The sequence below is a fragment of the Zootoca vivipara genome, chromosome 5 (genome assembly GCF_963506605.1).
Source record: "Zootoca vivipara chromosome 5, rZooViv1.1, whole genome shotgun sequence".
In the NCBI taxonomy this organism is placed as follows: Eukaryota; Metazoa; Chordata; class Lepidosauria; order Squamata; family Lacertidae; genus Zootoca; species Zootoca vivipara.
Window position 1 is genome coordinate 38,453,894 of NC_083280.1, and position 126,026 is coordinate 38,579,919.

At 44.1% G+C, this 126,026-nt stretch overlaps 4 protein-coding genes across 4 annotated transcripts; 2 read left to right on the forward strand and 2 right to left on the reverse strand.

Moving 5' to 3' along the window:
- Positions 1–4,981: 4,981 nt before the first annotated feature.
- On the reverse strand, positions 4,982–10,824 carry CFAP410 (cilia and flagella associated protein 410). Its single transcript, XM_035132384.2, has 7 exons — positions 10,649–10,824; positions 9,837–9,855; positions 8,658–8,704; positions 7,938–8,167; positions 7,507–7,681; positions 6,972–7,068; positions 4,982–5,997 (listed from the first exon to the last, which is right to left on the reverse strand). The coding sequence occupies exons 1-7, from the start codon at positions 10,723–10,725 to the stop codon at positions 5,869–5,871; spliced, it is 774 nt and encodes a 257-aa protein (XP_034988275.1). The 5' UTR covers positions 10,726–10,824; the 3' UTR covers positions 4,982–5,868.
- A 6,869-nt stretch (positions 10,825–17,693) lies between these two features.
- On the forward strand, positions 17,694–53,471 carry TRPM2 (transient receptor potential cation channel subfamily M member 2). The gene is made up of 32 exons (XM_035132382.2): positions 17,694–17,975; positions 18,227–18,312; positions 21,346–21,514; positions 23,042–23,222; positions 24,377–24,540; positions 25,231–25,411; positions 27,876–27,937; positions 28,621–28,821; positions 28,923–29,025; positions 30,529–30,650; positions 34,070–34,420; positions 35,653–35,790; positions 37,122–37,251; positions 38,181–38,326; positions 39,406–39,518; positions 39,647–39,860; positions 40,608–40,726; positions 41,690–41,822; positions 41,953–42,124; positions 43,582–43,765; positions 44,184–44,365; positions 44,855–44,987; positions 45,382–45,469; positions 46,394–46,481; positions 47,705–47,856; positions 48,699–48,775; positions 48,963–49,064; positions 49,154–49,240; positions 50,063–50,168; positions 50,739–50,840; positions 51,876–51,992; positions 52,639–53,471. The coding sequence occupies exons 1-32, from the start codon at positions 17,781–17,783 to the stop codon at positions 52,762–52,764; spliced, it is 4,524 nt and encodes a 1,507-aa protein (XP_034988273.1). The 5' UTR covers positions 17,694–17,780; the 3' UTR covers positions 52,765–53,471.
- Positions 53,472–58,678: 5,207 nt separating this feature from the next.
- On the forward strand, positions 58,679–67,283 carry LRRC3 (leucine rich repeat containing 3). Its single transcript, XM_035132383.2, has 2 exons — positions 58,679–58,874; positions 62,613–67,283. Exon 2 carries the CDS (start codon positions 62,641–62,643, stop codon positions 63,424–63,426), a length of 786 nt encoding a protein of 261 aa, XP_034988274.1. The 5' UTR covers positions 58,679–58,874; positions 62,613–62,640; the 3' UTR covers positions 63,427–67,283.
- Positions 67,284–68,309: 1,026 nt separating this feature from the next.
- Positions 68,310–103,893, reverse strand: TSPEAR (thrombospondin type laminin G domain and EAR repeats). The gene is made up of 12 exons (XM_035133734.2): positions 103,800–103,893; positions 93,125–93,345; positions 91,600–91,838; positions 89,954–90,044; positions 83,630–83,786; positions 82,045–82,176; positions 81,003–81,235; positions 79,432–79,618; positions 76,217–76,446; positions 71,508–71,689; positions 71,094–71,195; positions 68,310–68,767 (listed from the first exon to the last, which is right to left on the reverse strand). The coding sequence occupies exons 1-12, from the start codon at positions 103,891–103,893 to the stop codon at positions 68,614–68,616; spliced, it is 2,022 nt and encodes a 673-aa protein (XP_034989625.2). The 3' UTR covers positions 68,310–68,613.
- Positions 103,894–126,026: the final 22,133 nt, after the last annotated feature.

Below are 126,026 nucleotides of genomic sequence, written 5' to 3' on the forward strand. Positions count from 1 at the left end.
TCTTGGAATGCTTTCTTCCACTACTTCCAGAATTACAAGGCATTTAGGATCAAATATCAATAGATGAGTTGTGTATTGCATTGCACACAACTTATTATCTTTCTCAGTGCCTGGCTCAGGGAATGCATTAGTAGTTGTTTTAACACCCACATCTTCAGGAAGTGCATGACAGGTTCTGGACATAAATCCCAGTGAGATTACAATGCAGCGTACTCATAGCACACCATGTTGGGACAATTAACCAGCCAACTCAGTTGCACTTTCTCTAGAACTTCTGGTGGAGTTCTGGTGGTCAAAAACTATTGAGATGAATAGGCCCTGGACTATGCAAGAGGGAAATTGTTAGGCATTCCTAATTATTTAGTACAGGTTGTTTGGGGGCGGGGAATCCATAGGACTCAAGGTAGTGTTCTATGCTGGGCCCATTTAGGAACAAGTTCATCAAAAGGAATGTATGATGATAAGCCCAGCAGAGCACCCAAGGATGTACTGTACCAGAATTCTTTCTAAATGAGGTCAGTCAAGTTGGCAGGTGGTGGATAGCCTCCTCCTCCTCCCAAGTGGGAACAGGCCGATCCTCGGAGTCATCACCTCACTGCTCTGGTTTGCAAAACCTGGTCTTGTGAAGTTAACTACTGTGCAGAGAAAATGATGGGCAGGTTGCTATATATTTGCTCTCACAACCAGGGCCAAAGCATAAAAGCAATTGGAACAATTGCTTCACATGGAAAACAGTGGCAACATGAAACATCTCTGCTGTCGCTTTGGAGACTAGATCAGTTCAGGTACACCTATTCCTCCCTCTTTCAACACTACTAGTCTACACTCACTTTAGCATCTGGTATAATCTTAATTTCAATAAGCACTGCTCACAGGGCTGCTTTACAGTTGCTTAAACCAGTGGGGGGTGGGGGGACTTCCAGCCTAAGGGCAAATATGTCAGCTCCCCCTAGAGTACAACTGTACCTCAGCCACACACCCTCTCCAGCCCTAGTCTGTACCCTCTTTCTGTGTTTTCACATAGCTGAATTGTGGCCTTGAACTCTGATAGTGCCTCCTGCTTTCCTGAATGGAGGAGGATAGAGGGGTGTCTGTGAGCATGTGTAAAACTCGCCTGCTGTACAAAGATAACATTCATTCTATAAACACACTCTATACTGTACTAGTGTCATTGAGCCCGTTAAATTAACGGGCGCTAGAACATATGTGAGAGGAGTGGCGGGGCCGCGGCCTTCCCTCTCTGTGCTCGGCCGTGGGGCGTGCCGGGAATGCAAGTAAACAAACTCGCTCTCCCGTCGTGCCCCGTGGCCGAGCGCAGAGAGGGAGGGAAGGCCGCGGCCCTGCCGCTCCTCTCACGGGCCAGGGAGGGTTGTGAGGAGGAGGCGGAGGCGGCGGACCAAGATGGAGCTCCTGCTACGAAAAAGCCAGGATTTCGAGGGGCCTGTCGGTGGGAGGAGGAAGAAGAAGAGGACGGGGGAAGTATGGAGGGTGGGGGGAGGGAGGGAGGGAGGACTCCAGTCCCCGAGGCTCCGTTCGCAACCAGGCCCCTTTGTAGGAAGCGGATGTCCCCCTCCACACGCTTCCGTGGCTGTCAGTGCGCTCTCTGCCCTCTCAAGAAAGGTAGCCCTGAGGGCTGGGAAGGGAGGGAGAAGCTCGAGCGGATCCGGCTGCCGCTGCCTGTCATTCAGCTGCCGCCATCTTGTCTGTCTCTCTCTTGCTCTCGTGCGCTCCAAGTGTCTGCGTTCCAAGTCCCAACGGCTGCCCGTGGGGCACATGTGCAGTAGCGCAAACCCAGGGACACAGGGACTGGACGCAGAGACACTTGGACTTTATTATATAGGACTACATGCTGTAGATAGAAAGAAGGAAAGCCTGATTTTGTGTTCAGGGAGGGGAGCAAGGATCTTCTCTATGCTTCTCAGTTATTTGGCAAACACACAGACTGAAACAACACCCCCCAAAATTCAGAGAAAGCTATAATGAAATAAACTTTCCCCATAACCTATATTTCCTACATTAGTGAAACCTACACTGATTGGAACATATCTTTTGATTTTTAAGGGGCCCTATTCTATTTTCCAGGACACATTAATGGCATTCACAATTGACATACCCTGCACTAAGAACTGTCCCTTTTGAAAGTGCCTTCAGTTGCTGATACTTAACACAAACTTGACTGCAGTCTTTGCTGTTTTCTCTTTTTTTATTGCAGACCTAAAACTGCATCCCTCCTCTACAGTTAGCACAAACCTCAAAAGAAGAGTCAATTAGAGATTCATGAGTAGAAGCAATTAAAATAAGTGAACAAATACATCTTTCCCAGAGTGGAGAATTACAAAATAGCATGCAAGTCCCCTTTTATGGCTCATTAGTCTGGTTGTAACCGATTACAGATTCCTGGCACCCTAGAAGAGGCTACCCTGGGACATATCAAGGTTCATTTTACAGTCTACTTCTAAAGAAGAATGAGATATTCTTCAGGTTGACAGGAGCTCAGTATAAAACCATTTTATGCTGATTATGGTTATACTGGAATACAGATGAGTCAGCCTGCAGGAGCAAATGTTAGTCCATGTAGTCCAAGAGAATGTCTTATCTTGCAGCCCAATCCTAGGCACATCTACTAAGAAATCTAGTTCAGTGTTTCCCAAACTTGGGGCTCCAGGTAGTTTTTGGACTGCAACTCCCATCATTCCTAGCTACAGCAGGACCAGTGGTCAGGGATGTTGGGAACTGTAGTTAAAAACAGCTGGAGACCCAGGTTTGGGAAACACTGATCTAGTTCCTTCAGAGTTGTATATTGCAAAGTAAGTGCCAAAGGATTACAGACTTGTAAGTCCATACATGCCAATATTATTTGGCAAATAGGAGGTTTGGAGCATGCTGTCACCACCAGTTCACTGATGATACTCAGCTGTTTCTCTGTTGTACCCAAATCAGGAGGTGCCATGCAAGGTCTGGACCAGCACCTTGAAGCAGTGATGGGCTGAAGACCAAGAAGCCATTAGACAAATCTAATGGATCCAGGAACTGGGCAAGAATGCATGTTCTGGGCAGGGTTGCAATTGCAGGTGCATAGATCTGAGGTGCTCCTTGGTCCATCCTTGTTACTGTAAGTCCAAGCAGCTACAGCGGCTAGCATCATCTTTTACCAGCTTGGCCTGGTACCCCACTTATCATGTACCTACCTACTTGCTTTTTTCCCCTTAAAGGTCCCACTTTGGAACCTTTTCTCGTAGGGGAGTTGCTCTAGTCCCTTGGTCATTTTGGTTGCCCCTTTCTGCATCTTTTCCAGCTCTATAATATTATTTCTCCAGAACTAGACACTGTATTCCAACTATGGCCACATAATAGATTTGTTATGATTATGACACGGGCCTTATGATTTTGGCAGTTGTGTTTTGGTGGTGGCTTTTTCACAGCTAATTGTATTATGTGAAGCATTCCTTTGAATACAGTGAAATACTTGCACTAGGGTAAACCAGTATTACTTAACAAATGGTCTCCCCCTGTGATAAACCTTTACAAGGTGTTGGATTTCTACTGCAACACAGATCTCAAAAGAGAAATTGGATTCCTCAGAGAATATTCAGCTGGTAAATATTACTCAGGCTTTGCTAGTTGGCATATTTGCCTTCAGCTCAGTTTTTCCACAAGTAGCTCCTCACTAGTTGTGTCGTTATCAAACTGACAGTCATTCAGAGGCTGGCACCCGTGTGGCTTAAAACCTTGTGAACACTGCCCTCTCCATGCCCCGAGAGTCATTACTACTGCTTCTTCAAACAAATCTTATTGCTTAGGACAGGGGTGGAGAACCAAAGGGGTCAGCCCTTCATAGGTCAGTTTGACAGATGGGTGTGCACACCCACTTGTCATACGGTATCAGGTGAGTGTAACTTCAACCTAGGGCTGCAAAGGAAGAGCCGGGAGCTCTTTCTAAAGCCACAGCTTTTTGAATTTGGCGTGCAGAAGAGAAAAAGGTGTCAAAAACAAAAAATGCCAAATTTTGCCTGCAAAGGAAGATAACTACAGCTTGAACTTTCCTGCACCTGATGTCACATACGACATCTTGTGTGGGAAAAAGTGGCCATGACTTTCCAAAAGTAGCATTTTGGGCCTACCTCTAATAAGGACAAACCACCTGAAAGATTCCTACTCCTGGCTTAAATGCCTGGATCCCTCTGTTAAGAGTGGGTGACAGTAGCGCTTCAGAGATAGAATGTGCAAATAAAACCAGCAGCAGTAGGAAACAAGAGGCAAGGATCATATCATGAAAACATTATGTGTATTAAATCAATAAAACTCTCTTTTTTAAAATGCCTGAAGGACAAAGGTGCAATCCAGACATTGAGTCAAGCCAGAAATGGGCATTTCCCACATTCAACAGCACTCTATCTAATGCCTGTCCTAGTCAGAGTAGACCCATTTAAGTTAGTGAACATTACTCAGTGTTCAATATTCTGTTTCTGAATTGGATTTAGTTGTCAGCTGTGGAGTGAAACTTAATGGAGTTTTATAGGTGAACTTTTTTAAAAATAAAAAATGGATATCAGTACAACTGAAAAACACAGTTATTGAAGCTCAGCCCCTACCATTTTCCATAAGCCCTATTACTGGAGAGCTTGTTTCTACCTGTGTAACATCCATCCACTCTAAGGGACACTGGTCAACAAAAAGAAACAGAAAAAAGGGCAGGAGAAAAAACCAGCACTACAAAGTAAGCATTCTCAATTGGTGCCATCTATCCAGAGGTGGAGTTCAGAAATATCAGATCTGTGTTTTATATGTAATCAGAGAAAAGAGATCCATTGGTTGAGAGATATTTGTAACCAGAACTATTAGGAAAAAATATTCTTTTAAATAGTTAAGAACTTCCTATTACAAGAACACGCTACCGATCAGCTACTTAACAGCATCCACTTCAAGTGTGCTGCTGTGCACCAGATGCAGCTTGACAGACTAAACACAATGGAGCCAATACTATATTGAGAAGAGACGAAGTCTGTATTGTTGTTGGATTCAGACTTTAATACACTTCCTGCACCATATACCATCAACCCCACTTCCCCTGGTCCTTCCATCACAACAACTAAGTAAACTTGCTTTTTCTCTTTTAGGCTACTGTGTAGATTAAGCAAGCAAGTGGTAGAAGTCAAGGCAATATCCAAAAGGAGCAAGACCGCATTCTAATCAAGTAAGAAACAAGATGTTCCATTATACAAATCCAGAATTCTGACTACAGGTGACATTCTTGTGAAGTCCAAATCACTATTTAAAAGAGAAGGAAAGGTGAAGAGAAAGCCTAGAAGTTTGCCACTAAATTTGAAGTTCAATGATTATTTTTTTAAAAAAATGTCTCTGTTTTTGTGTAAATCGGGCCCTGAGATCAAGGGTCAGAAGCTCCTGACTGCAGGAGGATAGCGGCATCATAGGGATTTGTGTTCCAGTATGAAGACTATGCTAACAGATCAGCAGCTGCGGCTGACAGATTCACAACTGAAGCAAGACGAGGAGTGATCTTCTTCTACTGGGGAGGCACTAAGCAGAAGGCAGGGCCACAAATGCTGACCCCTTTTTCCACGTGACAACTACTTGCTGTAATTCGGTGTACACTTGTTTGCCCCCGCTGCCAAAGGCTTTTGCAGGTTGCTGGGTAGCAGTTGCATAGATGCAGGCACACATGTTGTGATTGCAGAGGAAAGCTTGCCTTAGAGCATGGTCCGAGTGCATGACGCACAATGAATGTATGACGTTTCTTCCTGTGTTCAGTAGCACACACCCCACACTAAGCCCAACAGCACAGGGATGGAGCAGCCAGAGCTGGTGATGCTAGTTCCGCTGAGCCATGAAACAGCTGCCTCAGATTCGCTATCGGTCCTCATGGAGTTCCTTCTTCTGCAAGGCTTGGAGCTTGTTCCCAGTGGTTTGATGGACAACTTCTAGTCCATCTGAATCAAGCTCTTCTAGGAGCATCATGATGGCATTGAGGACGTTGTTCTGTTAACCCAGGACACACAAGACAAAGGTATCAAAAATGGATCAGGAAATTCACTAATTTTTGCTGAAGTCTAGTCTCTACTAGTGCTTGACGATACTTTGCCCTCTCAATTTTCTTACACAAACATAGGTTTCTGGATCAGAGCAAAGGCTCGTCTTGATCAACAAACTGTTCTCAGTGGCCAAACATGCGGCAGAGCTCCCTTGCTTATAATCTGCAGCAACTACTGCTCTTGAAAGCAATGCTGTCCCATCTGCAGGACAATACCACAAGACCATGCATCTCTGAACAGGGGCACTTGGTTTACAGCTGTTTATGGCAAAGTATCTCAGGATGAGGTCAATTGATGCATGAGTCAGAACAGGCTACCTTTTGAGAGTCTGCCAGTTATATTATGATACGAATCTGCCCTTCCCCGCCCAGACTGCAAGGGCAGATCAGTTACTTAGTATTAACCATGGGATGAGGAAGCAAGGCCCACCAGCAGCTTCTTCCCTGTAGCCAAGGTCTGCTTTACCAAGGGGGAGAGAGATAGCAACTCCTTCCTACTACTGAGCAGCACATGGTGAGGTGGAGCTGCCCTCCGGCCACTGGCATTGCTGCAGCTTCCCTTAAAGGGGTGGTAACGAGATCAGGGTTGTATGGGAGCATTGCCATCCAACCGGAGCTCCTGCAATTGCAGTTTTGACTTCACCACCACCATGCCCCATCCCCATCCAGGTTTTCGGCAATGGCCCCAGTGTTGTGAGGGTAGCTCTCCCTCATGCCACATGCTGCTGCCCAGTGACAGCAAATTATTCACACATATCCAGTTTACCCTACCTATAGGATCCTGCAGCATTCCAAAGAAGCAGGACCAAGCTATTTCTGACTTAAGGGCCGCAGCAGGGCTTAGCTCAAAGCAGTGGCATAGCACATCATGCACAAAACACAGAGAGAACTACTGAGAGTGGGGAAAGGTTCTCGCACGCACCCGTTTCTTTCGGTTCCCCTCCATCTGCCTAGGGCACAAGGAGACAAACTTCTCCCTCGGAGCAACAGGCTTCATCCCAAGCTGCTCGCGGATTTTACTGGGCAGGATAAAAGGAAGAGAAAAAGGAAATAAGTAAAGCAGCCATATGGAAGCACCCACCAGCGCTATCGGAAATGGCAGAGCATAGCTGCTCCTGCTGGACACAAGAGATCAAATCACAAGAGCATTTCAAGACACGAGCTCTTGGCGTCCCACACAATAGCACACTGTGAATTTACACAGGAAGAGGGAGAATCTCTGTGTTGAGTCGGACATTCTCTAGCAGGGATGGGGAATCTGTGGCCCTTGAGATGTTGTCGGGTTTCATCTCTCATCATCCCTGATGACTGACCATGCTAGCTGGGGCAGATGGGAAATGGAATTCAACAACATATTGCGAGGGGGAGAGGCACAGGTCTCCACCCCAACCCCCCATTTTATATTAATAAAGTCCCAATAAAGAAATCCCACCAGAAAGAAACAGAGCCCTTCTCACTTTGTCTCCTCCAAGGTGAAGTTCATGACTTCATTTTCATTCTCTGCTGTAGACTCCGTTACACTGGATTCAGTAGTGGAATTTTGGCAGAAGTTTTCCACGTCCAATTTGGCTGGGGGTGATGTTATCTCTTCCCCTTCCAGCAGGGAATGGGACAGTTCTTCCTCTGTCACCACTACAAATATCAGGGAAAAAAGCAGAGGGAGCATTATTGTTAGATGAGCTCGGTGCTCTAGGGCTGGCACAGGAAGCCCTTGTGGGCTAGTTCTTTACTTGCAAGGGGTTTCCCACATAGGTAGCATTAAGAAAATGGGATCCCCAATGGTAGGATTCTACCACCACCACATTTTACTGCATGTAGACCTAAGAGAACTTTAAATCAGCAAATATAAAACACCAACAGAGGCAGGACAATTTGCTGTAATACGCACTCCGATTATCAAGCTTCTGGAGATTCGGAAGGTTGCGCAGCACCGTCATTCGATAGCGATGAGGATCAGGACCACAGCATGGGTTCTCAGAGAGCCAGAGGATTCTCAGACGGGGCAGCTTCTTCAAGTGGAACAGCTCAAGGAGGCTTGCAATATTGTTCCTCCTGAGATAAAGCTCCATTAAGTTCCGGCACTGGTTCATTGGCTCCAGGCTGGATATGTGATTTGCACTATTGGAGAAAGCAAAGGAAAGCTGGAAACCAGACGCAAGTGTTATCATCTTTATCAGGTTTGCATGACATAAGGCTCATGATCTGACTGCAATTCCCTGTGAGAAATACACATTATCTGCAGCAGTGCCCTGTCTCTCTGCAGGGGGACATAGGAAGCCTCATAGTAGCAAAATCTGCTACTATATACTGTAGAAGGCAGGTGGGCATTATTTAGTTTCATAACCTCTGGTCCAGGCAGAATTTACAGTAAGTAGGAAAGAGATACAAAGAACATGTGGCATAAGGCTGGCAATCCAACAGTCAATCAATTTCAGAAGATGAAGAAAAAGTCACAATGCAAGCATTCTCAACATGGTAGCAGGTAAATAGCCTGGACTGGTTAGGTTTTCAAGGGAGAATCCTATTCATCCTCAGAAGGGAGATTTTTATTTCCCCTGGATTAATTTGTTAAGCCAACATTTACCTTTTAGCAGACTCCAACACATACCTGAACGTGATCACCTCAATGTTGGGAAGCTCACAGCAAATAGAAATCTAGAAAAAGAGAATCACGCAGAAGAGAAGCTTTAGCAAACTTTAGCAGTCTCTTCTTGGTGGGGCAGGGAGGAAGCATGTAGTTTGCTAACTGACCCAGTAAGCCTGTTAGAAATGATAGGTGATCATATTGGAAGTTTTGTTTTGTAACCATTTATTTAACTTAGGGCCAATGTACTCATTAAAATAAATAAATCCCAGGACTACAGGGCTGGAAAGGTCACCTGTATCAAGGCAGGGTGCTCTGCTTCCAAATTACCGTACTTACAAAATATTAGTATCTCTCTCTTCTGACAACAACAGCTTCCTAGGGTCTTAAGACAGTGATCGCTCTGATCTTGTCCTACCAATAATCATTTTAAGTTGAAGTGCCAAGGATCAAGCCTGGGACCTTCTGAATGCAAAAGCATGTACTCTACCAATGAGCTATACTCCTTAATGGAGATCAGTACAGGCAGTGAAGGCTCTGGGTCCATTACAGCCATCATGTCAATACCGTAATTCCCAGTTGGCCGTGAAAGCTAGGCCAAGAGAAAGCACAGAGAGGCGGCATCTCAAGGAAGCCAGACAGCTCTTTGTTTCATACTTACTGACAATTCCTGCATGAAATAGTGGCTGCTGATACTTGTGCCAAGCTACTGTAAAGCCACCTCATCACCTCCTTATCTCTAGTATACTTCTAGTATAGAAGTATAGTTCTAGAAAGAAGCAAAAAGGATCAAGTTATTAACTTTTGCTTCCTCCTTGGAGCTGGTCTCTCTCTGTGCTCTGTGTGTTTGATTTCAACAAGGAACAGCTAAGAACCACTCCTGACCCCATTCCTTCCTCTGCTGGGAAAATGCAAGTGCTATAATTGAAATTAAGACCTTGCCATATCTACTAATCATAGGAGGACTGGAGCATTTCCCTTTTCCGATAACTAAAACAGGCAGGAGAAAACTGGATTATATGCACCCTCTCACTATTAGCTACTGAAGACAAGCAGAAAGCAAAATTTTTGAGATACACCAACTGTTCAACAAGTAAGGTATACAAGGGGGCATCCAAATTCTCTGCTTCTATCCTTTAAAACAACAATGGCAAACACCATGCCAGTTCACTGCTTTTTTAGAAAGTTAGGAACAACACTTACATCTGATATGCGGCTGCCCCTAAAAGAGAAAAACAATCTTTTTAATAGGTAAAACAGACCATGCACTTAAAATGCTGAAACAGTGTATTTATAGCAAACAAAGGAAAGTCACTTGTGAGGCACAATTAAAGGCCTTTACAAGTATTCTGGCTCTCCTCTGCATTCAATGGAAGTGGCACTGCAATGACAAGCTCTTCCTACCTGAGCCCCTGTGTACATATATATCTGTACACATTTTTTCCGCACCTCTGCAGTGCATCTACAATTATATGTGCATGAGCACCTCTCCACACAATCCGAAACCAGTGGAGAATTTGCTATGCACATACTGTACAAGGAAACGTATTCAGCGATGTTGCAAACGTCCCAATACAAGAGGAGCCAGACACTGGATGACTGAAAACAGTGTAAGCAATCAGGTATGCGAAGTTTTCCCCAACGCTGCATCTGCTGGGGGCAAACCACCTGTTGATTTGTGCCAGGTATGCTGCCAAAAGAGACACTGGCCAGGAGGAAACTGTAGCAACCCTATCAGGTGCAGCAGCACAACAGGGGAGGGGAGGGAGAATGGACCGATTTTAGCATCTTTATTTTGTGTTTCGACCGCATGGTGAGATTCCTGCATTGCAGGGGCTGGACTACATGATCCTGGGTACCTCCCAAGTCCACAATTCTATGGTGCCATTATTCTAACTCCCAGATCTTCCGTTTCCCAGCCGGTCAGCCGCGGACCCCTCTTCCACCCCGGTTTGCAATGCGGCTCTTCCCTCCCAGCTCCGCCGCCAGGTGAGCGCTGGCCTCTCTCCCCGTACCAGCAGTTCAGCTTGCGGACGCCGTTGAGGTTGGTGGCCTTTGCCCGGGACAGGACCACCTTACGCGTCAGTTTCATGGCCGCGGCGGGGTCCCCGGCCTTCCCGGGGCGGGTCGCCAAGGCCCGCTCGCCAGCTTCCGATGCGTTTCCAAGGGCGGGCCCGGGCCCGGGCCCGGGCGCGGGCGCAGGCGCAGACGCCTTCGCCTCCATCCCGCTCACAGCAGAGCAGGCACGCTTGGCCGGGGCGGGGCTTAAACTGCCTGCCCCGCCCCTCGCCCTCTTCACCCAGCAGCGCGAGCCTGAGCCAACGACTTGCAGGGGGCGGAGTTAGTCGCGGCTCTGGACCACGAGGGGTGGAGTCAGATGAGTGGGCGGAGTCGCCGGGGAGACCGTTAGTACGGTAGCTTTTGGCGGCGTTGTGCTCTGCGCGTGCGCGTCAACTGAAATATGAATACAACGGTTGACGGCGCTCGCCTGTGCCTCAAATTAATTGTTATTATTGCTCCTACGTTTTTTTCCAAGCAAGAACCTCAAAAGTAGCATACATGGAGCTTAGGCCCCCCTTTTTTGGAATGCTAAAGCGACCCTGTGAGGTTTGTATGATTGACCCCAGTTCGGGTTAAGATGGTATGTATGTATATTGAAACTATTTTTTATGAGTTTTGTTTCTACAGTACTTGTCTTTCCTCTAAGGAACTAAAAGTAGCACGTGCTGTTTCTTCCAATCCAATTTTATCCTCACAGCGACCCTGTAATGTAGACCAGGGCAAAGCTTGTCAGTCTAAGTCTATACCTCAGATAATCTGGGCAGGAACAATAATATCCAACAAATAAAGCTAGACTTCATAAGCGGTTATACTTGAGTCAGGAACATTGCGCTAAAACTTTGAAATATACTGTTCTGGCTCAGTTTGTAGATCCATCAGGCACACAAAAATTCTAGCCATTACATGCCTATCCTGTACCCATTTACTTAGAGGTTTTGATGATTAAGCAGTACAGTGGCACCTGGTTTTTCAAAAGTAATCCGTTTAAGTTCTGAAATGTTTGAAAACGGAGGCGCAAAGGGCGGTTTGCAAATTTAATTGAGAAAATTGAGTAACACTCAGCGGAAGCCATTTCACTTGCGAGGCGCATTCGAAAATTGAAGCATTTACTTCTGGGTTTTCAGCCTTCGAGTTCCAAAATGTTTGTCAACGGAGATGTTTGAAAACCAAGGAACCTCTGTATATTAATCCTGGTAAAATAAGTTTACTTTGCAATTGGCTCCATTGGTGCTAATGCAACATCCAGTCTTCAGAAAGAACTATGCAAATTTAAAAAGTTTCTAAATAAATAAAAACAAAACAAACTTTTGAGTTACAACATTATGTGTCTGGGAGCTTTGTTTTGTTTTTGCTAGTTTATTATGTATTTTGTGTTTTCATGTTGTAAACTGCCTTGTGATCTTCGGGTGAAGGGTGGTATATAAATTCAAACAGCATCAACACCTTGTTTTTCACTGTATCTGTGTGTCTTAATAACATGGGAAGCAGATGCCCATGATTATCTAGGCAACTACATTACCCGCAGCACTCATTAGCAATTGATAAATGGCACACACACAAAAATAAAATGCAAGGTAAAAATCACAAGAATGGAACAAATGAGTTTGGGGGAAATGCAGTATCTGTGTGAGGATGGACAAATTTAAAACAAGATGGAGATTATTATAACTTGGTAACTAACAAGACTTAAATATTATAGATGGAATCATACATTCCTGAACATCATAGTTGCAGCTTGTAACTCTTCCTAGTCTTTTCTACTCTCTCCTAAAGAATTGGGATTTGGCCAGAATTAGCCATGATCTGGTAATCTCTAGATGAATTACCGCAACAAAATTCACTCTTACTGGAGTTGCCACTGCTCAGAAGTTTTACTTTGGACAAATTGCAGCTGCTGAGTTTATTTATTTTTATTATTTGCTGTCATCTGTAGCCTCATAGCAAGAGTTTTCTATTGAATTTGTTGTTGACTGATACAATATTACACAAGTGCACTTGTACTGGTTACTATTAAACTTCTGGGCACACAAATCAAAGTTCTGATTTTTTTTTAAAACCCCGTAAATTCAGAAATTGTCAGGACTTGGCATACTTCAGAAACAACTTTTGTATTTGTGAACTTTGTCCTTGTCCTTGTATTTGTGAACTTGGTGTCCTTTCTATGGACTTTAAGGGAGGCAACTAAACTATCCATTACCATGAAATGCTTAATTATGCTTTTTTTTATGGTGCTTAATTATGTACCGTAGTACCTGAATGCAGTTGGGCTTCCACTCTTGTCGTCTTTTGTTGCTTGTGTCATTTGCACTGATTTGTAAACTTTACTGTGTTTTATGTATTGGTGTATTTACTGTTTTATCTCACTTCTTATATTTTAACTGTTGGCAATCACCTTGAGGGCTCTTATGATATGGTGGTACTATACTGTATATAGGTTAACAAAAAATCCATAAAAGGGACATACACTTCCTTGAGGAAAGATGAATAGAGCTTGTGCAACAAATAAGCGACAACTTGGCATTTATACTACAGTGGATGGAAAAATATGCATGTCTCTAACCACCCTTTCTCTCACTCACCAGAGCACCTTTCATATTTCTTCAGCATGTATCCTAGAAGCTCTTTGGTGACCTTGATGTCTGAGATTAATGTACTTTCCATCTTTTCTAAAGTAAATTTTTACATAATTGCCTGTTGGTTTTTCCTTTCACAGAGCTGTAAAAACTTGAAAAACACTCCTATTCATGGGCACTCAGGGCTCCTTCTAAGCTCATTAGAGCTTTAGACATACTTGCCTAAATAGACTTGGATCAGGACCTCAGTGGTTATATTGTAGACAGCATGATGCCAGCCAGATGGTGGGTGGTGAAGAGCATCTAAGTTGGCTGAGAAAAGAAGCAGCCAAATCTGCCTGTTGTGGACTATAGCACCTATCTGACTAAGCCAGCATGACCAATGGTCGGTGATAATAGAATCCTAGAATTGAAGGGATCCTGAGGGTCATCTGGTCCAACCCCCTGCAATGCAGGAATCTCAGCCAAAGCATCCATGACAGATGGCCATCCAACCTCTGCTTAAAAACCTCCAAGGAAGTCTATCACCTCCCGAAGGGAGTCCATTCCACTGCCAAACAGCTCTTAATGTCAGAAAGTTCTTCTGATGTTTAGTCACAATCTCCTTTTTTGTAACTTGAAGCCATTGGTTTGTGTCCTACCCTCCAAAGCAGGAGAAAACAAGCTTGCTCCATAGTCCACATGACAGTCCTTTAGATATTTGAAGATAGCCACCATATTTCCTCCCTGACTCCTCTTTACCATGCTAAACATACCCAACTCCCTCAACCATTTATCATAAGGCTTGGTTTCCATATCCTTGATCATCTTGGTTTCCCTCCTCCCTTGATCATCTTGGTTCCATCTTGTGGTGCCCAGAAGTAAACACAGTATATCAAGGACTAGCTGGCCCTGCCACACGTTGCTGTGGCTCAGTCTGTTAAATGGAGCCTCAGAGTCCCCCTTCAGACTCTTCTCACCATCAGAGTCCCCCTGTTGTATGCGTGTTCTGTTTACACAGGCACAACTCTCTGACTCCCCCCACCCTATCCTGATCCATGACCCATCCCGACCCCTCCTCTCCCCACCCCACCCCGGCTCATCCCTGTTATTGGCCCCAACCTGTCCCTGTTTTCCTAGGTGCAGTACCAGTGTAGCCGTCACTAGAGGCCACTGTTTTCCAACCTCTCCTGTGCTCCCAGCATGCACTTTCGTCTGATTTGTGAGTTCTGGAACACGTGGTTTTGGGGTTTTTACATTGCACAGGTGTGACATCTGTCTGAAAACGGTATGGGCTTGTTCTCGTAGTCACATTTGACTTTGTGTCCAAATTTGAATGCAACCGGTCAAGCGGTTACATTGAACATTGGAGATGAACACACACACCCAGTTTACATTTATATATATATATATAGATAATAGTGTGTGTAGGAAGGGAGTCTTATCTTTTTAGAACTTTCCCCATTTTGGCTCTTATTCCTACCTTTAAATAAATAAGTAATTTATTTAAAATGGTTTTGCATGTGTACATGGAAAGCTAAAATAAGGACTTCTGCTTTTAATTGCATTTCTCACAGATATTTACCGGTATATAAATAAACCATCTCCACTAGAAGTGATTTTCTCCACCCCCAACATTATTTTGGGGGCAGCTATTTATCAATACATAAAGGGAGGACCCATGAAATGGTGACTGAATTTTGACCCTTGCTTTTACCACAAAGGATCCAACAGATATTATGGCAGCTAGAAGCATGTACTGCTAGCGCAGTACATGTAGTAGTATCTATAAGGCTGGACTGTTGTGGTTGCGTGTAGTCACAGTCTCTAAGATTTTAATGCAGGCCTACCAACTTGGGCCATTCTTTGGCTTTTCCCCCAAACAATTTAGTGTATTTTATCCTGATTATATGGAAGACTGTGAGCCAAATGCAGTTATTCACTCTGGGGAATTGTTAGCCTATTTTTACAAGAATGTCACCATAACACTAGCAGGAAGGAGAGTCGGCTAATTGCAGTTGAGTATACTGCAGCCACCTCATGAGAAGAGAAGAATCCTTGGAAAAGACCCTGATGTTGGGAAAGATGGAGGGCACTAGGAGAAGGGGACGACAGAGGACGAGATGGTTGGACAGTGTTCTCGAAGCTACGAACATGAGTTTGACCAAACTGCGGGAGGCAGTGCAAGACAGGAGTGCCTGGCGTGCTATGGTCCATGGGGTCACGAAGAGTCGGACACGACTAAACGACTAAACAACAACAAATACTGCAGCCATACTGTATGCAGATCAGACCCCAGAGGCATCTTCTTAAGTTATTGGGGCATTATTTGTTTCTGATACATGTGGACTAGTAGGCACATTGGAACATGCATCAAAAAGCAATTTGACTTTTGCCCCATCATTTGTATTGCTCAGTTAGGGAAGCTCCTCAACTGGACTGTTCAAAAACTGGACTGCTTTCTCTACAATTGTTCAAGACAAATGTGTGACTCTACACCACACAATCTAGCAAACTCTGGATTTGTCTTCCTATCCCAAGCTCTTGAGCGGGGCTGGGGACAGTTTCTTTCTGCAGTGTGATTTGTTGGCAAGCTGCCAACCCTCGATCTGTCTCCTCCTCTTAACTGCAGTCACTTCAGAAAGGCTGCCTCTTTCTCCAGCCATAAAGTGACCAGCTTGCAGCATGAGACAGAGGTATGTCCCTCGTGTCTGTCAGGAAGTACATGAGTAGGAGTGGGATCGGGAGGATGCTGCAGGAAAGGTAGAAACAAGCTGTTTGTGTGTGTGGCTTTTTGTTGCAAATTCTAAGAACCTTTAAAATGGGGGGAGGGAGGCTGAAGTAGCAAATGCTGGGAATTTGCACCTAAGTGACACTTTGCACATTTAGAGATGGATAAAACAGTCTCTGCAGAAATTGCTTAGTAATTCTACTGACTGGACTGAAATACTCCGCACTGCAAGGTCAGGAGAAATCCTTGATGCATTTTAAACAGTCTGAGATCGCTTTGTGCAATACACATGGAACTGGAGGCTTATGTGCAGAGAGATAATAATTGTATGATGTGGATGAGTTGATGCTTTGTAATTTCTTCTTTCAAGCTGTACCTCATTAGCTTAGAAGTATGTGGATTCAATGTTTCTTACTCGATAGGATTGTGTGCATAGGATTGTAGTTTATGCCTATAGGGAAACCTTGGCAAAGTGCTTTTACAGCAAGACCATTTATGAGACTATCCAGAGCTAGAAAAATTTCTTTTTGATTTTTGGAGTTAGAATGACATTTTTAGGAAGCTGCTGTGACAGAAGTGCAATCAGTACTGGAGCACATGCTGATACTTTTTATTGGGCTCTCAGCTGATGTGAACTTTGCTGGTTATACCATTTCCAATTAAATCTCCACCTTCCCTTTGCTAGAAATATTTGAAGCATCATAAAAACCACCTGAGGTCATTAGTCTCCAGTGGAATAATAAGTGTTGTTTCAGATGTTTCCTTAAGTGAATTTAAAAGGGGGGAGGAGAGATAATTGAATTACTAATCTTAAGAAAACAGTTTAAGATGCAGTAATTGAGCCAGGAAATGCAGATAAGTCATATAAATGAAGAGACTTACCATATTTTGCCCATTTGTATGTTTCTCAAATATTTCTCAAATATTTCCCACCTAAAGAGAGATCAGGGTGGTGTGTAGAGAGGCACTGCTTACAGTAGGTATACAGCACAATTCTAAGTATGTTGGAAGTCTCACTGAATTCAAAGGGGCTTGCTGCCTTGAAAGTATGCTCAGAATTGCAGCCTTAATGCGAGAATAACTGCTGTGCCTTTTCTTGTGGAAAGGGCATTCCATCTAGTAACAGATATAAGGACTTGCCATTATTAAAGACTGCTAAACTCTCATCTACCCCAGCCAACATAGCCAATGGTCCGGGATGATGGGAGCTATAGTCAAGCCACTGCTGGAGGGCCACAGGTTCCCTACCCTTGTGTTAGGACATTATGATGTAGTGGAAGATACAGAAAGTATTAAGATTATTCTATATTTTACCCTTACATTTATCTTGTCTAAAAATAAGCAGCATCAGTCAGGGGGATCTAGTCTAACTACAAATAAGCACCTGGTTGACCATGGTGAGAACAGGATGCTAGACTAATGGGCCTTTGGCCTGATCCAGCAAGGCTCTTTTTGTGTTTTTAAGACTTTCCCCTGCTTTTGCTCAATTAACAGGACAACATTTATCCCTGTAACTCAGTGCTTTTTCAACATGTTAGTGCTTAAAATATATTTGCGTACCTTGAATACTAGTCATAACCTCAGTGTTGTGGTACTATCTGAACATAGGGGAATCTAACAAATTCACTATAATACTTGAATTGAAATATGCTTCAGTCAGAAGATCCATTTTGGTGTTTCTAAAATGCAGGTAGTGCTCTCCTGTTGAATTCCACTATCTCTGAGATGATGGTTTTGAGGGATCCTCTTCCAAGTGTGTTTGAAGTCTGAACAGCATCAGTGAGTGACCTGAGAAATATAGCCATGGCTGGGCCAGGCAGGAGAATCAGAACACTCCCTACAGATCTGAATAAGGTCTGCCCTGATGAAGGAGATGGCTATCCTGTGTATCCTAGGAGCTACTATGACCTTGACATGGTCCCCAATCTCAGACGAAGTAACAGCGCCTTTAGTAAGAGCAAGAAGAGGGCTCACTTTAACTCTGGCGCCAATGAAAAGGTAAGTTAAATAAAAAGAAGTGATACATTGGAGGAGTAAACTGACATGGGGCGGAAATCATGAGTGCAAGTTGATGCGAAAAAATAATCCCATCTTAAAAGGATAGCTTGGCTACAAGTTGAACTGTCCCTTAAAAGACCCCCAATTCAGCATTGTGCAAAAATGAATGTTACACAAATTAGCACTTTTTTTGTAGCATTTTATTTTTTATCTGCTACTTTTTGTTGACTGCTCTGTTCCCAATCTCACAGGAAAATCTCAGCACATGGATCCCTGAAAACATACGGAAAAAAGAATGTGTCTATTTTATTGAAGGTTCCCAAATGTCAGATTCTGGGTAAGTGCCTTGTTTTCACTTCTCACTTTGTACACTTCTAACTGGCTTCAACCATTATTCCTATCAATGGTCAGGAAGGGCCTCAGTTTCCTGTTGCATTTTATTTTTTTATTTAAATTGTTTGATATATCAAAATTTGCTCTGTATAGAAGATAATTTGCAAGTGAAGTCAAATGGGCCTTAGAAAGCACTGCTAATAACAAGGCCAGTGGAAGTGATGATATTCCAGCTGAACTATTTAAAATTTTAAAAGATGATGCTGTTAAGGTGCTACACCCAATATGCCAGCAAGTTTGGAAAACTCAGCAATGGCCAGAGGATTGGAGAAGATCAGTCTACATCCCAATCCCAAAGAAGGGCAGTGCCAAAGAATGCTCCAACTACCGCACAATTGCGCTCATTTCACACGCTAGCAAGGTTATGCTTAAAATTCTACAAGGCAGGCTTAGGCAGTATGTGGACCGAGAACTCCCAGAAGTGCAAGCTGGATTTCGAAAGGGCAGAGGAACCAGAGACCAAATAGCAAACATGCGCTGGATTATGGAGAAAGCTAGAGAGTTCCAGAAAAACGTCTACTTCTGCTTCATTGACTATGCAAAAGCCTTTGACTGTGTCGACCACAGCAAACTATGGCAAGTTCTTAAAGAAATGGGAGTGCCTGATCACCTCATCTGTCTCCTGAGAAATCTCTATGTGGGACAAGAAGCTACAGTTAGAACTGGATATGGAATAACTGATTGGTTCAAAATTGGGAAAGGAGTACGACAAGGTTGTGTATTGTCTCCCTGCTTATTTAACTTATATGCAGAATTCATCATGCGAAAGGCTGGACTAGATGAATCCCAAGCAGGAATTAAGATTGCCGGAAGAAATATCAACAACCTCAGATATGCAGATGACACAACCTTGATGGCAGAAAGTGAGGAGGAATTAAAGAACCTTTTAATGAGGGTGAAAGAGGAGAGCGCAAAATATGGTCTGAAGCTCAACATCAAAAAAACCAAGATCATGGCCACTGGTCCCATCACCTCCTGGCAAATAGAAGGGGAAGAAATGGAGGCAGTGAGAGATTTTACTTTCTTGGGCTCCTTGATCACTGCAGATGGTGACAGCAGTCCCGAAATTAAAAGACGCCTGCTTCTTGGGAGAAAAGCAATGACAAACCTAGACAGCATCTTAAAAAGCAGAGACATCACCTTGCCAACAAAGGTCCGTATAGTTAAAGCTATGGTTTTCCCAGTAGTGATGTATGGAAGTGAGAGTTGGACCATAAAGAAGGCTGATCGCCAAAGAATTGATGCTTTTGAATTATGGTGCTGGAGGAGACTCTTGAGAGTCCCATGGACTGCAAGAAGATCAAACCTATCCATTCTTAAGGAAATCAGCCCTGAGTGCTCCCTGGAAGGACAGATCGTGAAGCTGAGGCTCCAATACTTTGGCCACCTCATGAGAAGAGAAGAATCCTTGGAAAAGACCCTGATGTTGGGAAAGATTGAGGGCACTAGGAGAAGGGGACGACAGAGGACAAGATGGTTGGACAGTGTTCTCGAAGCTACGAACATGAGTTTGACCAAACTACGGGAGGCAGTGCAAGACAGGAGTGCCTGGCGTGCTATGGTCCATGGGGTCACGAAGAGTCGGACACGACTAAACGACTAAACAACAACAAGAAGATAATTACTCAGAATTTGATTCATTGTAATTTGCTTTGCTCATGATAGATCATATTGATAGATGTTTATAGAAAAATAAAATAAAATTTACATCTAAAATAAAATCCAAAATTTTAAAATTCAAACTCAGTAAAAGGACTATGCTGTGTAAATTGTGTTCAGTTGAGCTGAACGCATCTGTATATATAACGCTTAAGAGCATTTGAGCTTCTCTCATGCTTCATGTGTGTCTTGCGATGAATGCTGTTATTATGACAGAAATTCAGAAGAAAAACAGATATATATTACGTTTGTCCTAGGAGCAAATTTGAAACAAAACCAATTAGGGCTGCAATCCTATATGCACTTATCTAATGATAAGCTCTGCTGAACTCAGTGGGACTTACTTCTGAGTAGGCATGTATAGGATTGCACTGTTAATCTTCATGTACAAAAGCTATGTTGAGTTGTATTTAGAGGATGGAATTGTCATCCTGTTAACACCTGTGGACCTATTCATGTCAGCTGGCCAGGTTGTGGAGAGTAGCTGAGGCAAAAGTCACTTGGAAATGCCAATATAATACCCCACAGCACCTGGCAAATTTCGTCTATACTAGCAAATGCCCTGGCAAAGCTAATCATGTGCATTTGCTAGTATAGGCGAAATTCAGCTGCTAGCATGTGCTAGCAAACACTCCAAAATAGTGATGTTAGTAGCTAGCCAAGAGATCAATACTTTGTCTACTAACAGGTGGACTGAAATCCAGCATGAACAAGATTTTTGAGCAGTTATCATCATATGCTCAATAGTCATCAATAGGCACTTGGATGCATGTTTGCACAGAACAGATGGATCTAATGAAAGCTTATGCATCAGTGCATGTGCTGGTCTTTAAGGTGCCATAGGAGGAATCCAAAATTTTGAGAAAGGAAATGCAGTGAATTGTGAATTATGCTCCACTGTCATGGAAGGCTACACCAGTCAGGAAGCTATAATTTTTTTATTTATTATTTGTCTCCAACAAGAATACAAGACCAATGGATAACCTGTTACTCCACGCAGGTCTCAGATTCAAGTAAGTCCAGTACAAACTACATAATGAAACCATCCACAGGCCACCATCTCGTATTTGAACTTAATGTTGCTTATGAAGAACAGTACAGTTTGAGTGCACCAAAATTCACTCAATTGCACAATGATTAAAGCCATAGAAGCTCTGTCCTGTAAGAAATTTGACAACTCTAGCAAAGCCAATTAATAGTCATTTCATGAATTACTATGAGTATAACCCTCTGTTTTTTTTGTGGATCCAGCAGGCTGCTCTGAAAGGGCTACCAAGTAGCTTCTTAGATTCAATTGTGGTGTTTTATTTCCCCCCAGGAAAGTAGTGTGTGAGTGTGGCTATCTCAGGGAGCAGCACTTGGAGGAGGCCATAAAGCCTGCCATGTTTCAGGGGAAAGAATGGGATCCCAGAAGACACGTCCAGGAAGTGCCAACCGATGCTTTTGGGGATCTCAACTTCACAACCTTGGGGCAGAAAACAGGGAAGGTGAGTTAGCACATGCAAGGAACTGGAGCCTACTACTTCAACATGAGTGGTTAGCATTCATAGCAGTTGAAAGTTGTGTAGGCCACAAGGATTTCTAGTAAGATTTGGAAGCTAAGAAGAGAGCATTGCTTATAAAGCTTGTAAGGGAAGAGGGTTTAAAAAAACAAAAACAACCACCTGCCAATTTAATTTTTGATTAAGGCTGCAAGGGCAAGAATGAAAGGTAAGACACTGTACTCATACTCTGGGATTCTAACCTACTAGGTATCCTTTAAATGTTAAGGGGGCTCCAAGCTAGCCCCTATGCAACGAGTATATCCTACTTTGTTGCTATAACTCTTCATGGCTGGGGCAACCCAGCCAGATGAACAGGGTATTATTGTTTTTGTTAATAATCCCACAGCCGTGCAGGCAAAACCAATTGCATGTGTCTCATTACAAAATTATAATCTTGACAGTATTGAAGGTGACAATTTAGTCCCATTCAGTTGAAATGCTTATGCACTGAATCAATATATGAAGCAGCCCCCCCCCCAGGTAGTCCCACCCCCACCAGTGTCATTCATCATCTGCGCCTGATGTCTTCATATATAGCTTGAATGTCTGCAGAGAGGAAGCTGTGCGTGCAAATGTTCCCTCACTGCAGACGTTTGTTCTGAGTGCATGAACCTCAGGGTGAGGCAAGCTGGTGTGTGAGACATTGGGTGGAGATACCAGTAGGTGCAGCCCTGTTCATGTAGATTCATCATGGAGCATTTCAGCTGAATATTGTTTTTTGTGACATGGGGAGCAACTGTCTGGAGTGGGGAGCCTGCTTCTACATGTGGAGGCTCCCTACACGAGGCAGAACATTTATTTCCTGTCCCCCTTCAATTTACAGAGTGGGGTGGGGAGGGGAACACAGTTAGTGCACCTGTTTCCACAGCCCGCCATTATGTGTTGTTTTTCCCAGTTCCCAAAATGCCCAGAAATAGAACTTGCATAGCATAGATACTGGGAATTATTAACATTACCCTCACTGTACTATTTTAGATGTCTGATAAAAACTTCTTTATTCTATTTTAGCAAGCCTAGCCAGACACATAATTTATTCATGTACACTTGTTTTTAATATTTGCTGAATTTATCAGTGCTACACTGATGATTTTTTATGTGCATTGCTTGGAGATTTTATCAAGTGGTTTATATTCTCTAATAAATTAATAAATAATAAGTGGAACAATAAGAAGAGTTGCCTCTGAGTGAAAAAGAACCATGTGTAGCTTGAAATAGATTTCTGTCCCCCCCCCAAAAAAAAGTCACAGATCTTCTCTACATTGTCTTTGTGACTTCCTATTGCACTCAGACACAAAGCTTTGGGAATATGTTGCTGATTCACAAGACGTTGCTGATTCACAAGATGCTTGAATTAAATGGGAGGGCCTGTGGAGAGCCTGGAACTCTTATGATATTGGCCATAGTTGCTAGAATCAGATAATAGCTTTCTCATACCACTTGTGCTTTATTTGCTTTATTCTCCTGTTGCAGTTTGTGCGTGTCTCCTCTAACACCTCCCCAAGTGTAATTTACCAGCTGATGACGCAGCACTGGGGACTTGATATACCCAACCTCTTAATATCTGTGACAGGAGGAGCTAAAAACTTCAACATGAAGCTGAGACTGAAGAACATATTCCGGAGGGGGCTTGTTAAAGTAGCACAGACAACAGGTAAGGCAGAATCCTGCTCCAAAGCCACCAATAAAGGACATATTCCTGTATTGTTTCTCTGTTTCTTTATGTAATATTGTCACCTGCTCCCTCACTTCTCCAGATGGTAAGAAGGTTACAAGGAAGCAGCACCTACCCAGCTTTCGTTTCATATGGAAAGAAATCACTGGAGGCTTACTGGTGTTTTGTAATATTTGTATTTATTCACAAATATACAAGTTGCACTTCAGTGGAGATACAGCATCAAGTACTCCAACTGACGCCCCCCTCACCAAAGTTCACCGCATACACATCAAGTCTTCCAGCACCTTTAGAGGTCCAGAAGGCCAAACTCTGACCTTTTTGTCTGATTCTGTCTGCCTCAAGCTGCTATCTGTAGGGATGTGTACTATGGACATATTATTCAGATTTTTGCTAGCCATTGATAAAGTTTGCCATTAAGAGCCAATAGCTAGGATTCCCATATTTCAAAAAGTGAAAATCTAGACACTAAAGTTATTGAGCTTTTTTTTGTAAATAAATAAATAATTTGAAGATTTTAGGAAAATCACCAAAAAAAAACCCCAACACTTCTGCCATACACCCAGGATTTTCCAGACTTTTCAGCTGCTTTCCAAAAATTTCGCCTGGACACTACACCATTTTCGACGGACAAATGCCAGAAGTATGGCAGCCCTAAGCTAATCTCCATTTTTAAAAATGGGGGTTTTGCGGTGCAAAATGTATCTTAATCAGTGTGACCATTTTAGCAGCCTCTTCTAACAACTATAGAAACCTAAAGATGGAAGGGACACAAAGAGACCACCCAGCCCAATCCCTAATCTGATAACAATATTTTGACCTTGTCTTTCAATCATTAAGAATCAGATGGACCCCTGAGGTGGTTTTCAGTCATTAAGAAGTAACAAAACCTAAAATAAAATTGCCAACAAAAGTAGATCAGAATGCTAAAATGAGAGCCAGTAAAAATACTTCATAGCAGTAGGGAACAAATGCTCAACTCAATGGCTAGATGGCTGGCAGACCAAATGACTGGCAGGGTTATTATTATTATTATTATTAAAAAATTTAATGAAGTATTGCTCCCTAATCCTGGACAAAGATTCAGAAATGAAGTAGCTGGCCTTAATCCAGTCATGTTTTTTGTTTCCCAGGTGCCTGGATCATCACTGGTGGTTCTCATGCTGGTGTGATGAAGCAAGTTGGAGAAGCAGTACGGGACTTCAGCATGAGCAGCAACTATAAAGGAGAGATTATCACCATTGGCATTGCAACATGGGGGACAGTCCACAACCGGAGTAGCCTCATCTGCCCTATGGTGAGTCATCTTCAGGCTGTGCTACTAGAAGAATAGGAAGCTTACAGCTCAATCCTATACATGTCATATTTAATGTCATTTTTGCTGTTCTGTCCTGGTGGAAATATGGCTATATTTCATATACATACGTGCTTACTGTTCCTAAAATAGCATGCAGGTATATCCATATAATTTCTCTCCCCCCCAATATACTTAATCCAATTTGCATTTATGCTTCTGCTAAAAAGAAAAGAAGAAAGCAGGTGAAATTAACAGGTATATAGGATCACATGTGCACTGCAAAAAGAAGTTTTTGTTTTTTGTTTTGTTAAGACTCTGATGACAGATGAATAAGGATGAGCGATGGCCAAAAAGATAAGTTATAAATATAGACCAATCATATACAAGTACCATTTCTTGGGGAGTGGAAAGTTTTGTGTTCTAACACCCTGCAGATCCCACTGCTACCCCACCAAACTCAAAGAAAAGTAAGCACCATTTGTAGTGTTTGTTTTGGTACTAGAAAAAGACCTCAACATGCCCACTTTTTTAAAAAAAAAACATGGCACATTTTCTAAAGATGAGGCATTGCTCTACAGGAAGATTTTAGTGAAGCATATTATGCAAACCCAAGCAAGAGTTAGAGCCCCCATAATTAAGTCCTTTGTTGGTTTCTGACTTTTTCTCCCCCCAACCCCTGGATGTTTACAGGGTAGCTTCCCAGCTGAATATGTGCTAGATGAGGAGACTCAAGGGAACCTCTCTTGCCTGGACAGTAATCACTCACACTTCATCCTAGTGGATGATGGGACACATGGGAAATATGGTGTGGAGATCCCCTTGAGGACCAGACTTGAGAAGTTCATTTCAGAGCAAACAAAGGTGAAAGAAGGTAATTGTGATGCAATATACAGGGTATCTCATTACTGATAAAAGTCTGATGTGCAATCTGAGCCCTTCCCTCCTCTAAGGCTTGTTTAGCTTGGAATTCATTTATGTCAGCCAGGCCAATGATGAAGAACCTGTTTCAGATTCTGTTGGACTTCAGCTCCCATCAGCTCCATTCAGCATGGCCAATAACCAGGTTGGTTGTTGTTAAATTGATTGCCCGCCCTTCATCATAGGTCCCAGGGTGGGTTTCAGTTATTTAAAATTCAGAATTAAAAACAGTTGAAACATATTACATTCACAGGAATAGATTCAATATAAGTTTTAAGCCCATCAACACCTGGAGGACCCAAGGTTCCCTATTTGTAGGCTTCTGCATTAGGCCTTGATGATGTCAGTTGAAGAGTGGAGAGACCACGAAATATCAGGACATTATTTCCTAAGGTAAAGTGCCAAAAGACTTGAATCCTGGGATCAACATCCATATAATAGGGGAACTGTTGTTACAGATGGGAGGGAAGAACAGTTGTTTCTTTAGATTTGGATGTTGCTTCCAGTGGTATGCAATTTCTTCCATTTGGTATTGCAGTCTTGAATATACTAGTTCAGTGTTTTTGATGACAAGATATTGTCAAGTGATATTGCTCAGCACATGCTTTGCGTTCTAAAAGTCCCATGTTCAATCCTTGACATCTCCAGATAAAAGTGGGAATGATTGTTTTCTGAAGAAAGTCTGAGTGCTGTTGTTGGTCAGTGTACAGTTGTGAGCCTGATGGTCTGACTTTGTCTAAGGCAGCTTGTATGTTCCTAGTTGTGACAGCATAAATGGCTAGTCTTGTGACATGGTGGAATGCAGGGCAAGTGAAGGGAGGGGCACAGAATGATGGGAAAGGGCAAGTGGGAAAAAGAAGTTGGTGACAGTTGGACCTGAAGAAAAGAAGTTATGGAGAGACCTGAGGAAGGTGGAAGAAAATGAATAGTCGCCAGAAATTGAGGAATTATAAAGACCTGGTCTAAAAAATACATGTGTTATTGAGATATATCAATTCTAAGGGATTCTCAGGTCTCAAAAATCAATGAGAAAATTACCTCCGTGAAGAACTTGAATAAAACAATGGGATTCCCTGTGGCAATGTATGCCTCTCAGGTCTACCTCAGCTGATATCTATGAAAAGCCAATGGAATGGAATTCCTACACAGATGGTTTTATATCAAAGTCTGATTAGCTAAGGTAACAGGATGAGACAATGGCTTTGCACTGGAGGAGCTGCTGGCATAAGAGTACATACTGGCAGTTGTGATGAACTGGCCTCCAGGGAGCAGGTTGTTATGTGAGCAAAATTATGTTTGTTACCTATTTTTGTTAGTTTAAATATTGTATTTATTTATTTTATTAAAATTTATATACTGCCCAATTGTAGAAAAATACCTCCAAAGAATGACTTTATGCTTGTTGCTGACCATTAGGCAGAAATGGAAAAATGCTAAGGGTCTTGCCTTGGAAGGGTGGTAGGCAAAACTGTGGTTTGCGGCAGCCATGTTGTTGGGGTGAATCCCAACCAGAATCTAACTTTACAATTTGACATGGCTTTATTTTCTATATGAGCAATAAAACAAGAGCTGCAAAGTATAAGAGGAGGAAGAGGTGAAAGTTTTCATAACAAACAAAAATCTACAAATATGTTTTTGCACAAGTTTTCTGCTGTTGCTCTATCCTATTTTTACTTTTTATATGATTGTATATTGGCCTTTTATCACTCCTATTGTATGTTGCCCTGATACTTTCCCCTAAAAATCATTTAAACAAATAAGCAAAGGGACTGACTGCAAGCAACAAACAACTGATGCCATAGTAAGTAACTAACCAATGGTGGTTTAACGCTGCCTTATTTGTGTGGTGATTGTTGTGTTTGTTCATTATTGGAAATAGAAATTATGTAGCTGCTATTAATTGATTGCTCTTAATGTTATTTGGAAGGGACGCTGGTGGCGCTGTGGTCTAAACCACTGAGCCTTGGGCTTGCCGATCGGAAGGTCGGCAGTTCGAATCTCCGCAACGGAGTGAGCTCCCGCTGCTCGGTCCCAGCTCCTGCCAACCTAGCAGTTCGAAAGCATGAAGTGCAAGTAGATAAATAGGTACCGCTCTGGCGGGAAGGTAAATGGCGTTTCTGTGCGCTGCTCTGGTTTGCCAGAAGCGGCTCAGTCATGCTGGCCACATGACCTGGAAGGTGTCTGCGGACAAACGCCGGCTCCCTCAGCCTATGGAGTGACATGAGCACTGCAACCCCAGAGTCGTTCGCGACTGGACCTAATGGTCAGGGGTACCTTTACCTTTAATGTTATTTGAGATAAATATTGTTCATTTTACCTGGGTTCAAAGGTAACTGCCAATGGGCATCAGCGAGAAGGGAAAGAATGACGACTGGCTTTCTGCACATGGGACTGACTGAGCCTTTATTTCCTCACAGGAGTTGCCATTAAAATACCGATCGTTTGTGTGGTACTCGAGGGTGGCCCTGGGACTCTCGATGTAAGTACTCTACAGGCATCAGGGCAACTAATTATGAAAAAGGAAGCAGAGTGTAGGAGATTTCAGTAATTGTTAACACCTGGATATTTCTCTCTCAGAGCACAGTGTGCCTCAATCACATGGTAACCACTTTTGTAGTGTCTGTGTGACATTGCAGAAACACATCTAGTTGTAAGTACAAAGCAGGAACTGGCTGGGTTGGCACAGAGAGTTCTGACTTGTACATTTCAAGCCCTTTTAACTCACACATAGCAAAGAGATTCTGCATAGCAGAAGATATGAGAGTATGCCTTAGTTGTAAACAATGAGAATTGCTCTGAAACTGTTGAAACCTGGTCAACATGCTGATCAGCAGAATGAAGTGGCAGAGCAAGGTGGAATTCTGAACTACATCACTTAAGACAGCAGATGGGAGAATCGTGTTTTTAAACTTTCCTTCACATAAGAAGTTCTCTATATTACTCCTTAATCCCAGATATATTCCATAGATTACTACAACATAGAAGGAGCATATATATTCAGAAATATGATCTCCCACCTGTGCCAGTTCAGAATTCCAACATGTCATTCTACAAGCTCAATCAATTCCTAAATTGATTCTGAACTTAGTGGCAATATCATAATGATGTCCATGAGACAGCACCAGCTCAAATGCAGTCATGCTTCTGTATTCTGCTCTACAGACCATCTACAATGCAATTACCAATGGCACCCCCTGTGTGGTTGTGGAAGGCTCAGGACGGGTGGCTGATGTCATTGCTCAAGTGGCTAATCTGCCCATCTCCCAAATAAGCATCTCCCTCATTCAGAAAAAACTGAGCATATTCTTCAGAGAGAGCTATGAGCAGTTTACTGAGAGTAAGATTGTGGAATGGACCAAAAAGGTAAGGCAACTGGTCTCTGTGCAGCTTTTGCTGGGTTTTGTTGGTGAAGTTGCAATCATGAGCTAGGACCTTCAGTCCTACATTTTCTTTGGCATTTGCAGATCCAGGATATTGTGCGCAACAGGCAGCTCTTGACCATCTTCAGGGAAGGCAAAGATGGACAACAGGATGTCGATGTAGCCATTCTTCAAGCAATGCTCAAAGGTGAGAAGTGCAGTGAGTGTTGCAGATGAGCTACAGAGATCACTAAGTGAAACTTTCTTTTAGGACATCCACTTGTGTTGGAATGTGGTATTGCTTCAGAATGCAGCACAAGACAGAACCTTTTGTGTGTCATAATTTAGACTTCACTTACCTTGAGGGATTTGTTTCCATGGAAGTGGAGGCACAGCAAAGACACCTGATCACCATATGCAGTGAGCAAAATACTGTTGGAGAGAGGGGCTTGGAAGAGAGATTCCTACTCTCCAGTAGCAGAGTTAAGCACAATGGTGATTGCTCTAAGAACTTAGAAACTTGGTTAGGTTTGCATCTGCCCTCACCCACCTTTAAACGATGTTCCCCATTAAAATACTTCGGCTAGAAAAAAATCACAGACACACAGCTTTGCAAATAAGTGGAAAAAATTTACTTAAGAAGTTCCCAGAAGTTACAGCAAACAAATCTCCATCTTCTGGCAGAAAAGCAAAGATGAAAGGGTTCCAAACAGTTTTAAAAAGAAAAGTACTTTGTTTCCTTACAAAAGGAATCATGCAATCTTTGGGTTTGAAAAGATACAGGTTTTTAAATCTGCCTTTTAGAGAGATTCAGAATCACTTACAGGATCAGCTGAGTGGGGAGCCAAAGCTACATGGCTCCTTCTTTGCTTGTTCTAGGAAGCATTAAGGGGGGAAAGAGGCAGAGGCTGCTGACAGCCTGCTAAGCCACATTCACTGGAACCTGAGCTCAGGTTAACCCTTTCACGCATGGAAGTGTGAGTCAGTAACTGTACAATACAACAAATACTACCTGGTATCATAACCCGAAACTGTGACATTGCATGAAGTGGGATGTTGAGCAATATCTAGGAGATACAAAGTCATTTAACACAAACACATTTTATTTTATTTGATGTGTTGAGTTTGATTGTTAACCTTACAGCTCATAGGAGGTAACAGCAATTTAAAAAACAGCTCAAATACTTAATAAAATATGCAAGCCACATAATGGAAACATTAACATGACTCCATACTTGCTTTGCTTCAGCCATTAAATGTCAGCATAAACAAGAAAGTCTCAGCCTCTTTGGAAAATGCTCAGAGTGACCAAGCTCTAGGCCAGGCATCCCCAAACTGCGGCCCTCCAGATGTTTTGGCCTACAGCTCCCATGATCCCTAGCTAACAAGACCAGTGGTTGGGGAAGATGGGAATTGTAGTCCAAAACATCTGGAGGGCCGAAGTTTGGGGATGCCTGCTCTAGGCAGTAATATTGGGCATGTTACATGTGCGTAAATCCATAGGATATTTAAAGAAGCAGTTGGAGGCCAAAAGGGTATGCTAGTGATACCTTTATGTTGCAAGGTACCTAGGCCTCCAATATGTTTCTCTTGCTATTCATTCCCCTTCAAGTTCTGGATGTGCATGAGTAAGAGACAACCAATAAAGGCCAGCCATTTGCAACCTAGTTTCAGCCATGTTTGTTTTTTTTAAAAAAATCCTCTATTGCAGCCTCTCGATACAGAGATCACTTAGGCCATGAGAACTGGGACCACCAGCTGAAGCTTGCAGTGGCATGGAACAGGGTAGATATTGCCCGGAGTGAGATTTTCACCGATGATCATGAGTGGAAGGTAGGAAAGTTTTTGGTGACACACACTGGCAATGAGCATATCTGCTTTCTGCCTGCATAATTAGAGCAGGGTCTCTTGGGAATGCATGGGGTGTCTTGAGGTTGAAACCAGATGTTATAAGAGCTGCCTTGGACAGCTGCCACTCTGTGTCTCATTGCTTTCCCTTCCTCCTAATATGTGCTGCAATACACTGTGTGACACCCGTGACATGTCATCATGAGGTGTGTCTCCCCACCTTCACACAATTGGCAGGCAGGGATGAGGAGACACAATGCAATGATGTTGTGTTGTAGACACATTATGAGAAAGAGAGGGTCAAGAGTAATGGAATGGCAGCTCTTCCAGTTCTTTACAGTCATTTTGTAAGTAGCTGCGTTGCCATGGCAAAAAAGTGACTAATATTTGCAAACATGCCATAAAAACATATAAAATAGTTTTTAAAACAGTACAGAAACAACTAAAGCTAGGTTTAAAAAACAATTCAGAACGAACACTTAAGGCAGAGAGCTTCTCATCTAGATGCTTTGTTAATACAAAAATGTATTCCGTTGTCTCTGCAAAGTTGTGGGTGCCTGTTGTACCTCAACAGTAATTCCTGGGTTGTCTTTGTATATTTCACTCAGTTGCATTGTAAGCTGCCCAGAGAACTTTTTGTAAGGAAATAATAGATCAGTGCACCAGTATGCATGGTCTTATGTAACACATTCCTTGTTTGCTATTGTTCATATGGAGGACAGAATAGCCATAAAGCTTGTCTGGCAGTGGCAGGCATACTTGGGATGATCATAGAACAGTTTGTTCGGGGAACTCGTGGTGTCAGAAGGTGCAAAACAACTCTTAGGTTGCCAGAGGTTTTTCAGTTTGGATGTGAACTCTAAAAACCCAACTTTTACAGCTTGCTACTTGAGGAATCTTTAAGACGCCCACTTTTATCAGAAGTGTAAACTGTCTTAAGGGATCACGTCATGTTTCTTAGAGGTTGCCACAAAAAGCAGGGAAAATGCCATTTTTCATTGTCTGTGCAGAAAACACTCTCCCTGGTCAATTGGCACCAGAAGACAATAGTAGAGTAAGGTGGAATTATCCCATGGGCTCCAAGTAACATTTCATTAAATAGCAAATACTTTCACATTTTTAGGGTTTTTACAAATAGGTAACCCAACTTATTTAAACCCTGATGTTACTGCACTGGCAGTGTGGTTGAGTGGCTGCCCTGTTGTTGTGACGTGCTAAAGAGCTGGGTTCTGCCCTCACTGAAAAATCTTTTTTTAAAGGTAAAGGCAAAGGACCCCTGACAGTTAAGTCGAGTCGCAAACGACTCTGGGGTTGCAGCGCTCATCCCACTTTACTGGCTGAGGGACCCGACGTTTGTTTGCAAACAGTTTTTCCAGGTCATGTTGCCATCATGACTAAGCTGCTTCTGGTGAAACCAGTACAATACAAGCAGCACGCAAGGGCACAAGATTCAATCAAGTTTCAATCAAGTATTATTAGTACAAAAAGAAAACAATAAGAGAACCATGTACAAGTGCTGACACAGAAACCAAAACCAAACGTCAAGTAGATAGCATATACAAATAAATACTGAAAGGCAAACCAGTCTTTATGGTCTTTGAGGTTACACAAGGTTCTCTCATGCGGCTGATTTAATGTTTTTTGGCATTTGGCAGTATACACCCAAGAAATACCACCATCAGGACATCACAAAAATATTGAGACAACAAGAAACTAAATTGATTTTTATGTTTAAGACATTACAACTGGACGGTTTAAACTCAGATCTTGACCTTTCTGTATTCATTTAAACTAACACACCAGCAGTATAACATACAGAAATTATAGATACTGTAAGTGTTACCAGTACTCACACTCTTCTGCCCCCCCCCCCAATTGTCATCCCTAATTACTATCACCTGTGAACCAACCTTTTGTATATACCGTAAGTGTGTTCCAAACACAGGATTTTTGCTTAGTCAATACATGCTCAAACTAAGAAAACTCTGAATATAAGAAATGTAAGTATTCCTTTATGTATATGTGTTTTAGAAATTGTACCATTGTATTAGTCTAAATAATAATTAGAATTTGATTTATATCACCAGTGAATATGTAAATGTATCAAAGCCGCATGAGAGAACCTTGTGTAAAAGAACTTGAGCATTGTGGCCTAAGCCAAGATAAGTGGTTTCATACGAATTTGAATGCTTTAAACATAACTGAAAGCAGAAGGAGAAACTACTGAAGAAGCCTGTCATATGGGCGAAACAGGCGAAAAACGCCGGCACCCTGTCTACCATTGACACCTCGTTCGACCTGCTGCCACTTTGCTGACCGCTATATAACCTCAAAGACCATAAAGACTGGTTTGCCTTTCAGTATTTATTTGTATATGCTATCTACTTGACGTTTGGTTTTGGTTTCTGTGTCAGCACTTGTACATGGCTCTCTTATTGTTTTCTTTTTGTACTAATAATACTTGATTGAAACTTGATTGAATCTTGTGCCCTTGCGTGCTGCTTGTATTGTATTGGACTTTTGTAAAAATAGGCAGGATTAGCCCATTATTTCAGTGTCTGGTGAAACCAGAGCAGTGCACGGAAATGCCATTTACCTTCCCGCCGGAGCAGTACCTATTTAGCTACTTGCACTTTGACATGCTTTCGAACTGCTAAGTTGGCAGGAGCTGGGACCGAACAACAGGAGCTCACCCCATTGCGGGGATTCGAACTGCCGACCTTCCAATCGGCAAGCCCAAGGCTCAGTGGTTTACACCATACCGCCACCCACATCCCCTGAAAAATCTTACCGCATGTTAATAATACCTGTGACATATATATTTTGTGTCAGAGCCAACATGGCAACTTCCAACTACTTCTTGGAATGGGAGGCAGTGGTAACCATGAGAGGGTGGCGTGTGTTGCTGACTGACCCCGTGGGCATGGCTCACCCACTATTGTCCTGTTGTCCCTTAGGGTAGCATGCTCTGGAAAGACTCTTACTATTGGCTTCTCATGCATCCATCACTCCATGCTAGAGAGGAAGCGGCTGTGCCCCATCAGCATCAGTGAGACCTGCTTGCTTCAATTTGACTGCTGCTTTCTATACTTTGCTGAGGTGTAAATGTGGACTAAATGGGAGATAGAACACTTGAACATATCCTGTCCAGCTTCTGTCTCTTAGGCTTAGCTTTCTACTGCCTGCTTCATCCACTTCAGGGACTTTGCTATAGCTACCAGCTGCTGCATTTCTAGAGACTGCTGCAACTCCTGTATGCTTCCTCATTACCTTTGAGCTTGCACTGTGAGTGTGTCCATGTCCCTGTCTGTCTGTCTGTCATTCCCCCCCCCCCCAATCATGGGGAGGACAACCTGCATTACCCTTGGTTGATGTCTCTTTCTGGTTGTCTTCTTGGCCAACAGCCCTCTGATCTGCACTCAATGATGGCTGCTGCCCTCATAGCCAACAAGCCAGATTTTGTCAAGCTGTTTCTTGAGCAAGGTGTGCGCCTGAAGGAGTTTGTTACCTGGGACACCCTGATCTACCTCTATGAAAACATGGCAAACTCCAGCGTCTTCCACACAAAGCTACAGAAGGTGTTAATGGAAGAGAAGGAGCGCTCAGCTTTCTCCAAAGTGCCAAGGGTCCAAATGCACCATGTGTCCCAGGTGCTGAGGGAGCTGTTGGGCGATTTCACTCAGCAGCTGTATCCTAAGCCGAAGAACACTGAGAGACACCGGCTCTCTATCGCCGTGCCCCATATCAAGCTCAATGTAATGTATCCCAGCATGTTATCCCTTATAACCTTTCATGGCACCCCCTTTTAGTACAGAATGTACAGGGCAGTTCATACATCCCCTCTCCACATCTAATAGTGGTCCCTGCACCAATGCCAGGAGAACATCACCTTTGGTAAGCTAGTTATACATATATGTTTTAATATTATACTGTCCTGCAGTCAGTTTGCTGTAGCAGCAGAAACTGAATGAAGAATTGATATTGGAGATTTCTTTTACTGGCATCCAGGACATTCATGCAGTGATTCCCCCTATTTCCAATGTTCAAGTTGCAAGTGCCATCAGTTATGTAACCAAAACAGCACTGCCCAGTTGCAAAAGAGAGGTATCGGCAGGTTTGAAAAAGCTTCCGGTTTGCAGAAGTAAAAAAAATACAACTGTAAGGAGGGAAACTCTCAGCCTACTGCCACAGAATGCTGACTCAGTGTTTGGGGGTATGGAGACAAAAATGGGAGTGGAATAGTGCAGCTGGAATCCTGCACTTCACACTGAAACATTTTGTTGCTGGTTCCATTTACTATGTTCAGTGCCCTTTCTTCACTCACTGGTGCAAATGTTTGGTTTCGACTTCCTTTTAATATGATTGTGGATCTCTGTATCCCAGCCTCTTTCTTAAATTTAGTTCCAAGATTTTGTTTTACAACTTCAAACCAGGAAAAGGCCTGATGTGCTATATCTTCCTAGACTCTAGGAAATGGCCTTAGAATTAGTTAAGCAAGCTGAGGGAGAAAAAGAGACTGTACCAGGGTTAGATGCCTCCTTCCTTGTGCCCTCTGTTGGTGGCAGAAACTGAATGGTGATTCTATGGCTATGTACACACTAGACCTTTGAAGCACATCCCCCCCCCCTCAAACAACGCTGGGCACTGTAGTTTGTTACAGGTTGCTGGGAATTGTAAATCTGAGGAGCAAGCTACAATGCCCAAAATTCTTTGAGGGAAAGAATGTGCTTTGAATGATATTTAAAGTTATGTGTATACAACTTCCATGATGGAAATTAATTTGAGGCTGAAGACACCCGATCCAGTATTGACGTTTGTGTGAAGGCATCATTGACCACGGTGTGTATGGTTCATAGTAGGACAGAAAATGAACATGAACTTGAACATTAAGAACAACAGTCCTTCTTTCACTTACACCACCACGTAGCAATTGTTATCTGATTCAAGTCTTTATAATCATGTTCTTCCCCCACCCCCTCTTTTAAAGGTACAAGGGGTTAGTCTCCGATCCCTATACAAGCGTTCTGCTGGCCGAGTCACATTCACAATGGATCCCATTAGGGACTTGCTCATTTGGGCAATTGTTCAAAGCCGCAAGGAACTGGCTGACATCATCTGGACTCAGGTAAAGTTTACCTTTTTTCAATCATCTCCAGATAGTACCATAGAGGTAAAGGACCCCTGACAGTTAAGTCCAGTTTCAAACAACTCTGGGGTTGCAGCGCTCATCTCACTTTACTGGCTGAGGAAGCCGGTGTTTGTCCACAGACAGTTTTTCTGGGTCATGTGGCCAGCATGACTAAGCCGCTTCTGGCAAAACCAGAGCAGCGCACAGAAACGCCCTTTACCTTCCCGCCAGAACGGTACCTATTTATCTACTCGCACTTTGACATGCTTTCGAACTGCTAGGTTGACAGGAGGTGGGACTGAGCAACAGGAGCTCACCCCGTCATGGGGATTCAAACCGCCAACCTTCTGATTGGCAAGCCCTAGGCTCAGTGGTTTAGACCACAGCGCCACCCGTGTCCCTACAGATAGTACCATACTGAGCTCAAAAAAAGCTGGTAAGATGTCTTCATACTTGTCTTCCTTACAGTCCTGAGCCTTCACAACCTTCACTGCCTCTGCTAGCAGCAGCCCCCTTGCGTGAGACATGGAGTTCCTTTGGCACTCCTTTAACATGAGGGGGCCTTGGGCCTAGTTCTCACTTAGGTGATAAATTTGCATCTAGGTAAAGGGGCCCCTGACCATCAGGTCCAGTCGTGTCCGACTCTGGGGTTGCGGCGCTCATCTCGCTCTATAGGGAGCCAGTGTTTGTCCGCAGACAGCTTCCGAGTCATGTGGCCAGCATGACAAAGCTGCTTCTGGCGAACCAGAGCAGCGCACAGAAACCCTGTTTACCTTCCCGCCGGAGCGGTCCCTATTTATCTACTTGCACTTTGATGTGCTTTCGAACTGCTAGGTGGGCAGGAGCTGGGACCGAGCAACGGGAGCTCACCCTGTTGCAGGGATTCAAACCGCCAACCTTCTGATCAGCAAGCCCTAGACTCTGTGGTTTAACCCACAGCGCCACCTGGGTCCCTAGATTTGCATCTAAGTTGCACCAATTGAGGTTGCACATGGCAAAATGCTCTTCCATTTTAAAAAAATGAAAGATACTCTCCACATAGAAGATAATCCTGGATTTCTAATGTACAGGGATTATTATTTTTTGCAAAGATACTGTTACTCCTGTGAGTCTCCGCTTGGAGTTTGAAGCAATCCAGGCCAGTCACAGGTTTGCTAGTGAGAAGTCAGTGAGAAGCTGGGAATGACAAAGATGTCCGCAGACTAGGAGTGGGAAGGGATGAAAGAGCTGCAAGCTCACTTCCAAAAGAGAGGACTCCTGAAGGTTACACGGTCAACCTGGGACCTAGAAGTTTCATGTTCTTGCTAACCTGAGTCCTTTTGCTTCAGAGCCAGGACTGCACTGCAGCAGCTTTGGCTTGCAGCAAGATACTGAAGGAGCTGTCCAAGGAGGAAGATGACACTGACAGCACAGAGGAAATGCTGAGCCTGGCAGAGGAGTATGAGTACCGAGCCATTGGTGAGTCTGGGGTAGCAGGCCTCTGATCAGGGTGCATTAAGTCCTCCAACTTACTGGATGTTTCCCTGTGATACCTACTCTCTCTCCCCTTTTCAAACTACAGACCACCATGGTGTTATCTCATGAAAGGCTAGATCCCTCAGTACAACTACATAGATCCTATAGATTCAGTTCAGTCTGAAACATTGGCATTTTGTATGTAAATGCTCTGTAAGCAGTGATACCAACAGCAGGTGAACACTGGGATCAAGAAGCTAAGAAGCTACACTACAACTATGCCTGTTCCCTAACTAAGTCGCTTTAGAGCCCCTCCCCCCAACACATATCCTACTTCCTGAGCCCTTTGACTCCAGTCAGCCACACACATAGTTGTAGTCTCTGTTTCTATGACTAGAAATGCAGTGTCATTATAGTGGTATTATTGCTTATTATGTCTTGCAATGCACATGATGCACACCTGTGACCTGTGATAAGGCTGAGAGGCACAGGGCTTGTCCACACTTCCTTTCGCCGCACCGCTTTTCCCTCAGGGAAACTCGCTCTTTACTGCTGAATCAGAGCAAATGTCAGTTGGGGTTTTCTATGGACTGGCATTTGCTTTGATTCAGTGGTAAAAGCAGATATAGTGGTAGGGCTGATGGAAAACCCCTAAGTCCTGTGCTTTCTAGGACCGCAGTGGCTGGCCAAGGTCACCCAGAGAGCTTCATGCCTGAGTAGGGATTGGAAACCAGTCCTGGGCCAACACGATAACCACTACACTACTGTGGCTTTCACAGTCTTGGGTGTTAAGTTTGTTACATAGCAGCTCACTAATCCTCAGGCTAAGCTACCTCACAGGCTTGTTTAAGGTGGAAGTGTTCCTCAGAGAACCTGTGGGAGAGAAATACAAAAGAAATAATAAGAATCTCTAATCCCGGTTACTCTTCTAGGTGTCTTCACTGAATGTTACCGGAAGGATGAAGAAAGAGCCCAAAAACTATTGATCCGCATATCTGATGCTTGGGGGAAGACCACCTGCTTACAACTAGCCCTGGAGGCCAAAAATATGAAATTTGTGTCTTATGGGGGCATCCAGGTTGGAGTGCTTACTGGCAAAACTTTGTTGCTAAAATAGTAATGTTAATCTGATTTACAGCTAACTGTGCAATATGTAGCCCCAACAGAATGGATTAACTGAAATACTTAGAAGAGAGACCACTGTTGGGGAAACATCACCCAATTTCCACCCTTTAAAGTAACCATCTCTGTTGCTACTACTGCCTGAGGAACCTCAGACCTCACTATGCATGCCCAGTGCTGCTGATGCTCCATTGACAGAAAAGGTCATCCTTTCAGCTACTGGGAAACTTTGGCTGCCCCTTTAAGAATTCTTGTGTTGTAGTTCCTGCTGCTCCATTGAGGGTGAACACTCAGGGTTTGAACTACAGAAATACTGCAGAAACTCTACTGCAAAGAGCAGGCCTTCTAGAACAAGTAATGGTGGAAAATTGTAAAGCAATACCACCAGGACTACATTAGTTCACTTCTAAAAAAATAAGAGAAATATCATCTGAGTTTTCAAATACAAATGAGTGAGTGAATTAACATAAGAACAGCCCCACTGTATGAGACCAAAGGCCTACCATTCCTGCATTCTGTTTTCAGTGTGGCTAACCAAATGCAACAGGAAGAATGGTGTTGACTGTAGAGGAGGGGGGGGGAAAGCTATTGTGGAAACACTATTCGTTCTAGGTTGCAGATGTGGAATCAGTGTGTGATATGGGGGCACAGCAGTTAAGTCAAGGCCTACAGCTTGTACTGCCAGTGATTCTGACTCAGCTAACAACACAGCTCATGTTTGTGTGCATCCTTCTGGGTCCTGAGATCCACACATGATGGCCACTTTCATTTTGCCAGAGCATGTGACAAGCCTTATCACCCTCCTTTGTTTCCTTTGCCAAGTTCAAACCACACAAATTTCTGGCATATACCACAATGCTATTTGTCCTCTATTTTTGGCATAAAGCCCACAGACTTTCAGCAGAGAATGTTGCCTGCTGTCCACACTGCAAACTGATCCCCAAGTATGTCCCATCTTTCGCCTTCTGTACTTGACCTTACCCAGGACATGGAAAACAGGCCTCAACCTTCATTGCACCTTGTTCCTCTTTCTAGGCTTTCTTAACCAAAGTTTGGTGGGGGAAGCTGAGTGTCGATAATGGGATATGTTGGGTCATCATGTGTATGCTGTTCTTCCCCCTTCTCTACACTGGCCTCATCACATTCAGGTACTTGTCAGGGCTTGGCTGCACGTTTTTGTACTGCATGGTAGTAGCTATGACCAATCCACTCTTACAGTTTTCTGGTATCGCCTCCAAAGATGTAAAACTGTATCATTCTTTCTTACTTTTCACAGAGAGAAGAGGCTGCAGCCTATGACTTGCCTGAACCGCTTCCGAGCCTTCTTTACGGCTCCTGTTGTCATCTTCCACCTCAATATCCTTTCCTACTTCACCTTCCTGTGGCTCTTTGCCTATGTGTTGATGATAGATTTCCAGCCAACTCCATCCTGGCGGGAGTATGTCATCTATTTCTGGCTCTTCTCCTTGGTGTGCGAGGAGACACGGCAGGTATTGGCTATGCAAAGGCGGCCGTGACAATGCAGTTCAGAAACAGTGCTCTCAAGTGCCTCTTCCCATAGGCTATGTGTGGGGAACTTTTTCCAGCCCAAAGGGTCACATACCCTCATAGGCAACCTTCTGGGGGCCACATGACAGTGCTGAATAGTGAGTGAGGCCAGGGCATGACTGGGGACAAAAGTGGATAGAGCAATAGATGCTACCTTTGTACACTTTGCCTTTATTATAGTCTAGCAATGCAACAGTCAGGGATTTCTACAGACAAACACACCATACCTCTCTTCATCCAGGATAGCAAGAGAAGCATCATCATCACAGTTCAAGAATACATTCCAGCTATGCAAAAGCACTCATGAAGAGTGCTAGGCAGAGACAGTGAGGGATGTAGCCTGGGGAGGAGGCATGGCATGGAGAATCTCAGTGGCCAATTATAGAAACCTTGATGGACACATTTGTTCTGTGGGCCTGAGATTCCTCCCTCCCTCCCTCCCTCCTTAGGCTTTTGGTCCTTTTGAGATTATTGTTTTACGTGTGACAAATGAGAAATTGTTACTCAGCTGTTGGAATCAATCTCCAAGAAAACTACTGTGGGGAAATTGCATTTGATATCCTGGTTTGTAATTAGAGAGCAAGTCCCAATTTTCTGGTTCATATGCAAAGGAGAAGGGAATAGTGCCTTGACACAATGCTTTTTTATCCAATAAACTATGGTTAGTAAAATCATTTCTCTTCCTTTAGCTTTTTTATGACCCTGATGGGTTTGGCTTAGTGAAAATGGCTTCCTTGTACCTCAACGATTTCTGGAATAAATTAGATGTGTGCGCCATCCTAATCTTTATAGCTGGGCTAAGCTGCAGGTGAGTTAATATGCAATGATTCCAGCTAGCTGAAAAGGGAAGGAAACAAGGCATGCTGGGAAAATGAGTGGGGTTTTTTAAAATCTAAATGCTGATTTATGCTTAATTTTTTCATCAAACTGGATCACTTTGCCAACATATAATTGGAGGCTTGTGTTTATGTTGTATTTTTATCCCTCAGTTCAATCCCCTTTAGATCCATGTATGAGGAAGCTTACAAGCTGCCCATTTGCTACCAGACCCAATTCAGTATGTTGATATTAGCATATAAAACCCTAAATGACTAAGGGCCTAAACTCTTGAAAGACAATCTCTCCCCATACCTCTCAAATCAGGCCCTGTGTTATGCAGGGAAGACTCTTCTTCTGGTCCTGCCTTTATCCATCTTGCTGTGATGCAGAATAGGGCAGTGTCCTGGTTGTGGAAGATATGACTGTCATCCTCACTGATCATTTTTAGGAAGCAGCCCTGACATCTCTCAGAAGAATGGTCTAGAAAAATAAGCAAATTTATGTATGCAAAGCTGCTGCCTGCTATGCCACAGTTCCCTTTAACTGGCTCTTTCGTGAATTGGCAGGACTGGAATTGTTGAACATTTGGCATCACTTGCTGCTCTTTTCCTGGTTGGAGATCTAATCTCACTCCTGAAACTCCCAACCCAGTTCCCTCTAAGCCTCTAAGCCTCTTCTATTTCTATGGGTATTTTTCATCTTTTGGCTGCTGTGCTTGGTATGCCTTAGGAAATAGTTGTAGCAGGAGCATATGCGCAATCCCCTTTGTTTATTTGAATGACAGTTGTTTGCTGCAGCAGGTCGGACACTAGTGCAGAGATATATGGGTCCTTTGGCAATCAAGCCTCCTTGCTTCCTTGTGTCTGGGTATAGTGATATTTGGAAATGTCTTTCTGAAATTTCCTCTTGCTGTCTCAATAAGTGTGTTTTTGTTTCTTTCCCCTGTGCTAAGATGGATTCCAGCCACTTTATATCCTGGAAGGATCATTCTGTCTCTGGCTTTTATTATTTTTTGCCTGCGTTTGATGCACATATTCACAGTCAGTAAAACTCTAGGCCCCAAGATCATCATAGTGAAGAGGATGGTAAGTTGTTTCTACTGATAAGCACCATGGTGACTGCATAGTCTCTGGCATTCCTTTTATGATGAGGGTGCCAGAATCAAATAACGTCCTGGGGCAACAATTGTTTCTGCTTTGTTTTGTGGGCTTACAGATGAAGGATGTCTTTTTCTTCCTCTTCCTCTTGGCTGTTTGGGTTGTGTCCTTTGGAGTCGCCAAGCAAGCCATCTTGATCCACAATGAGAAGCGTGTGGACTGGATCTTCCGAGGCGTTGTTTACCATTCTTATTTGACAATATTTGGACAGATCCCTTCCTATATCGATGGTACAGAATACAGAATCATTGCATACTGTGGACTAGCAAGGGACAATTTGTTTGAATGCCTCACTTCACCACTAAGAGTGCAGACAGCCCATCCCCCACCCCCACATGAATGCGACCCAATATATGTGTGGTGCTGAGAAATAGATTCAAACCAGGAAATGGCAGTAGACAGCTGGAGAGTCCTTGTAGCTCACAAAGAGACTCTCTTTGGAGCCCGAAGAGGAGTTCAGTGAGGACGTAGGAAGTCCCAAAGAGATCTGAGATGCAGCAAGGCTTTGTTTAGACTGCTCAGAGTCCCCACTTAACAGTTGACACACACGGGTAGGGCAGCAGCTGCTGCTGCTGCTGCTGCTTTTCTGTACAGCCTCCAGCCACCCTCGGAGCTTCAACTCTAGTTGAAGAGTTGTGTGGAGAGAGAGCAGAAGAGCAGGGGAAAACGAGTTTAGAGGCTTTTTGGAGGATGCTCCCCACTTACAAAATTTTTGCTTATGCATGTGGGGGCCCATAATGTAACCCCCATGTAAGTAGGAGGATGCCTGTATACAGTAAGCTCGGAACTTACACACTTGGCAAAAAAGCATCCAAAAAAAATTGAAAGGGGGTGAGCATCTGGGGAGAAAGACTTTGGCAACCCCACCTGCCATCAAACCCAATGTGTTTTGACTATACAAAATTTGGCTTTAGGCATAATCCCAGGAACATGTAAGTTGTGGGCTGACTGTATTCAAACAGCTCCAAATAGGCCCAGACCTGACCTCGCATGGGGGCACTGTGTAAAAAGCAGTAAACATGAAGCAATGGTGCAAGCAATCATTAACTAAATAAACATGTGATAATCAAGCTTTTTAGAAAAATATGGCTACCTAAATTGCTTTTGATTGAGGCTGCTCTGGCGTAAGTAACCATCATGCTGTTATCATGTATTGCTGACCTTTAACATGTGATAAAATTATCCCAATGGTGCCCCTTGTGTTAAGTAAGTTCTGGTTTGATTAAGTAGCACCTGAAGTATATGCACCAATATTCGCTTCTTAGTCCCAAGGCAGCTACATCACTTTGTTTCTCAGCCCTTGTTCTTAGGCTGCTGCTATAAATAGCACTTCAAGCAAATACAGGGTCCCCATGAGATGAGCTCCTGTGACATGTCTCTGGCAGCAATTCACTGGCAGCACATCTTTAATAACATTTCTCAGAGGGGGAGGAAGAAAAGTGTGTGATTATGTGAATCTCCACTCAGATTAGCTCCTGCTTTCATATCGGTCAGTAAAGGACTGAGTCATTCATTCCATACCTTCGAAAAATTTTGTTTTCTAAACTCTAAACAGAGCTTGACATCTGTCATTCTGTGTTATAGATATGGCATTTCAGATTACTCTCAGCAGGCAAGAAAATAGGATGAGGACTTCCTGTTCCAGGAACAGCTCAGCACTTTTGAGGTTCATTGTGTTTTATGGCAGGAGTGAACTTCAACCCGGATCAGTGCAGCCCAAATGGTACTGACCCATACAAGCCCAAGTGCGCAGAAAACAATGAGACGAACCAACAGCCCATCTTCCCTGAGTGGTTGACAGTCATCTTGCTCTGCCTGTACCTGCTCTTCACCAACATCCTTCTCCTCAATCTCCTCATTGCAATGTTCAAGTGAGTTCTACATTCAGCACCAACTTCTATCATTTCTTTCCCCTTAGTTCATTTCTAACAACAATGAGACTGACAGGCCTAGAAAGCCTGTCATGGTCACTGCCCTTTGATCAACCAAGCTTCTTGTGATTTACATCAAGCCCAGATTGCCAATTTGCAACATGCGCAGAACCCAACTAGAGGTTGCATGGTCCAGTTCAGGACATCACTTGAGCAGCTAAGCAGAGGTAGTATTAATGGATAGTAGCAGGCAGTTCTGCAAGATGCCTCCACTATTCAGAATGGAGATGTGCTTCTGCAAGACTTTGCCCCTCCATCACTACTTATGGGATGTTTAGGAGATGCCCACCACACTCTATATGTATTTAAAATACAACCACAGAGTGGCAGAGCTAACTCTTGTATTCTTTTCTCCTAGCTACACATTCCAGCAGGTGCAGGAGCACACCGATCAAATCTGGAAGTTTCAGCGCCATGACCTGATTGAGGAGTACCATGGCAGGCCCCCTGCTCCACCACCCTTCATTCTTCTCAACCACCTGCAGCTCTTCATTAAGCGGGTCATTCTCCGGAAGCCAGCCACACGGCATAAGCAGCTCAGTAAGAAGCTCTGCTGGGTAGGGCCTTGCAGAGTCGGTGTTGCAGGGTCAGCTTGACTGGAGTTATAATATAAGGGTACCCCCCTCCATCACTGCTGACCATTTTTATGATGGCCTGTGACATTTGTCAATACTGGAATGGAGGAGATTGAAGCATGTGCTATAACGGGGGACACCAGAGCCATTGGTTCTCTTAGGAGACCCTGGAAAACAACAGCAATGTTGCTTGGCTGGCTGGTACCTCAGTCTCCTCTGTGCCTTTCTTCATGTAATTCCTACTCCTATGACATCATGGTATGCACGACACGTGAGGGTGACATAGAATGTTTAAAGGCAACAACGGGAATATCTGCATTAACAGCTTTAATCTTATCAGAGAAAGGAATATTGTTATATACATTGGATTCAAGGGATGGCCTATCTGCCTCTCCTCATCCATAACTGGGAACTGTGTGCATTACATTGCCTCTTCTGTTTGATTGATCTGCAGAAGAGAAGCTTGAGAAGAATGAAGAGGCAGCTCTCTTGTCCTGGGAGATGTACATGAAGGAAAACTACCTGCAGATTCAACAGTCCCAACAGAAGCAGAACACTGAACAGAAGATCAATGACACTGCAGAAAGGTGAGGTATCTTTGCCATGCAAAGTCACCAATGCCAGACCAACTGGGTATGCTGCTCATGGGTACAGCTCAAAAGAACCTGGTGGAGCTAGCACTTCACTCATGCATACTGCTCTTAAGGCCTTGCAGCTGCCAGAGGTCCTCACCATTGTGCTACCCTATCGTACCGCAATTTGTTCATTATGACATAGAACAGCACTTACTGTGGAAATTAGTGTCATAAGCCCGCACTCCATTTTAGAGGTGCACCCCATGGACAGTCATAGAAAAACAGCCTTACTCATTTATTGAAGCTATAAATGATATACCTAAATGGCAAGTTTTGAGGGCTCAGTGGCTGTCAATAGGATACTGCCTGCACCTCTCACTTAACACTGATTTTTTTTCCTCCGAAGAATGGATATGCTGGTAGAAATGCTGGACCTCGATCGGGTGAAAAGGACAGGGCTGGTGGAGCAGAAGTTGGCGTATCTGGAAGAGCAGGTGAGGGGTGACTTTTAAGGCTTCCCCATCTGGAGAATGCTGAAGGCTCATGAGGAGGATGGGGTGAACTGAAGCTTGTCAGTCAATGTCAGGAAACTGGAAAGGGTGGGAAGAAAATAAGATCAGGTGCCCTATCTTGTGTCAGCCACATTAAAGGTAAAGGGACCCCTGACCATTAGGTCCAGATGTGACCGGCTCTGGGGTTGCGGCGCTCATCTCGCGTTATTTGCCGAGGGAGCTGGCGTACAGCTTCCAGGTCATGTGGTCAGCATGACAAAGCCGCTTCTGGCGAACCAGAGCAGCACACAGAAACACAGTTTATCTATTTATCTACTTGCATAAATATTTATCTATTTATCTACCTATTTATCTACTTGCACTTTGACATGCTTTCGAACTGCTAGGTTGGCAGGAGGTCAGCCACATTACTTCACTACATTACAGAGGTTTCCACACAGAGGAGTCTCTTAAGTGCCAGCTTCTTTCTGCCATTAACTAGCCAGAGGCATAGCTGCCAAGTTTTCCCTTTTCTCGCGAGGAAGCCTATTCAGCATAAGGGAAAATCCCTTTTAAAAAGGGATAACTTGGCAGCTATGCAGAGGAAATGTGGCCAATTGTCTGCTCACCTACATGATTAACCTTATCTAAGTGGAGAGCATGTTCTCTATGGAAGAAGGGAGATCCATGAATGATTCACCAGTAAGAACAATGTGTTTCCTGGACCAAAATTGGAGAAAAGATCATTCCCAGATTCCTTTTGGGGACCTAGACTTACTCAACAGACTTATCTTCTAAATCAAGAAATCCTTAATAATAAAACTATTAAAAAAAACTTATCTTCCCCTTCCCTACCCCCCTTTCTGGACAGAGGTGCTGGTTGATGAGTGCAGGCCTTAACAAGTTTGATGGGCTGCTTCTTTTTAGATGTTCCAGTTTTCAAAAGCACTGCGGTGGGTGGTTCACTCACTGTCTAGCAGTGGATTTGGATCAGAAGAAGATGTCCCTACCATAGGTATGTCTGGCTACAAATATGAGTCTGAGGACTATTCCCACCCCCCACCCCTCTCTATATATAATTTTGATTCTGATACTTGTGGTATATACCTACTTTGTACTCATCACTTACGACTGCTGGGATAGCTCAGTGAGCATGAGACTCTTAATCTCAGGGTTGTTATCTGGAGCCCCACATTGGGCAAAAGATTCCTGCATTGCAGCAGGTTGGTCTTGATTAACCTTGTGGTCCCTTCCAACTCGACAGTTCTGTGAGGGAACAGCATGAATTGTTTTCAGGTTTTCCAGACATATTTGTCCTTCTGCTTCCCCTGCATGTATTTTATTTGAGAAACATTGTAAATTATACATGCACACACAAATGCTGTTGTTCATAACGGAAGTGAAATGTGTGTATTTTCTACTTGGTTTTTGGAACCTGAGTGCAAAACATGTCACAAGAAGTGGACCTGAGATAGGCCAGTTGCCCAACTTAGTTTGAGCTATACTGAGCAGTACTTTCCCTGGACATGGCAATTTTGATTATTTATCCATGTGTCAGTTCTAGTACAGTAAACTAGTGTTGTCATATTTCAAACAGTGAAAATCCGGACAGAAACGTTGTTGAGCATTTTGGCAAAATAGCAAACAAAATTGCCATTTTTGAGATATTTTTATGGGAAATCGTCAAAAACAGCACTGCCGGCATGGGCTGCCATATGTCCAGTATTCCAGTTATGTCCAGGAAATTCCGGACGTATGGCAACCCTAAGTAAACAGACAAATCTGGGACTGAGGTCCACCACTGACAGCCACCCAGATCCAAGGTAGTGGTGATGCTCAATAGGATACCATACCATATTACCTAAATAATGCATCTGTTAGGTGTGGCCCTTAACTGCTGTAATTTCCTTGCTTTTTGGAGCTTGAGAGAACATAGAAAACACAACATGCTGAAATGTAACTTTTTTTGCTAATTGAATTATACCTGCACGAGGAAACTTGTTTCATTAGGAGGAAAGACTACACAAACAGAATTGTAGACAATGAATGTGATAGAATTTGCCTTAATCTAACCAGTTTTGAGTAAAAGTGCATCTATATCAGAATACTGTCTTCCAGCAGTGGTTGGTTGGCTAGAAATAAAATAAAATCCAAAAATACAGAGACCCAAAAGCATGTCATGGTGAGATCCACAGTCTGAATATGTGGAATGTGAAGAAGTCATGTTGTTTCACCTAGTTCCCAGCAGAGCTCCTGAGATGAAGGAATGCCATGAAGAGGATGTCCCAGAATCTTTTCACACCATATATCATGTGAGCGCCAGGAACCTCATGTATCCTAGCTCCACTGCTGTCTGCTTTCCTGTACCAGATGAGAAGGTCCCTTGGGAGGTAGGAGCTTTATATCTTAGGGAGCAATATATGGTTTCATATAAAAAAGAAGGAATGATGCCATAAGTCATTATGTGTGACCACGGTTGTGCATGACTGAGAGCAGATCTATATTACAATCTTAAGATGGTTTAATAGCCATTACTTCTCCCCAGTGAACCCTGCAAACTGTCCTTCTGTGAGGACAGGGGCATTAGAAATTTCTAGCAAGAATTTGCCATACCCTCACATTCTATAGTTCTGACACAGGAGAAGCCATGCCAATTAAACTGGCTAAAAATGTATATGGAGAGGTGATACAGATATTTGTAGTGTATATATGATGCCTGTAGACTTCAATTAGCACACCACACACCAACAAAATTGGCTTTGGGCTTTGGAAGTTGATAGTAGTAATATTGTCAGCTTCCCTTGGCACAATAAGAGGGGTCTGAAGAGAGCCCGTGTGCAGTTTTTGCCACAGGTGCATTGCTCATGCATGAGAAAACATACTTGTTTGTTTGTTAAGATTGTATATGCTGCCCTAAGCTAACAAGCTTTCACAGTGGCTCACAAGATCATAACAAGATAAAAGTATGAATAACAATCATATATAACATATGGAAACATAACAGAGCAGGAAACAACAAGCAAAAACATGTGGCACATTAGTTCTGGGAGTAGTGTCAGAGCTGCCAAACACAGAAAAGCACACTCCAGAATTTAGATACAAGGAAAGTCATAAATGAAGAACTCGTGAGTTCTTGCTTCTGGGTTCTCAATAATAGATCATGCTTGAAATGTGAATTTGTGCTGCTCTAGAAGACTCTGAGATATGTCTAAAACATCCTTCCCCCTGACAGGTAGAGTTTGAGATCTACAACCCTCCCTTCTACAGTGCAGAAAGGCAGGAGAATGCTTCACCTGACTTCCTGAAAGAGTAAGTATGTCCTCAGAGAGATAGAAACATACACAAACACTATCTGTACTATTTTTGCTCTTTCTTCCTCTGTTTATGCCACCCATTTTCTAGTGATTGTATTTTATTGTACTGGTGAACTACTTTGAGTTTGATTTTCATTGACTCGATATGTTGCAGAGATGAAAGCTTTGCCCCTGTCTTCCAGCTCTTTAGAGACTCTTTCAAGGATAAACTTCAACAGTATGGATGGAGATATCAACAGACAGAGCTTCCATGGCACCTATCTTATCGAGGAGGGCCTGCCACTGTGAGTGAATCTGGTAACAAGAGTGGGAATATTCATTATGGTGCCCACGTCACACCAGCAGCAACATAATTCTTTTAATTTTTTTATAGGAATCCCATGGGAAGGACAGGCCTGAAGGGCCAAGGTATTCTTCGGTTCTTTGGACCAAATCACGCTCTTCACCCTGTTGTGACACGGTGAGTAGATAGCAGGGTGCCATTTTTCATCCCTATAAGTGTAGTCTTCTACTCTTAAGTTGGTAGGTCTGTGCTCAGGACTGTGAGAAACCACGAAATAAGCTATAAATGATTTCCAATAAAGGGCAGGAGCCTGTTCTTACTCCTCAGTTCTTGGTTCCAGTCAAGGGCAATTTCACCAGGCTCATTTTGAGAGCAACAAGATGCATTTTTTTTCTCACTTCAGACTTGTACTCATCCATAAGGAGTCTGCTTTTCACAAGTTAATACTGTCAAGTGCCCTGCCTATTTTCAGAGCACTTTTGAGCCTTAGCTGATAAATGCAGCGCCTTTGCAGGAGTAAGTGCTGTATCCATGGCAACAACAGGCCAGGAAAAGAAGCATGGATGTCCCTAGCCTAAAAACTGACTGATGCAGGTCATGTAGGCTGCAGATAGCATCCTTGCTTCAGAAGACTTTTTTTTTCTTGCTTCCAAAAAGCAGCGTTTTGTCCTTGTGTCTGGAATCTGGGAACTATGTCAAAGAAATTGTATTTGAAGCTGAGAACATTTCACAGGCACCAGAGAAGTCCATCACAGTAGCTGTGGTGCAGAGACTTCTCACTATCATTTTTTTAAAGATGTGTGTATACATAGAATGATAGCTATATCCTGTCTTTTTTCCATTACACAACTCAAGGCGGCACATGCTGGGTTCCCATGTGGTCTTCCATCCAGACAGTGTCCAGACCCAGATCTGCATAGCTGCCTCAAAGTCATTGTATCAAGTGCCTTCAAACCATGGGATAATACTCTGTAACATCTTTCTCTGTGGTGTTTGTAGCTGGAGGAGGAATGTGGATGGATCCATTTATAGAAAAAGCTTAAAGAAAATGCTGGAAGTCTTAATAGTAAAATTCCCCTTTTCGGATCACTGGGCTTTGCCTGGGGTAAGTAGTTATATTTCTTCACATCTAGCCCATATTTGAAGAAGGGAGGTGTATGCCAAGGTTTTAATAAAGTCAGAGTGATAAATTACATGAGCTGTTAAAACAACCATAATTGCATTCCAGGGGCTCTGCCATAGAAAATGCCAACCCTAAAAAGCCTTTCATAAAACAACAGGGCACTAAAACTAAGTTAAGTTGACCTTCTTTCTTAGCCTTGTGCCAGTGAGCTCCCACTGATTGTTGTGCTAGGTGTATCTTTTGTCTGATTGGTTCTTAAAAGTTCAAGCCAGAGGTTCTAGCTTTCTTGTTTGAGTTTCCAAGATTTGACTGTAATACTCATTCAGGAGTGCCTGGCGTGCTCTGGTCCATGGGGTCACGAAGAGTCGGACACGACTAAACAACAACAACAACTCATTCACTTGAAAGGCATACTTTCCTGCAACTCCAAGAAACGTTTGCCAGCTGGAAACCAGATAGAAACTCCTGCTTTCTTGGCCTGGTATCTTGGAACATACTGTGTAAAGCCTTAGCTGCTTCTTACATCAAGTAATGTTTTGATTTTTCTTCCAGGGATCTTTAGAGCCAGGGGAAGCTTTGCCACAGAAGTTGAAGCGGGTCCTAAGACGGGAATTCTGGCCACAGTTTCAGAAATTGCTGAATCAGGGTACAGAGGTACTTTGAGCGCCAATGGGACTTGACTAAAACATAATGAATCACAAGGGCACTGTCAGTTGAACCACTTTGCCCCACCCCCAAAATAATGTATGACAAGATGGTGGGGAACTACATCCCATTAGCCTTTGGGGCATGATGCACCAAATGGGCACATGACATAGTCTTAAATCAATAGCGTTTTAAAAGTGAAGAGGAGGTTTTAGGCTCCAGACAATTCACCAGTACTTTGTAACTTCCTGTGGACACTCTCTGGTCATACACTCCTCAACTGCTGCCTTAGATCACATCTGTGGGCTGGGGTGCTGAAGCAGAGTAGACTCTGTCATGCTTTCCCATGAGCCCTTAACCTGAGATCCACGCAGTGATTCCTCCCTACAAGGCCCAGTATGGAAAGCTGACACAGAGACATGGTGCAGAAGAGAAAGATGGAGGGAACAAGTGGTAGGCTTGAATTGGTAGTTGTAGCTCTAGGAGTGTGATGAAATCTAATTGTGGCGCTGTGGGTTAAACCACTGAGCCTTGGGTTTGCCGATCAGAAGCTCGGCGGTTTGAATCCCCCCCCCCCCGCAATGGAGTGAGCTCCCGTTGCTCAGTCCCAGCTCCTGCCAACCTAGCAGTTCGAAAGCACGTCAAAGTACAAGTAGATAAATAGGTACTGCTACAGTGGCAAGGTAAATGGTGTTTCCGTGTGCTGCTCTGGTTCTCCAGAGGCGGCTTTGTCATGCTGGAAGCTGTACGCCGGCTCCCTCGGCCAATAACATGAGATGAGCACCACAACCCCAGAGTCAGTCACGACTGGACCTAATGGTCAGGGGTCCCTTTACTAACCTTACATCCTTGGGCACTTTGGTTGAGGCATATCTTCTTTAATAAAGGAGCAAAGCCACCATGCCCTTGGAAAAGCTACTTTAATATCTACTCTTCATCTCAGTCATTTGGAGAGATCTTTAGAACATAATGATCACCAACTTTAGGAAGATTCCATACATTATGTCTTCTCTTTTTCCGTCTCCCCTAACCACCTACTTCTAGGTATACAAAGGATATGTGGATGACCCCAGGAACACAGACAATGCCTGGATAGAAACGGTGGCCATTAGTGTGCACTTTGAAGAGCATAATGATGTGGAGATGAAGCGTATGAATTCGGTACATGCCATAATGCACCCTTATTACCCTTATGCCACAATATTCTCCTTTAGAGGTAGTGGGATGAAAGCCCCAGGTTTTGCAGAAACCATGGCATGAAATCTTGCTGTGTAAGAGGGAGAAAGAGCAGCTCCTTGAATCTTAAGCATCAGAATGGGCATGGTGCCAAGTGAAAATATGTGGGAAGCTTAAGAAAGACGATGTCGGGGGCATAGAAAAAGAAATCACTGGAAGAAATGAATGGGCAGATATTAGAGAGGTGGTTCTCTGTATGTGCATGCTTGTGTCTGAGAGTGTGTGTTAGATAATTACCTAATACTACTCAGTAATTAAAATATTGCATTGCAGTTCCTAAGGGCTGTAATCTGAGGAATATTCAGCACACCTTGGTGTAATCAGATGCAGAGCACAGTGCTATATATAGCACAAAGTAGAAAGAAGTGGAGCGGGCCCCAAGAGTGTGTTTTGATTATTTTCCACTGGTCCTTTTAATACCCGGTAGACCCCTGTTAGTACAGTAGATGTATTGATGGTTCTGAGAGAATCTATCCATATCACTTGGACTGTGACTGCCTCTATGTAGCTTGCGAGAGGCTAATAGGAAGCTGACAGTAACCTATATTCCTTTTGGGATTTCTTTCTGCAGTTTCTCCAGGGCTGTGATCTGGAGGCGACCGTCCGGTGGCAGGTTGTGGATAAGAGAATCCCACTTTATGTGAACCACAAAGAACTCCTGCAGAAAGCTTGTATCCTCCTGGGGGCATACTACTGAGGACACAGGACCATCACCCTTAGTCTTCCTCCCATTTGTCTCTCAGCTCTTTCGAAATGCAGCAAAACCTGACTGATACCTTTCCCTCTGGTGATTTTCTTTGTGCGTTTTCTTTTTCCTGTGTGCAGAATAACACTTTAGCTGACCCTCACTAAACGACCATAGAAATCAAAGTAATCTTGGCCCTTGCATAACAGAAAGTTAGAAAGAACAATTAGAAAGAAAAGGGACAGACCATTCTTTTGTTGTTCTTCCTGGAGCAGGGCTGCTGGGGCACTGGATTTACTTTTCAGCTGTTCCAGTGGCTAACAATGTATCTTGCAACCCATACAGATAGTCCTAGGGCTCAGGATGGCATTAAAAATCTGCAAAGTAAGTGAAGTTGGGCCTGATTCTGGTTAGGATCACTGCTCTAATGGTAATGGAAAGAGGCCGGCTGCACTGCCTTCAAGATGCATGTCCTCTCATCAATGCTGCCTTTGGAAATATTAGTCCTGTGCCCAGCATACAAGCCATTTCCCCAAAACTCTGGAGCTAGGAATTTGTTGCAAGCAGAAGACCATCAGCTTTCAGTAGATCAGTTCACGTCTGATGTTGTTCCATGGCAAGCCTTTGGCATACTGAGCTGAAGAAGCATCTCTGAACCTGGCATTAGTGGTTGCCAAGGTTAAGAGAAGGTGGCTCTTCCACTGCCTATTGCTTTGCTTTCATTTAAGGGACCTCATCAATGCAGTTCTGGCCAAGTTGAGGCTGGAAATTTGTTCTGACACTGTTTTTTTTTATTTAAAAAAAAGGTGTAACCAAATCCGTTCTTTGCTGTGAAGATATGCCAAGGCAGAAGGAACCGCTGCACAATGCTTCTTACTGTTTATTATTTATTACATTTATATACCACCTTTTCCTTCAAGGAGCTTAAATTGGTGAAAATGGCTCTTCCCTCTCCTTTACTGTGAGGTAGGTTAAGTGGAGAGACTGACTGGTCCAAGGTCACCCAGTAATCTTCATGGCCGAGTGGGCATTTGAACCTTGGTCTCCCAGGTCCTAGTCCAACACTCTAACCATGACATCACATGGGCTTTCTACACTGTTGATCCTAGATCCTGCAGGGTAATGTTTCATAAAGTCTTCAGGCTCTTTTCAACTGAAACTACAGGAGCTTTCACTCCAGTAATGGGAAATCTCTGAATATTGGGCCAAATATAGACCACCATATCCCACAACCCAGCCCACCAAGCCTGTCCCAGTGAGCCCTGCCCACCTGCCAATCACCCCATGTCATTTTATGGAGACTGGAGATAAGAGATCCCTCTGCCTGCTCCTTAAGGGCTTATCTCCAATTTTATCGCTAAGTTCCATGGTGCACAGAGATAAATTGTGTGCTTAAAAGTAAAAGGCAGCATTTTTACCCACCCCAGCAATAGAGGGAGGGTGGATAAGAGAGTGTTGAGGGAAGTGAGTGAGAACCATATGCCTTCATGTCTGATACATGTGTTTCTGACAATGGTAGGGAATGGAGATACATGTGTTTCCTTTTTGGTAGTTTTTGTTTTGCCCCACCCACCCCAGGAATGTGGCCCCTAAAAGGCTGGCCAAATTCAAATCTGCCTCTTGGGCTGAAATAAATTTCCTCATCCCTGTTCTATTGCAACATAAAACTAATTGTCATCTCAATTTGCAAGTAGGCTGATAGCTAAATTGAATCAGATGTTGACATAATTAAAACTTTGTTCATTCAAGGCACCCACATCATTTGAATTTTCTTAACTGTTTTCCCCTTTTCTGATAATGTGCTCATCGTTTTGCCATCTAACTGATAGTGTGTTGATTCTTGTGGTGAATCTGAGTGCAGTCTTTGAATCAAATTACTTTTCTCCATGCTCTCTTGGCTCATGTCACAATCATCCATAAGAATATAAAATGCCCTACCTGGATCAGACCAATGTCCAAATAATCCAACATTTGAGTTCCAATAAAAAGTGCAAGATGAAGATAGCTTCCCAGATATTTGGTTCCAGCATCTGGCAATCAGATGCATCATCTCTGAACATAACTATTTCTGTTTTAGCTAATATCCACTATAATAAAACTTACTGCTAAGTATAGGCCTTTAGCCAGGGTGGTAAAAAGGCACAAAGCTCCATGTTTTCTTTGATGGATCCTGTACTGCCATTTGTATGCACACAGCTTTGTCTGCGTTGCTTACAGTTCTCTTCCATTTAATACACTCCTCTTTTTAGTGCTCCATATTTTCAGGAATATATTCAGTCTTATTCTGCCTTATTTCTGGGGCAAATTGACTGTGCTTAGAGAGGCCTAGGCTCTCAGCTTTAAAAACAATAACGTACAAAACTGCAACTTACCGTTTCTATGTTTTTCATGCTAGAAGCTGTTAGGCCTTACCTAGTAAGGGGTAGTGAATGTGGTGCCTTCTAGAAGTTGCCAGACTCCAGGTCCCACCAGCCTTGGCTGGTATGGCCAGTAGCCAGGAACAATGAGAACTGTAATCCAACAAGATGGCACCATGATGACTACCCCAGATCTAAAAGACTGGTGCAAGTGAAGTCAATATGAGTTCAACATAAAGTCAATTTATTTGAGTTCAAAGCCTAAATTAAATAGTTTGCTTGAAGTAGGGTTGCCATATGTCCGGAATTCCGGAATATGGTAGTCGGAAACTGGGCAGAAAGCACTGAAATGTCTGGGACAACCCAGACATATGGCAACCCATGTCAGAACTTTTGTGTTTGGATTTTCATGTTTTGAAATATGGCAACCTTAGCTTGAAGAAAATAAAAAAATTCCTTCAGTAGCACCTTAAAGACCAACTAAGTTTTTATTTTGGTATGAGCTTTCGTGTGCATGCACACTTCTTCAGATACAGTGAAATGGAAGTTTCCAGGCACTTATGTAGAGAAGGGGTGGGGAGGGGTAGATGTGATATGTGGCTTTTTAGCTTGAAGAGTTACTGAAAGAATGTGACCATAATCTATGCCACAGCATGGTAATTAATATTAGTAACAATTTCTTATTGTAATAGCCTCAGGTAAAAAAAGGAAAATGTTCCCCAAATATCATAAGCTTAGCTTGTGTTACACATTCAATAAATTTCCATTCGTGTAATTTAAATCATGTAAAAGTTACTTGAAATATTACTACACAGTGAACTATAGCCAGAGATACTAATTCCCAGTAATCTGTTCTATTAGTGTTCTGATACACTCTGAATGCTTTTACAACAACACTACAAAGCTCATTTGTTTCAATGGAGGGAGGTAATTTGCACAGACAAATCCTTTTTGTTTGCCTTCTCTTTTGGCAATGCATAAGTGACTTTTGCTAGACTCTAGAAGATGGTCCCTGCTCACAAGTACTCATTACACAGGAACAACATTTTACAAAGGGTATTCCCATGAGCATTTTCACAATTCCAAATGGTGCTGGTCTAATCCTTCGTAAGATACCACTAATCCATTATGTGTAAAATTAATTAGAAGAAACTGCTTCAAATGCCATTACTGAAATGTTTTTGCTTCTGAATTTTCTCTGCACTGTAGTGCTCCTACTTCACATTCTTCCTCATACTCACCTTAATATTGGGGCATCTTGATATTTCACGGTATTCCAATGGTGCTAATATTAATGGATTCTATGCTTATGCCTCACATTGGTCTGCTGCTTAATAAAAAGCTGTGCTTTCGCCAAGTGTTGATATATCCATGCCAGAGATTCCATTAACATTGCTGCTTTTTATTTATAGGTGGGAAGATTGTATAATACACTGTCAAGACTGCAGCTAGTTTTTCCTCAATAGCATAATTCTCTCTTGTTAATCTGTAGCAAAGTAATTTGATCTCCCATTCATTTGCAGATTTCTTGTTTTATGCAGAAGTACTCTAAAAGCCTGAGACAAATCTGGGAAGGTTCATGAAAGAGGCGGAACTTGAAGATATGTTTTTAGTAGAATTGTATTGATGGGCTGGTCCCAGAGAATATGAAATGTGAATATGTTGTGACCAACTGATATAATTTTAGCAGAGACCACTATGGGTGCACATCTGGAGGATTCAGATAACCTACTGTGCATGTCCCCCTCCATAGTATACCCCACATCAAGCTCAGAGTAATCCTGTTTTGGTTTTCAATAAAAGCCTTATTTGCACATGCTGATTTATCACTACTGACTGGCTCATGCAAATAACAAAGCCATTCCTCCCATCTCAAAGTGCTTTTTTAATAGTAAAGTGTTTACCAACTTTAAAGTTCTAAACAAATTTGAAATAAACCAAGTGGTTGAAAGCTACAAGAAGACAAACAGGTGCTTGAAAAACCCTCAACATTCAGTTTGGAGCTATGTATGCATGTCCTTTAAGGTGGCAGTTGGGAGAAGAGGTCACTACAGCAGAAACACTTGTGCACAGGAATGGGTAAGTCTGCATTCAGCCTAAAATTACACCTTTGATTGCACTCATTTTTTTTCTTAGAATATCCAGGCTTCAAAGGCCCAATTTAAAATTGAGTCCATGAGACATGTGCATAGCTGGGGGGGGGAGTTGCCCCCTCTAAATCAAGTTAATAATTTAAAATAACTAAAAGTAGAAATACTCGGAATATTTGAAATTGAAATGCTTGCTGAGGTCACTTGGGTGGTGATGTGGCGCATTCTAGTGATACATGATATGCATGGCTTTTGTGAACTGACCAATTGTGTCGCAGGTAGCTCAGTTCTGGAACAAGACAGGTGGGTGTTCTGCCCCCCAACATAAATCCTGGTTACACCCATGCCATGAGATGGGTTCAAGTGTTTGTGTGAATGTGAGAACTTGCAAAAAGCACTCTGAAGGCCCATCTAATACAACATCCTGGCCTCAGGAAAGCCAACCAGTTTGCCTATGGGAAGCTCATCAACCAGAGTGCCAAAGTGCTCTCCTCCCTTGTAGATTTTAGGCAACAACATTTTAACACCTAATCGGGACAAACGTGACCAGTGAATAGTTCAGTAGTGTTGCAATGTTGAAACTGGGCAAACAGAAGCAGTATACAAATACTAAATCAAATCTACAGCTTTTAAATTGTGCAGTTTTGAAGTTCTGAAAATGACAACTGGTCTCCCATACTGCACACTGTATATTTTTAAGTGGGATCCAGAAATCTTGTGTAATGTGGCAGCTATACAGCAAAGGGCCTCTGAACAGGAGCCTACTTACCACACTGGCATCTCAGCCCATCTCAAGATGCTTAATCGCAGTACAGTAGACAGAATGAGAACTTCCAGGCCTCAGACAGTTTTCACGAAGGTTTTCCCCTCTAAAAATTCCCTACACATCCGAACACACGTGTGTGGATCCCTTCCCGCTGCGGACTTGCAACCAAAGTTCTATTAGGTAGAATGGTAGTAAGTGCCTATAAATTACTGTACGGCCTTTTAAGTCTTTCGTCCAGACAAATGGGGCTCACACCCTAATACGGCGTTTGTCGTGGACCGTTCCCTGGTGTCGGGAGGCGCACCTGCAAGCACATGCCGGGTATGCATGTGCCATGTGCGCGCAGACGCGAGTTCCCCACCCCATGCTACTGTTTCTCAACACAAGGACTAAAATGCAACTTCACAGAGGACATTTTAGTAGCTAATAAAAGCGGCGTTCGGAGCGAGACCCAAGCCGGGGGCTCAACAGCAGACGCAACAAGGGCTGGCGGCTTTCTCTCGCCTCCCGGAACTGCTTTCCAAATGCGTAAAAGCGCAATATGGCTGTGCGCGCGAGGCAAGAATAGCCTCCCTTCTGCCTGAGCGGCAGCTGCCCCTTTAAAAATCCAAGGATGCCCCTCCAGGCTGTCGGTGACAAGCAGGCGCTATCCAATTACAGCCGGCAGCCCCCATGAACGGCTTTGTGTGCGACTGGGAGAAAGGCGAGACGATGGCAGCAACAAGTCCTGCGCGCAAGCGGGCTGCAAGTCCTCACCGCGGTGCTGCCGCTGCCGCCGCCGCCGCCGCCTTGGGCTGCGCCCGCCCCCTCGACTAAGGGCGTGGCCAGGAGAGCGGCGCAGCGCTGGTGGCGCGGGAGAAACTTGGCACAGACAGTCGCGTCCGGTGGGCTCCAGTGACCTCAGCTCAGGTAACGCGCCTGCACGCCATCCTCAGGTTGGGGGAGGGGGGGAGGTGTGCGCCGGGCAGGGAGGGCCAGCCGGTCGGTTTAACAGGGACGGATCTGCAGGATGGATGGGATCCATAACGATTTAAGTTAAAGCAGTTGGCGAGGCTCTCGGAGCCCTGCAAAGCGGGATCCCGAGATCCGGGCTGCTTTTGCACTGCGGGCATCGTGCTCGGAAGTCTGCGAAGCACCGTGTGGGCGGATGCTGCAGCGAGATCTTTAGTATCATATTCACATCGCCTGGAGGGAAAGGAGACCAGACTCTTTCCCTGCTGGGCTTACAGCAGGGATTTCCCTGCTGGGCTTACAGCAGGGATGGCCAAACCTTTGGGCGTTATGACTCATGTACCTTTAATAGTCGTGGGGAAAGCAGCAGATGCCTCTTATCATGTCACGGCGCTTGCCCGGCTTGGAAAAGCTGCGCCTGTCAGAATTCCCTCGACGACGCATCTATTAAAGGGAAAGGAGCGCCGCCGCTGAAAACGTTCCTAGGTAGGACAAGGGAGGGGGGAAGCAGCGGGATTCTCCCGGAGATAGAGGGGATCTCTCCTCTATCATCATCACCATCGTCATCATCACAACAACAGTCAAAGATTGAGATCCATAACAGGATACATACAGCTGGGCATCAACACCCCATAATGCCCTGATGTTCAAATGCAAAATAACTTCAATTTTCTAGATTCTAGCTGGCCACTAACAGGGCATATTTATACTACAGACTTAAGCTGTAGTGTAGCACTCCTAGTCATTTCCTTTCCTCAGGGAACTCTGGGGATTGTAGTTCTATAGTGGAAGGTTTAAAGATGTCATAGAATTGTAAGTACCCTTCCACAGACTACGGTTCCCATCCATAATAGTTAAGCTTGTATAAAACCGATACAAATTTGTGGTGTAGAATGTGCGTAGGTTGAGGCATGGATTGATAAATGCAACAGCAACAATAACGGCAGTTTTCAGTGCCTTGATTTTTTTAAAAAATGGGGTCATTTTTATCAACAGCCATATGAAGTTGGTAATATATTCTGAACATGATTCAAATAAATATTTGAATGTTATGCACAAATGCATGTAACGAACCCCTGATAGACTTGGTTGCATTGAGGGAAAAAATACTTCTGAAGGGTACACTTTTTAAAGCAGAGGTGTGGTAGGGGTTAAGGGAGTGCCTAACCCCTTTCAAACTCATCACTTCTCCACTCCACATTGCCCTCCACATCTGCTTTTCCCTCTGCAGAGGGTACACATTTTATTTATTTTAAAGTACTTTTATATCGCTTACTATTACTAAGAAAATCTGAAAGCAGTTCACAATGTAAAATATGTTCAGGAATGGGTTAGGTGGTGCTGTCACTTACCTGAATGGGACAAGAAGACAGTGGTAAGGTTGAAACACTCCCCCCCCCTGCCACCACACTTGGCAGTGTTGCTGCTACCCAGAGGGTGACTGGCACCACCGCACTGGTTGCTCCTGCATACATTAAAACTATTTTGAAAAATACAAATATCAGAAAAATATATGATGGTAGAATCTAGCATTAATTATTGGGAAAACCTTTGGTTTAATGGATGTGACAGAAGCATGCTGTTGTTAATGCCTCTCTGATAGCAGCGGAGAAGGCCCATTTCCTTCTTGCCACCTGTGGAGGAAAGGAGGGCAGGGCATTTCTTTAATCTATAATAACAAAAACCATCTCCCATTCCAATGTTGCTCATTCAGTCTCACTTACTTTGTCTGAATCCTTAACTTACCAGAAACCCAGTAAGGTTGGGGGACAGGCATGTTACAAAGCTAGTCATATACAGATATTACATTTAACGAAGGTACTTTACCTTTATGACCTACAAGATTATAAGGTGCACAAGCTTGTTACTTTAAAATAGTACTGTGGAACATGCTTTGTTGTTACTGTCAGTTTAAATATCAACACAGCTTATATCCAACTATAATGTTAAACTAAGACAGCTTTAAGGAAGCAGTTAGTTGCCCTATAAAAATCTTTTGCCAAATTGCCCTTCTGTTCTCTCCACCAACACTGTAGTGGAGGACTTTTTCCAATCCTTTTTTCTGACCTGTGTAAGTACTGGTTTGTCTTGCTGTACTGCTGTCAGAATTTTCCCTCACTACTCCTGCCAGTCACTTCCAGCTGCTTCTCCCTTCTCCCTTCAGTGCTGCAGGCAGGTTCTCCCCTTTTCTATTCAGCCTAAGCAAAATGATTCTACTGTCCTTCAGCCACCAAGCCGCTCTACCTGCCTCTCAGGTCTTCCTTCCTCTTATCCAATCCTCTTCCCCTGGTTTTGTCTCTTCCTTTTGGCTGACTCCACAGACACCATGCACCCCCCCAGCCATCACCAGCCAACTAACTAACCACTGACCAGCAGCCGACCATATATGCGCTTCTTCTGGCCCTTCCATTCCAGTCCCAGCCAATCACACTGTTTAACTGAAAGTTCTAAACCTGCACCCACCAATCAAAATGTGCATGCATTCAATCCTTCATTTGCATACCAGGAATTCCAATACCAACCTTTCTTCATAGGTGTCAGTTAAGGCCCCGAGCGGCAGTTAAACTAACTGCCACACAGAAAATTCCTCACATTGAATACATTACAATGGACAGTGCAATACACATGTCAGAACACATTGCACAGTAGCCAGGAAAATGTAATTCTAATGTAAAACAGGATTTATTCACATGTCCCCTGCCCTTTCTAAATGGAAGAACACCAATATCTCCCTTTAGATTATCTTTAAAGTCCTCTGTGATCCAAAACCAGTTAAGCACCCATGCCTCCTACTTCCACTGTAGGTGCCAGACCTGTGTTTGTACTAATCTCAGCCAATGTGGCTTTGGGAGCATGTATTTGCCAAGGCCACATGGGCTAACTTCTGCCGTCATTTGTTTATTCCCCCCCTCCCCATGTCCATGGTTCCAGCAAAGGAAGGAAGGCTGGCTGGCTGGCTGTCAGGCCTTTGTTACATGCATTTGTAACATGTCCTCAAACTTTCAAGCAGGTGCTTGGTCGGCTGTCTTAGACTGAACCGGAGAATCACGAATCCTAGAAAAACCTATTCATATTGTCTTCCCCCATGGGGATCAGTGCCGGATTACCAAATAGGGAGAGTAAGTACCAGTTTATGGGCCCTACAACAATGGGTCAAAATAATATTGATTTGATCTTGAAGGAAAATTACAATCGAGCTTTCTTAGTTCAAAGTGAGGGCCTCCCCCCCCCCCGATTTCGACTGTCTAGGGCAGGGTTCAGCAAACTTTTTCAGCAGGGGGCCAGTCCACTGTCTCTCAGACCTTGTGGGGGGCTCGACTGTATTTTTTTTAAAAAAATGAACAGATTCCTATGCCCCACAAATAACCCAGAGATGCATTTTAAATAAAAGAACACATTCTACTCATGTAAAAACATGCTGATTCCCGGGACTGTCCGCGGACCGGATTTAGAAGGCAATTGGGCCGCATCTGGCCCCCGGACCTTAGTTTGGGGACCCCTGGTCTAGGGGCCTCCGCAGGGTTTAATCCAGCACTGATTTGGGTTGCTTGCCCACCTCTGGAAGACAAGAGGAATGAATGAGGGTCAAACGGCTGGGCTGGACCTGTGTCTCTGCAGATAGCCGAGGGCTGGTATGTGATGGTAGGAATTCCGAGTTCAAAAGATTTTGAGAGAGCCTTGCGTTTGCCTTTGCAGCCATGCAGGACTGCACACTCCTGATTGGATGACCAGCATGTTTCTAGCAGCTGAAGCATCTCGGCCTGCGCTGTTGTTCTGGTCTCAAGCCCTCTTCTGTCTCCTCTTCTGCGCCCCTTCCGGTTGTTGCACCTCCTGCCCAGACCAGTGCCAGTGCACCAACTACTCGGGAGCCACAGCTGTTCTGTGCAGTGCTAGCAACCTAGATGAAATTCCAAAAGATATTCCCAAGGACACCATGTTTTTGAAACTGGATGCCAATAAGATCACTTCTGTACCTAATAGCACATTCAGGCACCTCGCCCACTTGCAGGAGATAGACCTCTCCAAAAATGCCATTGAGAAGATTGATTCTGCAGCGTTCAAAGGGGTTGCCGATGGCCTGCGGCTGCTTGACCTCTCTGGCAACCACATACAGAGGATCCCCAAGGAAGCCCTGGTCAACTTGAATGCCATGATCCGCCTGTCCAATAACCCCTGGCACTGTGAATGTACTCTGCAGGAAGTCTTGTGGGAAGTGAAACTAGATCCTGATTCAGTCAACGAGATCACCTGCCAGACATCTGTGCAAGAGGAATACGCTGGGAAACCTCTGCTCCATATCCTTGATTCGGGCATCAACTTTTGCAACATGCACCAGAAAACCACAGATGTCGCCATGTTTGTTACCATGTTCAGCTGGTTTACTTTAGTCATCAGCTATGTGGTATACTATGTTCGACACAACCAAGAGGACACGAGGAAGCACCTGGAATATCTGAAATCCCTGCCTAGCACAAGGGTCCCTAAAGAGACCATCAGCACTATCCTGTAGCCAGGAATGTTGATCCTTGGCTGGACTTCCAGTTTTCTATGTAGGAAAGAATGTTGGGAGGGACTTGGGACATTTATGTCCAACTAGTTCTGCAACAACTTTTTTAAAAAAACAAAAACCAACCAACAGTTTAATAGAAAATGAAAACTTGTTGTTATATAAATATAGGAAGAATGTCCAAGCCGAGGTTCCCATGTTCTGTGCCGTATTACCAGCAGAAGGATTCCAGCAGAAACTAGAGATAAGGAGATCTGCTTTCTAGGAGAACTTTAGGACAATGGACGGTTGATGTGAGATGTTTACAATCAGGATTTCATTCTGTGGGAGAGACCCCAAAGCCCTGCAGTGTCTAGAACTTGTTGGCTCCGAAAATGCTTTTGATTTCAACGGGAAGTATGTACATGGTTGACCTTTACTTGATTCTTTGGGACACTGCAAACACACTCTCTCAGGAGTTTTTGGAACCACACAAAGTCCTTTCCCTCAAATTGGTAAATTGTGCAAGCATGCACACGCATAGATTCATGTACATGAGCAGGAATTATGTTTGGTGTATGCGTGCTTGTGTTGCAAAGCTGAAGAGGGTATGTGCTTCCTTTGGGCTTACGTATTACATGGCATTTGGAGTCTGCACCTCTTCACTCTCTGTTAGGTTACTAACCTATTTTCATGGTGACCACTATTAAGGTGAGCACTGAAAATAGTCAGGACAATTTAAAGCATATATTATGTAACGAACGAGCCTGAGCAGGCTTCTTCCGCAGAAAGGGAGGAAGGAAGCATGTGACTGAAAATGCCTATTTCTAAATATGCCTCTTTCTCATATCGCAAACCCACCCTCCTTTCTCAAGGACGGTCCTAAGATGTAGCTGGTGCTGGAATTTAGTAAGGCGGAAAAGTGGGGTATGGATTATATGTAAACTAAACAAAAATTGGGGGGGACATGGCAGTGACAAGTTGCTACACTCAACATGTCTTTCAAGCTGACAAAAATTCCTAGGCAACGCAGCTCATTTGCTGAAACAATAAACAGTAAGGAAATAAAATTCCAAGGGGTTCCTCAAACTGTTTAAATAATCTCAGCTGCTGCAGTATTCAAAGTTCTAGTATCCTTTTTAGAAAAATGGGTATAGCTACAGGTATGTTTGTTGAGACACTGTTTCTACAGTACACACGATCCAATTTAATAGTACCCTGGCAATTAGCAGCCAAAATAAAACAAGAGGGATGACACAATGCCAAAAGAACAGGATCTCAGGGCCTTTTTCAGATGATCCCTTTATGCACATTTGCTATTCAGCTGTTGTGTGGGATGCCCATGTCTTCCCTCAAGGTTGGGTTGCAGGGATATCTCTCAGCTCAAGACTCAGAACTGCTATACTCTATTACATTACTGGTGGAACACAAATCATTCTTTGCTACTGGGATGTCCTTGTAGTATGCAGTTGTGTATCACAGACAACTTGTGCCTATGACATCGCTCATGATGCATTACACAAATGCCTGTTTTGTGAACTTTATATTGGGTGGCTGTGCACTCTTTGAGTTGCATTGCCACCATGGTGGAGTGCTCATCCTGTGCTATTTTAAAAAGGAATGTTTAGACTTCTTCACACATTGCTATTTCAAAAAAGGTTGGGGCACTGTCTAAGTTTCCCTCACCTGACCACTTGCTCTTCAGTTTCAGGAGCACTGCTACTGCTGCTGCCTATAAAGATTCAAAAACAATACAGTCCCTGCCTATAGGGTACATTTTAAACAGGGGGTGGGCATGAAACAAGAAATTAAGCACTTTGAGGCACCATTTCTTTAGAATTTACACCAATGTTTAATGACCAAGTGGAATGGCTGTTAAGAGAGAGTTCTGGGAATGGAGAAGCCAATTGACAGTTTGTCATAGCCAAGCTGAAGAATGGAGTGGATATATTTTACTGGATTTTATTTGTCTATTTAATTTACTTGCTGAGTGTGACTACCCAACCCCATGCAGATATAGTGCTGGAGCACTCCTACTGCACATTTTTAAAGAAGTTGTATATCCTTTAAAAAGTGATATCCTTTCCCTTGACAAGAAGATTACCTGCATCCATTATACATAAGGATGACATATTATGCTGTTGATGCTGGATCAGAGCTAATGCAAGCACAATTGATAAAATCTGGTGTGTTGTGTGTGTGTTTATTGTCTGGAAAACCAGTCGTACGCATTATGCTGAAGCTTAAATCAGGTGTTGTCAAGCCTAATTCAAGTATCTTTTCAGCAACAGTTCCACTCTGTGGGTCCAGGAGAAGGAAGCCAGCCCAGAAAGACACCATTCATCTTATTTCAAGCAGAAGAATGTAGGACTTGGTTATAACCGAAAAAGAATAATTAGCAAGTTTTGCTGGGAGGGTTTTGCTGTGTGTGTGTGTGTTACCTAGGCAACAGCTACCCACAGCACTATTTAGCCAAAATGTTTGGACTTCTTCACACATTGCTTTTTCAAAAAAGCTTGGCACTGTCTAAGATTCCCTCACCTCAAAGGAACTGTCAAAATGTGAAAGTAACAAACAGGTGACATCATCTAGGTCAGAGAACCAGGAGCAGCTTTCTGATTAACTTTAGAGATTGCAACTCACCAATAACAGCCCCTGCTCTGAATACAGAAGGTCCAAGATTAAATCTCTGCCACCTCCGCTTAAAAGAATCAGGTAACAGCTGATGGCGAGAAAAACTTCCATGAGACAGCCACTGTTAGCTGGAATATTGGTGTATGTCCAGCGTAACCAGTGGTATGCCATCCAGATGTGTTGGACTACGGCTGCCATCATCCCTGGCCATTAGCCGTGATGGCTGAGGGTTAGGGAAGCTGGAACATAGCAACATCTGGAGGGCAGCATGTAGGCTCCCTGTTTTAGACAGATAAAATACGGTAGTCTTACATTGTTGCTGGTTAAATGTACGCTTACCAGTAAAGTCAGGCTTGCTGCTGTTTGTTGTGCCTGGTATGGGAGGAGCAGGGCAAACATTTCCTCAGACTGCTCCACACACTCCACACATTTCCTACATGAGGGTTATGTTGCCCAAAAGACCTACCTAGAAAATGCTATTACTAAAAACCCCACTAATTGGCTTCGTCCCCTTCATACGGTTAACAGCTTCCTTTGGAACATTCTCCTTCATTGCCCCCTCCTGGGCTTGGTAAGGAACACAACCATTTTATTTTTGAGTTTTAGCCTGGGCTGAACATACCAGATTAGTTAAATGTATCTATAAAATCATTGATCAGTATGTGTGTGTGTGTGTTCTTATTTAGGATGAACAAATGAAAAACTGCAATATGTAGGAGAAGGGAATATATAGATGGTGAAAGTGACGGAGAGGAGGGGGACCTTTGCACAGGAGAGTGATGTCACATTGACATAAGCGGTGAAGAATGTCTCACTAGGAGTTGTGATCACATAGGATGCTTTGAAATGGGATTGCTTCACTCATTCTTGCACCTTGTAGGCAGCATTATAAGCACATTCTAGACACTGTAAAATGTTCTCATCTCTAATCCCCTTTGAGACAAAGCTAGTGGCAAAAGCCACAATATGGGGCAGTGAATTCCATAAATTAATCGTGCATTATGCAAAGTACTGTAGTAGTAAAAATCAGCAGTCATCTTTTATGTTTCGTTACTTCAGTGTGTTTTTGCTAACAAAGCTGCACCTAAGTCTGGTAGCCAGGTAATGTGGACCTAGAGAGTAATGGCAAGCAGAGCTGCATTTGTTCACTTATTTCAGCTAAGATGGGTGTTTGTGTCTACAGTGCTAACAAAAAATAAGCTCTGAAGCAGAACCCCTGAGGTTATCAAAGCTACTCCGTCAATTTTATTGGGTGCTACTTTCAAAATTGCAAATATTCTTTGGATAATAAATAATAATTCCTCCCTATAAGAACTGCTATTGTCAATAGTATCAATTCATACAATATAAACATATCATTTATAGAGAATGATTTAAAAAACCTTTGCAATAACAAGAAATAGTTATATTTTGGGGAATTATTCACAGGCTAACATGTAAGCAAAAACTGAGAAAGCACCAATGAAAATGGGGTAGAGCTTACTAGAGAAGTGTCACAGATCTACATGACAAGGTACCACTGGCTTTCCAAATGTCAATAAGCACCATTTTGTGAAATCCACAACAACTGTTCATAAAGCCTAAACATAACAAGAATACATCTGACTTTCCGTTCCTTGTAGTTATGCTGAAAATGTGGAGGACTAATGTACAGATCAGAGGCACTTTGTAAGGCCAGGGCTTTAACCATAGCCCACTTGATCTGTGTAACTGTTGGCGTGGCGACATCCCAAGCCAGTATGGGTTGTGCATCTTCTCTGGTGTGACTGCAGTACTTTGTATTAAGGGAGTAATTGGGCTTCAGGTTTTCTCAGCAAGGCTCAGACATTTCTCCTTGAACTCCTAAAATCCAGAGCCATAAATAATTGTCTGAACTGGTTTAATAGCTTTGGAAAAAACAACAGCTGGGTCTTTTCTGTAGCACAAACTACATACAGCGTATCCATATCCTAAGGAATCTTCTTTCTGTTCTTCTGCAGTCTTTCTCAGGGATCCAGCAATATTCACAGGGGCTCGTTGGAATATGCCAAAATGGTGCACACTGAAGCTCTTCTCATAAAGTGACACGGCAGTGGAAGCATTCACCTGGAATCTGGAAGGAGTGAACCCAAATGCTTCTATTGGTTCCATATTGCTAAATTGGGGGTCAGTTGCCCATAATGTGCTAAAGGCATCTTCTAGTTTCTGTTGCCCACAGGATTGTGGATTGTATTAGCAGCTCCTTAGGTCTGGAAGATGTTCAGAAGTGGGAATTTGTTTGTCTTGCATGGATGGTGTGGGTGTGTCTGAGAGAGAAATCAAGGTTACTGTACTCACTAATATCACTGGCCAAGTTATGTATATTCCTAGCTCATTCCAGGTGTTGGAAAACAGGTTTGAAATCTAATCCTGAGCAGCCTCATACTCAGCCGAATCCAAAGAGACAACCTGGGTATCTATCCTATGCCATCTCTGGCATTCATGGCAGTGACTCTTAGGTACAGCATTCCTGACCCTAGCCCTGAGTAGCCAAAGGAGTTCCTCACAAGTCCGGACTTGCCCACTTGTTTGCAGCAAATCAAAGCACCCCTGTCCAGATCAAAAGGTTTTCATCTTCAGCACCCTGGATAGTGGTTCTTTTGCACTTGAGTACATGAGGTAAGAGCCAGCTGCAGTGGTGAAAGCTTCCCAGTCCCTACAGCCAAATGTTGGAAGATGGTGAACAGCTACAAAGCCTTCATATCCTTGCCATCTACAGTAGAGAGAGAAAAGAGTTACTCAATGCTCATGATCACCAACTTCACAGGATCTGTTTCCCCCCCCCCTGCCTTCAAACAGATTTCATTCCCATTCTGAAAAAGGTCTAGTGAGGAAACACCAGCTCAAAGAGCCTACCTTATAGATATCCGACACGTTCCTAACACCCAGTATAACCCTATCATATTTGAAGGTGCCACTGGCATTGTGCCGCAAGGCAGCACTTGAAAGCAAGTGTGCGAAACTATTTTCAGCCCAGGGAACACATGCGAGTAGTGTAGCAGATGTGTGTCTTACCTTAGTACAGGTACCATTCAGGTACCATTCAGGTAAGCAAGAGGTGTTGCCACAATTCAATGACACACCCTGGCCAGGCAAAAGCACTTGAGAAGTGTGTGGAGCAGAGTCAGTGACCTGGTGTGGCTTCGTGAGAGGAGGCATGGGCTGGGATGAATGGGTGAGCTGGCCCCAAGAGTTAAACAGAGAGGGCCATTTTTTTGGTCCCTAAGCCTAAAGCTCCTCACCTCTGGCTTTCAGAGGTGACTTCTGCATGTAGCCTATTATACAAAGTTATCTGGCTTTCAGAGACTCACATGGTAGTGCTATTGACTTAGGAAGGGAAATGTACTGTGGGCACAAATTGGAGGTAATAGACTGAGCTGTGGTAGCCAGCACACAGGTAGCAGCTACACAGGTGGGGCTGCATTGCCTTTTGACTTTCCTACACCATGATTCACTGCTGGTTCCTGAGAGGGGGTGGAAGGGGCGGAAGGTAAGAAAAACACTCCTGACTGCATATATCTCCTCTCCAGGATTGCACAATCAAGTCCAGAATCCAATACTGGATGTCTGCTATTGCTTGACAGTATTCAGATATAATTTCACTTCCAGTTAAGGTTTCCAATGCAATGCATAAGGCCAGTCTTCATAGCAAATTGTTGTGAGTCATATCCTTTCTCCCAGAGGACATGCATCAGCTATGCTCTCCTTTTTTGGTTGTGTGGTCAAAGAAGGAAACTGGGTTGGTCTGGCTAGTCCCAGAGGAACGGAAGAGAGCAAATATCATGCCTTTTTTAAATGGAAGGAGTAAAACCCAGGGAAGTAGAACTGATTGGCTTGGTTTTAATATCAAGTGGAGGAAACAATAAAACAACAACAGTACAGCTGTTACTGAATAGAACAAATGAGTGATCATTAACAGTTCACATAGTTTTATTGAGAACAAACGATACCAGACTGACCTAGTTTCCTTCGTTCAAAAAGTAGCTAACTTGATAGAGGAGGTGAAATCATGTGTTTTATATCCCCCTGGAAAAGCTTCCGAAATATGTAAACAGGCAGCAGTGTGTGTTGTGGGCAGGTAGCATGGATTCTCAGCAGTCTGGGAAATTGTACTTAAAGGGTAAATATTAACTAATCAACAGTGGCATCCAGTGACATGCTCCTGGGATAATTCCTGGATCTGGCGTTTCAATATATTGAGGGTTAGTGCACACGTGTATACCATTTAATTATTCCAAGTAGAATGTGAGGGAAGAGTGGATTTTGTTTTAGGTGACCTAAGCAGGTGAAAAGAAAATTCTGCCCATGATATTTGATCTATGGTATTTACATATGCATGTGCCACTTGACACTGTGTTTATAAAGAGATGCAGGTACAAATCTTTTTAAAAATGAGCTATAAAAATCACCAGTGACACAAAGGCAGGTGACATTTGTCCAGGAAGTTTCAAGAAAAGAAAGTGGTTGGACTAGAACTAGAAACCTCATTGGATCCCTTCCAATCCATTTGCACCCAGACCCTTACAATAACACGACCCCACAGGGTGAGATCAGATTGATCTCCCTTCCTACATTAGTTACCATCATAAGGTGGCGCTGTGGTCTAAACCACTGAGCCTCTTGGAAGGTTGGGGGTTTGAATCCACACCACAGGATGAGCTCCCATTGCTCTGTCCCAGCTCCTGTCAACCTAGCAGTTCCAAAGCATGCCAGTGCGAGTAGATAAACAGGTACCGCTCCGGCTGGAAGGTAAATGGCGTATCCGTGCGCTCTGGCACTCGTCACGGTCCTCCGTGCACCAGTAGTGGTTTAGTCCTGCTGGCCACATGACCCAGAAAGCTGTCTGTGGACAAACACTGGCTCCCTTGGCCTGAAAGCAAGATGAGCGCTGCAAACCCATAGTCGCCTTTGACAGGACTTAACCGTCCAGGGGTCCTTTACCTTTACCTACCTTTTTTACTAGTTCCGCTTTCATTCACTATGAAAATAATCAAGTATGACTCAAGCTATGACATTGAGGGGGTTGTGCACCTACTTACCTGTAAATAATGCTGTTTACAGCGAAGGTCACACCATCAAATGAATTTGCTACCACCAAAAAGTTATCTTCTCCTACTGAAAAGAACTCCCAATCCACAGCACTGCAGCAGAAACCAACCAAACAGGAAGAGATTACAACAACAGGATAACTGCCTGGGAAAACATCCTCTTTCCATTTACTATTTAGAATACATTTTTAAAACCATTTCCCAAAATCAGACTATTTTAAGAGAAGTGAGCATTTTCATCTTTCTGTTATACATTTCGACCGCCTAGATCAATTTAAGAACACATTTTAGGCTGCACTCTTACAATTTTAAAAAAAAGAATCAAAACATTCTGGCAGACTGAAACACATCCCTTTGTCAAAATGACACAATGCTGGTGCTTTCAGCAATACATAAAGGAGGCACCTGTAGGTAAGAATGTCCTGGAACTTGACAAACATCTGTGCAGTAATGTTGAGCTCGTAGATGGAAGAATTGATGGCAAAGCTGTTGTTTGGGGCAACTATTGTACTGTCATAGCTGTTCGCCAGAGCGAGGAAGACCCTGTCTTGGATCTGAAAGACCTCCCAGTCAGCAGCACCAAAAGTCTAGACCGAAAGAGAAGGCATGGAGAAAAGCTTTTCAGAAAATGAGCAGCAACTGCAGAAGAATGCATCCAACACAATACATGGAGGAGAAAAATCCAGACCTGGACTTCCCCTTAGGGAAAGCCATTCAGCATATGCACATCAGTTTTCATTTAAGCAGGGGTGGGGAACCTCAGGCTTGGGGGCCAAATTCAGCCCTGTAGGCCACTCTGTCTAGGCCTCAAGGTGCTATCTAGGCTGTTCACCCTCTCCAGGCCATGCCCCACTCTAGCCTTGCTCCATCCCATCCTTGAGAGTTTTTGCCTTGCTAGAATATGTCCTTGAATTGTGACAATGCCTTTTACTTGTCTGGATGGAGAGATGAATGTAGACCATCTCATGTACACGGATTGAATGTAGCCTACTGCATAAAGGCAAGAACCACACTGTTGCTCCACTTTTTGCCTGGGGCCACACCCACCACTGGTATGCGGCCACCAGAAGGTGACCCATGAGTGAATGTGGCCCTTAGGCTGAAAAAGGTTCCCCATTCCTGCATTAAGGGCTTCTACATACAGTAAGAAATTTATTAACACCACTGTCATAACCTTTTGGTGGCAAGCAGTGCAGACATCATCCTTTCAGGCTGGACTTTGAACGCTGATTTTGCCAGTAATTGAATGACAAACCACAATTGCTTGCATACCTGATTCTTCTCTCTCTTAATAAAGGCTGAGGGTAGTGTGTGTAAGCCTGGGGTGGGGAACCTGCAGCTTTCCAACTGGACTCCCAATTCCTACCAGTCCCAGCCATGAAGCTATGAAGGGCCAAAGGCTACTCATCCCTGGTGTAAGGTGATTGGGATACTGCCACAGGCACTTATTGCCCACTTCCTGTGACCTCTGCTCATGAAAATGAAAGAAAACTCCAACCGCCAATCCATTCACCAAATGCCCAAGCCATTTTGGAAGCATTTTTTGCTTGGTTTTTCATTTTGGGGTTGTTGTTTTTAAAAGGTGAATGCTTTTCTCTTTTCCATATTAGTGCTCATATTCGCTTTTAAAAAGGAAAATTCTACCAAAATTAAGATGGGCTACCTTCCTCCCCTGCCACTCTCATTCAAGAACCATTTCTTCCTGCTCTCCTGCACTAGGAATGACGTTTCTCCCCTGGTGTACAAGAGGGTTTGAGTAGCCACATAACTGTTGCGGAAGCAGACCTAGCAGTTAGTTAGCAGTGAGAAGGAAGGTCTGGTGTGGGTCCCAACTTTAGAAAGCTGTCCAGATATGTCAGCATGTTCACTCACTTGCTAACCCCTTGGTGTTTACAATTATGAAGAAGGCAAAACCACGTTCCATTCTGCTTCCCGCACAGCTGGGTTTCATTGGAAATATTGCTAGCAGAATGTCTGGCAAATGCTTCTTCCTGCTCTCTTATTTCATGCCTGACATTCCCTTGCACTAGGACATTATCTTAGTAGCAGCCCTACTAGGGACAAATGTAACTCAGTCCTCTACTCTTAACTGGTAGCACAATTTCCAGAGCTGTGTTAAATGATGCATGCAAACCCACCCATTTTCTAACATAGCTCACGTGAAATAGGGTTGCCTTTGCTGAACATCTACACCAGGGGTCAGCAAACTTTTTCAGTAGGGGGCCGGTCCACTGTCCCTCAGACCTTGTGGGGGGCCAGACTATATTTTGAAAAAAAATATGAACGAATTCCTATATCCCACAAATAACCTAGAGATGCATTTTAAATAAAAGGACACATTCTACTCATATAAAAACACCAGGCAGGCCCCACAAATAACCTGGAGAAATAAAACGACACATTCTACTCATGTAAAAACATGCTGATTCCCGGACCATCCGCGGGCCGGATTTAGAAGGTGATTGGGCCACATCTGGCCCCCGGGCCTTAGTTTGGGGACCCCTGATCTACACTGATCTGAGGGTGGCCTCAACGAGGCAATGGTCTTTCCTCCATTGCAATACTTCGAAGGCTGTAGCTCAGTGAGAGCATCTGCTTTGCTTGAAGAAAGTGTCTGGCTCAACCCCTGGCAGCTTCATGTAAGAATGGGGAAAGCTTCCTCTCTGAAATCCTGGAGAGCTGCTGCTAAAAGCTCTGAGCTAAATGGACCAAAGGTCTGGCTCAGTATAGAGCAGTTTTCTATGTACTTATGAAGGAATGTGGCCAGAAAATATTGTGCCAAAGCTGAAAATCCATGTAGATTCTTCAAAGTTCCTTGAGACTGGAACTTGACTGCATTCACACAACAGTTTATTCCATTCCCCTAACTGTTAATTTCCACATTAGATTTGAGCTTTCACATGGCATTAAAGGCAAGCCCTTCTGGAAATCTACAGTGCAAGTATAGCACCTGTCTCCATATAATTTGCTTCCAGGGAAAAAAAAAACCTGCTTGCAAACAACACAGAAATGATCTCCGAACTTGCTCTCTATTCCTGGAAGTGGCTTTTTCATTGTGTGGAAGTTCAAATATAATGCAGAAATTAACAATTAGGGTAATGGGGAAATGGAATAAACTGCTGTATGGATGCAGATTTAAGAGTCCCATAGGCAGCTTGCTTGCCAGAAAAATCCATGTGCATTTTTGATCCCAGTGAAGCATTTTACAATAGCTTTCCATCATAAGGAATCATTCCTAAAGCATTATTCCATGAAGGAAAACAAGGGCCAGCTCCAATTTTTTTTTTGGCTCCAGGCAAGGAACTGTATCAGCCCCTCCTGTATCTTGCTGCTCCCCACTTTCCTGAGTCTCTGGCCCAGGCGCTGCCATTTTTTGTGAGGCTCAGCAGTGGTGACCGCAACTGCCTCATAGAAAGAGGAAGGTGAGGCCAAAAGTGTCTCTCTCTGGGCCAGCGGGATGAGCCCTGCAGAATGGCAAGACCAAGAACAGCTGTGACATTGCCATGGCAACCGGAATGCTCTCCACTACAGCTGCAATCTCCAGCTGGGAAGCTGGCCTGGTTGCCAGGGCGACTGAGATGTGCCTCAGTAGTAACACAGGAGCAGGGGGACTTGTGGGAAGGAATTGCGCATGACGACGCATGGAGGCCCAAAGGGAGCAGGAGCCAGGAAGGAGATCCATGTGACTCCTGAGATCACAGGCAGCAAGTGGGGAACAGGGAAGGGAAGTTGAACTGAACTGAAGTGGCCTGAGGGTGAGCTCACCCTGACACCAGGATGGGCAGCATCCCCTATCTTGCTACTTTGTATTGCCTGCCTTAGACAACCTGCTCCTTTTTGGCTTCGGACACTTTAGCAAACTCACTCAGGCTAGCCAAGCTCAGGATGGGACAGAGAAACACCCATTACATTTGAAGAAGTAAAAAATGCCAACTTTTCAATGTTGGAGACTTCAATTCCTATCAGCTCCAGCCAGCAGGTATTATGGTAGTTAGAATAATAGAGCTGGAAGAGACCACAAGGGCCATCCAGTCCAACCCCCTGCCAAGCAGGAAACACCATCAAAGCATTCCTGACATATGGCTGTCAAGCCTCTACTTAAAGACTTCCAAAGAAGGAGACTCCACCACACTCCTTGGCAGCAAATTCCACTGCCGAACAGCTCTTACTGTCAGGAAGTTCTTTCTAATATTTAGGTGGAATCTTCTTTCTTGTAGTTTGAATCCATTGCTCCGTGTCCGCTTCTCTGGAGCAGCAGAAAACAACCTTTCTCCCTCCTCTATATGACATCCTTTTATATATTTGAACATGGCTATCATATCACCCCTTAACCTTCTCTTCTCCAGGCTAAACATACCCAGCTCCCTAAGCCGTTCCTCATAAGGCATCGTTTCCAGGCCTTTGACCATTTTGGTTGTCCTCCTCTGGACACGTTCCAGCTTGTCAGTATCCTTCTTGAACTGTGGTGCCCAGTCCAAAACATCTGGAGGGCACCAGGTTGTGTGTGTGTGGGGGGGGGAGTTGAATTCAAGCATGATTTTATTTGCCATTTACATGTCCTCCAGTGAACTTGATCTCTAATTTTACAGATTCCAACAGAACTTGAAAACACACATAGCTGTATAACTTCATATTACCAATTAGCACACTCAGTGATGCTGCTGATCAGCACTAAGGGGAAAAGAAATCAAGGAAGGATGACCCCACACTTTTATTTTGCAGTCCCATTAAAACAAGTAACACAGAAGTTGATATATGGTGACTCAAGACAACCTGCACTATGAGGGGGCTACAGACAATATATTGCACAATGCACATCTATTCTTACATCCCCCTGATCTGCAGTCACGCCTGCATGTACAGTTTTCATTATCTGTGTGCAACGGACTTCAGTACTGACACATATGAATGGGAAGGGAAATCGTTGGCTATGCCATTTTGGTGGCAGTGGCAGCATTCATTGCAGCTTCATGCATACAGAACAATGTATAAAAATCAGCACATCCACCCACCCTATGCCTATATAGGGTATATCCACTGAGATGTTCAGAGCAAACTACATCGCCCAAGCAACTAAAGACAATTAAATTGGTTTTTGCTACTCAATATCTTACCAATATTGACTGGAAGAGCTGGAAGGCTCCACTGAGCCAAATGTAGATGTGAGAGTTGATCGTGGTGGACGTTCCATTAAATGTGTTGGCCACCACAAGGAAGGAATAAGGCCCAATGCTGAAAAATTCCCAGTCATAGGCTCCCGAGGTAGGAATGGTCTGGTTGGTTTCAAAAAGGCCTGTCCTGGCGTTCCACCTGTATATGACACTGTCTATATTATGGTTATTCCCTAAGGAAGAAAAAATGGCAGACGTCAAGAACCAACCTCAAGGTTTTTATCTGAAAAGGAGAGTCAGGTGAGAGGGCTGTTTTTGTTTTTGACAAGCTGAAGGAAATGACTCTGTCTAGTTTTTGACCAGATAAAGAACCAAAAAAGAGGAGCTAATAATTCAATTTGCCTGAATGGATTTCAAAAGACAATGGAATTTTTTGCATGGGACGGAATGTATAGCATTCCATAAATAAGCCTGCATGGGGCTGGGGGTCAAATGCTCCACATCCCCTGTGATGTGAGCTTCTCCATAATAAAAATATAATAATGACACCCCAAATTAGCTGCCTGAGGCCTGCCTAATGGCAAGGCTGGACTTGGAAAGAGAGTAAGGCATTACACGGATGAGGAATAAAGAATTTGGTCAGCTAAGCATTAGATTTTAATCATAACCACTACCAACCATTTTTCTTTTTGCAAAAGCCAGTGTGGGAGCCAGTACAAATAGGACTGATTAATAGCATTTACTTCCATATTGACCCTGTTTACTTCATACTAAGGCCACATGGGTGGCGCTGTGGGTTAAACCACAGATCCTAGAGCTTGTCGATCAGGTCGGCAGTTCGAATCCCCGCGATGGGGTGAGCTCCCATTGCTTGGTCCCAGCTCCTGCCAACCTAGCAGTTCGAAAGCATATCAAAGTGCAAGTAGATAAATAGGTACCGCTCCGGTGGGAAGGTTAACAACGTTTCCGTGCGCTGTCCTGGTTCGCCAGAACCAGCTTAGTCATACTGGCCACATGACCCGGAAGACAGGGCCGGCCCGCCAGGAGGGGCGGCGCGAGCTGCACCCACCTGCTGGCCGGCCGGTCCGCCGCGCAGCTGCGCCCACGGCAACCACGCTGTGCCTGCCCGCCCGCCCGCCGCACAGCAGCGTCCGTGGCAGCCGCGCGGCGCCCACCGCACTGGGAAACGGGGCGGGAGGGCGCCGGAGGGATCCGGCGCACCACGGCGCCAGGGGCGCTTAAGACGGCCCTGCCGGAAGCTGTACGCCGGCTCCCTCAGCCAGTAAAGCAATATGAGCGCCGCAACCCCAGAGTCATCCGTGACTGGACCTAATTGTCAGGGGTCCCTTTACCTTCACCTAAGGCTGAAACTATACATTTTAATTTTTCTTCCCACACATTTTAGAAAAACAGTTCTTTCCATGGATTATGTTAACAGACTCCACTAGGTGGCAGCATATGGCCATTTCATGGGCACTCCAGATGATTTTGGATCCCAAAAATCTTCCAGGAGGTTCCACTTTAGTTTGGAGGCCAGGCTTGCAAGCCATGCTGAGCCCAGGGCAACCACGTGAGTGCGCAGCCTCTGAGAGAGCTGATTGTGGTTTCTGTGCTCCTTCCCAATTGTTCTGCTGCTGCACGGAGCTAAATGCACCTCTAGTTGCCTTGCTGTGTTGTCCAAACTGTGGTTTAGCTATGTTCAGGCTTCGGCTTTATGACTCATAGCTTGTGAAGTGCAAACCATGCCAAGTGACAAACCATTCTGATGGTTTGGAGGAATGTTGCAGAATTTTAATCTAAATGCCTGGAATCTAAATTACCAGCCACGTTTTCAACTGAGGTTTAGCATCCTGTTTGTTTGTGGGGAAACTAAGAATCAGTTGTTTGTTCTCAGGGGCTGGGCTGAGGGCCCAGGCACAGCACCAGAGGCTGGCCTTGTGGCGGACCTGATAAGCCCCACACTCTAGCAGGGGACCCATTCCCCTGCTGAAAATACCGCACAAAGTTGCTCTTTGTAACTGTGCAATTTTTAGGCAGGGGGACAGAAACCATGAGGGGGTGATTTTCAGCAGGAGAACAACATAGGGGCAAATGGTTAAAAAAAATCAATAAATGACAACAACAATGACACCTTGCAATCTCACTCTGGACTGAGGACCCCCAGGGTTGCTTTTATAAATCCAGGTTTTTATAACGTCTCTCTTAACATTGCATAGGCCCTGGCACACAAAGAAAGCATCCGTTTGTTGCTAGGGTCTAAATATGTATAACCACATACTAAACACAGTACAGATGCAAATTTGAAAAAGCTGTTGCAAAATGACGCAGACATCCACTGTTAAAAATGGTTTTAGCCAATACAAATTATTAATTTAAAGAGGACACAGAGCTCTTGGAAGTGAATTGCTGAGCAGCCTCTGAACTCTGGCAGGTGGGGGTGGGGGGTGGGGGTGGGATGAGGAGTGCAACTTTTTATTTCCCTGTTACAGACCCTACAAAAACTTGATTAACACCACAAAGGGAAGGCTGCAAGTCAGCTGGACTGCTGATTGGCGCAGCTACAGTGACAGCAGCTTCAACAATCCCTTGCAGTGTCTCTCTTGATGGAAAAGTTACTGGAGTCTCCTAAGAACACAAACTTAGATGGATGAGACCAAAGATCCACCTAATCCAGTATCCTGCTTTCCACAGTGGCCAAACAGATAAATCCATGCAGTAGCTCTCCCCTGAGCAACAGTGGTTTAGTGGAGACTGGCAGACCTATCCCTACACACATTCATTTAATCCCCTTTGAAAGACATCTAAGCTACTTGCCCTCTGTATGCAGGGCATACGATAGATAGATAGATAGATAGATAGATAGATAGATAGATAGATAGATAGATAGATAGATAGATAGATAGACAGACAGACAGACAGACAGACAAACAAACAGATATATATATATATAAAGAGAGAGAGAGAGAGAGAGAGAGAGAGAGAGAGAGAGAGAGAGAGAGAGAGAGAGAGAGAGCTTAAAGAGCAGCTTTTTCCTAATCACGGCATTTCCATGCCAGAATTTGCACCTGTTGACTTGATGCATGCCACACAGCTGTTAAGAGGAACAGAACATATGTAAGGCAAGAAGGTGCAAGCCAGATGGTTCTGGCTGTCCAATGGCAAAGGGAAGGGATTTTGCACATGCCGACTGGTGTCATTGTACATTGGCATCTAGGTACCTTTTCTGTGATTCGCTACTGCGAGGAAGGCCTCTCCATCAATGACGAATGCCTCCCAGTCCCTAGCACTGTGTGTGTTGATCCTCTGGTACACAGTGAATTTCTCCTTTCTGTAATTCCACTTGTAAATCACAGAAAACTCTTGACCCCTTTCATTTGCTTCAAAATTTGCCACTGCAAGGAAAATCTGAAAAACAAGAAGCTACAACAGCTCAGACTCTCTTCTTGCACAAAACAATCTGTATATTCTGCGTGAAATCGTTACTGAGGTTACTGAGTTGTCTCACCCTCCATATTCTCCCAATCTGGCCCCACTGCATTTATTTATTTTTCCAAAACTGAAATCTGCACTGAAAGGGCACAGATTTCCCAACATTTCACACAATTCACACAAGCTGCTGTGACGATGGAACTGAAACCAGAACGAAAAGAGGACTTTTCCAGAAGTTTCCAACAGTTCTACAAACATTGTCAATGGTGCATTGTATCAGAGGGGGCCTACTTTGAAAGCCTATGAGCACAACAGGTTCTTTTCCAGAGAGGAAAAACTCTCAAAATGCAAAAATATGCTATCCTTCTCTTCCCCCCACCCCACCCCAGACCACACATACTTTATTTGGAATATTTATTGGGCACACTCCATAAAATGCTCTCAGAATTTCCTACAATAAAATAGTGAAACTGCTACAGAAGCCATATTTCATAAATAGCAATAGAGCAAGACACAGCAGTGCAATGAAAGTCAGTTTTGAAAAGCTCTTGCACTTTGCCACCAAACATTTCTGGTACGAGGTTCTTGGTCTGCTAAAGTCTTCTAGCATAGCCTACTCCAAATCTCCTCTTCTAGAGCAAGTGTGGGGACCCTTTTGTGGCCGGAGGGCTGGATCTTTCCCCCACCCTGGCAGGCCAAAGTTGACAGGTGGGCAGGGCATTTGAAAGCCTTGATCCAGGCACATGCTGACCATTTATCAGCTGATGGCCGGGTAGGAGCGGGCTTTCAAACACAGCCCCCTCCATGCTTCAAACTGCAGAGTTCTGAAGGAAAAAGCACAAAGTGAAGTTGAAACTGATGGGTGGATAGGAATACATCTTTCTCAATCAAAGGAATTCCTACCCTTGTGGGCCAAATTGTAAGGAGTTTCCCCATCCCTGTTCGAGATAAATAAGAATACCAGTATGGAGGTGCAGAGCAATTATATCTATATCCATTTCAATCTATACAGTATCTATATATTTATTTGTGTTTCAAGGGGGGGGGGAAGTGCCTTGATTTGTCATGGTGTTGGCAAGCCTACCTAGTAGTAGTTCTTGGGGACAGAGGAGAGAGAGAGAGAAAGAATTATCACTTTACAGATGTATTAGGTGGGATCAGGTAAATTTATTCAGATTGGTTTGGATGACAGTAGATTCTCATTGACTTATGGTCCCAATTCAGTTGGGAGTTGGCTGTCAGATGGGGGTTAACTGCCAGTTAAGGAACTGGTCAGGGAGGTGTGAGAAAAAGACCAGAGAGAAAAGCTGATGGGAATAACAGAGTATCCAGCAATACTGAAAATTAACTTACAATTTACCTTTTTTCCAATAGTAAAGAATTTCCAGGACTGGGCTTGGTAAGTGGGGATATTTTGGTATGCCACAAATTTCTCATCCGTCCATTTGTAGATGGCTGACCCTGGAGGAGTGTACCGATTAGCAGTAGCTGCAAAGAGTCCCACGTCAGGGATGACAAAGACCTCAATGCCCATGGTTTCAGAATTTGTAGCTAAACTCTGGTATTCTTCCAGATAGTCCAGTCTTTCTTCAACTATGAAATCAAATGGCATTAATAAGGGGATTCTGTAGGGCAGAATGATCCAGCAGAATTAGCATTCCTGAAATTTATCTTCTCCTCCATGCCCCTTCTGTGACCCTCTTCCTTGGGCCTTCTATCTGCCCTGAATTTCCCTCTCATTCCTTCTGGTTTCCCTACCCCTGATCCTATTCAAACTTGCCTTTCACATTTAGATCTAGCTTCTCTCTGCTTAGATGCCTATAAGCCAGTTTAAACATGGTGCCTGAGCCCCTCTCAACATGTTTGCACTTCTGTCTCAGTGAGGTCTCAGTGACATCCATACTGCCTTGGTCATGTACACACAACGGAAGATGGCAGGATCCCCAAGGAGTTGGCTTCAGGCACCAGGCCTGCTGGCAGACCAACCCTGCATTACAAAGATGTCTGGAAACATGATATGAAGGCTGGCAACATTAACTCCATCATGCAATAATCCCTTACAGATGACCACAGCACCTGGAGACAGGTTGTCAGGTTGTGCAACCACAGAAGTGACCAGAAGAGGAATGACTGCTTGGAGGAGCGCAGAAAGAAGAAATGTCATGGTATACCTGCACCAACCACAACTGAACATCCTCATCTGCCCCAGCTGCAACAAAACATGTCTTTCCCATATTGGCCCCTGCTGCCACAGCAGGTGCTGTAATTCCCCAAAGGTTTGACTTCACCTCCAAACTAAGGCACACTCCTCCATTGTCTCCCGAGACAGACGGAGGCCAACCATTTATTATTTATTGTTTGTAAGCCTATTTGAGATTCAATCGTTACCCAGAAAGGCTTACCTTCTAGCAATGAAATCCATTTATCCCCGCTGCATATAAATAGCCCTTTCTGAGCTGCATTAAACCAGAACTGACCACTTTCACTCTTGGTACAGGGAGGGCGAGACCCCAAAGTCACCTTCATGTCTGCTTCTGAATGATAACAGTAAAAAAAAAAAACCAAGCAAATTAGCAGCAAATAAATACTTGCTCTGGCACCACGAGAAATGCAATGATAGATATCAATACGCAACTGCACTAGATTATATGAGACTATGCTTGGCTACAAACATGTTTTTCTCTGTGTTCATTTACCACTGGACAAGTATGGTCTTTGATTTTTAAGGGGGGCAATTCGAGAATGAGTTATTAACAGTGAATGGCCTTTTAGGCTTCCTCCACGTGAATAGTTCACTTTTTGAATAATAAAAATTGTATGTTTCCGGGGGGGGGGGGTATGGCATCAGGATTTTAGAGATGCTTAGGTGGGACATGGCCAAAAAAAGGTTGGGAACCACTGGTCTAGCGGATGAAGTCACTAAATAAGCCATGGTAAAGGCAGGCTGCTGGGTTCACACATAACACCAAGATATAGTTAAAACAAACCAAGATTCCTAAGCAAAACAACAAACTATCACTTCAGATTGTGGTTTTGTTGGCAATAAACAAGCCATGGTGGTGTGTGATAACAACCAAACCTTCTGCAAATGAACAGTTCATCTAGAAGCACTCCACGTATAATGTTTTATTATATCATAAACTAAGCAATGACAGTTGGCTTAATTAGGAGCTTGCACTGTGGAACTGTTGTTGAACCCCTTGGGAATTTTCCTATGGAATCCCACAGTCCCATTTGGTCCCTCGTAGCTCTTTAACATCTTTACATAAACCCCTTGGAGAGTTCCTCTGAGGATTCAGAATTAAATGTCACCAGTGGGTTGATAACACTCAATTATATCTCTTCAGCAACCTTGACCACTGGCCATGGTGGCTGAGGCATATGGGAATCATAATCTTCTACAATGTATACAATTTCTTCTCCCATATATACACACTACTGGATGGTAAGATTTGCAGGAGAGGCTTTGCTCCGAGTCTTGCCAGCTTCTGAAGTCAGGCAGGTAGGGATAAGGAGCAGGGCCTTCTCTGTGGTGACACCTTTTCTCTAGTACATGGCAAAGCAGACATATGTTGCTTGTCATCGAAGTATAAGCAAGAAATATTGTTTTGCATTTGATAACAGAAACACCGCACAATGTTTTTATTTATTAACGGCATTTGTATACTGTCCTACGATACAAAGTTTTCTGGGCAGCTTAAAGCAATATATTATGTATATCAGTGAAAAGGTCCGCAAGGAAGAAAGGTTCATTAACTACAAGGAATCAATCTCACAATTTTATTGAAGGGGGGAACAAGACAGAATAGTATTATATGGCAAAAGTGAAACGTACCCTTCTGCTGCTGCAAGTCAATCAGCCCAGATCTGCTCTAACTCCAGGCTCTCTCTCTGCACTTGGAAGGGTTAGCAGCTTGTTCTCCTCTACAGTTTCCTAATGCAAGTTGTTGGAAGCACCTCAAAACCTATTTTGTTTGTTTTACTGACCGTAAGGGTATTTCAGCAGCCCATTGCCCGTTGGTTTCACGGGGAGATCCTGCAGAATTTTGGGGATGGAGAGCACTGCTAGATTAAAGTTCATGCCAGTGCACATCCTTGAGGTAGCATCAGATCCTGGCAACAGGACCAGCTGCCTTAGCAAGCCCTGAAAAGAGAGGAAGAAAGACTAGGGAATGAAATCAACTAGGGTTGGTGGAAGACCATGGTTGGTATGTTTACAACATTGATTTTCTTTCCTTCTTTGTTCAATTGATGACGGGGCTTAAGCCCATTTGAAAAATCATGGGCCCCTATTTTCATATGTGTGGTGAGCAATTCTGACTCATCAGTGACAGGGGGAAACTACCTTTCAGGTGCTAAGGGGCACCCTCTTCATATTGCTTTATGTGTTAGTGAGCTATTGAATCTGCCATTGAACATTGATTCCAGGGCTGAGCTCAGATGTTCCAAAGAGTCTCTGCTCAAAATAAGTCCATGATGGGTGAACAAGTATGGTATATGAGCAATAATTCTTTGACTAATCTGTCCTTTTACTATCCATATTAACACCGAGGGTAGTAGTTAGGGAACACGAGAGAAATTATGACACTTTCATGTCACGTTGACCTTGTTGAAAGTGTGTGCTAAATTATACACCACAGTGTAGATGCAGATTAAAGCAACATTTCATGCACAAACATACTAGGTCTTCATGGAATGCCGGATATTAAGGAGCATTTGCCTTTCAAACAACAGTACTGTATACTCCCCATGTTAACATTGGCTTGTTATAAAACACTTCTGCAATAGTTACCCTGCCACTTTGATAGGGATTAAACTGGTACTGAAGCTAATGTGGAAATAAGCTTCTACTGGGGGAGGAAAACCCACACCCTGTAACCTAAGAAAACTTTCTATCCCATATTTTCTTGAACTAAGGATCTAGCTATACATTATTTAACATAGGTATTTAACAAAAAACCTGCTGGGCTGGTTGCTTGTCCGAGGAGTGAAATTCGGGAAAAAAAACCATGCATGTGCAATAGTTGTAAGAGTGTGGTGAGTATTTTCCTCCACTTCTAATAGCCTTCACTTCAAATAAGGGAATGACTATTCAACCAGTCCATGGAGTATAATGTCCTTAGGGGCACATTTAGAAGAAGTGAGCTGGCAGAAACAGAGGTGCTAGGAGTGGAGGCTCAGAAGTGGAGGCTGATCCATTTGGGTAAATGGGACACTGTCCCACCAGCCTCAATCTGCATTCAGCCAGCCCCCACCTGCCTGCCTTCTTTCTTACTACTAATCCTGGAGGTGGCTCTGGCTGTCAAGAGCCGCCACCTCCTCCTCCTCTTCCTCCTAGCTGCCCCCTTTGGAACTCAGCAGGGAGAAGAGTTGGCTCTGCCTATCAGTGGCTCTGGCTGACTGGCTCTATCTGCTGTTGGCCGCTATGACTTCTGAGTCTTCCTGAGAAGTGAGCATGTGAAATCTAATTCATAAAGGGGAGCAAGAGACAAAATTCCCTGGGCTTGCAGATGGTGTCTCTGCATGCTACGTGTCTGGCACCCAGTTTGTCTAGAACAGGTGTGGGGAACCTCTGGACCTCCAGATGTTGCTGAACTCCCATAATCCTTTGCCATTGACCACGATGGCTGGGTTGACAGTTGTAGTTCAGCAGCATGTGGAAGCCCAAAGGATTCTCATCTAGAATTACTGCTTCCCCTATGCCTCTCATTCATCTATAAGTCTTTCGGGACAGTAACTGGATCCTTTTTATGGCTTTCCTGCACTAGTTTCTCTCTCTAAATTTACTCTCAGGATCTCAGAAGCAATTTGCCAGACCCCCCATCTTCCAATTATCCCCTTAGAGCCAGTTCTAGCACTCCCCCAATACGCCTCTTTCCAGCCACCCATCCTGAACACACACCCACACCCTCGGTGCAAATAGTTTGGCTTTTCACTCTCTTTAAGTTTGAGATGTATGCTTCAGGCTGTTTTGTCATAATCTGAATTTAATAAATCATTTGTAAGTGCGAGATGAAGATCAGCATAAATCACTTCAGCTAATGTCTTCTTCATTTCCTGTTTGTTCTACCTGATCTTGCAAAGACTCTTTTTGACTACAATGGAAAGCATTTCAAGAAAACTTTTTTAAAAAATAAAAATGAACGATTGTTGAACTTTAACCATCGCAAAACATTAAGAAAGGGATAGGCGGTTTTGTCGCAAAGATTTCACATTTTCTGGGGTGCAAAAGTGTGGGAGTTTTTGCAGTCAAACTTAACAATGCTAGTATCTCTGCTAGTTAGTAAATGAAGGGGTTAAGGACCACAGAGCTGCAAATTTCTAGAGAAAGCACACTCACAATGACTTGTTACATTTGTGTGTGTGGATTCACAGTGCTCTGAGCCTCGTTTCTATATACTGTGTCGTTTTCTGTAGGTTTTGTAACTTGAACCAACCAAATGGAACACATCTCATAGCCAAAAAACCCTCCTCAATGCAGGAAAACCAGAGCATTCCCAACAGCCCCTGCCTGAGAACCTCCAGGGATAGTTCACCACCCCTCTAGGTATCTATCTCTCCAGTTTTTAAACTAATTTGACTGATAGGCCATTTTCAGGCACAATTCAAAGTGGTGATGCTTCCCTTTTAAACCCTTAAATAGTTTGGGGCCCAGATATCTGGAGAATGGTTTTATTTTATATGAACCTGTGTGATCGCTAAGGTGATAATTGGAGTCCCTTACTTAAAATTAGGGGTGGCCAAATACATCAATTTCATTATCTCATCCATCCAATCTTAAGTTCAGTTCTCCACATTTCTACATCATTGTGATTATTATTTTCTAAAGTTGTCCTGAAAACATAGCAGCATTTTAGTTAAAAATTCTCCTAAATACACATTTTGTATGCAGTTTTGCCTAATATACACATTTCTGCAAAGCATTTTTGCCTATGCATTTTTGTATGTTAGTTTCAGTATGATTTTATATGCACAATTTACACATTTTTGTACACGTTACTTGGCTGGAGAACTGCGCTGCAAAATTTGGAGAAGTGTGAATTAGGTAAGTCTACATTTAAAGGCAAACTGAATCAAATTTCTCTCCCATCCCTACTTAAAATCCCTCTGCCTTCTGAAATGAGGTTGGTGATGACGGAAGAACAGGATCCCACCCCCTTCCCGGGTCCTTCTGGCAGCCCACACATGGTATGATCTCCCCAGAGAGCCTTGCCTGCTACTGAATTAAATGTCCTTCCAGCAGCAGACATTTATATTTAGTCAGGCTTTCCAACATGGCAGCTGGTTTTAATCCAATAAATTTTATTGGTTGCTGCTAGTTTTTATTACTCTCTCTAGGTTTTTTTTTTTTACAGTTCCATCATTGTTAACTGATATCTATAGTTATCTGAAATTGTTTTATTGACTATTATGAGCCACCCTGGAAGTTTTGTTAAACTGAAAGTGGCATAGACATTTTGAAAAAATACAATAATAAAATCCCCACAGATTGCTGGACTATCAGTATATCTGTGTTCTCTTCAGATATCACATGGACTAGAGATGAATGAAAATGCCGATTCTGGGCTTATCTCCAATTTATTGTTTTTCCAGTCTTCAGTTTTCCACATATAGCAAACATTTGCATTTTTTTAAAAAAGTCCTAATGAAAATTCAGTAACATTTTACTGCCCATTTCTCCTAATATACACATTGTTTCATGCAATTTTCCCTCATATACACATTTTTTTCCAAAGCAATTTCTGTAATATAATGTAAAATAAAAAAAATTCCTTCAGTAGCACCTTAAAGACCAACTAAGTTTTTATTTTGGTATGAGCTTTCGTCAGATGTGTGTGCATGCACACGAAAGCTCATACCAAAATAAAAACTTAGTTGGTCTTTAAGGTGCTACTGAAGGAATTTTTTTTTATTTTACTTCGATCCAGACCAACACGGCTACCTACCTGTAACCTGTAATATAATGCACTTTCATATCTCTTTCTCACCAATACATGTATTTATATGCACACTTTTAACTTAGTATATGCATTTTGTGCACATTATTTGGCTGGAGAACTGTAATGCAAAAACTGGTGAAGTTTGAATTTCAAAGGGTGGCTGTATTCCATTTCACATTTTGTTTTGGAAAATTTCTGCAAGTTTGCCTTGAAATGGTAACTGAATCCAATTTCTGCCCCATCCCTACTCTTGGCTCCTCTTTCTTGCCTTAGAGGTTTCTGTGCTTTTCTGCCTGTGATTTTTTGCTATGAAAATCTTTGGCTATCGGATTGGCTTTCCTTTGGCTTTGTAGGCTTATTATCAGCTTCTATCTTGTCCATAATTTGAGGGCATGGAACACTCAGATCATCCTCCCCAAAGGCTGAGTTATCTTGAACCAGACGCTTCTCTGCTCCTGTCGGCTTCTTTTCACAAGTTAGTTTTAAAAGAAGGGAAAACAGAATTTTATCTCTCACTCAATCATGTCTCCCAGTCCCAGCACCACACACAGTATTATGTATCTGTTGCAACATCTGCTCAGGAAAGCCTGCTGATCTGAGAAAATGGCTAAAAATTACCACCAGCAACCCAGAAATGAACAGAAGCTGTTCCATGTATGCATCTGCTGTTTATCTGGAAATGCTACAAGAGAGAGAGGGAAAGCCAAAGCATTCCTAGCAGATTAGTACCACAGCTTCCATCAGTGTGATTCCCTCAGGGTCTGTTCTGAAGTTGGTTTGATCTTTATGCAGAGCTCTGCATACTCCAGAGTTTTATGCGGCCTGCACAGAACACAGCTGATGAATGTCACAGAAACTCTTAACGCAGGCCACTTTTTGTCAATTTCTCACCTCACAGCCTACATAAAATTGTCACGTCCCCTGTCTCAGGGTACCTGTGTTGGCTTGAAAAGCAGTGAAGGCTGGCCCTCTAGGGCAAATGGGGCAATGACCCACCAACCTCAGTCTGCCTTCAGTCACCCAACTGCCTGCCTTCTTACTTACAAATAGTCTAGAGGGTGGTGCCAGGGGTGGAGGAAGGGGGGTGCAGTGGGTGCGGGCCGCCTCAGGTGTCACCACTGATGGGGATGAGAAAATGCTGGGCGGCACTCACCGCAGGGCCTGCAGCACACCCAGGCCATGCATTGCTCCTGGGAGAGACACGGTGGCTGCCCAAATGCTCCACTCGCTACCTCCTCTCTAGCTGTAGGGCGGCTGAGTGGGAGGAGGCAGGCAGACTCCGGAGGCCCCAGGGTGCACGTCGCCCCTATGGGCAGATTGCCCTGCCCTCACCCCACCCCTATGACTGGATTGCCCCATCCTCGCCCCACCCCAGGCGCCCGAGCAGCTTCCTCCGCTGCTGGGTGGAACTGCCTGTCCACTTCCTCCTTCTCATGAGTCTCATTGCTGCCCCTCAGCAGGAAGGAAGGCGGGTACAGAAATAGAATCAGTTGGCTCCGCCTCTCATTGGTTCTGGCTCCACCCACTGTTGACCTCCCTGCCTTCTGGCCCACCAATCCCAATAGCCACCAGCCAGCACTGCTGAAGAGGGTTCTGAGTCAGAGATGATGCACTAGTCCCCATCCCTTCAACACTGCCTTGGTCTGAAAACATGGCTCCTCCATTATCCCCAGAGTTTGACTTCCCCTGCAGTGTCTCTGGCTCCACCATTACACAGGAGCATGTAACTGCAGAACAGGCCCCAGGTATGTTAAGTGTCAGCCAGAAAAGAAAAACAGAAAACTAGGGGAGTGGTGGGGAGTGGAATGCCCTGCCTGGTGATAATGGCTGGCTGGAACTGAACAGAAGCATTCCTGTTAGGAAGAACATGGAAAGCTGCCTCCTGCCGAGCCAGACCCTCAGTCCATCCTCCTCAGTGTTATTTCTACTTGCAGGCTATCAATAGTTAACTAATTCTCAGTAGGAGCCCTTCTTGGAGGAGCCAGGGACTGAACCTGGGACTTTCTGCAAGTTAAACATGTGCTCTATCACTGAGCTTTGGCCCTTCCCATTGCTAGAAGGATGGGCATGCTGCAACATTTTGTTGCTGTCTCTACTTGTCTCTATACCAGACTTAAATTGGTCAGTTTCCCCAGAGAGTCCAGGGAACTGTATTTCCACAAGGGCGCAGCTAGGAATCTCAAACAAGGAATTATCAGTATTCTTGCCAAGCTATAATTCTCAAAATCGTTTGGGGGCACCAATGAAAGTTAAAGTGATATTAAACGGGCATGCATTGATAATGCACATCTCCACCCCCATGTACGGCAGAGTCAGCCCATTGTATGCTGAATGGCTACGATAATCTCTTCAACGCAAATATTGTACTCACAGTGAAGAAACCTTTTCTTCTCCTTCTGCTCCCTACATAAAACCGGGATCCTGTCACAGTCAAAGATGTGGGGAAAACAGCATCTGTAATCCTAAGGTGAATAAAAAGGAAAGCACATATGTATCAAGACAGTTTAGTCATCATCACTGGTAACAGCAGAGGTAAATAGACTTACACCTTTCATCTGGGCTCTGCCCTGCCTAAAAAACTTTGCATTCACACATCAAGGGTTGGAGAACTTGAAGTCCATGGGCCTATTGTGGCCCCTCAAGCCTTTCTCACTGCCCCCCGAGACTCTCCCCATGCCAGAATCCTTCCCAGCCACACCTTCTAATGGCCTTGCTTCACAATCTCCTTGAGTGCTTTTGCCTGGCTGGAATGAGTGTTTGAACTCCCTGCTGTTGCCTCTTGCTTCCCTGGATGAAGGATAGAGAGGTGTTTGTGTACAGAAACTAGCTTACTATAAAATGCATATTCATGGCTCCGCCCACTTTTACTCTAGGCTCTGCCCACCTGGAATGTGACACACACTCACACTCCCCAAATGTTGCCTAGAAGGGAATGCAGGCTGGAAAACGTCCCTCACCCTTGCAGTAAGGTTTACCATGAAGACACAGGAAGTTCCTGCTTCACCACCTTCCCTAGTATGAGTAGGAGCAGCAAACCATGGCCCCCTAGCTTGGCATTATGTCCAAGTCAGGGGCTGTGGTTTGTTCCACTTCAAAGAACCAAAGATTTGTTCTTAGCTTATCAATCATGGACAATACATGATGTCTGGCTCAGATGGTTATGCTCTTCCAGGAGTCAGAGTAAACCATTTACAGGCAACTCCCAATTTACACAAGGGTTTTGTTCCAAGGCACCTCGCGTTTAAGTGAAATCACATATATTTGAAACACCATTGGAAAAGCCTGTGTGTATGCACACCTAGCGAGTGCATGTAAATAGGAAGTCACCTGTACTATATTTTTTGTTTATAAAGGGTCACAGTTTATCTGCTGTTTCTGCAATCCATTTGGGCCTTCAGTCCTTCCGGGCGGCTATGACAGGCTAATTGCTCCCATGACATCTTGTTGACCTAGTTGGTTACCCACCCTATCTACAACCACACTTTCATAGTCTGGAGGCCAGACAGAGCACCATTAGGCAGCGGTGGGGGACCAAATGCAGCCCTTTAGCCCCTGGGGCTCTCTGCCAGCCCCTCCACAGGACATGCAGGATACGGCCATCATGGCTGTGCTCTGCCTCCACAATCAGAGGCAGTAGTGCTGCAGGAGGGGAGAGTGTTCTTGTGCTTGGGTGCTGCCTAAGTGTTTGCCACGTATATCTGGTTGCCACTCTGAGAACAGGATGCTGGACTAGATGGGCCATTGGCCTGATCCAGCAGGCTTTTCTTAGATTCTCACACACCCTCCCGTAGGCCGCTCCCTCCTGTGATAATGCCTCTTTCTTGTTTGGAAGGCGGGTGGAGGTGTAGAAAACCAGAGGCAGATTTTGGCCAGGACCTGATGAAAAGAGCTCCCATGTTTTGCACAAAGCCTTCAGGCTTCCCAGTTCTGGGCAGTGCAATTTCCCACGCAGCCCCATACCAGGGGATGGTGGCGGCGGCGGCAAAATTACCCCTGAATTGTACGTGCTTCACGTACACATCTGTGGGGATGCTGCAGTCCACAGTGAGAGAGAAGGAGCCTTTAGTTACTGCCAGTACCAGTGTGTGCCACTGATTGTCTGCCAAAAATACGTCCCGGAAGGTGACCCGTGTCTGCCAGCCATTGGAAAGCTCTCTGCTCCAGAAGATGAAGTGAATTTTATTCCTCGAATATCGGAGTCCAAGCAGCAGAGTGTCACTGTTTTCCTCCAAAACCGTAAAGATGTACTCGTTTCTCTGAAAGGACAGTCAAAGGCTGTGAGTCGGAAAGCTTCCCCCTGCTCCTGCTATTTACCAACCTGACTTGTCAAAATATTTTGTAAAAAGAAAACCTTTAATCCCACGCATCAGAGGAACAATAAAGGTTCACAGAATAAATGTCCTCCAAAACTCATTTTTTGAAAACACAGTTAAGCTTGTCAGCCTGAAATACATTATTTTCTTCTAACAGCATATGAATCACTAAATAAATTTTTTGAGCACTCTGGCCCCATCTTCACAATACATTTAAAGCAGTATCATACCACTTTTAACTGTCATAGCCTCCTTCCAAAGAATCCTGGGAAGTGTGGTTTGTCAAGAGTGCTGAGAGTTGTTAGGACGACCCTATTCACCTCAGAGAACTACAATTCCCAGAGTTCCATGTGTACACCACCTTAAAACTCATCTAGGGGGTTCTCTTTCTAATTTCAGATTGAAGCTGGTATGGCGGGAAACACCTCAAAACACAGTACAGTGGAACCTTGGTTCCCGAACGGCTTAGTTGACAAACAAATCGGCTCCCAAACACCACAAACCCAGACGTAACTGTTCCAGTTTGTGAATGTTTTTTGGAAGCCGAACATCCATTTCGGCTGTTGGCATTGTTTCTGGGGCCAATCAGAAGCTGCGCCTTGGTTTTCGAACGTTTTGGAAGTAAAACAGACTTCCAGAATGGATTGAGTTCGAGAACCAAGGTACCACTGTATTTCATAAGAAATGACAGGACAGAGGCAAACATTGTGTGTACACCGATTCCCAAACCTGTGGTGGGAACGCACTGGATGCAGAGTGAACAGAGAGTGTGTACACAGCCTAACTTCCAAATAAAGATAGAATCAAGCTCCAGTTTCATTTTGCTTCCTGTGCTATCACAATCCAGAAAGAAAGCATACCCCAGGATGTTTTTCCAAGTTCTTTTTTTAAGGATATAATTCATAAAGTACATCATGACCAATTAAAGATTATCTCTTGTCACCTGTGACAGTTTTATTTCATCACCTACAGCATAAATTATGCATAGTGATTCTATCAGGCATCTGAGTACATTTACATCCACGTAAATATGCCGACAACTGTTCCAGTCACAGTTTATACGGAATGAACTATCTAAATCACGTGGTATTGCGAAGTTTGCCAAATTGATTATAGTATTAATCAAGCTCAGGTTTAGCAAACTGAATTCACCAACCACGATTTTATCGGTGGATATGTGATTCTGCTCTAGTGTAAAAAAAAAAAAACCCAAACTACCACATGCTTACCCTGGACTGCATGGAGAAAGCTTTTAAGGTGACCACAATGGAGAATTCCTCTGGGAAGATGTCACAGTATATGAAAATACGTGATGCTGGAAAACTGAGAAAGCGAGGGCGCATTGCAGAGAACTGGAAGCCACGTGCTCCTTGGATCTGGATCATCCGTATCCCACTCTTCACCCCATTCACGGGAACCACTTCGGAGAGAATATCCAAAGGACGCAGATCTACGCCAGAGACAGCACCAAAACACATTACAAAACACAGCAAAGGGCTACAAAGGCTGTTCCTGAAAGGCCAGGCACTTATGCCAGGAAAACAGCTTCCGGATTAATCAAAATAATGGGAAGAACTGATTAGCTGGATGCATGCAGATTTTTTAAAAACCCCTTTGTGTTTCCCCCCCAACCAAACAGAGATAAGGACACTGACATAGAACTGAAAGTGGACCATCAAGTCCTGTGGTTGCCAGATACAGAATCCCTTATTCTAAGCAAGTGTCTTTTATTTTTTGAAACGAAACACATGTTCCATCTCAGGGCAGTCCACAAGATAGAAATGCAAGATGAAAACACAAATAAATAGTTAAAAGCAAAATAATAAAACAATAGCCTCACCCTCCCACAAACACATTTAAAAGGTGGTAAAATATAAATCAGCCAAAGATCTGGTTGAAGAGGAACATTTTCACCTGTCACCTAAATATATAGCGTGTTTCTCCGAAAATAAGACAGTGTCTTATATTTATTTTTCCTCAAAAAAAAAACCACACACTATGGCTTATTTTCAGGGGATGTCCTATTTCTTTCCTCCTCCTCCTCCTCCTCCTGCCGTGGCCGGCATTGCTGCTGCACCTATCACTATGGGGTATGGCTTATATTCCTTGAATGCTTAAAAATCCTGCTATGGCTTATTTTATGACTACGTCTTAAAATTGGGGAAACAGGGTATATAATGAAGGTGCCAGGCGAACCTCCCTGGGGAGAGCATTCCACAAACTGAGAGCCACTGGAGGAGGCATACAAAGGAGGGCCTCAGATGATGAACATAGTCAGGATGAATTTATATGGGGAGAGGCAGTCCTTGAGGCATTGCAGTCCTGAGCCGTTTAATAAAGACCAGACATAGTTTTATCTCCATGTAAGTTTTGTGCAATCAAATCAGGAGGAATGCTCTACAAACAGGTGATTTGAGGAGCCCAGAATCTGACAACTGCAGCATTGTTAGATAGATGTTGTTGTTGTTTAGTCGTGCCCGACTCTTCGTGACCCCATGGACCATAGCACGCCAGGCACTCCTGTCTTCCACTGCCTCCCGCAGTTTAGTCAAACTCATGTTCGTAGCTTCAAGAACACTGTCCAACCATCTCGTCCTCTGTCGTCCCCTTCTCCTAGTGCCCTCCATCTTTCCCAACATCAGGGTCTTTTCCAGGGAGTCTTCTCTTCTCATGAGGTGGCCAAAGTATTGGAGCCTCAGCTTCAGGATCTGTCCTTCCAGTGAGCACTCAGGGCTGATTTCCTTCAGAATGGATAGGTTTGATCTTCTTGCAGTCCATGGGACTCTCAAGAGTCTCCTCCAGCACCATAATTCAAAAGCATCAGATAGATACGGATATGAAGATAGATACATACGGATATGAAGATAGATAGATACGGATATGAAGTTCCAGGGATTTGGCTTTAAGCCTAGCTATCTTTGTTACATAACAAACTCATTCAAATCTACATACGTCTCCACAAAAAGATATGCAGTTTCCAAATAATTCAAATTATTCACAGAAGAAAGCAAGACACATGTGTGGCCCTAGGGAATCACATGGACTGAGTGAAAAAGTAGAGAGGATAAGCCGCTATGACAGAAAACATCTGGTAAGCACAGACACCAGCCTTGCAGGACCAGCTGAGCCGCGTGAAGATTGTCTGCAGTGTTTCAGACAAACACCAGCAACACCAAATTAGGTCCATTTAGCAGCAGGGAAAACACCCACCGTTTGATGTCTTCCCAAATATTGTACTGGGGTGGTGGTGGGGGCAAATAGGAAGGGATTAAACCTTACCTGGAGGCTCCACATGCTCATGCAGCACCTCTATAATTTCTTTCCTTAAAAAGGAAAAAGAAACCCACATTTTAAGTTAACTGCTATTCTTTGCCTAAGGAGCAAAAGGAAATGGTGGTCTTGAGCCACTGCAAGAATATTGCCTGATAATTACAGTATATTGAAGAGAGAGTCGTTTTGCAATTCTGTCATTTGCGTGTTCAGACCCAGAGACCTCCTCCCTAAATAAATTCACACTTGACTCAAATTTTTGTTTGGTTTTTGGAAGAATTTAGGCCACAGCTTTACTGAATACAACAAGTGAGTGGTTGCATAGGCTCTGGTTCGACTAGCTCCCTGCACCCTTGCAGGTAGCGCTGGCCCAGGGCACCACCATAGGTCAGCCAAGGGTGAACACCTGGATAGGCGGAAAGCCAGGAACAGGCTATGTCCTCCACCCAGATGTCCCCCTGGACTCAGGCACAGGCACAACTTCCTCACAGGGGTTGACCAAACCATTTGAGTCCCTGGATTCCTTTAATGGAATACCCTTCACATAGGGATGGCGAGAGTGTTCCCCCATCCCTATCACCTGAACCAGTGCCTATCCGCAACCTTACAAGTTGTGATGTTTTGCTACGCAGCAGGTGAAACCCAAATGGCAACAGCCATTCAGCCAAGTGGGGAAAATTCCTGCCATGCCCCTGTCCCAACGACAGACGACACACGACGGCATAGCAAGTTCAAGCGCAACAAAGCCCTAAAATTATGGAGAGCTGGGCGGGTGTTCCAAATGCACACACCGAAAGAGGAAGCTCTGGGTCATGTGCATGGGTATATATAGGTCCCTCGATCCGTTTGGACTGCACCCCATTGGCCAGCTTGAACCCAACATTGAGGGACCTACCAATCGGGTGTTGTGGCTGACCAACCTTACCCACCCACAACACAGGAGGTCGGTCTCCAGGTCTCACCGCAGCCCTTTTTGAGGGAGGACACGATTAATAGACGGACGTAAGTAAGGCTCCATATACACCATGCATTTAAAACACATGACTCCCCCCAAAAAAATTCTGGGAACTGCAGTTTACCCCCCCCCCCCCACAGAGGTACCATTTCCAGCACCTGTTGTTAACCAACAACAGTTCCTTGAATTATTTGGGGGAAGTCATGTGCTTTAAATGTATGGTAATTGTAGACTGCCCTGAGTTGCGGTTCCAACCTTCCTCATTTGGGATTAAGAGCTACCGTAATGAGTCCATTTGGGCAGCCACAGCACATAGGCAGCCAGCTTTTCTCTTGATCTAGGTAGAATAAGCTACCTTGAAGAGTTGTGCAACTCAAAAACCTTGCATACATCTATCCCAACTAAAGATTGGCAAAGTAAATCCTGAGCCTGCAACTGATTCACCAGATTTGGTTGGATGCTGTCATTAATTTTGCTTTCATTTCCTGCATCAGCCAGCATGCTGTTAATCACATCAAATCTACTGGGCTTTTCCCTACCCCTCAACTTTACCCCCTTGCAGATGTTTTATGGATGCAAGAATGGTGAGAGGCATGCGCACATTATGTATTTGTTTTGAGATCTGAAAGACCCTACAACTTCTGATGTGTCTTCAGATGGATGCATGGAGGTAGGACATATACAACAAACTTCTGCCCCTCCACACATGCATATATAACATCTAAAATAGGTTTGGCTTCTTATTTCCGTTTTTCCTCCCAAGCCTAATGACTGGGGTTACAGGAGAGGGGAGAGCGAGTGCCCCTCCACACAGGTGCTATATTAGTGGCGGATTTATTCTGCTTTCATTTGTTCTGTGATGTTTCCTCAACGCTACCACATGACTGCTGCCCAGGGAGGCTGCAGAGCAGCAAAATTGGGACAAAAATAAACAGGAAGTCATGGGATATGCACTGATTGGAAATGAAGCAGTGCGACTGCCCCAAAACTTTTGCAGATGCAAAGTGGGATCATGTTTGACCACCTAATATAGCATCATGAGCACAAAGGATCATGAATGTGAAAAAAGGGTGTCTGCACAGGAACCCTGTGTGCATGTGGGGGAGGGTGTGTGTGCTGCATGCAAGATGCCCACAGCAGTTTCTCTAGTTTGTAAATGTGCCCCTGGCAGGGGAGGGGGGACACATTTCTTGGATGGGGTGCTGCTCACACTGCCCTCCCCAAGCCAGCTTTGTGCCGCTTCACGAGGTTGGGATCATTCCAGCCTTGCAAAGAGGCTCAGGGCTGGTGTCGCTTAGGCAAGGGCTGGGCTGGCATGCAGCAGGCTCCTTTTGCCCAGCTCTCCTGGCACATAGAATCATAGAGTTGGAAGAGACCACAAGGGCCATCCAGTCCAACCCCCTACCAAGCAGGAAACGCCATCAAAGCATTCTTGACAGATGGCTGTCAAGCCTCTGCTTAAAGACCCCCAAAGAAGGAGACCCCACATGTGTGTGCCTGCCCTGGGCGCCATTAAAGCACATTTCACTGCTGGCCCATGGGAGTCCAAAAATGTTGACACCCCCTGATGTAAATGAACTACAGTACCTATTTTTTTTATATAAAAAAAATCAGATTCCTTCTCCTAGATCCCTAGGTGTGATGCTCCTCAAGTAGGCAAAGCTGCTCCGTGTTTCTTTTCTCAATGGGAAGACTGACTGTGGTAGGTTACCACAGGCACTTTGAGCAGCTCAGCTGTCTGTGGCTTGCAGACAGATTCCTCGGAGATGGTGGAGCACCTCGGCCTCAAACTGACGTAAAATGAAAGCCAAAGCAGTTATTTTCAGTTCACCTCCCACATTATACAGGCGCTCTTAATGATTAAAGTGCAGCGAGGGATTATGCAGAATCTTATTAATGATTACAGAACAGCAGCTGCGGATACTTGAGAGAAGTGAGGCAAATTATGTTGCGAAGACTCTGACTAGATCCTTCTTTCACTTTTAACAGAGACTCGAGGAGGGCCACATCATCCCAGAGATCAAGGGAATGCCTGGGGCAGCTTTTTCAAAAGCTCTTAAGTTACACAGGAGCCTAAATCTCCCTTGGCTGGCAAAGCGATGGCGCTCCACTCTGGGCCCTAAAGAGAAGAAAGCAGGGAGCAGGGAGGGAAAGCAGCCTGATTGCAGCACTGCTTCTAAAATTACCAATTGGCATAGCACTTTGGATGCACAAAGTGCCTCAGAAACTTCGCTTCGTTTGTCCTCACAAGCGCAACAGCCTCCTTGAGATATTTATGCTGCATATAAGTTAAACGTCAGTTTTTCATTTGTATAAGGTGTTTGAACGTGCAAACGTAATGCTATTCCTGCAAAATCTCCGCAGCAAACATTCATATTAACATGTTCACTTGAAGTTATAGAACTGGGGTTGGGAGTGAGGAATATGTCCTTTATATTTTCTGTATGAAAACACTCAAAAAAGCATCAGGCTGCATAATATACGAGTGTTCTAAAAACTACATGACATCTTAATATCTGCCACGTGCAACCATCAGTTCAGTGGGTTTGATCTGGCAGCTCTAAAAGATTGTGATGGAAGCACCTGCCAGGTGTACTGGGAGTGGTTCCTCATGTCTCTGAAACACACTGGAGAGAATCAGCCTTTGATATTGTCAGTACATGCAATGCGTTCAACTTTGCCAGTTATCCATCAGTCTGGTTTTTTGTCAGATGGCAGATGTGTGCCAGGCCCTAAGAGATGGAGGCCATTCTCCATTCCTGTAGCAGGAATTCAGCTCAGCTCTCAGACTTAAGGCTAGTTGGCTGAGTTCTCCTGTTGAATATGTTCCAGTTAATTATTTTAAACTGAAACTCAGAGACCTATATGGGTGAACTCTAGAAAGGGGTGTGGATCAGGGCCTCTGCATGCCCACCATGTCTCAATTTAAGAATTCCTGCCTCAAAAATCTAGATTAGCCTTCTGGGTGCCTTCTTATTAAAGAGTTCCCCAAGTGCAGTGCACCTCATGAGAAGAGAAGACTCCCTGGAAAAGACCCTGATGTTGGGAAAGATTGAGGGCACAAGGAGAAGGGGACAACAGAGGATGGGATGGTTGGACAGTGTTCTCGAAGTTACCAACAGGAGGCAGTGCAAGACAGGAGTGCCTGGCGTGCTCTGGTCAATGGGGTCACGAAGAGTCGGACATAACTAAACGACTAAACAACAACAAAGGCCGAGTTCTTTTGGAACGTTCCCCCACTTGTCCATTCTTTCATGTTCTGCACGCTTCTGGATCCATCTTCACACTGAAGATTTGATGCATTCACGCAGGCAAATGGAATTTGCTTTACAGCCCACACTGCTGCTCCTGCAAAATCTCGACAGCATACATTCCACTTTGAGAACTGGCACAGCCCATGAGAGATGTGCTTTTCTGTGCCGCTGGCATTTCCCACGCTCCCAGTTGTGTGCTGTAGCACCAGACTGGTTAACAACTACTGTGTAAACAGATCCTAAGAAAAGAATCAAAGGACTTGGCCATGCAGTTAGATTGCACTGGAATTCCTTCACAAATTTAATAAATAATAATAATAATAATAAATAATAATAATATCTGTACTAGTTGGTTGCCTTGAACCACTGCGTACACCTAATATGTGCAGTTTGTACTGACATGTGCACCAGACCCACCATTAAAGGTTTATAATTATTTTTTCTTGGTAAAGACTAAGGTTGAAACAGATTTAAAAACTCACACACAAAAGAAATCTCCGCCTAGCATAATATAGTTTCTGTGCCTTTCCCTCATTTTTCAAATAGAAAACTTAAGATGGAATATTGTTTCTTCTTCAGATACAATCCATTAATTTATCCATTTCCATGGTCCCTGTTATTTTAATGAGTTAATATTTAGCAGATGGTGCAGAAAGCCGTTTCCACCGCCTGACAAATACAACATTTTCAGCCACCGATAAATTCAACATAAGTAGTCTAAGAGGGGGCTGTTGTTGTCTTTTGTCTAGATTATGTAACGGAACCATAGAAGATCTTGATCCTATCGCAATTCTAGGTATTTGAAATAACCCATGCAATACACAAATCCTTCATCTTAAAGGATAACATATGGAAATTAATGTCATGCAGTACAGTATTACAACACCGAACATTAAGCTCAGGATGGAGAGGGGATTTCCCTGCTTCAGCGCACCGTAAAAATAAATACAGAAAAAAAATCTCCTGAACCTGGCAAAAGAAATCTCATCTGGGGTTCAAAAGGTAAAATTTACCATGTAATGGGGATTCCCCCATTATTTCCCTTGAGTACATTTTAAATAACTTCCAATAGTTGACATAAGGCAATATGGGTTTTTTTAACAGTGGGAAAGGCACCGGCAATGTCACTTCCAGGAGAGTGTAACTGCGCAATTGTTTCAGTAATTTAAAATAAATAAAGAAAACCTAGGAAATGGGCTGCAATCAAACTTGCATTCCTAGAAATTGCTCAGCGGCCCCAGAAGAAGAACCCAACTACTGTATGTGGAGAGACATCAGGAGCAAGCCAGGTGTTTCTTCTGGGATCGGTGCTCCTCACACGCACAAGATTTTTGAAGCACCCACACAACATCGAAATCAAAACACTAGCCTGTATTCCCCTCCCCCAAATTTACCCTTGGTGAGGAAAACCAAACCTGTTCTCAAGGACCCATTTGCAACACCACCACCACAACATTAAATCCCTTTCTGAAAGCACCCACAGAGGTACAATACACAAGCATTCAATTGTGTATTGCTGTGAGCTGTCTAGAAATCAGTTCATTATCCTAGATTACTAACTTCAGGAATGGAAGAATCTTGCTTATTTAAGGATATGGAAGAATACGGTAGTTTAAGTAACCTATGCTCAGTTTACCCCCCCCCCCTCTCTCTCACACACAGAGAGATTCCTTTTGCTTGGTCAGTTGCATACCACCAACTTAACACATACAGCTGATGAGATGGGTCTAAATCGGGGGTGAAGATCCCTCCAGATGTTGCTAGACTAGGAGTAGGGACTCCAACAACATCTGGAGGGCCACATGTTTCCCACTGCTGATATGAATGGAAAAGAACCACAAGTGGAACAGAAATAATCACCCATTACTCATCACTCACTGGTTAAAAACCTACTCTTAGTTTCAAAGACTAAAAACACTTAGCAACTATAAAGAGCTTTGAAGAACTTACACAGTCCGTTCCACCGAACGTTTTGCTTTCCTGTTTCCATGGAGGGGTAATTCAGAAATGTTCTATACTCGGGAGGATTTTGTCCTTGAAATGACCCTGCCGATATTGACGCCAGTCCTTTTTCTTACTGGAATTGAGTTTTTATTCTTGTGTTCAAAGCAAGACAGATTACTAATGACTGAAACTGCTTTGATTTTGTATTGGTGAGGGGACAAAAGATGTGCAGATATTTATTTATTTTTTAAAAAAAGTGTATTTAATTGGTTCCTTGTTAGTTATGTATCTTACGGGCTAGTTCCAAACACTGGGCGCCCTCAGATATGTGCAGGGAAATGCTGAACTCACCAAAATTCAAACGGTGTGCAGAAAAGAATACGTGTCGGAATAGATTTGGACTTGCAAACGGGCATTTCCAGGACTACCCTGTTATGTTCATTCACTGCAATGTGTCTTGGGACAATCCAGAAAGCACACCGCTGCCTGTTACAATATTCCCGCTTGCCAAGAGAAGGCATCAAAAAAACGTTGACCAGGCATGCCTAGATGTAATTACACTTACAGATAAGCCCATGGGCACATAAACTATCATGTTATATGAATATTTTAGATTTAATTCTTGTGATTCCAAGGGGAATTTCGAATTTTGTGTTTATACTTGCTTTTATTCTTCTGTTAGGTTTATGATTTGTGTCAGCCCTGCCTTTTGTAAAGCGCTTAGAAGTTCTATTTGCAAACAAGCAGTATATTAAATGTTGTTAACAACAAATCAAAATATAAATGGTTTAATTTCTATGCAAAGTTAAAATTACATTGACAAATCCTAAAAACCTAGTGAGTTAACTATGGGGTAGATTCTCTCCACCCAGCCCAAAATAACTGTTTATTAGCAGCAAACGAAGGCAATGCATATAACCAGCCATCAGCTCAAGCCACCATTCCAAGATGGCAAACTCATTCATTTTCTATATTCGTGTAGACACTTGCAAAGAGAAAAACAATTTCTCTGGTGCTTTGAACAAGGACCAGTAGCTCCAACACAGCATGAATATTTGAACTGAGTCTCAAAGCTAGAGCTGTTTTGTTAGATGTAAAACAAAAATCCTATATGCAGAAGGAATGCATTTTAGGAATGAACGTAAACCTCAGATGAAGATGATTGCACATGTGGGGTTTATTTTGCTCTGTGCCCATACTTGGGAAGCACTGAAAACCAGCGCTTGTTGACAAATGTACCTTCCATGGTCATTTGTGATGTGGGTTGCATGTCAATAGCTAGACAGACGTGTCCTCAATGCAGCAGTGTTGTAACATGTGGAGCAGCACTTACCATGCAAAAATGGGTTAATATGTGAGACTGAAATATAAAAAGAAAGAAAAGTGGAAGGGATTTTAAAAAAAAACAGCACCAGATCTGCCCAGAAAAGCAGAATAAGGTGAGCTTCAAACAGGTGCCAGGAGAGTTTATTCATTAGGGGCAACAATCGTGCAAGGATTTTCTGTATTTAAAAGGTTATTTCAGCAGACCCAGCATATATGTCTCTACGGCTGTGATTCCAATAACTGTAGAGATCAAAGCGCTGAAACTGAAGCCAATGTGTAAAAAAAAAATTGTAAAAAAAAGCTCAACGTTGGAGTTGGTCTAAAAATAGCTCAACAACTTATCCTTTAAAAAGGTCAACAACTTTTGGGGTGTTTTTACTTTTTGAAATATGGCAACCCTATCACAGTTAACAGCCCCAAGAATTTGCTACTTCCATGAATGCATCTTTGAGTACATAGCTACGGTAATTGGAAGAGGGGACTTGGGGGGTCGGTGTCAAAATCTTCTCTTTTCTGAATGCCATGAAAATTTCCATCAAATGATACTTTAGTAAATTTACTACGGCTACCAGCCCAGAGACATAGACTAGGGAGAAAACCCCATCAACCACAGTAGGACCTCTGATCAAACACGCACAGGATCGGGCAGTGTGGCACTTTTGCTTTAATCAACTGAGATTTCTCGAAGAACAAGTGCAAGAGGGAAAAAAACCATTGCTCTCAAAAGGCTCATCAGCATAACTCACTTTCACTCACAACTAGATAACATGACAGAACTGAAAGAAAACTAATTCCCAGGTTAACTAACACAGTAATACAGTTCTTGTCTTGCCAAGAGATGCTCTTCCACACAAGGGTTCTGCACAGCTGAAATGGAACCTGACACAGAGAAGACTGAAGCAGCCAGTTGTTGTTTTTTAAAAACACATACATTCTACTTCAACCCTATGTGGTATCTTTTCTGTCCCTTCCATCTTTTAATTCCACACATCATAGTTTATTTAAGGGGGGGATGTGGACTTGGGAGCCCATGTATTTGAGCTCTGCCATATAATCATGATTCCATATTTAGAAGGCAAGTTCATTTGAAGAGCTGAAGATCAAAGGATGAAGTGTAGCCAACCAGCCCAATATTGACGCCCCAGCCCTTCTTACCTGTGCAGTGCTCCCATGACTTTCCTCCTCTGGCCAGGGTCTGCTCAATCCCCAAGTGCAGAAGCACAGCCCAAACCATTAGCAGAGCAGACATCGGAGAACTTTGTCACTCCTGGTCATCATCTAATCTCCTCATCTCCTAAACCTCTGCTCTTGGGTCATCCAGAGACCTTACAGGAACATCTTGTTCGGTTGCACCTACGAGGAGTGACCCAGCCCTCCAAGGTTCCTGCCCCTCCTAGAAGAAGGGATTGTATCAGGCTGGTGACCACAGTCTGAATTCTCCCTCTCTCTGCTTCTCCTCATCAGGCTTTCCTCCCAGTGCCACCTAAAACCACTTGTCCAGGCTTAGCCAGCTGCTATGATTAGGCAGCGAGGTAAGAGGCATTCTCCCCAAACGGAAGCACAAACATAATCAGCAGAGGAAAGCCAGAAAGTGGCTTTCTGGTGTCTAGTTGCTGAGATGCCCCATCCTGAAGAAGCAGGGAGAGAGAGACCTCCCACCAGCCACAAAATAAGCAACAGCAGGAGGCTGCCTTTGCAGACATTTAAATGGAAACGAGCTTGAAAAAGAGGAGGAGAAGTACTGCCTTGGGGAGCTTTTCATCTTTTGCCCAGCCCTCTTGAGGTTGGGTTTTAATGTTTAAGCAAAGGAATTTCCCTCTCCAGCAGAGCCAGTGTTCAGAGGGCATGGCAGATAAAGAGCAGGAGGAGGAGCTCAGCTTTTGTGTGCACCTGAAATCATCATCTCATCTACGGTGATGCTGCAAGCCTAGATTAAGATAGAGCCATGTGCGTGTGTTATGTGCCTTGTCTTCCCGGCTCTATAATTATTCCCACCCACCAGAGTTTTGCACACACAAAAAAGGGATTCTGAAATAACTAGGCAGTGCTTCACAACCACCAATATTACTGCAATTGAAGGGAGTTAGCTGCCTGTCTAAATGCTGCCAAAACTTAATTTGGAATCTATGTACAGAAAACAAAGGAAATTGATGCTGCTGGGTTTAAGCAGGCATTAAAAGCCACATGTAGAGCACAAAGAGTCCTGGGAACTGTAGTGTAAGGACATTTTGAATTGCAGTGCTGTGAAAGGTAAGTTCCAGCTCACATGATTATTTGGGATAAATCATGCGCTTTAAATGTACGATATGTACACACAGAGATACTCACTTTGAGGTTGGTGAAGTTGTAGATTTCCCTGAGATGAGGCGGCGGCTGTGAGAGGGGTGGGGTGGCATGAGAAAAGTGCAAGAAAGCATACAGCTTGAGAAGCTCATTAAAATTAAAACAGTAGAATTAGAGGCAGGTCTCTAGATAATAGCAAACATCCAATTACTGTGGCCACAAAAATGAGAATGCAGTTCTTTAACAATAGGGACTGTTTTCTTGGGAGATAATAAATGAATGCCTAGGAAGAACATGGGCACCATTCTGTGCCAATTCGTTTTGCACCCTCGTGGTGAATTCTGACCAGTTCAAATACTTCTTCTAGGAACAGCCCTGATTAGCCTCTTGAGTCTCGACAAAACTCTATGACTAGATCCTTCCCTCTCCACCACCGCCCTGCATACATGCTGTGCTGGAAACCAAGGGGATTCCTCAATCTCCAGAGCAGAACATTCCAATCAGACCAAGAAATGGAAGGCTTTGTGCCTCAGACATCTGAGCTTCTACATGACAATGGTCTGACCATGACAAGACTGACACAACTGCCTATTCCAGGAAAGCAATATAGAAAGCTGCCTTGTACAAAGGCAGAAGAACAATTGGTTCATCTAGCTCTGTATTGTCACTGACTGGCTCTCCTTATAGTCAGGTGGGAGTCCTTCCCAATCTTACCTGGAGATGCCAGGGATTGAACCAGGCACTTTTTGAATGCAAAGCATGTTGGAAATTCTGGCTGCCAAGATCCAAGTTTGGGGCAAGGGAGAGAACCCTTGCAGAGATTTATTATGGCAAAACATACAGCATGGAAATATAGGCTGCAAAACCTTAAAATGTGCCCTTTTCAGTAAATTCCAAAACGTCCCTTTTAAGAGCTCCTTCCATAGTTTCCCACTTCCCCTAGCACACAGACAGACCACAGTTATAAAATGGTTTACTTACAAAACCATTTAAAGGTCGGGTTCTTGTGCTTTCCCATACAACAGTCAGAAAAAGTTGCTAGGCAGTAAGATGTTGCTTGGATACAAAATGGTAAACGTTCCTATACTGTCGGTATAGGAAAACATTGGTTTCAAACTCCATTATTTTCAGAAACAAAAGAGGCTTGTTAAAGCCATGTGGCGGGAAGGAGCAGCTTGGGGCTGCTCACACATCGAATTCACATTTAGACTGAGTACAACAAACGGCTTGACTGTCCATTTCCTCCCAAGGTGAGGGGAAGTGACACGGCTAATTGACTGCAAAGAAGGATGATCCAGGAGGGAGGGAGGGTCGGGATTCCCCCCCCCAGGTGCTCTATTTATTGTTAAAGAAAAGCATCCACCAAAGTAAAGTAAGCATTTTTTTCTTACTCATTTTACTGTTGTTGCCTTACTCCCTCCTTACTCTGACTGGGCTTTTCAACTCTTAAGATGCCGCATGAGCAGAACAAGTTTCCAACCATGGTAGACTCCACATTGCGAAAAGGGTGCAGCTGGTAATATACTTGCCTTTTGCTCAGCTTTTAAAATTATAGGAACCCTGGTGGGAAAAGAGAGCAGACTTAGGAACAAACCGACAACAAGACAATGAGAAAGAAAAACAGACCATTTCAGGATGTGGACCTCCTCTGTGCCGTTAATTATTCCTAACCCCAAATCCTCCCATTAGTCTGCAATGCATGCAGCAAGGCTTCAGGCATCTCGGAATCCTGATCATATGAATATCTTTTAGCAAGCTGGGTTAGCATTCACAGGCAAATGCTGCAAATGAATTCCAGCTAAAGATTCGCAATGAAGCCGCAAATGGCAATCGTTCATACTTTGGGTGTTCAGAGCACGACAGCGCAAGGCAGCGATCTGGAACAAATCGTCGACATCTCTGGATGTGGCTGCAATATGTATTTCAAATTTCAGTTGTGGTTTGGAACGCCAGAGTATAGTCTTCAGTTGTGAGCTTTGCTGGGAAAGAACAAAGCGCATGGGAGGGCTATGCAGGAGTGTGTTGAGCTCAGCCGGGGGCAAAAGTGCGGGCAACAAGAAGCTGGGATATGAAAGCATAGATTTAGACCAAGGCAGCCCAACTTTTCATACCAAGTGGCTTTGGAAGGCAGTGCGGGGTTGGGGGGGCATGTGAAATGTTACCAAGGGCCACCAAAAAAGACCTTGAAGGCCTGATTTATTTGCTTTTTTCTCTCTCCCTCAGCTCACCTATAGGCGGTCCCGAGTGTTAACACATTGCCCGTCTAACGTTGGAAATTTTGCAAGAGCAACAGAATTGTCTGAGGACAAGCTTTGAAGATGCTGCACTTTTGTTAAAATTACAGCAACGCTGGAAATATCAGTTCCAGTAACAGAGATGAGCAAAGACGACAACCACCAAGAATATGATCTGCTATTCATTCAGATTTCCCAGACATCCTCTGGACATAAAAAATTACAATGATCCAAATTCCAAATTAGGTACAGATTGTTGTATGTCTGGACCTCAAGGCGTCAGATGCCGCTGTGGCTTTCCTACCATTGAATGGAGCCCTTCCCACACTGGACTGGGCGGAGCAAGGGTGGCCGGCAGGAATATAGTCACAGCACGAAGGCAGCACTGGGAATTATCGATCTCCCACAGAAACCCGTGAGTCACAACTTCTGTGGATGCATCTGGAGGGGCTCTAGTGCAGCAAGACTGGGACCTTCCACCTCCAAAAAAATTACATTTGTGCTATGAAAAGTTATGGGATTTCAGCAGGAAGCAACAGAATATGCACTGATTGGAAATGAGGCAGTGTGGCTGCCCCAAACTGAGTAACTCCTTCCCCCAACATATGGGGGGTGGGACTTTTTTGTTTTCCTTTTGGTATCATGCTAAGTTTGCCCTCTTCACACATGCTTTTAGTGGGTGTATCCATTTTCAGTACTTTTAAATTGCATTTTGCCCTGTTGATGGTCCAGTTGGTTTTACTTCACTGCTGCTTTTATCATTTTCATTACTGTGTTGATCTGCTTGCTTTTCATTTTATTTTTTGTAAGCTGCTTTGTGGCAAAACGACGAGGAGGTACATCTATATAGATACATCTATATATGAGTTAACCTTTAAGTTTGTTATATGTGTTGAAAGACATAAAGTTGGCGTGGAGAACCTTTCGTCCTCCAGATTATGCTGAAGTACAACTCCCATCATGCCTTGCCATTGGCCATGCTTGCTGGGGCTGATGGAAGTTGTATCCAAAGAATCAAACACACTGCACACTTGACATAAAGGGAAGATTTACAGCAAATGCTTCGCTGCAGCATGATCAGATCTTCAACATATGATAAACAGGCACAAATACAGGCACACACACCCCACTTGCGCAGGAGTTACATTCCAAGGCCCCGTGCCCATAAGCGAAAATTGCATAAGTGGGGTGAAGGTAAAGGTAAAGGGACCCCTGACCATTAGGTCCAGTCGTGACTGACTCTGGGGTTGCGGCGCTCATCTCGCGTTATTGGCCGAGGGAGCCAGCGTACAGCTTCCAGGTCATGTGGCCAGCATGACAAAGCCGCTTCTGGCGAACCAGAGCAGCCCACGGAAACACCGTGGGCAGCTCTCAGCTGTCAATTCTTGTCTCCTGCCATTCTTAAAGTGTGCTCTCTGCTTTGTTAGTTTTTTTTTCATGTGCCATATGTATGTTTCTGAAAGTTGAGGTGTCCAAACTTAAATGCTGTCAAGGTTCACCCATGGCATCATAATAACTGTCCATATTAAACAAGACTCTGCTTGACTTTTCTGAGTATATGAGCATAGCAGACATTTTGAACTAATTAAAATGCCAAGTTCAGTCTTTCTGGTCCCTGTTGCCCAAAGAAGCCTCAAATGCAAGCTCATTAGCTACAAGTAGCACATGGTTTAATGAACTGTTCCTCATAAAAGCCCAATAAAGTAAAAATACAGCCTGTCTTTCTGAACTAAGCGCCTCATTATTTTTCAATACGCTTGTGAGGGTGGGGTGAAGGAAATTCCATTTCAAAAAAGGATATGAAAGTATTCACTCCAGCAAGAAATACGGCCAACAAGACTGCCATCGGAGTGTGCTGGTGCCCAAACATCATTCATCTGAGCCAATCTGTACAACTTTCAACTCCTGAAGAACAACCCCTTGAGTATCTTGGAAAATTGGAGTATTGATAGGTGCCCTGTAGCTTCATTTAGTTCCCTTTGTTTGAGCTCCTGTTTCTGGATGCCTAATACTGTAAATATTTATAGCCATACATCATAGTATGGCAGGTATGCAGAACAACACACAAATGACCATTTTTATCCTTTAGACACTGTTTCCTGTCCCTGTCATCTAATTTCAGCTTTCCTATGCCCTTTGTGTTGGTTCAAGGAAATATATATATAGATATAGAAGGGAAGAATTCCTGGGTACCAAGATACAAATTTGGGGCAAGAACTCTTCGGTAAAATCACAAAATATGCACCAAAGTAAAGTGTGGAAAAATTAAAAAATAGTCCAGCAGCACCTTAGAGACCAACTTACTTTGTTCTAGGTACAGTATAAGCTTTCATGTGCATGCACATGAGAGCTCATACCTAGAACAAACTTAATTGGTCTCTAAGGTGCTACTGGACTAATTTTAATTTTTTTATTTCAACTGCATCAGACCAACACAGCTACCTACCTGAATGTGGAAATATAGTCTGTTAGACCTTTAAAACATGCCCTTGTGAGTTCCAAAACTTCCCTATTCCCCCAGTATAGGAAAAGACCACGTTTGGCAAGTTAAAAATTGGGTTGGTTACAAACTCTTCGAGGGACTGGTTCGTGGGCTTTTCCATACAGCATTCAGAAAAAGTTGCACAGGCAGTAAAAAGTGGCTTGGTTACAGTGGCAAAACTTCCTAAATTATTGGTATAGGAACTCAAGAGTGGCTCAAGAGTGGCTTGTGAGAGGTGTCATGAATTGGCAGGATGACAGGGAGGAGGAAGAAGAGGACGAGGATCCCAGAAAGTGTTGTAGCCGGGACTGGAATACACGGGGGCAAATGGGGGGTGGAGAAAAAAGTACTCACAGAGTGATGGACGATGATGAGGGAATGGAGGTCAATGCACAGGAGAAGCAGGAGCCAGAGCCAGAGGGGTCCCTGTCCCCACAAATGTGACAGGCTCTGAGGCATAGGGAGCAGCAGGAGTGGCACTCTAGGAAGTTGAGGCAGGCAAGGGCCCACAGTCCAGCTCCCTAGCTGGCCAGGTGGAGATCACTGGTTCAGGGAGGAAGGGTGTGATTCCTCAACTGAAGTAGGCTTAGAACAGGTGAGGCCCGCATGCCTTGTCAAGCCCAGGTGCTGCAATCAAAGTACAAAAAGGAAACAGAGCTGAGTCTGCTCAACTGCCCATCTTGATGGCCCTTAGCTTGGATGTTCCTGGACCTTTATGGGACTGTGCTTCAGGTGTGACTGGATTGTATCCTGACTGTAAGACTTCAGACATGGCTACTTGGATTGGCCCTGAGAATGTGTTTCCTGACCGTTGGACTTCGCTTGTGTGCCTTGACCCCCCAGACTTTGGACTTGGCATACCGACTTGCTGCCAGGTAGACCAGGGGTTCAGGACATCAGGTAGACAATAGAACAATAGGCTTGATTACCCATTGCCTCTCACTAAACCTGGCAGGACAGCCTGCTCTATGGTATTAACCCCTTCATGCATTAATTAGATTTAAGTATGTTGGTTATTTGAGGCTGGCTATCCCACACTTTGGACACTGGAGGTATAACTCTTTTATTCACACAGGCTCTGGAGCCGTTGAACTCTGTCATGAGCACTGGAGCCTGCTGCTCCTGGAATCTTGCTTATGGTGGTGTTACCCCCACCCATTGACACCCATCATTGCCACACCCTGCTGGTTTCTGCAGCTTGTATAAAGGAAATGCCCCTGGGAACTAGAGAACCCTTTGACATAATAGATATTGAGAGCATTTGTGACACAGAGGAGACACATACTTCCCTGGCTTGCAAATTCCAAGGTCTAGAGCAGTGAACCTCAGGCCTTGAGGGCAGATGAATACTTAAGATCTCTTAAGGTAGAGAATGATTCCTTATCATCCTTTAGTCATCCTGTTGCACACACAGTCGGAAAGGTTAACGAGTGGAAAATGATGGTCAGATTTATTCTACCTTTTCGATTAATGTTTAAGGATCAAGTAAGGTTCTAACCCACACTAGTGTGATTGTGAAAAAGATAGAACTGGAGGTGCCTAATTCTGCTCAATTGGCAAAGAATACCCTGGTGTCATCTTGTGTATGTGGCATTAATATGTATCCAACAATCTTAACATGAGAAATTCAAGGCTCAGCTGTGCATTGATCACACTAGGAGAATCAGCATTTGTGAAATATGGGGGGAGGGATTCAGATGGGAAGTACCTGGCCCTATTTACACCTGGACTTGGGAGACCAGAGTTTGAATTCTCACTCGGCCATGAAGCTCTCCCTAGGTGTGCTTGGGCTAGTCACTGCCTCTCGGCTAACCTACCTGACAAGGTTGTGGGGATTAAATGAGGGAGAGGAGAATCATGTACTCCACCTTGAGCTCCGTGGAGAAAAAGGTGGAATATAAATGCAATAAAGAATAAACAAACAAATGGAAACAGAGGAGTCATAGGTTCTAAGAGTAACAGAGATTGTCTACACTTCACACCTGCCAGTCAGTCCCTTACATCTGATGTTATAGGCAGGCAGGCCGGCTGGCTGGCTGGCTTGTTCCTGCTGCTTGACAATTTGTAGGTGAAAAATTTGTAGTTCCTCCTGTCATTTTGGCAGCTTTCTGAGAGCAATTGCAATGTGTAATATTTCCCTTTGACCTCACTTGGAACCAGTCTTGAAGAGCAACAAATAATAGCTCCTGAGGCCAAGCGCAAGACTATAAAAGCTTGCTTTCCTGTCTTGCTATTGTTTGCACAGAGGAGTCACAACTGCCAGTGCACCCTTCCCCCCCCCTCCACAGCTGACTTAATAATGATTTATACAGGAAAACAAAGAGAGAGATTTTATGAAGGATATGGTGTAATCCGTGCTGTGAGAGTGGAAAGTATTACAGACTCCCAAGTCAGAAACTGAAAAGTAATTAATCCTCAAATACAAGATGAAAAGTTCGGGCTAACTTTGTGGTTGGAAAGTTCAATATTAATCTGAAATGGATTGGGTTAATGAAGTATGTGCTATATTCTTATTTTAGCTTTGATGGTGGTAGAAAATGGATTGTTTGAAGTCTGAAGAAACATTGCCTTTTTATACTGTTTTAACCTCACTACTTTGTAAAGATAATGCTATTATTTCTTAAGGATTGGGTTTCTAAGTCTCTGCTGTAGATGGCAGTGGGTTGGTTTTTTAAAAACAACAACATTTGTGTTACATCATTTGCTTGCTCGTGCTGATTGCTGAGGTTGGTGTTTTTGATTGCATAATTTGTTTGGTTAATTTAAATTTTGAATTAAATAAGAGCTGTATGACACCGAGAGAACTACAGGCTCTTCCATAATTTGATTCAATGTGGATAGTCAGCTTCCTGTACTTCCATTAATTTTTCCACTTTTCTAGTTACAGGTAGGTAGCCGTGTTGGTCTGGATCGAGGTAAAATAAAAAAAATTCCTTCAGTAGCACCTTAAAGACCAACTAAGTTTTTATTTTGGTATGAGCTTTCGTGTGCATGCACACTTCTTCAGATACAGTGAAATGGAAGTTTCCAGGCACTTATGTAGAGAAGGGGTGGGGAGGGGTGGGGATGGGGAGGGGGGATCACTCAGAAGGGTGGTGGAAATGGGTGATTGACTGACTGATAGCTGTTGATGACCGCAAACGACTGCAAATGGTTTTGCATGAAAAAGCAAGGGTTGAGATGGCTGAAGATCGCTTATCATGTATAATGAGATAAGAATCCGATATCTCTGTTCAAACCAGGTCCCTCCATGGTTTTGAGCTTGGTGATAAGTTGCAATTCAGCAACTTCTCTTTCCAGTCTATTTCTGAAATTCTTTTGTAGTAAGACAGCTACTTTGAGATCTTGTATAGAATGTCCTGGGAGATTGAAGTGTTCTCCTACTGGTTTTTCTGTCTTCTGGTTCCTGATGTCAGATTTATGTCCATTTATCCTTTGGCGTAGGGTTTGGCCTGTTTGTCCAATATAGAGAGCTGAAGGGCACTGTTGGCATTTGATGGCATACACAATGTTAGAGGATGAGCAATTAAATAGTTAAATACTTTTCTAATTTTCCATATGACAATTTCCTCTAAATCACTGCCTTCTCACGCTTTCCCATCCCTCAGTCTGGATTTTATCAAACCAGGGATACTCTGAGAAGGAGAGGATATAGGAAAATCCCAACCAAGGAAAGGAAAAGTGCAGGAGAGCAGTGATCTCAAGGAGAACGTCCTGTGGACAGCAGATAATTAATGGAGGTAGAGGGAGCTTTCTATCCACATTTAACAACAGTATATATGAGGCTTCTGTTATGAAGTGACTAACAATAAATATAAAATAATAGGGGACGCGGGTGGCGCTGTGGCCTAAACCACAGAGCCTAGGGCTTGCCGATCAGAAGGTCAGCGGTTCGAATCCCCGCGACAGGGTGAGCTCCCATTGCTCAGTCCCTGCTCCTGCCCACCTAGCAGTTCGAAAGCACGTCAAAAGTGCAAGTAGATAAATAGGCGGGAAGGTAAACGGCGTTTCTGTGCACTGCTCTGGTTCACCAGCAGCGGCTTAGTCATGCTGCTCACATGACCCAGAAGCTGTCAGCGGACAAACGCCAGCTCCCTCGGCCTATAGAGTGAAATGAGCGCCACAACCCCAGAGTCATCCATGACTGGACTTAACTGTCAGGGGGTACCTTTACCTTTATATATGAGGCCACTGTTATGAAGTGACTAATAATAAATATAAAATAATAGTTACAGGTAGGTAGCCGTGTTGGTCTGAGTCGAAGCAAAATAAAAAAATTCCTTCAGTAGCACCTTAAAGACCAACTAAGTTTTTATTTTGGTATGAGCTTTCGTGTGCATGCACACTTCGTCAGATACACAGAGTGTGTATCTTCGTCAGATACAGTGTGTATCTGACGAAGTGTGCATGCACACGAAAGCTCATACCAAAATAAAAACTTAGTTGGTCTTTAAGGTGCTACTGAAGGAATTTTTTCATAAAATAATAGATAAAAGAACGCACCAAACAGAATAAAACTCCACTCTGCAATTGCCTCCTGGGATAAACTAACTTATTTTTCTGGGAAAGAGAGAGAGGAGATCAAATCTAAAGGAGATAATATTAAAAAGTTAGGGGTGAGCAGTGAGGTAGAAAGGTTTCCTGATGAAACCCGAGTGTTTGTGATGGTTAAGACAAAAAGAGATTGTGAAGAGCTTCATAAGGATTTCTCCCAATTGAGTGAATGGGTAGTAAAATGGCAAATGCAGTTCAATGTAAACGAGTGTAAGCATAAACATTACTTAATTTCACATATATGCTCATGGGGCCTGAAACCGAGGCGACTGCTTAGGAACGAGACCTCAGGGGATATAGCTCAAGGAAGAGGTCACCCCAGTTTGTGGCTGGCAGCTGTGGAAAAGGTGAATTCCATGCTATAGGGAAGGAACTGAAAATCAAACTGCCAACGGAATAATGCATTTATAGAACTATCTGGTGCAACCAAACTTGAAGTGCATACAGCCTCACCTCAAAGGATATTGTAGAGCTGGGAAAGTTACTGCCTCCTAGAACAGACAATACCAAGCTAGCAGTAGTGGTTGGTGGGAGGGGGTGTTGCTTGTCTGCTTTTCCAGCGAGGAGGTCGCTGCTGGTAACTAAGAGAAGGAGGGTGTCATGGGCCTGGGGTGGTTGGCACAGTGCCAACCTGACACTCCTGCTGCACCTACACTGCGCTGGCCTCCCCCTCCCTTGGTTAATGGCAGTGACCTCCATGTTGGGAAGGCAGTTAAGCAGTGCCACCACATTCCACCCCAGCCCACTAACTGTTGCTGGAAGCTTGATGGACCAATGGTCCAATGTTGCATAACACAGCTTCATTTGTTCACGTGTTCATTTGGGGAGAAAAGAAGTCTCAAACACAGGCAAAAGGGGCTACACAGGGAGGCTGGGTGACCCACACGATAGTTGCTTGGCAATGCATTTCTTCATGAGGACTAGTCACCCATGATGGTCACATTGGTTCACCGGACTTTCATTTGGCTGGAACCCCGTCTAACCTTGGTTAACCCACGGTGTTTGTGGCACAAACCACAGAAGGCTTATGCTTAATTGCTCATGGGGGGCTGGGTTGGGTTTGTTGCACATGGAGGCAGGTGGGGTGGGGTAGGGCCAGTAATGTATCTCTGCCTCCCCAGAAATGGGGAGCAGGGAGGGAGGTTAACCACAGCCAAAGTATCAAAGAGCTAAGAAGAAAACAACATGTTATCAGAGAAGAACCTGGCAGAGACTTCCCTTTTATAGGCTACATTTGATTCACATCAAACAGAATGCGCCTTTGTTCCTAATAGGGTTGTGCGTCTGTAAATAGAGGCCTCTGCTTACAAAAAGCAGATGATAAATAGAAAAGGGAAGCTGTGTGTGATGACGATGATGAGCAACCCCTTGATCGCACCCTGAGCTCTGGTGTGTGTTTCTCTCTCCCTTTCCCCCTCTTTCAGCTATAATTATATCCCTTCGTCAGCGAGCCGCAGTACCTCTTTCCCACTTTTCAACTCTTTGAAGTCGGCGCTTTCAGAAATTATGTGAAGGACGCTCAGGAATTTTGCACTCATAATTGCAGTGTGTTTGGCAGAAGGAAGGAGGTGGGGGCTCGATCCAGGATTCCCTCCCATAATTACAATTCATTTTCCCCAGCACCACCACTCCAGAACTGAAGCCTACTGTTTCGTTTGGATTCGGTTACCATGCTCCGTCCTAAAGATGCATTTTAAGGAAATGAGTTTTGATGCGCTAATCTTACTTGCAAGTCTGGTCCCTCAATCTGCTGTGCTGTGGGGTGTTGGAGGGGGTGGAGAAGTCCTTCTGCCCTGCCCTGCCCAGTTCTGCTCGCCTCTGCCAGTGGGGGAGTTCCATCAGCAGTGGGGAAGTCCCACCTGCAAGGAGCACCCCAATGCAGCCACCCAAATCGTGGGTGGGAGCTCCTGCCAGTAGCATCCCTGCCAGCAGTAGCAAGCAGAAATCCCCAAAAGATGGTGCGTAAGATAGGGCTGGGGAAACTCGGCTTGCTTCACATTTTAATGCATGTCTACCTAATTCTTGCCTTCCAAAAATATCTGCAAACTGAAATTGCAGGTTACACATCCTGGCCATACATTATAAGTGCATGGCTCCCTCCACAAAATTCATGGGAACAGTGCTTTATCCCACATGCCGTATCAATCCCCAGCACCCTTTAAAAAAAACCTACAGTTCCCAACATTTTTTTGGGGGGGGGCTTTAAATGTATAGTGTGGAGATGAGAACAGCTATCCTTTGAAATTGCACTTCTCTGAATTTTGCAATGCAGGTCTGCAAACAAAATAATGCACACAAAAATGTGTCTATTAGGGGAAAGTGTGCTTAAAATCCATATGTTAGTGAAAATGGCATATAAAAATGGCATAGTATATTAGGGAAACTGCTTTTTTTTTAAAAAAAATAAGTTTTTATCATTGCATACCTTATAAGAAATTGTCACTACAATCCTGTTGAATTTTCATGAGGCCTTAAAAAAAGTCTTTTGCAAACTGATGCAGAAATGTAGAGAACCGAACTTAAGACTGGAAAAAAAGGAAATATAGAAATTGGCAGATACATCCAGCCCTAGTGTCAAGGGAGGTAAGGAGGCTGAGCTGCACCTCCAGCATAGTATCGCCTCCTGTTGGTAGTCCTTGTAGCTGCTGTAGCAAAAGGGAACTTTTCTCTGGCTGATATGAGCAGTGGGGCTGCGGAAGCAAAGGTAGCTGCATTGCTCTGCTACGCCTGCCACTGCTGGCCAGACATCTGGAATGACCCTTAAGGCTGCAATCCTATTCATGCTTAACTGGTGGTAAACACCATTGGGCCCAGCGAGACTTGCTTCTAAGTAGACATGCTCAGGATTGTGTCCAGATGGGCAGCTCCCAGCACTTTTCCGCTGTAAGCTGCATGTGGATTTGCAATTCATTTCCCACACTTTGGATGTTCTAGGGCTTTTTGTGTGTTCATTTTTGTGTGTGTTCATTCTGTTTTGTTCCACCCAGACTATGCGATGTATTGTTGCTGTGGGTGGGGAAAGGTTGATTCACCTGAGCTTGATGTTTAAAACAAAACTTTTTGGATCATTAAAAAAAAAATATTTTTAAAATCTTCAGTACGGTGCCTTTAAAAACTCGGAGCTATTGAATGACTAACTCAGCAATGTTTAAAATTAGAAGTAAAATATAACATTAAACTGTGGAGGGAATGAGCCTGATTATAAATGGAATCAATCCAAAAAGCCTCAAATATACCATTAATTTAAAAATACTTTTTTAAAAATACACTAGAACAGTGTTTCATTAAAGTGCAATTGCAAATATTGTTTAACATTTTTTTAATTGACAAAAAGTGCAAGTTGAAAGATTAGTCATTTTTCAGAATGGTGGAGACTGGAAAGGTTATAGTGAAGATGTCCTGAACTAGATTTTTTGCTTGCGTTTGATTGCACCACATGATAGTTGTTTTATGTATTAATGTGGGAAAGCCAGACTGTGTATTGAGAACTACTCTTCTCTCTTGGACAAACATTTGTTGCCAGATGAGATGCAGTCATGTGGCTTCACTAGGCATTTTCCTTCCCAAATACGTTGATCCTGAAGTTCTGTTCAAATAGGGGAAGTGGCACCTCCACCCTGTTACTCAACAAATGACTTGGCCTTCTTTCCCTTCTTGCATCCAAAGCAATCCTCTAGCCTCATTCCTTTTAATTAAAAGTAGTTTACCATAAACATTATTTATTGACTTTCGGGGTATGGCAGCAAATGATCCAGCTGTTTACTCGGATTTGGGGAGAAAGGGAGAGGTCTGACAAGAGAAGAGTCTTTTGTTTTTGACTGAATGTTCTGGGCAAGGCAGGAAAGAATGCTGTGTGGATCTTTTCAAAAGGGACCCTAATAGTCTGTGTTTACTCAGGCCTACTCCCAACAAAGGCTGCAAACCTAGGCACATTGACCCAGCAACACAATGGAACACAGAGGGACTTACTAGGAAATAAACACACACCAAATTGTGCTTTTAGTATAGTGTATATATGCCTACTAAGAAGTCCCATTAAACTTCAGCATAAGGATCACAAGAACATAGGACCTTATACTGAATGACATCAGTGGTCCATTTCAGTGTTTCCCAAACTTGGGTCTCTAGCTGTTTTTGGACAATTCCCATCATCCCTGACCACTGGTCATGCTAGCCAGCGATGATGGGAGTTGTAGTCCAAAAGCAGCCGGAGACCCAAGTTTGGGAAACAATGGTGTAGCTCAATCCTGGCTACACCAGGGATAGGGAGCCTGTGGCTCTCCAGACGTTCTTGGACTACAGTTCCTATCATCCCTGCCTGATACTGGTTGGGGTTCACAGGACTTTGAGTCCAACAACAACTGGAGTGCCCTCCTTGGAGATGCCAGGGATTTGAAACGAGGACCTCTCTGCATGCAACTCAGATGCCACTGAGCTACATGTCCCTTCTTCATCACAAGGGCTGTGCCCTTGTAGATTTTATTAAGGTACCCATATAGATCTCATGGGGAGAAAGCCAGTTGAATGCACATAGCAGGCAAACTAGGTTTTTCATTTCTGTTACAAGTGTGTCAAATGCAAAATGACAAAGTATGCATAATTTGCAAAAATATATATGCCATTTTCATTACAGTAATTTATTGGTACTTCCTCAGAAGTCTGTTCCAAGCCCAAACACTCCATCTTACTTTTATGCACTGTCTTGAAGGATAGCCTGTTCCTTGCTGGTCTGCAGCAGTGCCCAGAATCTGTGACACACACACACACACACTCAAATTAAATATAATTTAAGATGTAATTAGATGACACAGCAAGTTTATTGAAAACAGCAGGAGGAGCCTGGTGATGCGTGTTACATGCTTTTGATTACCCAAATTCTAATTATGAGAGCCATCGGTGGGGGGCCCCCTGACATTTCCCAGTGCTCGGGTTCCATTTAAAAAATGAATTAAGCTACTTATCAAAAAATACTTTAATTCTGGAAAAATTGTGTGTGTGTGTGTGTGTGTGTGTGTGTATTGCCATGTGAATTGGTATTTGGCACACACACTGTGGTGTTTTGCTATGCTAGGATTCTTCCGTATCTTCATGGATTTCTCTGTGGTGTGGTGGCCGCTGCAGAGCTGCTGCCTTATCTACGCTTCCCTCGTGGCACAGTTACTGTAGGAACGTTTGTTTCACCTGGTTCATTTGGACATTTTCCACACCAGCATTCTGCTGTATTCACTGGCAGGTTGGTTTTGATGTCACCTGTGCAGCCAAGTTGTTGTTTCTGCAGGGTCAGGTCCTCAGCCATGCTGGCAGTGTTTGAAAGAGAGAGATAATGCAAGAAGGGACAATGATGTGGCCACGTTCGAAACAGCAGCACCATTGGTGGCTGCGCCCACAGACAGTCCTATGTGTTTTATATAAGAACACAGGGAGTACTGAGCCAGACTACTGGTGCATCTAGCTCAGGGCTGTCTACCCTGACAGACAGCAACTTTCCAGGGTTTTCATTACCAAACGCTGAGTCCTGAAGCGCTGTGGGTTAAACCACTGAGCCTAGGGCTTGCTGATCAGAAGGTTGGCGGTTTGAATCCCTGTGACGGGGTGAGCTCCCGTTGCTTGGTCCCAGCTCCTGCCAACCTAGCAGTTCGAAAGCACGTCAAAATGCAAGTAGATAAATAGGAACCGCTACAGCGGGAAGGTAAACAGCGTTTCCATGTGCTGCTCTGGTTTGCCAGAAGCATCTTTGTCATGCTGGCCACATGACCTGGAAGCTATACGCCGGCTCCCTCGGCCAATAATGCGAGATGAGCGCGCAACCCCAGAGTCGGTCACGACTGGACCTAATGGTCAGGGGTCCCTTTACCTTTACCTTTACATGCAAAGCATGTAGTCTGCCACTGAGCTCATACCTTTCCCTGTAGTCGAAACAAAATAAAAAAATTCCTTCCAGTAGCACCTTAGAGACTAAGTTTGCCATTGGTGTGAGCTTTCGTGTGCATGCACACTTCTTCAGATACCGATCAGAAGGTCGGCAGTTCGAATCCCCACGATGGGGTGAGCTCCTGTTGCTCGGTCCCTGCTCCTGCCAACCTAGCAGTTCGAAAGCACGGCAAAGTGCAAGTAGATAAATAGGTAAATGGCGTTTCCATGTGCTGCTCTGGTTCACCAGAAGCGGCTTTGTCATGCTGGCCACAGGACCTGGAAGCTGTACGCCGGCTCCCTCGGCCAATAACGCAATATGAGCGCTGCAACCCCAGAGTCGGTCACGACTGGACTTAATGGTCAGGGGTCCCTTTACCTTTACCTAAGGTGATACTGGAAGGAATTTTTTTATTTTGTTTCGACTACGGCAGACCAACACGGCCAGGGCCGTCTTTAGCATGCCCTGGCGCTGTGGTGCGACGGATCCCTCCGGCGCCCCTTCCCCCGCCCCGTTTCCCAGTGCAGCGAACGGGCAGGCGCAGCTGCACTGCACCACCCAGCCTGTTGTAGGGCCGGCCCTGGGCCAGGGGGCGCTGCCCGCCCCCTGTTGCGACGCCCCTGCACGCGGCGGAGGCGGCCCCAGGCCCGCACGCCTCCGGAGAGCAGCCTGAAGCCACTGAACAGCGGAGGTGCGCCTGGGGCAGCCTCAGCCGCACCTCTCAGCAGGCGCAGCAGCGCCCCTGGTGGCCTGGCGCCCTGTGCCACCGGGGGCGGGCCTAGAGCCGGCCCTGAACACAGCTACCTACCTGTAACTTTCCCTGTGGTTACAGGATAAAGTCCTATCATATAAGGGATTTCTCATCTCCCAGAATCTCGCTTTCCCTTTTGGAGCTTCTCCCATCAAGCACATTGGCATGGGATTTGGTAATTCCCTCTGGCTTGTCATGTCCAAATGCTGAAGGACACGCTTCACCCAGAAGAAACTAAGGCTGTCCCTCCCTGGGGAATGCTGGCTGGGACCTGCCATTGTTTCGATAAGACAATCTGAAAAGGCTCCTGTCACCAGCAATAAACTGTGTTTTGACAGGTAAATAGCCTGTAAAAAAAACCTTGTTGATACTTCATATTATGCGTGTCTAAACACCAGGTCTCTCTGCTTCCAGATTGTTACAATGTCATATCCGTCAGCGCAACAATTATGGGCATTTACCTTCTAGCTCTCTACAGGTTTTTACCAAGGATTACTGCCATACGTCTCCCATATATAGAACGCTCACAGGGTGTTCCCAGGTATTAATTGCTAGTTTAACAAATGCAGGGGAAATAGCACACAGTCAGGTTTAGGGGGCGAATTCACTTTTGGCATCATTCCACTGCTGATTCCAGTTTGGACTGTTTCCTTTGAATACTTGCACACCTCCACTATTTCCCCATGAATAGGGGGAACCCCCCCACACCCACACACACTCCCCATTAAAGAATAGCCATCCTGAAAGCTCTTGTCCTGGAAGGTAGGTCTTATTCATCCCCTCCTGTGGGCAAGAATATTTCAATTCCTTAGAACTGTTTGACCTATATTTGTCTTATAGTCGATCTCTGTCAGCTTTGCTGGGTGGGAATCATAATGGAGGGTAAGGCTTTCAATGGGGATGGCTATGCACTATTTCCAGGCTCAAGAGGCAGCATGCCAGTTGCTGGGGAGCACCAGTGGGCAGTTCATGCTCAGCTTGACAGGAAGGAAATGAAATTTAAGTACATTTGTCTGTATGCACAAACGTGTGTGTCAGTGTATATATGTGTATATACACCAGGAGTGCCAGCTTGGCCCCGCGACTGTGGGTGCCCGGGATCGTGGGTGCCATGCAGCGTGCATGGCCCTGGCACCAAAATGTGTGGGTGCCCAGCCCCTTCATGGGGAATTTTGTGGGTGCTCAGGCACCCCGGGGCCCCAGGGAGTTGGCACCTATGAGATACACACACACACACACACACACACACACACACACACACACACACTTTTGTATAATGCATCACAACTTCATTTATCCTAGTCAATTAATTGTATTAGTTTCACCTGACTTAATAATCGCTCGATTAGATATGCATGATTCTACATATTAGGAGGGGGAAATCTATAGTTCTAAAGAGAAAAGCACAGATGAGACATGCACATTCTTTGGTTATAAGATTAAATGCATAGTTCGTTTGATCTTCCAAGTGGTCCTGGAGCTTCTCCAATTTGGCCCACAAAAGGATGTGTATGAACCCTTGGAGACCTCCTGTAGCATATTTTCTAAACACTTTGGCAATAAAATAGTTCACATTTGTCACAGCTTAGACGCTTCTGTTTCTGAAATTCTGTCTGCGGAGGTGTCTAGTTAATCATTGTGTCCTATTTTGTTGGGGGAGGTGAGTTTCAATTGGTATGGGCTGAGGACATGAACAAGGTGCTTGGAGGGTTAGGATTGCCACATTTTTGCTTGCTCCTTGGATTTCTTTGACTGGAGAGAGATGAGTGACAGGCTCCAGGAAGTGGCTAACCATTCATCTGACGAGAAGGTGACCCCAGCCATTTTGAAAGAGGCAGTTGTGCAGATGTCACCTCTTGGTGACATCCAGCTGTTGAATGGATGCTGTTTGAATGTTCCTTTGAGTGTCTAAAACAGGCACCCCCAAACTGCGGCCCTCCAGATGTTTTGGCCTACAACTCCCATGATCCCTAGCTAACAGGACCAGTGGTCAGGGAGGATGGGAATTGTAGTCCAAAACATCTGGAGGGCCGAAGTTTGGGGATGCCTGGTCTAAAAGCACCTGAGTATCTGTTTCACTGCTGTGATATAAAGTTACAGTGGTACCTCTGGTTACGAACTTAATTCTCAGCTCGAAACTGTTCTTAGCCTGAGGCGCGCTTTCACAAATGGGGCCTCCTGCTGCGCGCAGGCCTCTGGTGCGTGATTTCCGCTCGCATCCCGGGGCAAAGTTGACAACCAGGAGCACCTACTCCCAGGTTAGTGGAGCTTGTAACCCGAAGCGTTTGCAAGGAGGACATGATGTAACCAGAGGTATTATTGTAACTGTTCTACTGCTATTCCAACTATAGGTGGCACTGTGTCAAATGGTGGCAATCCTTCATGTGGTTGTTCTAGGCTGTTGTTGTTTGCAGCACAGCTGTATTAAGCATTCATTTTGGCCTGGCCTTTTCCCTGAATTAATATGGCAACTGGGACTTGGTTACATTAGTAAAGAAGCAGTGCATTATATGTGTTATAACACTTTGTCACCAGATGGCGCTGTGGAGTTCCATCTTTCGCCAACGTGATCCCCCCCCCCTTTGAGGTTTACAGCGCGTTTTTCTGCAACACTTTTTGGATGTGTCTAGATCCAGCCCTGCATGCTACAGTACCTCTGTACATGCACACAGCCCGTAAATCTGTAAACATGCTGATTCACATGTGATCATACATCTCATTTTCTAATATTCCCAGGAGCTAAACTGCAGACACTAAAACCTGCATCTTACCACTTCACGGTGACTGTATGAAATCAGCCTTTGCTTGAATCTATTCCGCTGCCCCTAAATACTCAGATTTCTGCTGTGCACAAAAGCGTGGCCTCTCCTTTTGCTTCACAAGCAATTTACACACGTGATGCCAGCGGAAGCACATGCCCTATAATGACGCAGCAAAACATGTAATTAACATTAATTATATACCAGTACACTCCATAATCTTACTGGCCTCTCACCGAGTGGGATCCACATTTTAAGAGTTTTGTGGGGCCTCTGAAGTCACCTCCTTTAAAGAGACCCAAGGGAAACGAGCCTTTCTTCTCTCTTGCTCACCAGAGAGTGAAATCCCGAAAGTGGTTTATAGCTGGGAGATTGTCATAATGCCTCCGAATACCCCGAAGGGTTGCGCTGGGATTTTAATGAGGGAGAAAACTGTCTCATGAATAGTAGTTTCGCCACTGAAAAACCAGCTTGGAAAACTGAGTTGTCTGCCAAAGTCACTCACACTTTTAGGAAGAGGAGCTGAGATTTGGCCTGGTCTGTGTGACAGAGGCCTTTGAATAATGTTTAAACACTCAACTGATAGCCATAGACTGTATACATGCCATATATTTAAAGCAAATTCCCCCCACCAAAAGAATTCTGGGAACTGTAGTTTGCCCCTCCCAGAGCCACGATCTCCGTCAGCCTTATCAAACTACAGTTCCCAGGATCCTTTGGTGGCAGCGGCAAATGTGCTTTAAATGTTTGTGCAGGTAACCGTAGACAACAAGGAATTCCATGCAGGTGAGTGAGAATGTTGGTGTAGGTGTAAGAGACGCCTCTGTCCTGCTCCACCAGCCCATTGCCACCCCCCTCTGCTATCCCTTCTCCAACACAAAAATAAAGCTAGGAGAGCCCCTCACAGGAGGGGCTGTGAGGGGCTAGGAGAGCCCCTCACAGAAGTACGATGTCCAGAGTCAGAGGCAAGTTGAGACGACTGCCTTGGGTGGCAGGATCCACAGGACCAGATCTGGCTTCCAAGGAGTACATCACCTACTGCAACACGTTCCTTGGGGGCTGGATCTGCTGCCCCCCCATGCTGCCTCTCCAATGGCCTCTTGGTGAATGGGAGGTGCTGCTGATCTCCTCCCACCACAGGGAGGAAACGGCAGGGGCTGCCCTCTGGGGTCTCCTGGGGTCTGCATCCTTCCAGCGTAATTCAGAGCCCCCACCCCATGGCATTGGATTCCCACTTTAACAGCTGTTTTAGAGTGATTTGAGTCTCACCTTATTCCCAATGTAGAACTTTATTCCCCCCCTTCTTCCCGATGTAGATCTCCTTCCGCCTTTCCTTCCTTGGTGGGGGAAGCGCCATTTTGTGGTCCTCCTCAGGTGCCAAAATGTCTTGAGCCAGACCTGCGGAGCGTCAATGCCTCTTCTCAGGGAACTCTGGGAATGGTAACTCTGCAAGGGGAATAGGGGCCTCCTAATAACTCTCGGCACCATTTACAAGCTATACTTTCCAGGGTTCTTTGAGGAAGCCATGACTGTTTAAAATGGCACGGAACTGCTTTAAATGTGTAGTGCAAATGGGGCCTAAGAGCTGCGCTCCTTTTTATGGTCCAAGCCATCTAGACATGCCCTCTTCCAGGACACTAACAAGTTATAAGGGATTCTTTCCCAACTGACATCAACATGTCATGGCTTCCAGAGACCTCTGAGGATACCTAATTCTCACTGGGATGAGCTTTCACACCCACCCACACCCTATTTTTTGCATACATTTTGTTCTCACCTGTGCATGCTTTTCAGTATGGTTCAAATCGCCTTGGCCCTTAGTCACTTGGGTTTGCTGTTAGAAGTAAGGATTCCCAAGTCTTGCCCTTAGCTGGGGACTGTGGTTGTGAAATGTTTTGTTTCAGGGGTTCCGGGTTGCCTTCAGACCACAGCAACAGATCCCAAGACATCCAGATGCAGCAGGACGAACATTCGTCACTCTCTTATCAGCCACAGCTATTCGCCAGGCAGCTCCAGCTTCTCCGAGTGAAAGCAGGAATAGTTTTGAGGTGCCCTGCCACAGCCAGACCCCCTGTAATTGCACAGTAACAGCAGGCTGCTGCTGGGCTGTACTTTGAGTAATCACCTTAATCCCACTGCAAAGTGCCAGTAATTGCTAGTGTGGTTCTTCTCCCTAACAACATTCAAACTCCACAAGCCTTGAAGGTATCCCTAGGCTGCTTTACTCTTTTACCCCTTGCAAGTACGTACTGGCTGGCACGATAGCCAGTCTTTCAGACGACAGCTTGCTCACGTATTGTTTTCTACAGCACCATGACTATAAGATCAAGGGCAAGCTACCCATTCCATGCAAATATAGGCAATAAAAGCCCCGTGATTCCTTTTTCTAGGCAGTGTCTTGGAGAGGG

Bases quoted from the DNA above. Each gene is read 5' to 3' on its own strand.
- CFAP410 (XM_035132384.2), bottom strand. From the start codon at position 10,725: ATGAAACTGACGCGTAAGGTGGTCCTGTCCCGGGCAAAGGCCACCAAC. The intron at 8,168-8,657 runs GTATGTGTTGGA...TTTCTCCAATAG, and splicing joins ATTGAGGTGATCACGTTCAG to TGCAAATCACATATCCAGCC. The intron at 5,998-6,971 runs GTGCGTGCGAGA...CTGGGTTAACAG, and splicing joins AGGGGAACCGAAAGAAACGG to AACAACGTCCTCAATGCCAT.
- TRPM2 (XM_035132382.2), top strand. From the start codon at position 17,781: ATGGCTGGGCCAGGCAGGAGAATCAGAACACTCCCTACAGATCTGAAT. The intron at 45,470-46,393 runs GTGAGGGGTGAC...GCTTCTTTTTAG, and splicing joins TGGCGTATCTGGAAGAGCAG to ATGTTCCAGTTTTCAAAAGC. The intron at 46,482-47,704 runs GTATGTCTGGCT...TGTTTCACCTAG, and splicing joins AGAAGATGTCCCTACCATAG to TTCCCAGCAGAGCTCCTGAG.
- LRRC3 (XM_035132383.2), top strand. From the start codon at position 62,641: ATGACCAGCATGTTTCTAGCAGCTGAAGCATCTCGGCCTGCGCTGTTG.
- TSPEAR (XM_035133734.2), bottom strand. From the start codon at position 103,893: ATGTCTGCTCTGCTAATGGTTTGGGCTGTGCTTCTGCACTTGGGGATT. The intron at 79,619-81,002 runs GTAAATTGTAAG...CTTGTTTTTCAG, and splicing joins TCTTTACTATTGGAAAAAAG to ATTTTCCTTGCAGTGGCAAA. The intron at 71,196-71,507 runs GTGCCTCCTTTA...TTTCTGCTGCAG, and splicing joins CAGGACATTCTTACCTACAG to TGCTGTGGATTGGGAGTTCT.